At 52.6% G+C, this 115,846-nt stretch overlaps 1 protein-coding gene and 1 long non-coding RNA gene across 3 annotated transcripts; one reads left to right on the top strand and one right to left on the bottom strand.

Annotated features, from left to right (window-relative positions):
- Positions 1–9,083: 9,083 nt before the first annotated feature.
- On the top strand, positions 9,084–113,525 carry PITPNM3 (PITPNM family member 3). 2 transcript variants are annotated; one of them, XM_015118392.3, is made up of 20 exons: positions 9,084–9,198; positions 28,263–28,358; positions 41,055–41,162; positions 62,303–62,350; positions 82,384–82,460; positions 83,237–83,472; positions 88,399–88,588; positions 89,034–89,156; positions 89,919–90,103; positions 93,003–93,178; positions 94,798–94,968; positions 96,259–96,453; positions 97,204–97,352; positions 99,278–99,394; positions 102,841–102,957; positions 103,295–103,443; positions 104,022–104,171; positions 106,334–106,517; positions 110,174–110,302; positions 112,405–113,525. In XM_015118392.3, exons 1-20 carry the CDS (start codon positions 9,177–9,179, stop codon positions 112,708–112,710), a joined length of 2,928 nt encoding a protein of 975 aa, XP_014973878.1. In that variant the 5' UTR covers positions 9,084–9,176; the 3' UTR covers positions 112,711–113,525. The 2 variants fall into 2 exon arrangements, with proteins under 2 accessions (XP_014973878.1, XP_077826229.1); XM_077970103.1 differs by having other exon boundaries at positions 104,007–104,171; positions 112,405–113,495.
- Positions 70,013–73,041, bottom strand: LOC144335301 (uncharacterized). The gene is made up of 2 exons (XR_013406052.1): positions 70,345–73,041; positions 70,013–70,106 (listed from the first exon to the last, which is right to left on the bottom strand). It is a non-coding gene; the product is annotated as an uncharacterized LOC144335301 (long non-coding RNA).
- Positions 113,526–115,846: the final 2,321 nt, after the last annotated feature.

Raw genomic sequence — 115,846 nt, 5'->3', positions numbered from 1 at the left:
GTTTCTTTAGAACCCATTCATTCAGGGGCTGGTGTCTACAGTGAAGAGAATGGCCATCAGACTAAAGTCCTTCTGCTAAAAGGTGACTGCTGTGCTTTCTAGAAAATTCTTGGCCTTCTCCAGCAGCCTCAGTTCCCATCTGCTTTTCTTTTTTGTTGTTGTTGTTTTTGAGACAGAGTCTTGCTCTGTTGTCCAGGCTGGAGTGCAGTGGCGTGATCTCTGCCCACTGCAACCTCTGCCGCCCACGTTCAAGCGATTCTCTGGCCTCAGCCTCCCGGGTAGCTGGGGCTATAGGCATGCACCACCACACCCAGCTAATCTTTGGTTTTTTTGTTTTGTAAAGATGGGGTTTCACCATGTTGGCCAGGCTGGTCTCGAACTCCTGACCTTAAGTGATCCGCTCACCTCGGGCTCACAAAGTTCTGGGATTATAGGCCTGAGCCACCGCACCCGGCCCCACCTGCTTTTCTAGCCTATCCCTGCAGGCTCCTCTGATTCTCTGAGACCCTGATAGCCTGCCAATAAACTCCCTTTCTGTTTCGGAGAGACTGAGTCTGTGTCTGTTACTTACAAAGGGAAGCAACCGGTGTTGTATACACATTGCCCGGACCTTCTATGACATCTGCAAGCAACTGCGGTCTGTGTACCCGCTACATGCTGTTCCTTCTCTTGACAGTGATGGCTTTAAGGAAGGGAATGATTCTCAGGGGGACAGAGAGAGAGAGAAAAGACTTACCGACACAAGCCAGGGACAGCTGCCTACCTCTCCATGGGAGGGTGGGAGGAGGGAGCCTTGCGTTAAGAGCTTGAACCCTCTTTCAGTCCCAGTTGTACCACCAAATGCCCGGTTTTTGACCTCCCCACCCCCATTACCCAGCACTGAGCTTCCCCGTCAGTACAGTGAGGTGCTGGGGTTGGATCCCGTGAGCAGGTTCGGGAGGGCCTTCCTCCGTGCCAGGTTCCAAGTCCAGGAAATCCTTCCAGCTATTCTGCTTCCTCGTCTGCGCAAAGGAAGCCCCCACCCATTTGAGACTCCCTCCCCAGGTGCTCTAAACCTGAAAACAGAGAGCAGTTGTGTGTCCCTCCCGGTCCATCACTGTCTCTACCCCTCACACCTCTCTCCCTCTCTTGCATGACTGAAGGTCAGGGCTTCCCAGGAATACTTTCCTTTCCGCCTTTGCCTTCCTGCCTTTAGAAATCGATTTACATAAAACAACCGGAGTGGATTTCTGGAACTGCCTCTTCATTCACCAGCGGCCCTTCTGGGCCAAGACGTTTCCTTGATGGACTGTGTCCTTCAGCCGGTAATTTAATCGGCACCTGCTTGGTGCAACGTCTCCCACTGTGGTTTACCAGGAGCAGCCCAGAAAGGGAGGTTTCCATCTTCATGAAAGGCTGCGATGCCTGGAGTCCCCAGAGTGTCCTTTCACTCAGCGTGTAATCTAGTATATCTTTAATAAGTGGAGTCAATTCAGTTTCAAAACCCTTGTAAAATTCAGCCTTTTAGTCATTCTGACCAGAAGCATTCAAATTGCAATATGAATAGATAGCCCCCGCAGCCCTGAGAGATCTGCCCGGGATACTAAGTTGGCAGCCACAGAGGAGGGAAGCATTGATAGCCTCAGGAGGCCCTGCCCAGGCCAAGGCAGCTGCCTCTGGGCCCTGGAGAATCCTGCCAACTCAGCTCCTCCCTTGCCTCCTCTACTTGCCAGGGCACCTCGTACAGGGAGTAGGAAAACCATAGGATCGTAGCCAAGCCGCAAAGGCTCTGGGAGACCGGTGAGTCTAGCAGGTTCGCCGTATAGACAAGGAGGGGCTTGCTTTGGTGAATTGCCTGAGGTTGCACCAGCTCTTAGTGGCAGAGCCTCAGCCTCTTGGTTTTCTGTGTCTGGTTTTTGTCTTATTTTTTCCTGTTGTCTTCTTCTCTCGTGGCTAAGGCAGGAGTGTGGACATTAGAGGGACTGGGTTTGAATACCTGCTGTACCATTTATTAGCTGTGTGACCTAAATACTTGCTCTTCCACTTATTAGCTGTGAGGCCTCCCTAAGCCTGTTTCCTTATCTGTAAAATGGGAATGGTTCTAAGAATCCCCCGCTCCTAATGTTGCTATAAGGATTCAAAAAGGAAACACATGAAAAGCACTTAAAACACTTCCAGGCACATAATAGTCACTCAGCGAATAGATATTCCTGTTATTCTTCTGGTTGGCATTTTTCTTAGCATGCTGTTATACAGCAGGAGAGAAATAGAGCCAGCAGGAAGAGCTTCCCAGCTGGTAGAGTTAAAGAACTGGAATGGCCTAATAAGTGAAGGGGTTTCTCCCCTACAAGCTTTAAGCCAGCAGAGGTCTGAAGGTTTTCACAAAGTCCGGAATCGGGGAGAAGGAGGGAAGGACAGAAGGACCCTTTTTTGTTGTTGTTTTGTTTTTGTTTTTTGAGACAGAGTCTTGCTCTGTCACCCAGGCTGGAGTGCAGTACTGTGATCTCGGCTCACTGCAACCTCCGCCTCCCAGGTTCAAGCGATTCTCCTGCCTCAGCCTCCCAAGTAGCTGGGATTACAGGTGTCCGCCACCATGCCCAGATAATTTTTGTATTTTTAGTAGAGATGGGGTTTCACCATATTGGCCAGGCTGGTCTCAAACTCCTGACCTCGTGATCCACCCGCCTCCACCTCCCAAAGTTCTGGGATTATGGGCGTGAGCCACAGTGCCCAGCCACCATCTATTATATCATTGTTTTACATGATCCGATTGTGATTTTCTGCCCTTGTCCAACACTGTTGTGTTAGTAATCGGGCAGCTTTCCCCCCTTGATCTGTCTGCCTTATCATCTACCACTGTATTTGATTTTCTGAGTTTTGGAATCTGTCAGAAACAAACAATATTGTGTGTGAGGCTGGGGCAGGGGAGGGGCACGGCTGAGGTCAGCGCCTCTGGATTTGCTTGTTCCTGGGCCCCTGGCGCTGATGGGAATTTGCAGGAATGCAGACGCAAAGAGCCCATCCTGCAGAGAGGTTTAGATTTTCACCCAGTTTCTAATTTTAATTTGGTCTAAGTGTAACTTGAAGACAACTGGGCTTGCTTGGGGCCAATCTCAAGTCTTGACAGCAAACAAGCGCAAAACGCAGATCCAACTGCAAAAGCTTCATGAGCGAGATAAATGGTTGCTGACATTTTTGGAGGCAGATAGGAGGGTCCACAGCAGAACCTATTGGGCAGCCTGGTTAAGCTCTTTCTCCATAATTCCTCTCCTTACAGCAGCTGGTAGATCTCTCCCTGCCTCTACCCTACCACCCCTCAGCCTCTCTAGATCCCTCTCCAGAATCCCATCCACCAGCCCACCCCATTCAATAAGGCAGAAGAAAGCTACACAGCAACTGAGAAAACGAAATCTAGGCTTGGGCCTCAACTTGTTTCAGCATCTCATATAAAAATCTGGGCCGGACGCGGTGGCTCACGCCTGCAATCCCAGCACTTTGGGAGGCCGAGGCGGGCGGGTCACCTGAGGTCAGGAGTTCGAGACCAGCCTGGACAACACGGTGAAACCCCATCTCTACTAAAAATACAAAAATTAGCTGGGTGTGGTGGCGGGCGCCTGTAATCTCAGCTATTTGGGAGGCTGAGGCAGGAGAATTGCTTGAACCTGAGAGACGGAGGTTGCAGTGAGCTGAGATAGGGCCATTGTACTCCAGCCTGGGTGACAGTGCAAGACTCCATCTCAAAAAAAAAAGATGGTGACTTTCTCTGGGTGACAGAGCAAGACTCTGTCTCAAATTAAAAATTAAATAAATAAATAAATAAATAATCTGATGAAGTCCAATTCAACAGGTTCTGCGGATGTCTCCAGACATGTTTTGAAAACACAGCAGACACATACATGCCAAGGGCAGCTCGGTTGGGGAGACCCTAACCCAGCAGTGCTAGAGGAATTAAAGGCACATACACAGAAATATAGAGTGTGGAGTGGGAAATCAGGGGTCTCACAGCCTTCAGAGCTGAGAGCCTCAAACAGAGATTTACCCACTTATTTACTGACAGCAAGCCAGAGATAAGCATTGTTTCTATAGATTATAGATTATAGATTACCTAGAGGTATTCCTTACAGGAAACAAAGGGATGGGCCAAAATAAAGGGATGGGTTGGGCTAGTTATCTGCAGCAGCAGCATGTCCTTAAGGTACAGATTGCTCATGCTGTTGTTTGTGGCTTAAGAATGCCTTTAAGCGGTTTTCCGCCCTGGGCCAGGTGTTCCTTGAGGTGGGCAGATCACTTGAGGTCAGGAGTTCAAGACCAACCTGCCTCAACATGGTGAAACCCTGTCTCTACTAAAAATACAAATATTAGCTGGGCATGTATTCCCAGCCACCCGAGAGGCTGGGGCAGGAGAATCGCTTGAACCCCAGAGGCGGAGGTTGTAGTGAGCCACCACTGTGCCCCTGCACTTCAGCCTGGGTGACAGAGTGGGACTCCATCTCAAAGAAAAGTAAAAAAAAAAAAAAAAAAAAAAAAGAAGCACACACTAGATAAGCCACAGCCACCATCAGGGAGAAGGAAAAGGAGGAGGAGGAAGAGGAACAGGAGGGGAGGAGGTGGAAGAGGAGGGGAGGAGGAGGAGGGGGAGAAAGAGGAGGAGGAAGAGGAGAGGAGGAAGAGGAAGAGGAGGGGCAAGGAGGAGTACGAAGAGGAAGAGGAGGGGAGGAGGAGGAAGAGGAAGGGGGGAGGAGGAGGAAGAGGAAGGGGGGAGGAGGAGGAAGAGGAAGGGGGGAGGAGGAGGAAGGGAGGGGGGAGGGGAAGAGGAAGAGGAGGAAGAGGGGAGGAGGAGGAGGAGAAGGAGGAAGAGGAGGGGAGGAGGTAGAGCAAAGAGGAGAAGGAAGAGGAGGGGATGAGGAGGAGGAGGAGAAGGAAGAGGAGAGGAAAAGGAGGGGAGGAGGAAGAGGGGAGGAGGAGGAGGAAAAGGAGGAGGGGAGGCGGAAGAAGAGGATGAGGGGGAGGAAGAGGACGAGGAGGAAGAAGAGGAGGAGAAGGAGGAGAATGAGAAGGAGAAGAAAGAGGAAGAGGAGGAGGAGGAAGAGGAGGAAGAGGAGGAGGAAGAGGAAGAGGAGGAGGAGAGGGGGAGGATGAGAAGGAGGAGAAGAGTAGTAGTTCTGGATGGAAGGGCATGTTCCACTCAGTGTTCTGGGTGCTGGGTGGAACTGGGGGCATCCTGGGGCAAGAAAGAGTTGGTGAGAAGAAACCAGCTACTCTCAGAGCGATTCTGGAAGGCTCCAAGGAAGAGCAACTGTGTCTGGGACTACTTTTGTGATTAGAGGTGGTTCCTGTGGCAGCGGACAGCAACCATGAGACTTTACAAAGCATAGGAACCAGAAAGGAGGGGGTGAAGAAGGGTGCAGAGTCAGGCTGGGAGCACCTCAGGAAGAGGTGCTTCCAGTGGTCCAGGTGAGACATAGTGATGTGATATTGACCGGGGAGTGGGACTCAAGGATAGAAGGGGCTGTGGAAATTCTGAAGTGGGAGTGAACACTCCTAGCTGGGTGCTTGTGTTTGGCCTGGGAGGATGGCCTCTCTTACTTGTCCATGTTTATCTCATCCTCTTGGCTTTGGCCCGTGGTCCCAGCTCGTCAAGGCCATGGTGAATGGCCGTGCTTCTGTCCAGTCTACATGAGCAGCATCCTTCTTATGCAGCTTATTCTCTGTTGTGAGCACTTTTGCTGAGATGCTGGACATAGCTCAAGTCCTGGAGGGAGGTGGAGGCCCCGTCCACTGGGGTCCATCAGGGAGTGGACCGGGGTAAGCCGCTGGACCAGGCTATCATCTTGCTCCTGACTCCCTTTGTTGTTTACAAAGTTACCATCAGAGAGCTGGGCAGCAGCTGTGCCCCAACCCAGACCCAGAAGGCACGGCAATGCCCAACTCCACTAGTCATTATAACTGTTGTCCAAATAGGAAACGAGCTTTGCCTGGCATGACTAGCTTTCGGGGGGCCACGCTGACTCCCAAGAACTGTCACTTAGCTTTCCAAGTGCTGACACCAGCTGTCCAGGCTGGATAGCCAGGCCTGGGGTCTGTCATGTCGAGGAGTTGTCTTGCAGCCAGCTCCCACTTCCTACCTGCCTGGAGCTTTCCAACCTGTCACATCTCTGCACATGTCCTCCACGGCCATTGACAGGATGGGCCCCCGCTCACTTTTACCGGTTCTCTGGGTTAGAATGCTTGCCTGGGCCCGGGAGCAGCTGGCCACTGTGAAGGCAGGAGCAGAACAAGCTGTGGTCAGAGGAAAGGGCCTGGGTGCCAGGTCTCAGAGAAGGGATTCCGTCTGAACTCCTGGCACAGTAACTGGTCACTGGGAGCTGGGAGGCCCTGGAGGCCCTGGCTGGCTCCTGCCTCTTTCTTCCGGGCTGCAGAGGTCAGCGTGGCTAAATTGCTAGTTATCCCTTTCTTCAATTAAGGACAATTCTTCTGACGCAGGAAGTTAACTCCCACCAGTTAATCTAATGGCCTCATTGAGTCCTGATGTGTTTGCTCTGTCAGAAGGCTGGGCTGGAACTTCCTTGGCAGCTGGTAACAGTCAGTGCCTTCAGGAGCTGCCTTGGGGGCAGACAGAGGCTGGGGTGAAGGTTTAAAGAGGGGAACCATGGATCTGGGCCTCTGAGTCGTGGTTTTCGGGGCACAGATCTGGCTCACTGTCTTCCCATCTGAGAAGTGGGGTGTGGAGTGGTCTGGAGAGATGATTTCTGAAACTCCCATCAACTTGGCACCTCCCCTTAACCGCTCCACCCAGGCCCTCCTGGGTGACTAGTTTAGGGTTTGTGAGGACTAAGTGGTGGGAGGGGAAGGGGTCTGGGTGCCCACCCAGGAAGCATCTGTCAGCAGGTGTTTGCCCATGTCTGTGTGTACGAGTGTGCCTACACACACCCATGCATGCTTCCCTGAGCACACACAAGCACACACGCATACATCCCATGCACACATACCCAGGCACACACACAAACACGACGTGAAGCTGTGCGCAGAAGCAGGAGGGCCCCTGATGCCCTCTGGTCACTGCTGCTGCTGTGAGCCAGGGCTAGGGAGGAGCCCAGGCCCGGGCGTGTCCCCTCTGTGGCAGGCACATTGCTTCTTCTGCAGCCAGTGTTCTGTCTCCTGCGTGACCACTCACGCCTCCAGACCAGGTGGCCAAGCCTGGACATTGTCCAGGCCATCAGGCCTCTGAAGTGCCTCCTGCTTCAGGGAAGGGCGAGGCTAGTGAGGCCCATCAGACAAAGCACAGGGGCCTGAAATTGAATCCCCCATGACCGCAAGCACTGAACTTTCTCAGCCCCCACCTCCTTATGTGTACACTGAGCATAATGCAGTGTAGCTGAGAGAGTACATGAGGGTAAATACCACCTGTCCAATCAATAGTCCTTGCTATTCTCATCCCCACTCCCATCCCCGTAGTGGGGAAAGGCTGCAGAGTCCATTCCTGCTCTCCCAGCTGGTGACCAATGGCAGGTGCCGGTGAACAGCGTTGGATCCAGGAGCCCAGAGCTTCGGAAATTCCACATCTATTGGAGTTGGTGCTGTCATCTGGCTCTAGGATCCAGAGCTCTTGGAACTCCTGGGTTTCCTGGGAGATGAACCCTGGCAAACCTGGATGGTGGTTCTCCCTGGGTGAAGCCGTACTAGGGAGTTTGGGTAGAGGGCCCTGGGAAGCCCTGGTTTTGCCGGGTGAGGTGTCAGAAGGCAGAGCAGAACTCATGGATGGGACATGTGGGATACAGATTTCAGCTCAAGCGAGTAAGAACATTCTCAATGCCAGCACTGGCCCAAAAAAAAAAAAAATTAAAAATTAAAAAAGGAAGAACTCTCACTTAAGATACTGAGCTTCCTGTCCTTGGAGGTAACAAACCAGGAGCTGAAGGACTGCTTAGCAGGAATCCTGTGAATGGAGTCAAAACCCCAGAGGAGGAGAGGAGGCTCTGGACTGAGAGCCCCCATCTAACCCCATGTGTGCCCTGTTTCCATAGAGGAGTTTGCGCGACCCTGGAGCCTGGACCATGGATGAAATTCTCCAGTTGACCTTTTCCCTGTTAAGTGGAGTGGGACAGGGTGGGTTGGGTGCCTGGCTATATAGACGGTAACTGGGCTTCAGCCTTACCAGTTTCCGGGGGGAGGCAGGGCACCGTCTCAGTGGAAGGTTGCTACCTCTCAGGCACCGCCAAATACGATTGGCCATCTCCTGCCCTCTGTTGGGGCTGGACTGTGGATCCCTGCTGCCCCTAAGCAGAGCTCATAACCCAAATCTTCGTGGCCCACGAGGCCTGTCCACTAGCATCCCTGCATCCCGGTTTGGGAAGTGGAAGGCGGGTACTGCTCACCACCAGGCCACTGGGGTCCACAAAGCCTGCCCCAGCCTGGAACCCAGGTGGATGTGCAAGTGTTTTACTTACCCCTTGAGGGTTAAAATCACGGGAATCCCTTCTCTTTTGAGGTTAGGTCAGACGCTATAAATGATTCAGAGCCCCTGGAGTGGGGGCTGATGGAGGGGGTCCCTCTCTTGTCTCTGATCCCACAGCGACTTTCCTCTTGGCTTCGTGGGAGCCTCCCTGGGTCCCTGTCCTCCTTCCTCTCCCCGTTCCCTCTGTCCCTCTCTCCCGGAGCCGGGCTCTGGGTCTCTGGTCTCCTCTGAATTTCTCTCTCTCTCCCTCTCCCTCGGCGTTCCGGCCCTAGGAGCGTCTCTCTCCAGCGCTGTCTCACAGTCTCTGCGCCCCTCTCCCAGTCCAGGGCCCCGTCTCTGTCCGGCCCGCAGTGTCTCGGGCTGTCTCCGCGTCTCTGCGCCCCTGGGCTGCCGCCCCTCGCGCGCTGCGGTTGCCTCGCGGGCCGGAGCGGAGCGGGCTGGAGCGCGGCGGCCGCGGCCCGGGGCGGGGGTGCGGGCCCGCGGGGGCGGCGTTGGGCGCCTTCCTTCGTCAGTCCCTCCCCGGCGGCGCGGGGGGTTGGGGGGGCGCGGCCGCCGCTCGGCGCCTTTAAGGGAGCGGGAGGGAGCGGCGAGGCGGCGGCGGCTGCGGTGGCGGCAGCCGAGGCGAGCGGGGCGGGGGCGCGGGCGCGGCGCTCGGAGTCCGTTCGGGGCCGGAGGCGGCCGGGGCCGGGCCCGGGAGGCGCGAGGAGCGCGGGTAGCGCCGCCGGAGCCCGCCGCCCGGGACATGGCTAAGGCGGGCCGTGCAGGTGAGGGCGGGCGCGGGGAGGGCAGGGCCGGGGCCCGGGGGAGGGACTCGCGCGTCTCGAGGAGGGGCCGCCGGCCCAGGTGAGCCCCTCACGCAGGTGGGCGGAGGTCCTGGGAGGGCGGAGGGGGCGGTGGCGGGGCTGGACCTCCTGCGCGTGGAGAGGGGGCTGTGCGCGCCCCCAGTCCTTCCTGCGCCCCCGGTCACCTCGCGGGACACTGCGTCCCCCTCTCCAGGGCCCCGCCGGAAAGGGCCAGGTCTGCGGCGCCCCGGGCCAGTCCCGCCGTTGGGAGCCCTCTGCACCCTCCGGAGGCCCCGGGCAGACCCGGGCTCCCCCACCGAAGGGGATGTCCCGTGGCCGCCGCTTCGTCCCACACCCCCAACGCAAACCGGGACGCGCCCCCTGGTCCTGCAGCTCTCTCCATCCAGGACGCCACAACCCCCCGCCCCAGCCCCCGTCACCAGCTCAGTCCAGAGACCCAGATTCCTTCTCGGGAAGAAGGGGAGCCCCGCGCCGCCCCGGCAGCTGGCCGCCCCGCCCCCTCCCCCATCGACCCTGGGACCCAAAGCCTCGGCTGTGGAGGCCTCTTCTGGGGTCCCGTGGGCTCTGCCCTCCCCCAGGCTCAGAAGGTGTAGCCCGTGGTTTGAGGGAGCTGGCATTAGTCATTCGTTCATTCATCCAGCCCGACGTTCATTCACTAGCATCTGCTCTGTGCCAGACCCTGAACTGGGCACCGGGGCTCAGGCGGACTCAGCCCCCCTGCTGCGCCCATGCTGGGGAGACCCAGGCCCGTGACTCATCGGGCACACTCTGGGCCCGATGGTGCCTTGGGAGGCGGGTGGAGGATAGCTGTGCCCACAGGGCCGGCCATACAGTAGGCGGCAGCCTGCCTGGTCTCGGCAGTGCCTCTTGTGAGGCTGGTGTGTGAGAATCTACCGTGAACTCACAACCAACCCGTGACGTTGGCAGGTGCCATGCTGCCCCCCAGGACCGGGTTCGACGGTGAAGGAATGGGTGTGAATTCACCCGTATGCACACTGGGTGTGAATACCACCAGGCTGTGTGTCAATCCACCCCCACGCACGAAAGCTGCCTGGGACCCTGGGCTGGGGACCCGTCTCTCTGTGCAGGCACTGAGTCTGTAAGATTTAGGTGCCTGAGAATGCACTCCCATTCTGTCCCCAGGGAGTCACCCCTGTCGGGGTGGGGCCGGTTGTGTGAGACACAGCCAGTATGGAACACAGCTAAACAGCCTTCTCACTCCCCTCCCTTTTCCCCTCCTGAGGGAGGCACTGTGAGATGACGCCAGGGAGGCTGAAAAAGGCTTCTTGCCTCCCTCTTCCCTCCACCATGCCTGGGTCCTCACCCACCCCGACTCCTTAAAATGGCCCGTAGCAGGGCGTGTGTTCCGTCCGCTGCCCTACTCTGCGTGTGCGTGTGTGTGTGTGTGTGTGCGTGCATGCATGCACCTGGACGCCGTGAGCACAGGTCACCTGCCAGGACACTGTCTTCACAACAGCAGTGAACAGTTCTATGTACTGCTTGTTCTATGTACTAGGCAGGATGCTAAGCTCGTCACTGCACTGTGATCCTGGGAGCAAGGAATTGCGACTCTCCCCCTTTTAAAACATCTAGAAACAGATACTCAGAGAAATAGCAGTCTCAAGGTGGCTCAGAGGGTCTGAGCAGAGCCTGGACTCACAGCCAGGTCTATTGGACTTGAAGGACTCTCTCTGTCACTGCCCTGATAGGTGACCCCCTTACCAAATGGGGGTACGAGTCTCAGTCCCTCTGCCTGAGCCTATGGGTCCTTTGGTCCCTGGGCTGACAGTCTGTGGGAATTTGTTCCAGTGACAGGTGGAAAAACGGCCCTGCTCTGAGCATCGATGCCTCGTGCTGTTCTAACATTTTTTTTTTTGCTGCTGCAATTTCACGCTTGGCCCTTTCCCTCGAGGCAACACAGATTCACCACGTCTGTGGATCCAGTGCCTGGGCTCCTGCCCCCCACACTCAGCAGTCACCCCAAGGAGTCTGGTTACCTCTCCCTTCTCAGCTGTCCCAGGCTCCTCTGCATTTTGTAAATGCCCCTTCTCTTTTTCTTTCTTCTTCTTTTTTTTTTTTTTTTTTTTTTGAGACAGTGTCTCGGTCTGTCTCCCAGGCTGGAGGGCAGTGGCTTGATCTCGGCTCACTGCAACCTCCGCCTCCCAGGCTGAAGCGATTCTCCTGCCTCAGCCTCCCGAGTAACTGGTATTACAGATACCTACCACCACGCCTGGCTAATTTTTGTGTTTTTAGTAGAGATGGGGTTTCACCATGTTGGCCAGGCTGATTTTGATCTCCTGACCTCAAATGATCTGCCCACCTTAGCCTCCCAAAGTGATGGGATTACAAGTGTGAGCCACTGTGCCCGGCCTCCCTTCTCTTCTTGAGGCTCCTAAGCCTATCGAATCGAAAACAACACATAGTAATGTGGGCATGAGAATCACATATTCCCCATTGGCAATTGGCAACATCTGTGAAGAATAGATTGGTGAGCTTCAGAACAGAGGGATCCCTTGGAGGTCAGGAACCCATCTCTTTCTTCACAGCTGGGGAAACTGAGGCCCAAGGAGACCATGTAACAGAGAGAGGGGTGGCTGTTCAGTACCACCTGCCTCGGATGGGCAGACTGATGGGCAGGAATGATCAGGCCTTCACTCTGGGGGATGACATGGGAACAAAGGGCAGCTAAAGGCCAGGAGTGGAGGCTGTGGCACCTGACCTGTGAGTGAGGGGTCTGCACCATGACCTTCGAGGTGTTCCCTCTAGAATCTGGCCAGTAGATCACCCACAGAGAGAAAAGACAGAGCTTTGGGCCCCAGGGCTGCCATGGTACCTGACTTTAGGTCATCACATGTGGTCTAGTGAATAATACCCCTGGAGTTGTGCAGTGCACAGCCTGAGCAGCAGGTCATGGCTGTGCCAGATTTGTGACACGGCTTGTGTCAGACAAGAGCTAAAGGGAGGCAGTGAAAGGACTTTCACACTGCCAGGAAAATCCAGGTACAAGAGAAATTGTTATCAGGGCCCAGAGAGGATGAGATAAATCTTGAGAAGATGAATCCAGATGGGTTCCAGTTCTCAATCTCTAGGGGAGGTTTCAGTTACACAGACAGGTATCATTTATGGTGGCCCCAGTCTAGCCAGCGACAGGGAGGTGGGGGCAGGGGTGGGGAGGATTCAGAAGCTCTGTGTAGGAAGGGATAATTTACAGTACACAGCTCCCCATGGAGCAGAGAGGCCAGTGGGTGGCTTGAGACAATGAAGGCTGGGTTTCTCTGGGAGATGGGCCCTAAAGGCTAGCAGAGTTTGGATAGAAAGGTGGCCAGGGGGCTGGGCGCGGTGGCTCACGCCTGTAATCCCAGAACTTTGGGAGGTCGAGGCGGGGGGATCACGAGGTCAAGAGATTGAGACCATCCTGGCTAACACGGTGAAACCCCGTGTCTACTAAAAACACAAAAACAAAATTAGCCGGGCATGGTGGTGGGCGCCTCTAGTCCCAGCCACTCGAGAGGCTGAGGTGAGAGAATGGTGTGAACCCAGGAGTCAGAGCTTGCAGTGAGCCGAGATTGTGCCACTGCACTCCAGCCTGGGCGACAGAGCGAGACTCCGTCTCAAAAAGAAAAGAAAAGGAAGGTGGCCAGGGGCCAGCGTGCAGGTGGGGGTAATGGCTTGAACAAAGGCTAGGAGGATGGAAGGGAGGAGGCGCATGTGTAAATGTGGAAGGACTGCTATGGGTAGGCGTGGAGGGTGGGCAGGAAGGGCCCAAGAGTAAAGAAATCTGTCTGGCTGGAGTGGAAGAGTGCAGAAGGTCAAAAGGAACTCCAAAAAGCATGAAGACAGGAGTGCCGGGGTATGACTTGGGTGTTTCGACAGATCCCTCCGGCTGGGACGTGAGGGCTCCTGGGAAGCTGGAGAGAGGCCAGCCGGGTGGAGCAGCCTTTGTTGGGAAGGGTTGGTTCTGATGCCTGCCAGCCACGCTGCCCCTCCCTTCCTGTCTACCTCCTTGTGTCCCTCCCTCTGCACCCCAACAGGCTGCCCCTCTCTCCCACTGGGAGAATGCGAGTTTTGGGGTGGGGGCAGGTCCTCAGGCTAGGCAGGAGCAGAGTGAGCAGCCTAGAGGGTCTTGGCACCTCTCAGGCTGGGGCAGGAATGTCTGCAGAGACAAAGCCGAGGCCACGGGGCTGGGCCTCCCGGGCCGGAGGAACCAGTTTATTCTCCTCTCAGGTGTTAGCCTCTGCTCTGAGGGGTATTGCTGGCAGGCTTCCATGTGGCAAACCTAGTAATTTGAGTCAGTAAAGTAATGATCCTATAGTGTTCGGATGGGAGCGAACATTTCCATACTCATGTTCCAAGTCCTCCTTAACAATGGGTCGCTGAGGGCCCGTGAGGGGTAGGTATTTAGCCAACGTCACAGAAGAAGGTGATGGCAGAGCCTGGGTTTCCAGAGTGTGGACTTTGCTCTGCTGAGTCAGCCTCCTTTGGGGTCCTCCTGGAGTGGGGTGTGTGCTGTCACATCCTCCCAAAGCCAGACCGACCTTCTCCTGGGCCCCTTACTCTGTGGCTCCCAGGGGCAGGGACTAGTGGCTGGGAGGAAACATCAGGAAGCTTGGTTTCCACTCAGGGGAGGAAACATCTGGAAGCTTGGAAAAGGGACTAGTGCAGATTTTTTTTTTAAACATTTTTTAATCCTTTTTTTTTTTTCGTAGAAACGGGGGTCTCATCATGTTGCCCAGGCTGGTCTCAAACTCTGGGCCTCAAGTAATCCTTCCTGCTTTGACTTCCCAAAATGCTGGGATTACAGGCATGAGCCATCACAACTGGACAACGCTGGAATTCTTAAATCTTTGGGGAGGTGCCAGGGGATTTGAGGCATGACTGAGAAACTCCCAGGCCTAGGGCACTGATTGCTTTACTGTGTATCTTGGGACGGGCATTGCATTCTGCAAGGAGATGGTAAACTCACTTTCTCTGGTCCCCAGTGGGAAGGCTATGGTCAAACCATACGCCAGTGTCCAGACTCCAGGCTTTTCAAAAGCTTTCTTTTGCAGTCTGGTGTGTACTAGAGCTTCGATGTGCCTCATGTTCCTGAGCAAATATGCCGGCCTCTGTGAAGTCACCTGTCACACCAGCAGACCCGGCAGGTCCTACCCTGAGATGTTTGTTGCCTCTCAGTTCTGGCTGTGGTGTCCTTGTTTGAGCCAAAGATGGTGCAGCTCAAACAGAGAGGTTCCACCTCAAGCCTGTGACCCTGGGCCTGGAACCCCTTATCTCCCATATGAGGCCTCTATGACTTGACCTGTGTTTGGAAGTCCAGTGTGGCAGGACACAGAATACGAGGACATGGCTGGACAGTGTCCCTGCCCCAGCCACTTGCCTGGACCATGTCTGGGTCAGACTGGCCAGAAGCTGTGATGTTTTTCTCACGTACATCTTCATATGAGGCTTCACGGCTGGAGGTGGCCTGGTGATCTCTCAGTTCTACCTGTTAAGCAGGTTGGGAGACAGAGACCAGACCCTTTCGTTCAAGGGTCCTTCTCTGAGGTCTGACATCCTTTCCCCTTCAAGGACAGAGAGAGTGAACTGTCAGAGACCACGGAGGCTTTAGGGATTGGGGACTTCCTGGTAGGACCCAGCTGCCTTCCAGGAATTCTGAGATCCTAGGATCGGGAGTTTGCATGCTGGGACCGATGTGGCTCAGATCTTACAGCAGCTCTCAGCATGCTTTTCTGTCCAATGGCTCAACAGCATCTCTGAGGTAGAGCCAATGTTTTTTTTTTTTTTTTCTTTTGAGACGGAGTCTCGCTGTGTCTCCCAGGCTGGAGTGCAGTGGCGTGATCTCGGCTCACTGCAAGCTTCGCCTCCCAGGTTCACGCCATTCTCCCGCCTCAGCCTCCCAAGTAGCTGAGACTACAGGCGCCCGCCACCATGCCCGGCTAGTTTTTTGTATTTTTAGTAGAGACGGGGTTTCACCATGTTAGCCAGGATAGTCTCGATCTCCTGACCTCGTGATCCACCCGCCTCGGCCTCCCAAAGTGCTGGGATTACAGGCTTGAGCCACCGCGCCCGGCCGGTAGAGCCAATGTTATTCTCATTTTATGAATGAGAAACTGAGGCCCAGAAGGGTTAACTGTCTAGTTCTGGAATCACACATAAAGTTAGAGGCAAAGCTGGAATTAGAGCTTGTGTCTCTTCTACTGCTGGAGTCAGTATTCGTGGGAGCTAACTTGTCTAACAAAGCAGAGCCCTGGCTCTGGCACTGGTTGACCTTGAACTGCCCTCTTTGGGCCTCAGTTTCCTTATCTGTAAAAGTGAAAGGGAAGAGTTTGGGGGTCAGGATGAGCTTCAGGCTCTTTCCAGCTCCATCCCTGCTCTCTCCTTTTTGGTGGCCTCCCTGGCTGTGGGTTTTACTGTGTCCTGAAGAGGCCTTGCCCCTTCTCAACTCTGACCTTGCATTGATCCTCCCAGACTTGAGGGTCAGTGAATCAATGGGGAGCTGAGGACGTGGACGTGGAGAGCACGTGCCTCCTGGCAGGCCATCACCAGGTCTGCAGCCAGGAGCCTGGAAGGGGGTGGCCAGGGTCCCCAGGGGAAGGACTTGGTGTGGGAGGGGGGAGGAGAGAATGCATAACAAATGAGTTTGGAAATCAAATGAGATCTGAGCTCCCCGCCCACTCCCTCAAATCTCTCTCTACTCTCTCTCTTTTAAAATTCCTGTTTTCTAAAGAGAAAGAAAATGCTAAATTGCACCCCCTTTTGCAAACGGAATAGAGGCTTAGTGAGTCACTCCGGAGGTAAATGCCACCTCCAGGGTCCCACGTGTGCCTGTGGAGGCCTGCACAGCTGTGTGGCCACCAGCCCCCACCGGGTACGTGTGTGGCGAGGGTAGACAGGGGCCAGGAGCCTCTTGTGTGTCCACGACTCTGGAGTGGGAGCTGGGTCCCAGCACTGGGGCCCCACCCAGCCAACCTGCTTCCTCCAGGCTCTCCCAGGGCTGGATTTGTGAGGCTCACACATTCATGGGGCCACAGCTCAGACTGGGCCAGGCTGGAAGCCTCTGTGGTCACTGTCAGGGCTCGATTTGAGGCTAGAGATGGGGTGCAGGGTGTGGCATGTTGGGGTTCAGTCTGTGGCTGGAGTTGGCACAGTGTGAGTGAATTTGGGGCTCCATGGGGTGTAGTCTGTGTGGCCAGGGCTGCGGGGGTTTGCATCTGCCTCTGGAAAGCAGGCGTCTCAGGTTTTGTGAAGCTGCTCTCTCTAGGTGTCTTGGTGAAACTCTTCTCCAGGGCTGGTGAGCAAGACAGCTTGGAGTGAACCACCTACCAGGGGAAGGTTCCTGGGGGCGTTGGGAGCCTCGTCTCTCTCTGGGAGGGTCAGCCTGTTTGTTAGAAGACCTGGGACATGGGAGGCGAGCGAGCAGGTGTTCCTCTTCCCAGATGACCCATTCTTCTGGAAGGAGGGGAAGTAGCCGTCTGTTAGCTGGTAGCAGGGATGCCAAACAAGGGTTGAAAGCAAAAATAGAAACGCGCTGGGCTCTGTCTGGGAGGGGCGTTGAGTTCTGGTGGATCCCAGAGGCCTCTTCTGAGCTGTCTGCTGCTGACACCGTGTTTGCTTGGCTCTGGGTGTTTGCAGAGCACGTCACGTCCTGCACTCCTGCCCTCCTCGGGGAGAGACCTAGGTGTGCAGGATGTGGGACTGTGAGCTCTCGGGGCTGGCAACTGGAAGGCTTTTACTTGTTCTAGAGTCTGTGTTTCAGAGATTCTGAGTGTCTGTGGCCGCACCTCACTCATGCACCACTGACCTTTTCTGATTGTTCTGGGTCGGTCCAGATGACCACCCTCCACAGAACTCCTTTTGGCCCCGATGTCACCCCTGTGGGTTCCTTCTCTTCCCCTTGCTCCTACTTCCTGCCCCCCATGAGGCTAGTCCCAGCCGAGCAACTCTGGAATCATCCCTTGTGGTAAAAAGAGCTATTTTCAGCTTTCCCATTACTGCCCAGTTCGAGTGTGTGTGTGTGTGTTTATCCCTCGCAGCCTCTGTGTTTCCTTCTTGCATAGTATAATCTGGAGCAGCGATGAGAGCTCCGCCTCTGGGGCTCTGGCTGGCAATTCCTGGCACTGTGCTTTGGCACCAAATGGAGGGGCCTGGGGGCAGAGGCAACCTTGGGCTCCATCTTTGCTCAGTTGCAGTTCAGGAGTGGCAGGTGGTATGAGTCGAATCACCTGCAGGGGGTCACGTTGGCTCTTGCTGGCATGGGTGGGGAGCTGCTACATTCCTACTGTTTGCTCCAGGCTAATGGCAACCTCTGATGTGCTTCTCAAAAAGCTGGCCGTTTCATTGAGGTGGTGGTCTTTGAAAGAGACCCCAGACGGGCGCGGTGGCTCACGCCTGTAATCCCAGCACTTTGGGAGGCCGAGGCGGGCACATCTCCTGAGGTCGGGAGTTTGAGACCAATCTGACCAACATGGAGAAACCCTGTCTCTACTAAAAATACAAAATTAGCCTAGCGTGGTGGCGGGCACCTGTAATCCCAGCTACTCAGGAGGCTGAGGCAGGAGAATCGCTTGAACCCGGGAGGCGGAGGTTGCGGTGAGCCAAGATCACACCATTGCACTCCTGGGCAACAGGAGTGAAACTCAGTTAAAAAGAAAAAAAAAAAAACAAAGAGACCCCAGCATCCTTTGAGGAGTCTGATTCCAACCTGGCCTCCCGTTGCCTGGGTAGGTGCCTGGACCTTGAGTCCCTGTTCTCAGCTCTCTGCAAGGGGGTCCTGGGTTGAGCAGAAGGAATGCCTCCCGCTGTCCTGTCTTTCGGGCTGCCTTCCTGGGGAGCCTGCAGGTGGCAGAGCCTGTCGTGGCACAGTGGCAGGTGCTATGGGGAACTCGTTTTAGAGGGAGGAGAGAGCCTCTTCCTTATGGAACAAGAGTCTGGCGGGACATAGGGGGGACAGCTGGGCCTTGGGAGAATTGTTCCAAATAATTCAGAACTGTTGGGAGCCTAATTGGCAGAGCAAATGAAAGTACAATAGATAGCCAAAGCTATTAATCACTAATTATCTCCTAAATAAGGTAATTAATGGGTATTTAAGTGGCATATTTATGACATACCAGCAGGTCTTCAAAAAGCACATTTTCCCCAGAGCAACTGGTTTGGCCAACTGTGCCCTGCTTGGAGACCCCCCTTACCCCTAGAAACAGGCGGCGTGACAGGAGGCACATCAGTTTTCTTCTCTGAGCTTCAGTTTTCTCATCTGTCCACAAGAATCCTGAGTCCTTTCTTACTGACCTCCCTGGGCTATCATGATGACAACAGGCAGCGGAGGCTGTGGAAATCCCAGGCAACCGTTTGCAATGCCGTACAGAATTATTCTTTTTTTTTTTTTTTTTTTTTTGAGACGGAGTCTTGCTCTGTCACCCAGGCTGGAGTGCAATGGCGCGATCTCAGCTCACTGCAACCTCCACCTCCCTGGTTCAAGCAATTCTCCCTGACTCAGCCTCCCGAGTAGCTAGGATCACAGGCATGCGCCACCATGCCTGGCTAATTTTGGTATTTTTTAGTAGAGACGGGGTTTCGCCCTGTTGGCCAGGTTGGTCTCCAACTCCTGACTTCAGGTGATCTACCTGCCTCTGCCTCCCAAAGTGCTGGGATTACAGGCGTGAGCCGCCGTGGCCGCCCTGTACGGACTTTAGAGTGAACATATCTTTCACGTTATTTGATACAAGTCCGTGATTGTGCTGGGGGCCGTTCTGTGGCCAGGGTCAGGGCTTGGTCTGTGGCTAGTAGTGTTGTTGGTCTGTGACTGAGTCAAGCTGGGTCTGTGGTCAGGTTCGTGGTGTGGTTTGAGACAGGAGTCGTGGCACGGCCTGTGGCCATGGTCATAACTCAGTCTATGGCCGAACCGAAAGTCGAGGCTGTGGTTGAGGTTGAGGTTTGGGCCACGGCTAGTCTCAGACCTGAGCTGCCCTCAGGACAATTCTACAACCTGAAGTCAGCCTCAGTCTTTAAGCGCGTTCCTGGTGGATGGCTGGACCCGCCAGGTTGCCCTGGAAGCTGGATTTCTTCCTGGCTCCTCCAGGATGTTGGCTCCAGATGCTGCGTACTCGGGCGGATAGGCCCTTCCAGGGCTCCTGGCGTGTCCCCTGAAACAGACGAGCACATGAGCTCATCAGTGGCACATATAGCAGTTTGGGAGATAGTTAGGACATGTTTCTATAGCAACCAACCCCCAACCAGCACTGGTTTCCTTCAATAATGCCTTTTTCTGGAAGCAGCTTCTCCTGGCCTCTCATCTCTCCCTGGACAGCCCTACTTCAAGGCTGAGGATGGGCTGGCTGGCCCTGGACTGGTCTGGTCTCCAAATTCACCCTGATCCAGAGAGGAAGCCTGAGGACATTCCCTCAGGGATGCTCCCCTGAGAGGGGGCCTTGCTAAGATCTCCCCTGTGCCGGGCCACACTGAGCTTGACCAGAGCCTTCCCCGTGCCCAGCCCTGACCTGGCGGAGGATAGGAGCCTAGAGAGGATTCCTACCAGGTGTCTGCCCAGGGGAAACCCACAGCCCAGTGGAGCAGGCAGGCCTGGACCCAGTCTGTAAATAGGGACTCTGAGGGACACAGATGCTGGACATGAAGGACACACAAGGAGACAGGCGCCCGGGCTGGCCTCAGGAGCCAAGAAGGACTTCCAGCTGATGCTTCAAGCATCAATAGGAATTGGGGGTGGGATGGGGAGATAGAAGACATTTCAGGCTTCAGGACCTGCAGGAGGAAAGGCCTGAGGACGAAGAGGAGCATGGCGTGAAGGCCCTCCTGGTGGCAATGTGCTGCTGAAGCCCAGGATGCTGGAAGGAGAGGCTGGGAGGGAGAGCAAGTCCTGGCCAGCAGTAGTTCAAGTTTAGGGGTCAGACAAGGCAAGCCCCAGGGAGCTGCGATGGGAGGGAGGAGAGAGGGACTGGCCCCATGAGTGTGGGCAGTGGCAAGCATTTCCAGCCTTTGGGGAGTGGAGAGGCTCCCATTCCAGGGGCCTGAGAAGAAGGAGAGGGGCCTGTCCTTGAAAGCTACCGCGGATGAAAGAACCAAAGAAAAGCTCTTGGAGAATCACGATTTATTATTTTATTTAACACACCCTTTTCTAGCACTGATGGAGTCTCAGGCACTCTGCTGAACCTTTTAAAGTGTTTGTTCATGTAATCCTCACTGCGACACTATGTAAGCATGATTATCCTCCCCATTTTACAGAGCAGGAGACTGAGGCACAGAAGGTTTCCTGTCATTTAGTAAGATCACTAATCGGTAAGTGGCAGAACTGGGGCGGGAAGCAGTCAGGTGGCAGCGGGACGGTGGTTCCCTCGAGGGAGGAGGAGGTAGACGGGAGGTGGGGCTTGACAGTCACCTGCCTGTCCGAGGGAGCCTCGGCCAGGCTGTAGGAAGCACTGCACTCCACGTTCTGTGTTTGGACCTCAGGGACCCCAGGGCAGAGCTGAGAGCACTGAAGTATGATTCTAAGTGCGTGTGTGTCTGTGTGTGTGTGTCTCTGTGTGTGTGTGTGCGTGTGTCTGTGTGTCTGTGTGTGTCTGTGTGTGTGCCTGTGTGCGTGTGTGTATGTGCCTGTGTGCGTGTGTGTCTGTGTGTGTATCTGTGTGTGTGTGTCCGTGTGTGTGTCTGTGTGTCTGTGTGTGTGTCTGTGTGTGTGCGCGCGTGTGTGTGTCTGTGTGCATGTGTGTATGTGTCTGTGTGCGTGTGTGTCTGTGTGTGTATCTGTGTGTGTGTGTGTGTCCGTGTGTGTGTGTGTCTGTGTGTGTGTGTGTGTGAGAGAGAGAGACCATTCAAATGAGCCTCAGCCCTGCCATCAGGCACTGCTCTCACTCTTGGCTCCTCTCCTTTTCTGTTTTTTATTTTATTTTTATTTTTTTGAAACAGAGGCTCACTCTGCACCCCAGGCTGGAGGGCAGTGGCATAATGATGGCTCAATGCAGCCTCCACCTCCTGGGCTCAAGTGATCCTCCCACGTCAGCCTCCTGAGTACCTGGGACTATAGGCACATGCCACCCTGCCAGGCTTATTTTTTTATTTTGATTTTTTTGTACAAATGGGGTCTCACTTTGTTGACCTGACTGGTCTCAAACTCCTGGGCTCAAGCAATCCTCTCTTGCCTTGGCCTCCCAAAGTGCTGGGATTACAAGTGTGTGGCACCATGCCTGGCCTCTCTCTCCTCTTCTGAGGCACAGATTGCTTAAGTCCATCCAGCATTGGCAGGCTGCAGCTTCTGATATAGCCATAGGCAGGGCTGGGCCTGGAAGCTGTGGCCACAGGCCAATAGGTACAGGTGCCGGCCCAGTGCTGTGCACCCACCAGGGCCTCGCTCAGGGGCACCTGTTCCTCCCTGGAGGTCTGGAAATTGCACATGTTATCTGAATGTCCCTGGAGTCACAACTGCCAGCAGACACCCATGTGCCCTCCTTTTCCCTGATGCTCCTTACCCTTGAGGAGAAAGTTCTAGATCCAGCTTTACCTGGAAAGGGCTCAGTTGTTTTGGCCTATGTCTCTCCCTTCCTCCCACCTGCCCCAGCCTGGCCAACCCTGCCAACCCCTTCCCTGGAGGCTCGTCTTGTCTTCCCCTCCCCCAGAAACCCTCTGGGCACCCTAGCCGGTCCCTGCTTCTGGGAGGTGCAGTTCCCACTTGCCACGGGACAGACACTGCGGGTGTGGAATTTCGCACGGGCCAGGCCGCCTGCTCCTCTGTTCCTCCCGTGCTCTGTGCAGGGAGCAGTATAGGTCTGTGCCCCCAGGGCTGGCACTTCTGAGGGCAGGGACTGTTCCAGTTCAGCTCTGTCCCCTACTCCTTCCTCCTGGGCACCATCTGGCCCAAGGTCTGGCCCAGGAAGCATCGGCCAATACCTTTGTTCTGCATCTTACGGTCAGGGCGTTCCTCACTGTGAACCGTCTTCCCCTCAGACAGAGTTCCCGAGTACGGGGGTGGCATCTTCTTTCACCTGAGGACTCTGCCCCTGGGCTGGGGCTGCCTTGGGGTCCCTGATATAGAGGAGATGCCTGTCCATGTGTCTGCCTGTATGTCTCTCTGTCTGCCTATTCCTACGTCCCTGTGTGGGAAAGATGGTCAGGAGGAGCTGTCGACCTGAGCGGGGCCTTTGGCTGCACCCATGCTAGGGAGATCCAGACCCATGACAAGCTCCCAGAGACCACTCTGGACCTGAGTTGGGGGGTATCGGGGCCAGGAGAGGGAGTGGGGATGGCTTCCGGCAGCCCCTCCCACTGAGCGGCCCAGCTGGGAGCTGTGCTGGCATTGCTGGGGTGAAGGGTCATTTGTTTCTCTCTAAATTGCTAGAGGAAGAGTTGGGATATTCCCCTTCTCTTTAATCCTGACTTCACATTTTAAATAAATGTGGGGCTGGGTTCAGTGGCTCACACCTGTAACCCCAGCACTTTGGGAGACCGAGGTGAGCAGATCGCTTGAGCTCGGGAGTCCAAGACCAGCCTGGGCAACGTGGCAAGACCCTGTCTCAATTAAAAAACAAAAAGTGGCCGGGCGCGGTGGCTCAAGCCTGTAATCCCAGCACTTTGGGAGGCCGAGACGGGCGGATCATGAGGTCAGGAGATCGAGACCATCCTGGCTAACACGGTGAAACCCCGTCTCTACTAAAAAATACAAAAAATTAGCTGGGCGAGGTGGCGGGCGCCTGTAGTCCCAGCTACTCCGGAGGCTGAGGCAGGAGAATGGCGTGAACCTGGGAGGCGGAGCTTGCAGTGAGCTGAGATCGCGCCCCTGCACTCCAGCCTGGGCGACAGAGCGAGACTCCCTCTCAAAAAAAAAAAAAAAAAGTAAAAATAAATCAATGTGGTCGTGAAGGTGGATGGAAGGAGGGTCTTCAGGAGGAGGTGGGCTGGGCCTTGGAGGACACAGATAGAGCTCTGAGGCCTTGGGGAGGGCCCCTGGCGGCTGCCTGGAAGCCCCTCAGGTGGGTTTACCTTGCCTCAATCGTTGGTCCCGTAGCTGATAAGGCCACCATTTCCAAGTGCCAGGCAGTGGACTGGACGCTGTAGGGGCTGATGTCATTTAAATCTCCTAACAGTGGGGTGAGGATTATGATGCTCGTTTTCCAGATGAGAAAAGCGAGGCTCAGTGAAGTTAACTTGCTTCAGGTCCTAGATTAGCAAGTGGTAACACTGCACCAGATTTGTGTCGTTCCAAAGCCCGTGTTCTAACCTCTACTAAATTTTCACCCGTGGCTGGAGCTGATGTACTTTGTGTGTGAAGGAGAGAGAGAGAGAATTCTGGGAGTGGGCATGCATGCATGATTCTTAGGAACAGTATTAGGAAGCGGGGTGGCAGGTAGGTAGGCTCACACTGTCCAAGGAATGCAGGCAGACACACACACAACAGCCACGCAGACACAGGGACAGATGCTCGTGTAACACTAGACACCTCTACGTAGGAATGTCGACATCCATTTAGATTTTCCCACAGACACAAGGATACCCAGATATTGATTTGTAGAGCTGATGTGCAGATGGTTCTAGAACTGGGACAGCTGAGCCCCCCAGGACTGGGGCCCCCGTGAGGAGCCAGGGGCAGGCCTCTGGCCTCTTGCCCAGCTGGCCAGCAGCAGGTAGAAGGGTTGCTATTTCCAAGAGAGCAGGCAATGGAGAGAGGAGGAGCCTGAGGTCCCCCACCCTGAGCTTTACTGCAGAGGAAATGCCTTCCTGAAACATCCCTGAGGCTCCGTTTCCTTAGCCGTAAGGTGGGGATTCATTATATCTACTTTGCTAGGCTTGGTTAGGATGACTTTAGCTAATGTCTGAAAAGCAGCTAGCAGACTGCCTGGCACGCTGTACTCACCAAGCAAATCATTTTTATTCATTTACTTGTTTGTCAAACACTTCCTGGCCCTCTTCTGTGTGGGAGCTTTGTGCTGGACCCAGAAAATGCAGAGAAGCGTAGGGCAAGGACCCGCCTCAAGGACACTGCTTCTGAGCCTTTCCCTGTTCCGGGGTCATCATGCCCATCTGCTCTGACTCTCAGGAACCTACGTGGCCTCTAGCACATCTGACTTGTGGTGCTCTCCCCCAGGAGGCTTTGTGACAGTCTTTGGCATCTGTATTCCCTTCCTCTTGAAGTTTGCAGGTGATAGAGATTGGGCAGTGGGAGGAGCCTTAAAATTCACCAGTTCCAAGCTTCCGTCCATGACAGGTCCTACCCTACCTGGTCAGGCTCCATTTCCCCTATTCCCATCCCCCTTTAATCACTGGCCCCAGCCACATGGGTTTCTTTCTGCCCCTTGGACACACTAAGCTCATGTAGGAATTTCTTTACCCTTGCACTTCTTTCATCCAAGAAGGCTCTTATCCATGGATTCTGCACGGTCCATCCCACACTTGTGTGTGCATGAGCAGATATGCATACACACAGACACACACACACACACACACACACACACACATGCTTAGCATGTCTGGGTTTTCTCATTATTCAGGCCTCTGCTCGCCTGACACCTTTCCACAAAGGTCTTTCCCTCTAACCCCTCCTGAGACACTGCCCATTGCTCTTCTTGTTGGAAATATGACCTTTGTTGTTTTCAAAAAAATCTGCATGCTGGAGGAAGAGCTGCAGCGAACAGTTCCCATGTTCCATCTTAACATATCTGTTTTTACAGGTTCTTTTTATACAAGTGTGTATAACTGAGGTTCCCCGCACCCTAGCACCTTTCCAGAAGTTTGTTGGGCAGCCCCTGCTGGTGGGGGGAAGACCTTGTATACAGTATACATTTAAAAACCAAGGTGGGGCCAGGCACAGTGGCTCATACCTGTAATCCCAGCACTTTGGGAAGCCGAGGCGGGTGGATCACCTGAGGTCAGGAGTTCAAGACCAGCCTGGCCAACATGGTAAACCCTGTCTCTACTAAAAATGCAAAAATTAGCCGGGCATGGTGGCAGGCACCTGTAATCCCAGCTACTCGGGAGGCTGAGGCAGGAGAATCTCTTGAACCCGGGAGGTGGAGGGTGCAGTGAGCCGAGATCGCACCATTGCATTCTAGCCTGGCCGACAATCGCAAAACTCTGTTTCAAAAACAAAATAAAACAAAACACCAAGGCGGGTATGCATTTTGAAAGCAAGTAGAATAATAGTAAACAAGATAAAATATGCATTTGAAAAGAAATCTAAATGTATATTTTAACCACAAAAGAGAGTCACAATAATAAATGGGAGACATTGCGTTAGTTCAGCATTTATAACTACAATAGGTGACAAAGTTCTTTTGATGTCCGAGGCTGAGTTTCCCCACCATTTTCTCTGCGTGGATGTAGAGATCCACACGCTCAAGCCTGTCTATTCTTTTTTTTTTTTTTTTTTTTTTTTTTTTTTTTTTTTTTTTTTTTTTTTTTGAGACGGAGTCTCACGCTGTTGCCCAGGCTGGAGTGCAGTGGCGCGATCTCGGCTCACTGCAAGCTCCGCCTCCTGGGTTCACGCCATTCTCCTGCCTCAGCCTCCTGAGTAGCTAGGACTACAGGCGCCCGCCACCGCGCCCGGCTAATTTTTTGTATTTTTAGTAGAGACGGGGTTTCACTGTGGTCTCGATCTCCTGACCTTGTGATCCGCCCGCCTCGGCCTCCCAAAGTGCTGGGATTACAGGCTTGAGCCACCGCGCCCGGCCGCCTGTCTATTCTTTAGGCTGTAATTACCACATAAGAGACACTTGAGGAAGGAGGACATAGTGTAGGAAGGGAGAGGTTTTAGGTTGAAATTATCTGGGTTGTTTATTTGACCCAGGCTGGCTTTTCCTTCCCCGCCTGCAGAATGTAAACTTTGTGAGCGTCCAATCCTGTCCTTTCATTCCCCACAGTGTTCCCGTACCCAACACAGTGTCTGTGGAATGAGAGGCCCCCTTTGATGCCCACCAGCCCCTTCCTTTTCTGCTCACCTGTAGCTGGGAGAACTTGCTCCCTCAAATGGAGCTAACTGGTCTCCCTGTAGCTTTTCCCTCGGCCCCAGACCTCCCCCTGGACCCCTGCACATGTCATCAGAGAGAATGCCTCTGTCTGTTCTCAGATGGATCCAAATCGTGCATGTTTAAGGCCACGGCATAGAGGAGCCTCTCACTGGGCTCTTGCTGTTCAAACTCAGGAACGAAATGGATCCAGATAAATCCTCAATTGACTCCGTTGCTACTTAAACTCTTGCTTCTTACTATCTAAAACTCAGGAGCTGAACAGATGAGGATAATAGGACTTTCCTGACTATCCAAATTCTTTCTTCTTAGGAACGGAAAAGATTTGGATAGCAAGGGAGGTTTGTATATTAATATAGCATGTTCACATAGTATGCAAATATAGTAGATATGATAGATTTTATACCTTTAGTATCTGTTGATTGAGAAAATATACTGTTAATATAATTCAGGAATAATTTTAAGTGATTGTAGTTTTTGAATCACGGAAATTTTTACATACATTTGCTTTATACCTAAGTATTTTGTGTGTGCTATTTTAAATGGCATTATCATTTTCAAATTTCAGTTCATTTCTTGTATCTAGGAATGCAATTGACTTTTGCATGTTGATCTTGTATCCTACAATCCTGCTATACTCAGTTGTTGGTTCTCATGGTTTTTATTAACATAGATTTTGTAGGCTTTTTGTTTTCTGCATAGACAACAATTATGTCATCTGCAAATAAAGACAATTTTATTTCTTCCTTTCCAATCTATATCCCTTTCATATCTTTTTTCTTGTCTTATTGCAATAGCTAGAATGTCCTCCACATGCATTTGGAAAATAGTCCCGTATCCATGTTAGGAACACACAGTTGTGGTACATCTGGACTCTCAGACCCTCTTGCAGTAAATCCAGGGCCCGAGGGTGGGACATCGGCTCACACTGGTGGAGGCAGAGGATCAGAAGCTTAGGGAATCAGCCTTGTACCTAGAGGTGACCACTGAGTTGGTGCTCACTATAACCTGTGTCCTTTTGATGTCTCAGAATGTGCTTCTCACTGGGCTCCAAGCCATGAAGCACAAACTGGGTGTGTGTTTGGAAGTTTGTGGTGGGCCAGGCAGGAATGACAGGCAGGAGGGCTGTGTCCCTGGACGGCCTGGGCTGGCCCTCTCCCTTCAGGAACAGTTTATGCTCTGGAGTCTGGACTCAGGGCAAGGAGCAGTGCCAGCATCCTGCAGGGTAGGGGGTGTGGTGAACTGGGACTGTAGCAGGTATCTCTAAGGACTGCACCATCAGGCTCACCTGGCAGTGGCTGGGGAGGATGTCTACCCCCTGCTTGTTTATTGACAGCTACTGCTGGCTCGGTGGACTCCTCCAATATCAGTCAGAGTAGAAGAGTTTCAAAGGACAGTCTCTGCCAGGATTTTCATTGTACAGATGGAAAAACTGAGGCAGGTGCATTGCTGATACAAGAACGCAGGTCTCTGAGGGACAGGATGTGTGTGCCTGGTAGCCAGGGCCAGTGAAATGTGAGCAGAAGTGTGTGATTTCTGGGCAGAAGCATTTAAGACTGGTGAGATTTTCTGAGCCCTTCTCCCCTGCTTGGATAGAACCTGATGTCTCCTTTTGGGCTGGTGACATTACAAAGTGGTGGCACTTTTGAGTGACCATGATGAGCAGAGCTCCCTTCCAGCCTGTGTGTGAGTGAGAAATGAACCACTGCTGTTTAAACGTCTGAGCTCATTTGTTAATAGAGCAGAGCTTCCCCTGTGCTGACTGAGACACTGCTTGGCAAAGTCACCTTGGCAAAGGCTCTTAACTACCACCAGCCTCGGTGTTAGGACTTGCAAAATGGGCACACTCATTCCTGCTCTGCTGTGCTTACTCAGAGAAGCTTTTGAGCTTCAATGACAGCAAGGAGAGGGAGGTCTCTATGAGGTCTGAGGCCTCGGAGGGAGAGGGCACAGATGTGCAGGATGCTAACTGGCCTTTAGTCCGGTTGGGGTGGGGGGTCCTGGGTCACCTCCCTCGTACTGGGGCACCATCTCAGGCTTGGTTAACAGATGTGTTTCCTTTAACAGGTGGCCCTCCCCCGGGCGGCGGTGCCCCCTGGCACCTTCGAAATGTCCTCAGCGACTCCGTGGAGAGCTCAGATGATGAATTCTTTGATGCCAGAGGTGAGTGAACCCCAATCTCACATCACTGGCTGGGTGACCTTCCTAGAAGCCTCAAGAAGAGGATCCCGTTTGGGGGTTCGCATCCCTCCCCACTCAGACGTGGTATCTGCAGCTCCACACTCCATACTTACCCATCCTGTGCGTGTGCCGAGAGCAGGGGCTCAGCCTTCGCCTGTTCGCTGTTTGAAATATTTGCTGAACCTCTACCATGTGCCGGGAACTCTGCTAGGTGCCAGGGATCCTGTGGCAATCAGTTGCCATGTTGCTGCTCTCATCAAACTTATAGCCTCGCAGGAGAGGCAGACATCCAAGAACAGGACAGGAAAATACAATGACGAACGGGGAGCATCGCCACTAAGTAAAAGTGCCACCGCTAAGTAGAAGTGCCAGCTGTTGTAAGAGAGAACAGTCAGGCCAGGCGTGGTGGCTCACGCCTGTAATCACAGTGCTTTGGGAGGCCAAGGCAGGTGGATCACCTGAGGTCAGGAGTTCAAGACCAGCCTGGCCAACATGTGTGTTCCCTTAACAGGTGGCCCTGTGAAACCCCAACTCTACTAAACATATTTTAAAAATTAGCTGGGTGTAGTGGTGGGCACCTGTAGTCCCAGCTACTTGGGAGACTGAGGCAGGACAATTGCTTGAACCCAGGAGACGGAGGTTGCAGTGAGCCGACACCGTGCTACTGAACTCCAGCCTGGGTGACAGAGTGAGACTCTGTTTCAAAAAAAAAAAAGAGAAAAGAGACGTCAGAGGGGCACCTAATTTAACATGGTGAGAAGGTTGTTAACACTCTCTCTGCAGAGCTAAGGAGGAAGACATTGACAAGGTGAAGAGAGGAAGAAAGAACCTTCCGGACAAAGGGCACAGCAGGTGTGATGGCCCTGAAGTAGGAGAGACAGGAACATTCCAGGAACTGGAGGAAGGCCGAGTGTCTAGGAGGTGGCAGGCAGTGGGGAGGGGTCTGAGAGGAGATGCTGCATGCACCTGTGAGCCGGTGCAACTTAAGATCAGCCTCGGCTGGGGGGCGGGGGCTCACGCCTGTAATCCTAACACTTTGAGAGGCCGAGGTGGGTGGATCACTTGAAGTCAGGAGTTCAAAACCAGCCTGGCCAACATGGTGAAACCCCATCTGTACTAAAAATACAAAACATTAGCCAGGTGTGGTGGTGGGTGCCTGTAATCCCAGCTACTGGGGAGGCTGAGGCAGGAGAATCGCTTGAACCCAGGAGGCAGGGGTTGCAGTGAGCTGAGATGGTGCCACTGTACTCCAGTCTAGGGGACAGAGCAAGACTCTGTCTCAGACAAAAAAAAAATGAGCCTCATATATGCAGGGAGGGTCAGAGTTTTTGAAAGACTGTTGCCAGTGTTCAGGTGAGAGACAAGGAAGGTGGGGAAATGACCTCTGCATCTCATCATGGCCAATCCACGACATAGCAAGGGGCATTGTTGACACTGGGATTGAAAAAAAGGGGCATCCGATGGGGTGGGCATTTCAGGCAGAGATCAGCCTGAGCGAAGGCTCAGAGGCGTGAGCACCCAGGCAGGTGCACGGGCACGGGAAGGTGGAGTCGGTCTGGAATTGAGCAGAGAAGGCAAACGGGGTCTTGGAAGAGAAACAGACTACATACTGGGAAGACATCTATACCCAGAGCAGGCACTTGGGATGTGGTCTTAGCCGTGCTGTCAACTAGTTCTGTGACCTTGGCAGGTCTTTCATCTTCTCTGGGCCTCAGTTTCCCTATCAGCTCTGTGCCTCCAACAATGGAGAAGACTCAGTTTGGGTGATTTTTAGGAAGCGTGACTGGGAGGTGGGGAGCTGTTCTGACTTGAGCCCCCCCGATTCTTGGCTCTGGGCGGGGAACCCCTTCCCTGATGCCAGCCCTAAACCAGCCCATTTGGGGCCTGTCTCCCATGGGCGTCTGATTAGAGTGGCTGCCAGGGCTGAATTTCTCCATAGCAACTAACCCACAGTGAGACAACAACGGCTTCAATATTTTGATGCTTGGAAGACTTTCATTTAAAACATTTCTGCAGTTCATCAGGGCTCTGCGTTCCCAGCTGACGACAGAGGCATCTGTGGGTGGCGCAAGGGTCAGCTCCATCCCTTCGGGCCCTGCTCACCTGCCGTCCGTCCGTGAGAGCAGCTGCAGTGCTTCTCACGCTGACGGCTGTCTCCCTGACCCCTCAGTTGTCTCCGTCCTCTCCCTCCCATCTCACGGCTCATTCTGCTGTGACATTGGCCCCACTTCTCACTCCTCCCGTGTTGGTGGCCCTGTGTTTTCTTTCTCATCATCCCCCTTTTTTTTTTTTTTGAGATGGAGTCTTTCTTTGTAGCCCAGGCGGGAGTGCAATGGAGCGATCTTGGCTCACTACAACCTCCGCCTCCCGGGTTCCAGCCTGCCTCAGCCTCCCAAGTAGCTGGATTACAGGCATGTGCCACCACGTCCAGCTAATTTTTTTTTTTTTTTTGTATTTTCAGTAGAGACGGGGTTTCACTATGTTGGCCAGGCTGGTCTCAAACTCCTGACCTCAAGTGATCTGCCCGCCTCAGCCTCCCAAAGTGCTGGGATTACAGGTGTGAGCCACTGCGCCCGGCCACTTCCTTCTTTTCTTCTCCCTTTCTTTCAGGATATTAGACTCTCCCCTGTCTTTCCCATCTTCTGCCTCTCCACACACCCTACAGGACCTCATGTATCTCTGCAGCCTCCCTCCCATCTGCCCTCTTCCAGAGTATCTGCATTCCTAAGCCACAGGATCCGCCCCACAGGCTGCTGGGATCCTCTTTAGTTCTGATTTGCCGACTCCTGACCTCCTTTCCATTCTTCCCTGGACCAACGCCTTTGTGTGTTTCCTTGGCACAAGGCAGTGAGAGGTGAAGCCATCCTTTCTCTCTCTCCCAGGGGTCTGGTCCAGCACAGCCCAGCTCAGCCAGTGCTCTGTGTCTGGGGCCAGGTCATGGGCTTCTGAGCATCCCTTGAGGGGCTGCTTCCCTGCCCTCTGCTCTCCAGCCCAGGCTGCACCCTGACCCTGACCCTGACCCTGGGTGTGGTCTCTGTCTTCCACATGAGCAGGGCCTGGCACCCTGTGGCCTCAACATTTCCAACTCTCTAGTTGTGGTGAGGCCAACACCATTAAACCCAGCCCGACTCAGTCATCCTGCACCAAAGCCTTCCAAGCTCGCTGGGTTCCCTCCATGAGTCCCTCAGATGACTCCTTGGCTGCCATGGATGTCTAGTCCAGTGGTTCCTGCATGCGTGGAGGTCTTCACAGGTGACCTTCTCCGTGTCTCCCTGCAGAGACCAGCCGGGCAGTGGGTGTCAGAGTCTCATTGCTGCCTGGGCAGCCTTCTGTCCCTGAGAGCTCCTGCATTTGTACTCCCTCCTCTGCCCGTAACCCCCGTCATGATCCCCCACCCCAGCCCACCTCACCTGATACAAAAATGACCAGCGGAATGAGAAACCCAATGGCATCTACACTGGAAGAAACTGCATTGCCAGGTACTAGCACTGACCGGGCCTGGGAACATTGTATCTCCCTCCTCAGTGCACTAATGGGGAAACTGAGGCCACAGCACAGAAGGGACCCCCCCCTCAGATCACACATCAAGGTGGGAGTGCAGGGGCTGGAACCAGGGGTTTAGTGTCCAGGTCAGCCCTTTCCCTTTGACGTGTTACGGATATTGGGACCATCCTACTTCCCTTGTGGCCATCAGCCCAACCCATTGGCCCAGCACTGGGGTTCACTGGGAGAGGTCCTTGGAGCTCATGGTCCGGGAGCAGAGGGGAGTTCTGGGTTCTGGGGGTCTCTGGTTGTGTATGGAAGGCGTGGGAGGGATTAGGGAACAGTCAGGCAGGAGTATTGCGCTCTCTGGGTCCATAACAACTCCTCGGCAGGGTGCCAGCTCCTCTGGCTAAGGTGGCAGGTCTGGGGCTCAGGAGTAATTAGGTGCTGCAGGGTGGGCTATGGCGTCCAGGCTCCCAGATTCAAAAGAAGTGTCACTCCCTCTGCTGCCAAGACAGGATATCTGGGGGACCATGGCCCAGCGGTGCCGAGGTTGGAAGATGTAGAGTAAGGGAAAACCCAGAGCGGCCCGACCCATTACAAGCCAGAGCTGGGAGGCTCCTCAAGGTTTCTGAATCCAACACCTCTGACTCACTTTACAAGCTGGGAAATGGAGACTGGGGAACCTTGTTCAGGGCCACACAAGGAGGCAGAGCGGGAGCTAGAATTCAGCCTCATTCATTCACTCTTTCAACAGTATTCATGGCGCGTCTGTCCATCAAGTGCCAGGTGCTCTTTTGGGTGTGGGGGATACAGGAGCGACCTAGTCCTGCCCCAGCCAGTGGAGCTTATAGCCCAGTGGCGGTGGTAGGTGACAAATAGAAAGACAATACACAAGCAAATACATTCTATTAAGAATTACCATAGGCTGGGCACAATGGCTCACGCCTGTAATCCCAGCACTTTGGGAGGCCAAGGCAGGTGGATCACGAGTTCAGGAGTTCGAGACCAGCCTGGCCAACATGGTGAAAGACCCCCTCTACTAAAGATACAAAAAAGGAGCTGGGCGTGGTGGCACACACCTATAATCCCAGTTACTCGGGAGACTGAGGCAGGAGAATCGCTTGAACCCAGGAGGCAGAGGTTGCAGTGAGCCGAGATCATGACATTGCACTCCAGCCTGGGTGACAGGGCAAGACTCCATCTGGAAAAAAAAAAAGAATTACCATAAATAAAATAACACAAAGGAATAAATGCTGCACCATATCACATATATACATGGCAAGTAAGCACGTGAAAAGATGCTCCATGTCATTCATCATTAGGGAATTATGTCATTATTGTAAATCAAAATCAAAACTGCAATGAGATACCACTACCTACTTATTAGAATGACTGATTAAAATAACTTACAAGGGGCCGGCTCATGCCTGTAATCCCAGAACTTTGGGAGGCTGAGGCGGGAGGATCACCTGAGGTCAGGAGTTCGAGACCAGCCCGATCAACATGGAGAAACCCTGTCTCTACTGAAAATACAAAATGAACTGGGCATGGTGGAGCATGCCTGTAATCCCAGCTACTCGGGAGGCTGAGGCAGGAGAATCACTTGAACCTGGGAGGCAGAGGTTGTGATGAGCCGAGATCGTGCCATTGTACTCCAGCCTGGGCAACAAGAGCGAAACTCCATCTCAAAATAATAATAATAATAACTTACCAAGATGCGGAGGCACTGGGACTTTCAAACCTGGCTGGCGGGAATGTACGATGATACAATCATTTGGGAAAATCTATTGCAGCTGCTTAAGAAGCGAATCATACTTCACTACCATGTGACCCAACCCTTCTGCTCCTTGGCATTTCCCCAAGAAAAAGAAAGCATTTTTCCACCTGAGGACTTGCTCATGAATGTTCCCAGCAGCTTGATGGATTATAGCCCCACACTGAAAATGCCCAAATGGGCATCAGTGAGCGAACAAACTGTGGTACAGTTGAGAAGGAATGGACCATGGATATATGCAACAATATGGATAAATCTCAGAATAATCATGCCAAGTGAAAGAAGTCAGACTGAAGCAGAGTACATCCTGTATGGTTCCATTTATACACCAGTCTAGGACATGAAAACCAATCTGTGGTGCCAGGAGCAGATCAGTGGTCGCCTGGGGATGGGGAGTTGGGGGAGGGATAAACAGGGGCAGGAGAGAACTTCTAGAGGGGATGGGTCCTTGTTCACTAGCTTGGTTGGGGTGACGGTTTGACAGGTATGTACATAGGTCAAAACTTACCCAGCCTTGTGCTTTAAAGGTGTGTAGTTGATGGAATGTCAATTATGCCTCAGTAATGCTGTTTAAAAAAATGGAGACTGTCCCCACCATATAACATAAAAGGACGTGATAGAGTGGGTGGCTGCTGGAGGCTCCCTGGGGTGTGGCCCTGAGATGAGAGCTGAATAATGAGAAATGCACCACCTGTGAGTCTCGGGGGAGGAGTATTCTGGACAGTGGGAACAGCCAGTGCAAAGTGATGGGAGGAATGAGCATGGCATCTTTTTTTTTGAGACGGAGTTTCATTCTTGTCGCCCAGGTTGGACTGCAGTGGCTCAGTCTCGGCTCACTGCAATCTCCACCTCTCAGGTTCAATCAATTCTCCCGCCTCAGCCTCCCAAGTAGCTGGGATTACAGGCATGTACCACCAGGCTCGGCTAATTTTTTTTTTTTTTAATATTTTTAGTAGAGATGGGGTTTCACCGTGCTGGCCAGGCTGGTCTTGAACTCCTGACCTCAGGTGATCTGCCTGCCTCAGCCTCCCAGCTTGCTGGGATGACAGGCATGAGCCACTGCGCTCAAGCTTGGTGTCTTTGAGCAACAGCAGGAAGGCTGGTGTGGCCGGAGTGAGCCAGGGCGGCACTGGCTCAGTGTTCACTGTGGGTTCACAGCCCCAGCAAGGAGAGAGAGGGCGGACTAGACCCAGTAACCCGTAGTGTGGAAGGCAGTGGGTGTCCTGTGGACATGCTTTCCTGGCCAGGCTCAGGGTTGGCCCTGGGTACCTCTGTCCCATTCCCAGAGAAAGCCAGAGATGCAGAACTCAAAATCTGTAGTGCAGGATGGATCCTCAAAATGGAACCATGCCTGGACTTTGACTGAGCTCCTTATTGTGAGGGATGAAGATTGCTGGGTGACAGGTAGTCCGGCCAGAAGCCGTGGGTAAGAAAAGCTTCGTGGACCAAGGAGGATGGGTTGACCTGTTAGAGCAGCTCAGGTTTCCCAGGGTTCCTGGCTATGAAACGCTAAGTTCTAGAGAGAAAATGAAACTGTCTTTTGAGGTCTCCATCCCTGAAGGGACGCAAGGTTGGGGCTAGAGCAGTCACTGTGGCATTGGGTGAGTTTATTTGGGGTTTGGCTAGATATACCAAGCCCAGCTCACTTTATGTTCTGTTTTTATAGCAAAATGTATGTCTTCATTTAGAAAACATCAGCTGCATCCTTCTGCTTAGATGGAAAGAACGCTCCAATTAGAGCCAGCAAACATCTAGGTACAAACGGAGGTGTCTTCATGAAATTAACTGCCAGGAGATAGTGTTACTGGAAGTCCCTTTAATTGGCAGGATGTGGATTCTTAGCCCAGCCCTTCCTCTGAGGTTCTGCATGGCCGTGGGCCAGTGGCACAGCTCTGCACCTGTGAAATGAGGATGCTGGGCTTCACCTCGAAGGATCTGTCAGTGAGGCTCCCCATGGCCTTGCAAGGCTCTGTTGGCTATGGTGTCCAGGTCCGTTCCCTCACTTGAATGGGAAATACTTCTTTTCTTTTGGTTTCCCCACCCCCGCCAGCATCTAAATAGCCCTCCCTCCATGACTATGCATAAGCAGGCCAGGCCCTGACAGTTGCAGAGACAAAAGTGCCATCAGGGCCAGGAATGGGGTGGGTATGGTGGTGGTGGTGGTGGTGGTGGTGGTGGTGGAGCTAGGGTTTACTGTCAGGGCACATCTGGCACTGGGTAGCTGGATCAAGAGCAAAGTGCAAGACTGCCTCCCTCGGCAGGGCTAAGGGAACTCTCTGAGCTAGAAGCTGGAGGAGTCCTCCTTTCTGCATTTACCCCCCTGTCCGTTGTGTCCTTGGTTTCTTGCTGGGCACTGAGGTGCCCAGCCTGGCTGGTCCTCCCCTCCCCAACTCCCCAAAGTGGGAGGCTGGGGCCTGAGAAGCTGGGCTCTGTGTTGCGGAATCTGCTTGTGCCTCCAACTCCTGGTTTCCCATAGCAACTGGCAGAGGAAGGTAGTGCAGGGCTAAATCATCCCATTTTACAGACAAAGTCTCCAAGTCAGGGTCAGGTCTCACAGAGAATGGGGAGCACATGCCAAGCCTTTGATCTGAACTTTCCCTGTGATCACTTAGCCTCCTGGGGGTTTCCAACCCCAAGGGTGAGAGAGGGGGGAGTGGAAGAAAATGCTATGTGTCCTCTGGGCGTAGAGGACTAGACTTCCGTGATGCTTGTGTCACTGACTGGCTGCCGTCTGATCTCAGGCAAGTCTTGGGTCTCTGAGCCTCAGGTTCCTCATCTATAGAATGGCAGGGGTAGAAGTGTTGTCTCCTGGAGGGAGTGGAAGGATGTCACTGTGGGAAGCTGCATGATTATTCCTGGGCCAAGGAGCCATCACAGAAGCAAACCACAGGTGTGCCGTGGGCCCCCACTCTCCCCCTACCTTTCCCCCCATTGGGGGAGGGGAAGTGGAAAACAAAACGCCATGGAACCAGGCCCAACGCATCTGGGGATGAGCTGTGCAGGGACTGCCCCTCACAAGGAAGAGGGAGTTATGGTATTGGCTATGGGGGGCTATGGCGGCACGTGATGGGCAGTGCAAGGTGAATGTGAGCAATCTTGTGGCCCAGAGCTCCAAGCAATGCATGTCTAGGTCCTTGGAAAAGTCCATGTTGTGGGTCTGATGATGGGCGGTACTGGATGGGCCATCTGCAGAATGTGACCAAGCCCTCGGCTCCATGAGCTGGAGGTGAAGCCTTCCTGGCATGAGAAAAGGAGATTTTTTTTTTTTTTTTTTGAGATAGAGTCTCACTCTGTCACCAGGCTGGAATGCAGCGGCGCGATCTCAGCTCACGGCAACCTCTGCCACCCGGGTTCAAGTGATTCTTCCACCTCAGCTTCCCGAGTTGCTGGGATTATAGGCGCCCACCACTATGCCCAGCTAATTTTTTGTATTTTTAGTAGAGATGGGGTTTTACCATGTTGGTCAGGCTGGTCTCGAACTCCTGACCTCGTGATTCGCCTGCCTCGGCCTCACAAGTCCTGGGATTACAGGTGTGAGTCACTGCACCTGGCGAAGACAAGGAGATTTTTTACTCTGGAGTCCTGTCAACAGTAGAAACAGAAGCTCCGGGGTAAGAAGAAAGGCTTTCCTTATAGCATTGGAGGTTGTGCTTACAGGAGTATAACCAGGTTTTGGCCAGGGTGGGAGTCAATCTGTGGTCAAGGCCAGGGCTATGGTAACAGTGGATGAGGCTCAGCCTGGAGCTTAGTCAGAGCTGGGTCAGGTCTCAGCAGGGTGAAGTACATGTTAAAACCATGTCTGCAGCAGAGATCACCAGGACAAGGATTAGCATGCAAGAGACAGTCACCAGAAGGTGAAAAGCAAAATCAACCAGGGCGTTTATACAAATGAGCACGGTGTGGCTCCACAGGTCCTGTTGGAGGCTTGTCCTACAATGTGGGAAGCAGAGCAAAGACTTCAAGCTGAGCCCTGCAGCTCCCCTCTTTGCCTGAATGGCTCCAAAAGGAGATATTGCTGCTGCTGCTTCCGTGTGTGTGTGTGTGTGCGTGTGTGTTCTTATTGCTTCTCAGGAGACAAGCCCATTGTTGCCGGAGTGAAGACGTAAAGGTTGAGTGTGGGAGAGAAAGCATGTTGGGGAGTTGGGAGGGTACACAGAGCAGCAGAGAGACAGGGATGGGCGGAGGGGCAGGGAGTGTGAGAATGCCAGAGAAGGTACGAGAAAGCAGAGTGAGAGGGAGCAGGAGGGAGAGAGGGCCACACACACATGCACACACATGCATATATGCACACATTCACACATGCATGTACACAGTCACACATGCATGTACACACATGCACACAGTGTACATATGCACTCACACATGTACACACATGCACACATGCACACGCTCACACATGCATGTACACACATGCACACACATGCACATATGCACACACTCACACATACACATGCACATGTGCACACACACATAGCAAGAGAGAACAGGGAGGGGAGGGAGAATACCCTTAGGGAGCAAGGGGCTGGAGAGATCCTGAGGACAGGGACCAAGGGAGACAAAAGAGAAATCCATAGAGAATGAGAGAGATCAAGAAAGAAACATACCCAGTCCAGTAAAGTGAGACCCAGAGAAAGGAAAGAGAGAAAGGTGCTGGGGTGAGAAGAGAGCAAGGCTATGCATTCGCGTTCCACCCAGAGAGAGATACAGATGTGGCAGGCAGCACGGGAGAGCTTGGGAGAGGCCAAGAGAACTACAAGGACCAAGAGAGACACAGACCCATAGAAAGGGGTCCAGAGAGCTCAGATCTCAGTGAGTCAGGGCCAGATGTAAAGCGTGAGAGAAGCATGCTGAGACTGTGGGAGAGAAAGACATATTTGATCGGAAACAGACAAAAGCCCAAGAGCCAAAGATGGAGCAGGGTTATACTGGTGATTAGGAAAAAAGGGGAAAGAGGCCCAGGCCATGCAGGAGTAGGCATGCTCAGACCTCCAGAGCCCTGGGAGACCCCACAGGGTTCCACTAGCCTTGCATGCACCACTGGGACAGGACTTATGGCACCGTAGAAGAAATGGGAGCTAGGATATGCTGAGCGCCTGCTGCATACCTGCCGCTCCCAGCTCATGTCAGAGATATTTCTATCATGTTTTTCACAAAACTGGATTCCAGCAGGGGGGAGGTCATGTCTCACCCTGCACACAGTAGGTGCTCAGAAATCTATTCACCATAGATTGAATGCTAGAATGAACAAACGGATAGCTCCATGCATGAGTAACTGAACCAGGAGACAAAGAACTCAAGGTGGTCATCAGGCTGATCCTGATTACCTGACTCTGGAGCTGGGCTAGCATGTCACAGGGGCTGACAACAGCAGGAGTGGAACCAAGAGTGAGCGTAGGGGCATGACACCCACGCTCCCGCTGCTGCTGGTGGTGATGGTGGTGATGACACCATCGTGCAATAGCATCTCAGCCTGTGCTTTTACGGTGGGGGGAGCACTCTTATAAACACCTTACCTGCATCATCTCACTTAATCCTCACCACAATCCGATGACACAGGGACTACGATGATGTCATTTTTTAGATGAGGAAACTGTAGTTGTATTGCTAGCAGATGGTAGGCCCAGGATTGACAGCAATCTTTCTAACGCCAGAATTGAGCTCTTAACCTCTTCATAATTCTGCTTCCCGAAGAATAATATGACCTTATATTTGTTTACAGCACCTCAAATTGTGTTGTATCTTCAAATTTGTTGTAGTATTTGTCCTCACAGCAGCTTGCTAGACAGAGCTATAGAGCCAGAGTCGTTATTGCTGTTTAAAAGATAGGAAAACAGACACAGTGGTGGAGGGTGTGGAAAAGCACAAAGCTCACATGCAGCAGGATCTGCACTGGAACCTGGTCAGGGCTCTGCCCAGTACGGAATAAACCAGTTCCCAGATGGAACACGCCAGGCTCAGGAAATTGTCCGAATGTGTGTGGTGCCTGGCTGGAGTGTGGGCAGCCAATACAGGATGTCCAGGGCAGGCTATCAGGATGGCAGGATTTCAGGACTCTTGAAACCGTATACCTGGTTTTGAATCCTGACTCTAGCCAGTGACCTTGGGCAAGAATTCCTCAGCTACTGTGTTCCTCAGTTTCCTTGTCTATAAAATGGGGATAACAATAATTGTACCTTTTTTGTATTGTTATGAGAATTGAGTTAATATTTGTAAAGCACTTATACTAATCTCAGTGTGTGGTAACGGTTAGATAATTGTTGTTAAGTCAATCAAATAGATACATAAAATAAGACAGGAGGAGATGTCCTAACAAGAACTGGGGGTCTGGTCAACTGAGCTCTAGAGTGAATCAGAACTCTGGACAGCTCCCAAAGCTTCAGATCCACCATATTGATTCCTTCTGTTGGTAAAGTTCTTTGGCAGTGAAATGGATCTCAACCCTTTGTTCTTAATTATCATAAGGTTGGAGATTGTCCTCAACACCCTTTGATGTCTGTTCTGTGAGGGAGGGCACAAAGCTCTTCACCAGAAAGGCACATCTGTTTTTGGGCAAAGTGTGGGGAGGACAGCACACGTGCCTAAGGGATTGTCTTTGAAGAAATGTCCCTTTGTAGGACGAGGGATGGTACTAGATGTGTGTATGCAATGTGTGGGACCCCGGGCCTTCTTTTCAGTGTGGTTATGGAATCTTGCCCCACTGGTTTCTCCCAGAGGAATCACTATGCTCAGACAAGGAAAGAACAAGGATAGAGACAGGGTTGAGGGGAGGAGTGCGAGAGAACGGAGGCTTTAAGAGGGTCATAAAGTTCAGATGGGGGCTAAAGGTTCCATACAGCTCAAAGCTTCCTTAGAACCAGAAGGTTTCTTCTCCTCCAGTTACTCATCCACTCAACTCCTGGTGGTGAGTTACTTCTCATGTGATGACATCACCATCATGGCTGTCATCTGTGAGCACCTGCTCTGCACCAAGACCTTTACATCCATTATCTCATTTAATCCTCACAACACCTCTGTGGCCAGATCCATTTTACTGACGGGAAAATCGAGGGTCAGAGAAGTCAGTAATTTAAGGAAAAACTGCTTGCAAATGACAAGGTTTTGCTCTTTCTTCCCAAACACACTGACTTTCAAGAGATACTGCCCTCAGTGCTAGGAATGGTACTTTTTATGGGGTTTCAGGCTTTTTGTTACTTTCTTTTGCTGTAGCACGTGGAGGTCCAGTAGAGTACAACAGTACCTTCTTGCAATGGCAGATCTCTGAAAGTCTTGTAACTGTCTAGCTACAGTACCTAGTCGAGGTACACCTCAACTCAAGGAAGAAAGAGCATAAGAGAAAATGTCTCTCAGACATAAGCTCCTGATCAGGCTACCTATCCCTAGCTGCACCTGCTCATGCTCACCACTGCTTCTTCCCACAGAGGAGATGGCTGAAGGGAAGAATGCCATCCTCATTGGGATGAGCCAGTGGAACTCCAATGACCTTGTGGAGCAGATCGAGACCATGGGGAAACTGGACGAGCATCAAGGTGAGATTCTGCTTCTCTCATGACCAGGATGTGCACATAGGTGTGTTGCAGGGTGGGCTGTAGGGCTGGCAACTGGGGCTGGGACTTGGGTCTTCTGTGAAGAGTCCATCTGCCTTGGTTCCTCCTTCATAGCATCTCTGAGATTCTGCCACCTACAGGAACTCTCATGGGGACTTCCGTAGGGTTTTCTGTGGCAGAACAGCCCCAGGGTACTTCAAAAGATCTTCCTTTGTCCATAGAATGACCACCCCAGTGGCACGGGTGGTAAATGGCAGGTGCCTGGGTCCAAGCTCCTTGGACTGCCAGGTCTTTGGTATTGGAATCTGCTGAATAAGGAGGGTGACAGTTGGAGAAGCCTTTGAGCAGGACAGGAACTGAGGTCTAAGGGGAAAGAGAAGGACAGCAGTGAGAATCAGGATTTCCTTTGGCTGAGCTGTTGAAGAAGGAGTATATGGCTGGGGATTAATCCAGGAGGCTTTCTTTGGAGAAGAGTTTTGACCAGGAGTTTGATCAGCCTACAAAGCAGGCTGATTCTTTTTGGCATCCATCTATCCATCTGCTTGGCTATTGTTCATCACTCACAGGCTCGTTGAGCACCTACTGTGTGTAAGTGCTTGGCAGGAGCAACCAAAAGTGATTCATCTGAGACCTCTGTCTTGTGATGTGTGACACTGTATAAATCAAGATATATGCATCAGGCTTAAGCTGAGCGCTGTTAGCTCAGAAGGGAGAGGCATGACTTTCAGGAGGCAGGAGAGGGGATCCAGGAAGGGCTCCTGACAGTGAAGCAATGGGGCAAGACTTTAAAATGCAAATGGACAGCGTGGCTGAAGAAGTCATAAAATCTGAGCTAATATATGGAAAACTGAACCTCAGAGATCTTCAGCTGAGGGCTGTATTTGATTAATGTTACAATGGAGTGAGAAGCAGAGCCAGGGCTAGAACCACATCTGGGATGCAGGGTGCTAACCTCTGTACCTGTTACCCTCAGGTTGGTTTCTTCCATCCCTCATTCCCCACCCCACATACCACTCCTCCTACTTTATTTCTTCCTCATCGTCTCTTCTCCTTCCTCTCTTGCTCCTGTCATTCGCAGTTGTGCTCTGGCCCAGAGTTGCCAAGTGGGCAAGGCCATGCTCTTAGGAGGTGTTCAGTGAGATGGTCCTGGCCCAGCTCACAAGAACGGCTGCCTAGGTGGCAGCTGTCTTGGTGGTGACCATCTTGTCCTGTCCCTGTTCCTTTTCTCATCCCCATCCCTGCCCCCTTGGTTCAGAGCTCTCCTCATGCCAAAGCACCCATCCTGAGAAATGGGCAGGCTTGGTGTGGTCATCCCATCTAACCAACAAAGAACCCAGGCTCAGAGGAGCCACGTCTTGTCCGAGGTCCCCCAAACTGGTGGCAACATTAGGCACAGATTCCTGGCCTTCTGATTCCCAGTCCAGGGCTTCACCTCCCTGACTGGACTAAGGCTTGGCACAGTTCTGGGCCCTAACAAAGTCAGGCTCAAGGAACCATGAGTCTGAAAGGAAAGGCGCCCTGTACCACTGTCCCATCCATGAGAAGGGGTGGGGGGCTCTGAGTCTGGCCCCCAAGGGCAATCCAGAGACAACGTACCAGTCTTCATAGCCATGTATCTGCCAGTGGGTCCTTTGCTGCTCTTTCCTTCATCCTGAGAACCCAGAGGGGGCCTAGAAGGGGTCATGGATTCTAGGTCCTGCCCCACAACAGTGCTTGTAGCCTTGAAAAGACAAATCTGGATTGGTACCACGCATTTGGCCATCCCCTTCCCATCCCCCACCCCCACTTGTCTGCTAAACAGTATATGACTCAGACCCAGTGTGAACTAAGGGCTTTCGGGTGAGCAAGAGGCAGAGTGAGTTGGGAGCGCATGGGAGGGCAGGGGATGAGGAGGCATAGCGGGAAGTCCAGGAGAGAGGCAGAAGCTGCAGTGCTGGAGTTAGAGAAGCCTGGGTTTGAACTTCAGCCATGCCACTCCATGACTTTGTGGTCAGGAAAAGTCACATCACCTCTCTGGGCTTCTGTTTCTTCATCTGCAGAGTGGAGGACTAGTAAAAAAGCTGCGATGATTAAATGAGATGATATTTGCAAAGTGCTTTCGATAGCAGGTCATTCTTATAATGATGGAAGGGGGAGAAGCATGGCCAGTCTTGCACAAGTGGCAGCCCTCACAAATGCTTCCTGGTGCTCAGGCACGATTGAATGAAGGGCAGTGCTTGCCTGAGTCCGAGGGTTGGTGGTGTTTCTTCCCAGTACAGAATGGGGAGCGGGAAGAAGAGAGGAAAGACGGTAAGCGGAAGAGGAAGCCAGCTGGATTTCCAGCTCCTTCCGAGTCCCGTTCTCATGTGGATTCATAACGTGAATTCCCACAACATGACAGAACACACACATTCATTTCAATAGTCATTTATGGAGCCATCACAGGGGCTCGACCCTGTGCCCAGTGTAGGAGGAACAGAGACAAGCAGGATGGCCTTGTCACTCCTTAGAAGCTTACAGCAGAGTGGAAGCGACAGATCAGAGCCAGGGGTTACTATACAGTAAGACAGGCTGGGTCCAGGCTCTGAGAGGCTCTGGGAAGTGTCTTGGGGAAAGGAAGATCCGTGAACGCTTCCTGGAAAGGAATGCAATCGAAATTGGTGGCATAGACAGAGCGGATCCTCCTGTCTTCTTCAAGTTTCCTGCCCTTAGACACAGGGCTCATTCCAGGCATCCCCCGCCCTCATGCTGGACACTCTGGTCAGTCACACTGCCTCCATGGTGCTCCAGCCACCTCCATGGCAACTCCCTGCTGTATCTCTAGCCAGGACCTTTCTTCTGGGCCCCACCCTCACATTTTCGGTAACCTCCTGCTAACCTCTACCCGGATGTCCTAAAGACTCCTTATGCTCCACACATTCCAAAGGGAGCCGACCTTCTTCCTTTTAAGCCTGAATTCTGTTTTGTATTTCACCTTTTCTCTCCCTCACCATTTAAGTCATATATTTCATCAGCACTTTCAGACTGCTCTCATCCCTCCAGTTCTCAAGGGTGCTAATTCTGCTCTGTGTGTGTGTGTGTGCGCGCGCGCGTGCGTGTACACTAATGTACCTCATGGGTTTTGTTTCTCGTTTGTGATTGTGAACTCATCTTGGTCACACGTACCTCTCTCTTCTTTTTAGGGGGAGTCTTGTGTGCCCTAGGTTGGGAAAATGTCCTCATAAAGACCGGCCTTATTTTCTTTCCTGCTGGGCCTGAGTGTTTCACTAATCTTGAATATTTTATAGGCTAAATTTATAGTTTAGAGTTTCCATTCTACATGGGTGGTGTAAATTTAGACCCTACACCCAGAAGTGGCACAGGCTTAGGGTTTTAATTACTCATGTGTGAATTTTCTCTCTCACTGTCTGTGAATGGTTTCTTTGCCGCTTCCGCTAGGAAGGTTCTTTTTTTAAGTTCCTGTAAGGATGGAATGGCCCTTCAAGGGTCCCTGCTGTAAAGTGGGTGCCACATCAGCTCCTTGCCATCCACAGGCTGAGGTCGGGTTGGTGGAGTTCACAGTGCGGTTTTTAGGCTCTGATCCCGGAGCCTCTTTCTTTATTCGTCTGACTCATGGGATTCACGGATCTCCTCTATCTCAGCTTCTGCTTTCGTCTCTGGATTCCTTTTTTTGTTTCTGGCACTGTGTATCATACATTTTTTATTTTAAGCTTGGTTCTATATTTATCTTTTTGGCAATATATGGCCCAGTATATATGTATATACGTATATGTGTATATGTGTGTGTGTATATATATATATTTTTTTTTTATGGAAAGGGATCCTTTAGCATGAGCTGAACACCCAGAAGCATGTTGTTATTACTATTATTTTACAATTGTTCAAATATTATTATTATTATACTGTTATTATTTTTGCAATTGTTTGTCTTATTTTTGTGTAACATTTCTTATTGTAGTAAAATATGCATAACATAAAATTTACCATTTTAACAATTTTTTTTTTTTTGAGATGGAGTCTTGCTTTGTTGCCCAGGCTAGAGTGCAATGGCACAATCTCGACTCACTGCAACCTCCGCCTCCCGAGTTCAAGTGATTCTCCTGCCTCAGCCTCCTGAGTAGCTGGGATTACAGGCATGCACCACCACGCCCAGCTACTTTTTGTATTTTTAGTAGAGACAGGGTTTTGCCATGTTGGCCAGGCTGGTCTTGAACTCCTGACCTCAAGTGATCCACCTGCCTCGGCCTCCCAAAGTGCTGGGATTACAGGCGTGAGTCACCACGCCCGGCCCATTTTAGCAATTCTTAAGTGTACAGGTCAGTGGCATTAAGTCCATTCACATTGCCCTGCAACCATCACCACCAACCATCGCCAGAACTTGGTCATCCTCCACAACTGAAACTCTGTGCGGGTCAAAGACCAACTCCCCATTCTCCTTTCCCCAGCCCTTGGTAAACACCATTCTACTTTCCGTCTCCATGAATTTGACTTCTCTAGGTACCCTACATATGTGGGATCATTCAGTATTTGTCCTTTTGTGTCTGGCCTATTTCACTTAGCATAATGCTGTCAAGGTTCATTCATGTTGCAACAGGAATCAGTACTTTATTCCATTTTGGGGCTGAGTAACTTTCCCTTGTATGGATATACCACCTTTTGTTTATCCATTCTTCTGATGATGGACGTTTAGGTTGCTTCCACGTTTTGGCTACCATGAATAATGCTTCTACAAACATAATAAATATCCATCTGATTTCTTAAATGTATCCTTACTGGAAAAAATCAAACGCAACAAATAAAACCAAAGTCTCTCCTTTAGTTATTCCTTCAATTACAGACCTCCTTGCAGAGTTGAACAATGTGGAGGATATCTCTCTAGAGGTCGATGGTATTAGACATTAGTGCTGCAACTTACCTCTTCCCTCACATTTAACAGAAGATCTTGGAGAGCTTTTCATATGAGTAAATATAGATTCACTTCATTATCTTTACCTATACTATAGTATTCTCTACCATAGTTGTACCATAATTTATTTAACCATTCTGCAGTGATAGACATTGGAGTCTTTCATTATTGTAAGAATGCTTTATGGGTTTAAAGTATAAGCATTCAAAATTGCAATAGGTACTGTCAAACGGTTTTCCAAAAAAGGGTGCAAATGTATATTTGCACACCAACCATGGATTAAGTTAGCCATTTCCCCACAATGTGTTACCAGATTTGATATTATCAAACTTCCACATTTTATCTAACGGCTGAGTGAAAATGTTTTCTTGTCTTGCTTTGTCTTTACCCGGTTTCCAGTGAGATTGAACATCTTTTCATAAATGTGTTGACCGATCCTATTTTCTTTTCTCTGAATTTCTTAAACACCATTTTTGCCCATATGCTATTGGATTGTTTATCCTTTTTACTGGATTTTAGGAGATCTTCATATATATTCTGGATGTAAATTACTAGTCTGCTATGTCTTTGAAATATTGCTACTTCGCTGACATTTCTTGTTGGTTTTAATAGTTTGTCAGTTGATTCTCTTGGGTTTTTCCTAGTTAGAGCATCACATCATTTAGAAATCTTTTCTTTCTTTGTTTCTTTTTTTTGGAGACAGAGTCTTGCTCTGTCACCCAGGTTGGAGTGCAGTGGTGTGATCTTGGCTCACTGCAACCTCTGTCTCCTGGGTTCAAGTGATTCTCCTACCTCAGCCTCCCGAATAGCTGGGATTACAGGCGTCCGCCACCATGCCCGGCTACTTTTTGTGTTTTTGGTAGAGATGGGGTTTCACCATGTTGGCCAGGCTGGTCTCGAACTCCTGACCTCAAGTGATCTGCCCGCCTCGGCCTCCCAAAATGCTAGGACGACAGGTGTGAGCCACTGCACCCAGCCTTGTTTACAAATCTTAACAGTTATATTTTTGCCAGTATTTACTCTCCCTTCTTATTTTTCCTTTTAAACTGCATTGCATGGGATCTCCAGGTCAACGTAGAGTGACAGAAGTGGTCGCAGGCTTTCTGATTGGACTCAGTACTTCCTGACTGAAGTGCTGTGATGGAAACATCCCAGTGTTTCACCAGTAAGCATGACCCTCGCCCGAGGATTCCAGAAATACCCCTCATCAAGTTGAAAGCAATTAACTTCTGAAAGTTATGACTTCTTTCTCATTCCCCTCATTGTTCCTTTGTACTTTGTATTTTTCCCCTTCCCTCCATCCTTCTCTCTCTCTCTCTGTCTCTCTCTCCCTCTATTCTTAGTAAGTTTTGCCAAAGGCTTACCTATTTCAAAGGTCTTTTCAAAGAAATAGCTCTTACTTTTATTAATCAGTTCTATTGTCTACCGTTTTCTCTAGTTTTGTAAATTAACATTGCTTTTATTTCATTAATTTTTTCCTCCAGATTTATGTGATTTGTGCTTTTCTAATTCTAGAGATAGGAGCGTTTTAATCCTGTTTTTAAAATGACACACGCACAGTTGCCTTCCAAGAGAGGGTCCTAGCAAGGTTACTTTTTTTTTTTTTTTTTTTTTTTTTTTGCTTTTTTACCCATTACCTTTTTTTTGGTAAAATTTACAAAAGTAAGCTTTTGGGGGGGGATAATCTTTTCCTTAAAAGGACCCCAAAATTGTATAACCTTCAGTCCCCAGAAAAGCTGCATCCAGCCATATTGGCCACATTCCACAGGGTTAGGATAAGTTGCCCTCTCACTGTCCGTCATGTCTACAGAGTTCAAAACCTCCATGTTTCTCCTCTTTACACAAAGAACTGTTGAGAGCCGTGTACAAGAATCCTGACAAATAGATTTTTTTTCTTGTTAATTAGCCATTTTATTCCACTATGATCAGACCATGTGACCCCAAAGTGATATCTTTTTGAAATTCTTTCTTGTCTAAACCATGGTCTTGCGTGTGTGTGTGAACGTTCCTTATGAGTTAAAAAATAGATACATTATCTACACCGTATATGTTGGGTTACAAATTCTCTGTAAAATTTAAGCTATTATCAATACAGTTTTCTCCTTCCCTTTTTCCTGTTTTTTATTGACACAATCAAATTTCTTATATATCTCCTTTTTCTGCAGTTCTAGAAACGTACAGTTTTAACACACATTTGAAAACTGGTATTTTTGGCCAGGCGCAGTGGCTCATGCCGGTAATCCCAATACTTTGGGAGGCCAAGGTGGGAGGATCGCTTGAGCCCAGGAGTTTGGGACCAGCCTGGGTAAGAAAGTGACCCCCGCCTCTGCAAAAAATTAAGCAATTAGCTGGGGGTGGTGGCATGTGCCTGTGTTCCCAGCTCTTCTGGAGGCTGAGGTGAGAGGGTCGTTTGAACCCAGAAGGTTGAGGCTGCAGTGAGCCATGCTTGCTCTACTGCAACACAGCCTGGGTGATAGAATGAGCCCCTGTCTCAAAAAAAAAAAAAAATTAAAAATTAAAACTGGCATTTTCTACCAGAGTTTGGATTAAGTCAGTAGCTCTATCTATCCTATCCCTGAACAGGGAAGGACGTTGGTACCTTTCTTCTTCCTTCTCTTCCTAACCCCCCAGCTCCCATGGCCCCTGTCCGTTTGGTTTCATGTTGTCAATTCTTATTTCAACTTAATGATAAGTTTTGCTGTTTTACTTTTGGGGAGGGTTTTGTTTTCTCATCATGGCGGCTTTGGCAGTGACAACTCCTCCCCCACCACCTCCTCCTTCTCCTTCTTTTTGGGTTAAGTATTTTGAGCTATGATTTATATTCAGTAAAATTCGCCCTTTATAGCATATAGCTCTCACTGCTACTTCCTCAATTCCCTGACTTCCTCTTGGATTTACTTTCTTTTTTCACCAGCATGTCTCTGCTAGTAATTCTTTCAGGTAGGAACTGTGGATAGCAGTTTTCTAGGTCCTTGCATTGCTAAACGTGTCTTTATTTTGCTTGCTCATTTGAATGCAAGCTTATCTGCCTCCATAATCACGTTCCCAACTATCTCTGCAGCTATTCCTCCATGGCCTTCTTGAATTTAGTGATGTTGCTGAGAAGTCTGAGATAAATTTGATTCTCATTCCTTTGTGAGTAATACGGTTTTTACTCTTCCTGAAGATTTAAGTTTTTTAAATTTTTTTTCTTGCTTGCTTTTTTAATAGAGACAGGGTTTCACCATGTTGCCCAGGCTGGTCTCGAACTCCTGGCCTCAAGTGATCAGCCCACCTCAGTCTCCCAAAGTGCTGGGATTACCGGTATTCGCCACCATGCCCAGCCTTTAGGTTTTTAAGTCTTTCTTCCTTGTATTCTGAAATTTCAAGCCATGTTTCTGAGTAGGTGTTTGTTGTGGGGGTGTTTGTTGGTCATGTCGCACCTGGTTGTACCCTTTCCCTGCTGTGAAGCCTTCTTTTCATTGTTTCTTTAAGTATTTCTCTGTTTTATCCTTCCAGAGACTTTTCTAACCACATGTCACCTTGTTCTTCTTATTCATATTTCTTGGTCCTTGGTGCATTCTGAGAATAGGCCTTGGCTCTAACCAACAACTCACCCATTTTCTCTTCATCAGTCTCCATTCTGCAGGTCAGCTCTTCTGTATTGCGTTTCGTTTTTAGAGATTGGGTCTCATTCTCCTGCCTCAGCCTTCCGAGTAGTTGGGACCACAGGCTTGCACTACCACACCTGCCTAATTTTTTGTAGAGATAGGCTCTCGCTGTGTTGTCCTGGTTGGTCTTGCTCAAGCGATCCTCCCGCCTCAGCCTCTCAAAGTTCTAGGATTACAGGCGTATGTCACTGTGCCAGGCCTGGGGTTTGTTTGTTTATTTTTAAAAATCATCTTTTCATTTTCATGTGCTCTGATTGATTCTTTTGATTAGCAATCTGATCTTAAGTCATGGAAGCATGGGCTGATGCTACATTTTTAAAAGTCTCCATCTGCATGTTTTAGAACATTTCGGAGTTTTCTGGTAGGTTAGAGATGGGTGGGAATAACTGCACACTTAAGACTGGATTAGTCAGCCAAAGATCATAGGTGAGATTATAACACAGAGCAGGAGATATCTTGATTCGAATGATCTAAGGAGGCACACAGCTGCCATTAACACTATTCAAGTGAAGCAGGTCTTGCCAAAATCTTTTTTAAAAATTGAGATATAAATCCCATACCATAAAACCCACCTTTTTGTAAAATGTACAATTCAGTGGTTTTAGTATATTCATGAAGGGATGCAACCATCACCATTATCTAGCTCAATAATATTTTTTCTTTTCTTTTCTTTCTTTTTGTTTTTATGAGATGGAGTCTCGCTCTGTTGCTCAGGCTGGAGTGCAGTGGCACGACCTCGGCTCACTGTAACCTCTGCCAGCCGGATTCAAGCGATTCTCCGTCCTCAGCCTCCCAAGTAGCTGGGATTACAGGTGCCCGCCATCAGGTCTGGCTAATTTTTGTATTTTTTTAGTAGAGACGGGGTTTCATTATGTTGGCCAGGCTGGTCTTGAATTCCTGACCTCAAGTGATCTGCCCACCTTGGTCTCACAAAGTGCTGGGATTACAGGCATGAGACACCGTGCCTGGCCCAAGAACATTTTCATTTCTGAAAAAAGAAGCCCCATACCCATTAGTGGTCACTCACCATTCCCCTTCCCCCAGCCCTTGGTATTTCATATAAATGGAATCAAACAATATGTAGCGTTTTGTGTGTGACTACTTTCCCTTAGCGTAATGTTTTTGAGATTCATCCATGTTGTAGCATCATGAGTCAGTGCTTCATTTCATTTTATGGCTGAGTATTACTCCATTGTATGGATATGCCATGTCTTATTTATCCCAGTTGATGGACATGTGAGTTGTTTCTACTTTTTGGCTATTACGAATAATGCTGCTATAAGTATTCATATGCAAGTTTTTGTGTGGATATGTTTTCGATTATCTTGCTGATATACATAGGAGTGGAATTGCCATATCATATGGTAATTCTGTTTAAGTTTTTGAAGAACTGCCAAATTCGTTTCCAAAGTAGCTGCCCCACTTTACATTTCCACCAGTAATGTAAAAAGGTTCCAATTTCTCTGCATCCTTGCCAACCCTTGATACTGGCTGCCTTTTTGGATATGGCCATCCTAGTAGGTGTGAAGTGATGTCTCATTGTGGTTTTGATCTTCATTTCTCTAATGACTAATGATGTTGAGTATCTTTTCATGTGCTTATTCATCGTTTGTTTATCTCCTTTGGGGAAATGTCTACTGAAATCTTTTGCCAATTTAAAATTTGGGTTATTTGTCTTTTTATTGTTGAGTTGTAAGGGTTCTTTAATGAATTCTGGACACCAGACCCTTTTCAGATATGCTTTCTCCCATTTTGTGGGTTATCTTTATACTTTTTTTTTTATAATGTCTTTTGGAGTATAAAATCTTAAAATTTTGATGAAGTTCAGTTTATCTATTTTTTCTTTTATTGTCTGTGCTTTTGGTGCCATATCTAAGAAACCATTGCCCAATCCAAGGTCATGAAGATTTACCCCCATGTTTTCTTTGTAAAGTTTTATAGTTTTAACTCTTATATTTAGGTCTTTGATCCACTTTGGATTAATTTTTGTGTATGGTGTGAGGTAGGAGTTCTTTTGAGCATGATTAACTAGTTTTCCCAGCACCATTTATTGAAAAGACTATCTCTCATCCATTGAATTGTTTAGGCAGATTTGTCAAAAGTTAATTGATCATAGACATATGGGTTTATTTCTGGACTCCGAGTGCTATTCCACTCATGTGTATATGTTAGTATGCCACACAGTCTTGATTACTGTACACCTGCAGTAAGTTTGAAATCAGGAAGTGGGGGTCCACTAGCTTTGTTCTTCTTTTGCAAGATTATTTAGCTATTCTGTGTTTCTTGCACTTCCATATGAATTTTAGGTCAATTTCTGCAAAAATGCCAGTGGGGATTTTGATAGGGATTGTGTTGACTCTGTAGATCAATTTGAGGAGTATTGTCATCTTAACAATATCAGTTCCAATCCATGAACGTGGGAAGTCTTTACATTTATGTAAGTCTTCTTTAATTTCTTTCAATGATGTTTTAAAGTTTTCAGTGTACAAGTCTTGCACTTGTTTTGTTAAATTTATTCCTAAGTATTTTAGTCTTTTTGATGCTAATGTAACTGGAATTGTTTTCTTAATTTCATTTTCAGACCGTTTATTGCAAGTGTATGGAAATATAATTGAGTTTTGTATATTGATCCTCTATCTTGCAACCTTGCTGAACTCATTTATTAGTTTTATTTTGGAGGGGATTCTTTAGTATTTTCTATGCATAGGATTACATCATCTTTGAATAGGTAGTTGAACTTTTCCCTTTCCAATCTGGATAGCTTTTATTTCCTTTTCTTATCTAATTCCCCTAACTAGAGTCTCCAACTTAATATTGAACAGAAGTAATGACAGCAGACATCTTGTTTTATTCCTGATCTTAGGGGGAAGGTTTTCAGTCTTTTACCGTTAAATATGATGTTAACTATGAATCTTTTGTTGTTGTCCTTCATCTAGTTGATGAAGTTCCCTCCTATTTCTAGTTTGTTGAATGTATTTTTTACCATAAAAAGGTGTTGGATTTTGCTGGATTTTTTTTTTTTTTTGCAGACATGTATTGAGATGCTTATATGGTTTTTGTCTTTTAGTCTGTCAACATGGTATGTTACATTGACTGATTTTCACACCCTGAATAACTTTGCATTCCTGTGATAAATTCCGCTCAGTCCTTGAGAAATCTTGTTATCTCACTATTCTTTTACGCTTGGGGTTTATATATCTCTTCCAGGATAACGTATACTAACAATCTATGAGCTGTTATTTAAGGAATGATTTACAATCTAGGTTATTCTTGTTCTTAAGACAAACTTAGTGTCAGCAAGGCCACGTTCTTGTTGACAGGAAGGAAGCAGTCACTGCCTGGGTATCCCTGATCAATTTCTCTGCCTCTAGCTTTCCAGAGAGCTATTTTTTCCTACCATTCACCCCCTGACTCTGGTTTATGACCTTGTATCTAGATACATGCTTCTCAAAGAGTGGCCCCTGGACCAACAGCATTAACATCTCTTGGCAACTGGTTGGAAATGTGACTTTGGGGGTCACATTTCTAGACCCCTAGACCTACTGAATCAGTCAAATTCTAGGAGCAGGGCTCAGAATCCACATTTTAACTAGTCCTGTGATTTTGATGCATACTAAAATTTGAGAGCCAATAATGACTGTGACACTAAGTGGGTTTAAGGACTCCACAGGTCCAATTCCCTCTTCCCTTCAGTCACTGAGTTGGATATCTTCCTTCCACGTTGTTGGTTTTTATCTAATATTTAGTAATATTTGTGCATAAGCCAGTTTGTGTTTGCAGTTCCCTGTCAGCCCATCTCTGAGTGATAGGAATATATGTGTTTAATGAAACCTGCTGTCGTCGAATTATTGGGGAAGGTAGAAAATGTCGCTGGTGTGAGTTGAACCAGTTGCTTCTGCTTTATTCCTCTTGGGTATTTTCAGCTTTCCATGGTGTCCTGTCCTTCAAACAGTCATCCTTTCTCACACTTGGGGACAGATGCTTTGCTTGGCATAAGCAGGGGTTGGGGGAGGACCAAGACACCTGGCTCCTCTACTATGGAAGCCCAGATGATCGATCACAAGAGGTTTCTTTGCTTCTGTATATTTCACCCATGAGCCTGCTGTTCCTTCTGTGCTGCCTCCATCACTGGCCACAGATCTTTCTTTTTTGAGATGGAGTCTTGCTCTGTTGCCCAGGCTGGAGTGCAGTGGTGTGATAATTCCTTGCAACCTCCGCCTCCTGGGTTCAAGTAATTCTCCTGCCTCCCACGGCTAATTTTTTAAATATTTTTATTAGAGACAGTGTTTCACTATGTTGGCCAGGCTGTTCTCAAACTCCTGACCTCATGATCCACCCACCTCGGCCTAAGTGCTGGGATTACAGGTGTGAGCCACCGCACCCCGCCAAGCCACAGCCCTTTCTTTGCAGGCTTGAGCTTATGGGTTTTCTTTCTCCTGGGCTAGCGTTATGGGCATTTGTCCTTTGCAGTCACACAGGGCTCCACACACTTGATTTACTTTTTTTTTTTTTTTTTTTTTTGAGACGGAGTCTTGCTCTGTTGCCCAGGCTGGACTGCAGTGGCCGGATCTCAGCTCACTGCAAGCTCTGCCTCCCGGGTTTACGCCGTTCTCCTGCCTCAGCCTCCCGAGCAGCTGGGACTACAGGCGCCCGCCACCTCGCCCGGCTAGATTTTTGTATTTTTTAGTAGGGACGGGGTTTCACGGTGTTATCCAGGATGGTCTCGATCTCCTGACCTCGTGATCCACCCGTCTCGGCCTCCCAAAGTGCTGGGATTACAGGCTTGAGCCACCGCGCCCGGCCCACACTTGATTTTCTACTCTACTGTTGCCATCTTGAAATTTTTAATTAGGTTGAACAAAGGGACCCATATTTTCATTTTATACTGGACCCTGAAAATTATGTAACCAGTCCTGCCTCCTTCCTTAGATCTCTCTGCCTTTTAACTTTTGCGGATGCCACACAGTTTCTGGTCTGCTAAGGACACTTCTTATTTTACAGTGCTACTAAAGATTAATTCACATAAAAATGCTTGATGTCATTTTCTAGGGATCTGGAGGAGGAGAAAAAGACTAGATCATGTAGTCAGTTTACCATCTTTATCCAATCCTACCACGATGCTTCTAAAATAGAAATCCAGTCCTATCATTCTGCCACGAAATTGGCAAGTAGGTCTTTGTTGCCTGCAGTATGAAGTATAGATCCCCCAGCCTGGCACAGAAGGCCATCCACAATGTGGTTCCAGCCTTCCTTCTAACAATCATAAATTTCCAGAGTTAGTGAGTTTCCTATCACTACAGGAATCTAACAGCCCTGGAAGAGCTACCATGAGAGACATAAAGGGGCTGTCAAATTGTTGCTGAACCCAATAATTCCAAGGTTATCTCTGATTCTGATATTCATGGCTTCCTGGCCATCCCTCCCTTCCTCTTCTATCCCCTACTGTATCCTAGTCAAATGGCCAGGGGGCTGCTTGCAGAGAGATCCCTGAACTCACGTGGAGCTCGTCAGCTTCCTGCCTTTGCCCCAGCTCTTCCCCTGACTTCATCTCTAGCTCCCACAATCCCAGGCACTGCCTCTGGGAAGCCTCCTTGATACTCCAGCCTCTCCCAGACCACTGTCCTCATGCCTAGCACAGCTGAGTTGATCTCTTATCTGTAGCACGGACCGTTCTGCTGACAGCTGTGCGTTTCTGATAGTGTCCCTTTCCTCCCTGTCTGAGCCCCAAGCGGTGAGGGGCTCATTGTGCGCTCATACATTCCTTCCCTCACCGATGCATGCAGTGCACAGGAATGGACACTTACTCTGTGTCAGACCCTGTGCTGGTCACCGCAGGGGACACACAGATGACTCAGAAGTAGACTCAGAATTGACTGGCTCCCAGACGGGGGTGGGTCAGTGACAGTCCAGTGAGCTAATTGCTCTAACAAGATGGGGAACAAGGCACAGAGGGCTCAAAGAGGAGGTAGCGCTAGAGCTGCTGCATGAGGAACTAAGGAGGCTTTGCTGGGGTTGGGACAGACCAATGAGGGCAGGGGGAGCTGCAGGGACAAAGGTACAGAGGGAGGTGAGGGAAGCAGGGAGAGTTGGAGAATTTGTCCTGACTGAGGTTGGACAAGCTATGAGGTTGTCATTCCTTAAATGACAGCTCATAGATTGTTAGTATAAATTGTCCTGGAAGAGATATAAAAACCCCAAGCATAAAAGAACAGTGAAATACAAGATCTGTCAAGGACTAAGTGGAATTTAGCCCAGGTATGCAAAGTTATTATGTGAAAATCAATCGATGCAACATAATATATTGATGAAATAAAAGACATGGAAAAGACGTAGAATAAAAGGTATGGAAAGCAGGGAGATTTAGGGGAGTTTGTCCTGACTGAGGTTGGGGTGTGAAGCATTGGGCTGGGGGTGAGGTGTGGAGCTAGGGGATGGTAAAAAGGGGTGGGAGGTCTTGGAGAAGAGGCAGGGGTGGAAAAGCTGGAGATGAAGACCTTGAATGCCAGGCTGAGGAGTTGGGGGCCTTCTTGGGAGTGTCCCTGTGGATCGACTGAATGGTTTAAGCAGGGGGAGCGAAGAGCCACTTTTTAGAAAGATTATTCCAGAAGCCAATGTGGAGGAGAACAGGAGGGGCCAGGGAATGAGTGTAAGGGCTTATGCTGGGCCAGGTGAGGGGTAATGAGCGTTGAGTCTCAACCTGCAGCTCACGGGAGGCTCCATGCTGGGAGTGGTCTGAGCAGGGAGGAGCGTGCAGGTCTTCCCTCCTCAGCCAGCCTTCATGAGCAAAGTCGCCAGTCTGGCCCGGAGCCTGGCCAGGGCTCCCAGTGCTGAGTAAGGGGAGAGCCCAGGGCAAATTGCGGCTTTAGCGGCTCCTGTCCCTGCTCCACAGGGGCTGTCCCTGACACTTTCTGGTTTATCAGGAGGAGAATTCCCAGTTCTTTATTCTCCAAGGCCCCATCTGTCTGAACCACTCCCCCCGCAGCCACCAACTCTCCAGTTTGATGCAGGAAGGCTCTCCTGTTTCAGAAGTTTGCCGAAAGGGCTTCTGTTCTTGGCCACACATTTTGCTTCTCTTGCTCTCGGGGAACTCACGATTTGTTGGAAGGGGATTGGAAGAAGAGATATAAAATTACTCAGGAAACCATTCGCGGGACTTGGGAGTCTCTTCTCAGAAGAGATGATGTGGCTCAGCCTTCTAGGGCTGTGTGAGTTCAGGACAGGCAAGATTCCTGGGGCCCCGAGCTTGGGGTGCGCGACAAAACCCCGGCCTTCCCGGCCCGTAGCCCTCTCCACGTAGCCCATCCTGTCTGCGGGAGTTTCTGGCAGCTCCTCCGCTGGAAACAAGCTCCAGCAGAGGCAAAGCTGTCGGGCCCATGAGCCCTGCAAAGCTCCAGGCTAAGTGGGGTCTCATTTAGGCGGCAGCTGAGCCAGCTGCACAGTTGGTTAATCACCCTCGTCCTGGGAGCCTGCTAAATCAGGAAGCCAGGTTCAAGCCGGCTCCTCCCTCGCTGGCGGTTTCCAGGGAAGATGGAGCCGGCTTGGACTGGGTAGGCAAGGCCGGCTTCCTGCTGTCCGGGCCCCACACTTACCTCGTCAAACAGCAGGGCTTGTTCCGGACCCCGTCGGTGTCTTCACCAGCCCTGGGATCCCCGAGATGCCTGGCTCAGGCTGCGCTGCCGGAAAGATGAAGCCCAAAGCAAACACCAGCCAGTCCCCACGCCTCTGGACGCATCCTCTCTGCGCCCCTTGTAAATGTCCCCTTCTCTGCTCCCCACCTCCCCACCCCTCAGCCCCTGACTGTGGCAGCCTTCCCCTGTCCCATGCCTTCCTCCTCTAGGAAGCACTACCCAGGCTGCCTGAGCCGCCCTGGGAAGCCCCTGCTCTAGGAAGCCCCCCACCAATAGAGGGCACGGTGAAATTGTGGGAATAGCCCTTGCCAGTATTGGGGTGTCCGAGGGACCAGATCCCAACGTTCGGGAAGTGATTTTATCTTGCTGAGGCTCAGCAGCCTTACTGCACAGGCGTGGAATCCAACGATTTTGTGTGCGGGAAAGTACTAGGCAAGCCAGAAAGCACCTGCGTGTCCAGGCACAGCCTTCACGGCCGGCTTTGAGGAGACCCAGAGCTTGGCCCCGACCTCCTTTCTGACATTTTCCCTCTTCTTACCCACGTGCAGCCTGTGCACTGGCGTTTCGAGGACACTCACCTGATGGCCTCTTCTCACCTGGGTCCTTGAGCTTCTTCCGGCCTCTGAACTCTGCATTCCCAGCAACCCCAGCTGCATCCTCAGTATCCCCAGCAACCCCAACTCTCATCCTTGCCCACCTCCCCAGCTTGCCCACCTCCCCACCTCTGGACATCGTGCCCAGGCTAAAGTCATAGTTCCACCCTGGTAATGAAAGTATTGGATGGTCTGGAGAACTCGTAAATTGTTTCTGTGAGTACCAGCTCCGGGCCTGGCGTGAGAATGTGGAGGTAATGACTCAGGCCTGGCCCCTCCCTGCGCTGGAGTCCTCCCCTCCTCCAGGGCCTGACACATAGTAGATGCCCGAGAAATGCCAGAAGCGTCTGTGTTACAGTCAGGGCTCAGGGCCGGCGCTCCAGAGGGTTGCACGTATTGGATTTGCTGTTCTGAAGTCTGAATAGTGTTATCTTCAAGTTTGTTTGTTTGTTTGTTTGAAACGGAGTCTTGCTCTGTTGCCCAGGCTGGAGTGCAGTCGCACTATCTCGGCTCACTGCTACCTCTGCCTCCTGGGTTCAAGTGATTCTCCTGCCTCAGCCTCCCGAGTAGCTGAGATTACAGGCGTGCGCCACCACACTCAGCTAATTTTTGTATTTTTAGTAGAGACAGGGTTTCACCATGTTGGCCAGGCTGGTATCGAACTCCTGACCTCAGGTGATCCGCCCACCTTGGCCTCCCAAAGTGCTAGGATTACAGTCGTGAACCACCGTGCCCGGCCAAGTTTGTGTTTTGTAAGTGAAGTCTAATGGGACAGTGCATACGTGCGGGGGTACTTGGTGGGCAATTCTCACATGGTTCTGCCTCCTGCTGCCTTGAAGCCTCCTGGGATCTTGGCCTCCGACTCTTCTGACCTCTGGCTTCTCAGCCCCAGCCCCACCCAGCTTTCTTTTCCCTACCCCTGCCCATAAACAGCCGCTGGCCTCCCTGCATGCCAGAGCCTGGGTGTAGGCAGGGCTGAGGTTAGGTGCTCATACTTCACCATGTCTTGGGGCGAGGCAGCTATCCCCACCCTGGGCTGGCAGTGCCATAGAGCATTCCAAGGGTGATTCAGAGGGGAATAAACCTCTCACTCACCTAGTGCATTTCAGCGTGGAGGTTGCAAGACTCTTGTCTACCCTGGGTGGGGCCAGCAGGCCTGTGGGAGGGGCACATACTTGGCTCAACTTTCCAACTGTCACTCACAGCATGGTTTGTTGGCCCAGTGGCTGGCAGGAGGGGGATCCTGGGTGCTGGTGGGGCCTGTGTGTGTATGCCAAGCTAAGGAGCAAGGGCCCTGGGGCCTGGGAGGGCCTGCACTCATCCCTCGAGTATCCCTGGGCATGAGAAAATAATAGTAGCAAATAGAAAACACTGACTGGGCACGGTGGCTCACGCCTGTAATCCCAGCCCTTTGGGAGGCTGGAGTGGGCGGATCACCAGGTCAAGAGACTGAGACCATCTTGGCCAACGTGGTGAAACCCCATCTCTACTAAAAATACAAAAATTAGCTGGGCGTGGTGGTGAGTGCCTGTTGTCCCAGCTACTCAGGAGGCTGAGGCAGGAGAATCGCTTGAACCAGGAGGCGGAGGTTGCAGTGAGCCGAGATGGCGCCACTGCACTCCAGCCTGGTGACAGAGCGAGACTGCGTTAAAAAAAAAAAAAAAAAGAGAGAGAGAGAGAAAGAAAGAGAGAAAGAAAGAAAACACCATAATAGGTTTTAGAGCATCCTCAGGGAAAAGGAAAAATGTTATATTTTAGTACCTTTAGCAACATTTTTTTTTTCTGTTTGAAAAAGGGACCTCACATTTCCTTTTTGCATGGGGCCTTCCTCATTCTGCAGCTGCTTTTAGGTGGAGTGTGATAGAAAAAGCAGGAGGTTTGGATTTGGAAGAGTCTGCAAGCCCCTTCACCTCTTCAGGCCTTGGTTTTCTTATCTGTGAATGGTCTTCCTTCCCAGGGCTGTGCTCTCTCACACCCCCGCTTTGCCTTGAACTTGGCATTCCATAAACGTGATCTTGCTGGCTGGTTTGGAACGCCAAGCCCTTTCCTCTACTGTCAAAACTGAAATCTCTGCTCTGGCACGGGCTTCCTTGGGGTCCTCAGTCAGAATGAATCTTTCCCTGTCCCCCTGTCTCTGCCGGTCTTGCCTGTCACTGCAGTCGGCGATGCGCTGCCCTGCACGGTGGTGTTCTTGCTCCTTCCTCACCCTGACTTCCTCATCTCTGCATCCCCCACGGCCCTTAGTATGGGGCTCGGCCCATAGAAGGTGCTTTTTCGAATGCATGTCTCCATTTCTCTGCTAGGCCCCAGTTCTGCTGGGTGCTCAAAGCTGACTTTCTTTAGGGGCAGCAAAGTGTGATGGGCCTTAACTGGCGCTCAGACATGGTGCGGGCCTTCGCTCCCTGACCTGTGTATCGGCCACTGGGTCATTCCTTGTTCCCGTCCACATCTGTGCTGCTCTTGCACCTGGGAAACAGTCTGTGCCCATCCTGTTGTGCTGTGTGGGGACTGCTCTATGATGGCATCCAGGTCTCTGTTCTCTATCTGGGCCCTTCTTGGGCCTAGGTTTCGTCACGGCCCCTGGGTCTGGGGAGTGCTGTGAGCTGGCATCTAGCATTAACCATTGATTCTCTCTGTCTGGCTCCACCTGGGATCATGATGAAGACAAAAGGGACAAGGTCTTGAATCAATTGTTAGAGGTAAACAAGTAAAAAACCAAGAATGAGAATCATCCTCACTTACTGAACACCTGTTATATGCCTGACTGTGTTCTGAAGGCTTTACACATATATATATATATATTTTTATTTGTCTTCTTTTTTGGAAACAGAGTCTCATTCTGTCACCCAGGCTGGAGTGCAGGGGTGTGATTTCGGCTCACTGCAACCTCCACCTCCTGAGTTCAAGCGATTCTCCTGCCTCAGCCTCCCGAGTAGCTTCGGGATTATAGACATGCGCCACCACGCCCGGCTAATTTTTGTATTTTAGTAGAGACAGGGTTCCACCATGTTGCCGGGCTGGTCTCAAACCCCTGACCTCTAGGTGATCTGCCCACCTCCGTCTCCCAAAGTGCTGGGATTACAGGCATGAACCATCGTGCCCAGCAGGCTTTACGTATATTAATCATTTAATATCCACAGTAACCCTCCGAGGCAAGTACCAGTACTATCCCCATTTTATAGATTGGAAGACTGAGGCATATACAGGTTGCGTAACTTGCCCAAGGGTGCATGGTTCGTAAGTGAAGAAGCTGGCGTTTGAATCCAGGTATCCAGTCATAATTCAGTGTCACTCAAGGGCATTCAGGACTTGGAGATTCTTAGCGAGTACTGGATCCCTGCTATCTTGTAGGAATGAACCCAGAGAGGGAGAGTGCTGGACCCTATGAGACACAGTGGGCCAGAGGGAGCCTAAAACGGAGTCAGCCTCCAGATTCCAGCTGGACGCTCTTCCCACTGTTTACCGCTGCCTGCTTTGAAGAGGGCCCGGGGGCCACGGTCCCAGGATTCAGGGGACATGGGCCATGAAGGCGGCCCTGGCAGGCAGAGGGCTGCAGAAACAGGGTGATGGATTCCGATGGACACACCTGGAGAAGTTTCATGTGAGAGGCAGGCACAGGGTCAGGAGAGGAGTCACCCACCAGGCCCTGGAGTGTGGGCTGTGGAGATGGAGTAGGTTCTTAGACTGGAGTTGCCCTTCAGTTCTGCAGGGGAGGAAATGAGGTAGCTTTGCATGGGGAAGGGTTCTCGAGTCCCTTGGGGAGACCAGGAGGTGACTTCACTTTGTGCCTTGGAACCCTTCCTCAGAGAACTGGGGCCCTAGAGGAAGCCGCAGACACATTTTGGGAGGGGCCGCAGGCTTCTAGGGAAGCTTTGGTCATGGGCAGTGTGCAGTGTTTGGGAGTGGCCACAGAAGACATCTGGGGGGCAGTGGGATACGCAGATCTAGAGCTAAGGAGAGAGGCCTGGGCCAGAGGCAGAGCCCTGGCAGTGGTTTGTGGGCTTGGAGTTCAGTGTGGACCCTCGGAGGAGAGAGTGAGTATAGAGAGGCAGGCGGCTCCTGGGAAGCCGCTGCTTTGTAGAGGAGGGAGGAGAGGAGGGGCTGGAGGACAAGACAGAGGTGGAAAGGCCTGAGGAGGCAGAGGAGCCAGGCTGTGCTCTCCCCAGAAATGGCATCAGGTGTGGCATGAAGGGCCAAGGGCTAGGTCAGGGCATGGCAGAGCAGGGCATAAAGTGGTGGGAGGTAACTCTGCCCATCCCAAGCTCTCAAGTGAGGGCCAGAGGCAGCTCCAAGCAGCCTCCCTGGGAACCACAGTGCCTGGCAACAGTGACAAGGATCTGCTCACGTTTCTTTTCTTTTTCTGCAGGAGAAGGGACCGCGCCGTGCACATCCAGCATCCTCCAGGAGAAGCAGCGTGAGTCAAACCTGACCCCGTGGGGTCATTACTTCCCCTTGGATGGGTCCAAGCTCGTTGAGCCTGGGTCCCCTCTCATCCATTCAGAGCCGGGTAGGGTGGCAAGATCCCTGCCATCTTGCCTGCAGGCAGGACTGGAGGGCCTGAGGTCACTCAGCCTGAGTTTGGGCCACTCTCTAACCCATGAACTGAGCCCCTCGGGTTCCTGAGTTCCTGTCGCTGGGCAGCTCAGGCCAGCTCACGTCTCCCTCTCTGGGGAATCCACAGGGCCAGAGGGAGGGGTGGGAGGCTGGTGGGTTGGGAGCATGAGCTCAGCAGAGCAGATGAGATCATGGCATGAGGACAGAGAGGAGGATAGGAATGGGGAACATGGCCCCTGTGTCCATCACCTTTGGGTGACACAACTTCCAGGAACCACAGACGGTGTCATGGTGACTGACATGACTGAGTGAGGTTCAGAGACACCTCATTCCTGTATGTGCCCGGGGTGATGATCCTCAAAGCCCGTGGCCCTGTGGCTGAGTCCCTGTCCTCTGTGTTATACAGGCGTCTCCAGGTTTCCTTCCCCCTGTGCTTTCCCAGAGAGACGAGCGCAGCATTGGACCCAGGAAAGACTTGGTCGAGACGTGGCCATTTGCTGACATAGTGACCTCAGGACGTCTTCCTTGGACATTCTGGGAGGACTCAGTGGCCAATGTCTGGGCCAAATGTCTTTGCTGTTGGCATTATTGACTTCCACATGCGGCTGGGTCAGGAGAGGAGTTCATGTGTGTTTGGGGTGGCGTTGTACTCAGAACTTTCCTGACTTCTCTCTCCTGCTCCTTTGATCTATAGTTGCAGTTTTGGGGGGGCTCAGTCCACTCTGCCCACCACTTCCTCGGGCTCAGGCCTGCGGCCGCTCTGCAAACTCTTCCATCCTTCATTTGCTGTCCTGAGGTGGAGGCGCCTATGACACCAGCCTTCCTATGGCCTGGAACCCAGCCTTGAGTGGGTACACAGACATCCCCTGCCAGAGAAACTTTCTCTTATTGTTTTTGAGACAGAGTCTTGCTCTGTTGCCTAGGCTGGAGTGCAGTGGCATGATCTCGGCTCACCACAACCACTGCCTCCCAGGTTCAAGCGATTGTCCCGCCTCAGCCTCTTGAGTAGCTGGGATTATAGGCGCCCTCCACCATGGCTAGCTAATTTTTGTATTTTTAGTAGAGACGGGGTTTCGCCATGTTGGCCAGGCTGGTCTTGAACTCCTGACCTCAGGTGATCTGCCTCCCTCAGCCTCCCAAACTGCTGGGATTACAGACATGAGCCATTGTACCTTACCTGGAGAATATTTTTCTGCTTCGAATAATCAATGGCAATTTCATAGACAAAGCCCTTCAGGGGCTGGTAGGTGTGAATATCTTTGTCAGGGGCACCCCAAAGCCCAGGCCATAAGGGCATCAGGCCATGGGAAGGACAGGGCAGAGACGACGGCAGTTCTCTTTCCCTAGCCCTTGTAGGGGTGTAAGGAACTGAGCTCAGCACAAGGGAACTGTGTTAAAATATATCTGCGGGTCTTTAATGTATAGAGGTGAAAAAGATGTTCAGCACAGGTTTTGAGAGATGGGGCCATGCCACGCCGCGCTAAGCCATGGGGGAAGCACTGGGTTTGGTTAGGAGACAGAAGGGCCAGGAAGCCCACTCAAGGCTGGGTTCCAGGCCATAGAAAGGCTGATGTCATAGGCGCCTCCACCTCAGAACAGCAGCTGAGGTATGGAAGAGCTTGCAGAGTGGCTGCAGGCCTGAGCCCGGGGAGGTGGTGGGCAGAGTGGACTGGGCCTCCCAAAGTTGCAAGGCCCAGAGCCCTTGTTGGGTTTTCTGCTGGAAAGACAGGGCAGAGCAGGAGAACTACCTAGGGCTGGCTGATTTGCATGTCGAGGGCTCTGGGCTCTGGGCTGTAGGGCTGGTGTCCCATTGTCTGGTAGCTGGCCTTGGGTTGATTTAGGGCCAGGGAAGTATTGGTTTGGCGGGTGAGAGTTAGACAGAGAAGGTGGTTGGGGATATGGGTTTGGGACTGGTCCGTTTGCCTATGAAAGGCGCCCTCAAAGGGAGTGGTTATTACCTCTAGGAATTAGCCAGCCCTGGGAGGGGCAGTCTCTTCCTGGCCAGCAAGGCCCCTGAGATGCCAAAACATTGTAAAATAACAAGCATGCTGAGCACAGGGGTGTCACCACATTCCCCAGGAATGCAGGAGAGGAAAGGAACCCATCATCTCGCCTTCTGAGCACCTGGCCAGAGGAGACAGCGGCAGCCCCGAAGCACAAGCAGCCGCCCGACGCGGGGCTTGTCTCCGGGATGCCAAACCACGGCTCTGTTTTCCATAGACATAATTGAATTGACGAGATGTTTAGTGACCTCTGGACCTGACTGAAGAAAAATGTATGTTTAAATAGTTAGAATTCTATTGCTGAAGGCTGTCATCAAATTCTGCTCCTTCAGAATGTTCTTCTCGGGCCGGGCGCGGTGGCTCACACCTGTAATCCCAGCACTTTGGGAGGCTGAGGTGTGTGGATCACCTGAGGTCGGGAGATCGAGACCTGCCTGGCCAATATAGCGAAACCCCGTCTCTACTAAAAATACAAAAGTTAGCCAGGTGTGATGGTGCATGCCTGAAATCCCAGCTACTGGGGAGGCTGAGGCGGGAGAATCGCTTGAACCCGGGAGGCGGAGGTTGCAGTGAGCCAAGATCGTGCCATTGAATTCCAGCCTGGGTGACAGAGCAACACTCCATCTCAAAAAAAAAAAAAGTGTTCTTATTTAGCAAAGAATGACAGCATATGTGCAGATGCATTCAGGAGCTCAAATGATACCTTGGAGGTCGTCTAGGTTGGGGATGCCCAAATGAGCCTAAGGTTTTCAGCCGTGAGGAAAACAATAATACTGTACTGTGTTTTTCCATCGCGTTGAGCATATTCCATTGAGAGGACTCCTTTTCACAGAATTCTACAATTACATCCTGCCTAGTTTTGGCATTAAAATGCTTTTTCTTTTATGAAATGATGGTGATGATCAATGGTAATGTGTTTGTTTATTTTTAAGGCAAAATTGGCAGAAGAAAAATCTGTGACCTGAATTAAAAAAAGAAGAATCGCAATGGCTTGCATTTATAATGGTGCTTTTCCACATAAAACGTACTTGCATGCAAATTATCTTCTTTAATAGTTCCACTGGGTTTTTGAAAACTCACTAAACACAAGTTGCGAGGTGGTGAAAGTTGCCCTGGCACCAGGAGTCAGAACATCCTGGGACTGGTGTGATGGTGTCTGGGGTTGCAGGGTGGTAAGGCCTGGGTTTGACACTCAGCTTCTCTCGTTTAGTAGCTGTGACATTTTGGACAAGTTACTTGATGTCTCTGAGCCTCAGCTTACTCAGTTGTGGAGAGATGAACATACTGTCATGCTGGGCGCAGTGGCTCATGCCTGTAATCCCAACACTTTGGGAGACCAAGGCAGGAGGATTGCCTGAGCTCAGGAGTTCGAGACCAGCCTGGGCAACATGGTGAAGCCCCATCTCTACTAAAATACAAAAAATTAGCCGCGCATGGTGGCGTGTGCCTATAATCCCAGCTACTTGGGAGGCTGAGGCAGGAGAATCGCTTGAACCCAGGAGGTGGAAGTTGCAGTGAGCCGAGATTGTGCCACTGCACTCCAGCCTGGCAACAGAGTGAGACTGCGTCTCAAAAATAAAATAAAATAAAATAAAAATAAATAAAGAAAAGAAAAGATGGCCATACCGTCTACTTCTTAGAGTTGCTGAGGGCACCAGAGATGGTATCTGTGAGATACTAGGATCCACGCACGGTGGATAGAAAGTACTGATGGTTCTCACTTGTTACTGGACGGATGTGCCTTGGAAGCTGGCACACCTGGTGCCTATGTGATGATGAATCTTATCAAGTGGGGCTCAGTCTTGCTGGCGCTCTGCTGGCCCTGCGGCTGCCTCAGTTGCCATTGTCACAGCAGTGTTTCCCCAAGCGTTGGAGTCCCCAGAGAGGAGGACATGAGCCGGCCAGAGAGCATGGGGCCTCTTGGGTTGGGAGTGTGGGGAGGGAGGCCACCATGGGCCTCTCAGGACAGGCACAGGTATAAGGTTGCAAGGGCTTGTCTGCAGTGGCTGTGCAGGGAGGGGTGTCCTGGACACTTTCTCCTTTGCGGCTGCCAGGCAGCCCCAGCCTTCACTGTGCAGTTGGCCAGGCGGCCTGGCAGCCTGCTGTCACTGGCGCGAGCCTGCTATTTGAAACCAAACTAGAGGAAGCCAAGGGAGCCATTGTGTGTGGGGGCTCGGTGGGGGCCAGAGAAGAGAGAGGGCCTTGGACTTGGGGGAGGAGACCTGAGCGACCTCCTGCTGAGCTGCTGTGCAGTCTCAGCTCCTGCCTGGGGCCTGTCTGTCTGTACGTGGAGTCCCTCCTGGGTCTGACGTTCTCAGCGTCTTCTGTTGCCGCTTCTCTGTCCCCTGGCTTCCTCTGTCTGTGCCTGTTTGTGTTTCTGCATTGTTCGTGCTGCTCCATTAGTTAGCACAGTGACCATTTCCAGAGTGCTTCCACCACACCTGCCATGGTGCAGGCTGTAGGGACTCAGAGATCTTACGTGTTTCCATCGAACCTCACTCCTTCTGTGCTTCCATCCAGTGTGCGTGGCACCATCCTCCAGGAGTCCAAGCCAGAAGCCTTCTAGACTTCTCTCTCTCTGTCACCATCCACTGTCAAATCAGCCGCTCCTAGTGTCACTCAACCTCCAGCAGTGCTATGAGACCCACCCACTCCGCTCTGTCCCCGTCCCTTCTCTAGTTGAGGCCCTGTCTTCTCTCTCCTGGACCATTGCATCCTCCGGTGCACTGGCCTCCCTGCCTCCTTACCTCCCTGCCTCCCTGCCTCTCTGCTTCCCATCTCACCCACTCTGGTCCTCCCTTCAGAGTGTCAGAGAGACTTTGGAGGAGGAAAGCCTGGTCCTCACAGCCCCTGCTTCCCCTCCTATGGCTCCGCTCCTATGAAGCGTGAATCTTGCCCCCATACGACCTTACCTGCCCATTTTCTCCTCTTCCTGTCAGCTGTCCCCCTTCCCTTCCACCCCGACTCTGGGAGGGGCACGGACTCTCTAAGCACAGTTTTCTTGTGGGCTAATTGGGAAGCCTGAGCAGCCCATCCATCTCTGTAGAGGAGACAGAGGCAGTTCCTCTGCAGCAAATGGTGGGAAGGATCAGGGTCCCTCTGTACCCCTCACTGTTGGCCTCTGCCCTTGTGGCCCCATTCATGGCAGCCGGGGTCGCTCATGCTGAATCCAGCAAGCCCAGCCCACCCCTCCTGCTGCCATATGCCACCACCATAGAAGAGGCAGAGGGCAGGGCTGTTGTCTCAAAGGGGCAGTAACTCCCCTTCCTCTGTCCGCACCCCCATCCAGGAACGTCTGGTGGGAGGAGGCATGACATTCTCCCAGGAGACCGGCCGCTGCCTCACCCTCTCCATGCCTCTCCCTTCCAGTCTCAGCAGCTCCACGAGGTGCAGGGCTCTGCAGTGCACAGGGCAGGAAAAGTGCGAGTGGAGAGGAGGCTCCCTCTGTCCCACCCCCACGCAGGATGGGTTGAGGGGCAGATTCTACAGCAAGAAGACCTGTCCATTGTGGCCCTCGAAGTTGGACCCGGCCTGTGTGGATGACAACAGCCACCCGACACATGGGACCCAAAGCCATGATGTCGCCTCATGGCTTTTCCAGGGCCAGTGCCTGGCGTTAGCTGCAGGGGTGGGGACAGCAGGCAGCTGTCCCACGTGCAGGGAGGGTCTTCCCACAGCCACGTCCACACATTAGAGCAGATGCTCTGTGGGGCTGTGAACTTCCTCTCGTCACCAGAAAAAGACCTGACAATGGTCACCGAGTCCCAGCTTTCCTCTCATCTGCAGAAAAAGACCTGGCAATGGTCACCGAGTCCCAACCTTTCTCTCATCCCCAGAAAAGGACCTGGCAATGGTCACCGAGTCCCAACCTTCCTCTCGTCCCCAGAAAAGGACCTGGCAATGGTTACTGAGTCCCAACCTTCCTCTCGTCCCCAGAAAAGGACGTGGTAATGGTCACCGAGTCCCAATCTTCTTCTCGTCCCCAGAAAAGGACCTGGCAATGGTCACCGAGTCCCAACCCTAGCCCCAGTCTGACCCTTTATCTTCATCCTCTGCTGAGCCTCTCTCCTGGCCACCACCTGAGTCCCAGTGTATCCCCAGCTGGGTCCTAACTCCAGCCCCTGGTCCTGGACTGAGCTTGGGTCCTCAGCTCAGACACAGAGAGATGTAGATGGCTCAGCTCACCTCTCCCCATCGTGGGCATGTGGTTTGACGTCACACCCCGCTGCCTAGGGTCAGTGACCAGAGGAACAGCTCTGAATGCCCTGACCAGCCACCAAAGGGCTTCCCTTCCCAGATACCCTCTGCCCCTGGCCTCCCCAGGAAGACCCCGCACCACAGACAAGGATGCGTGAAGCCCCTTGCCCACGACTGGCCTCTCCACTCCTCTGCCTGGTAACTGGTGTCTTTTCCTGGCCTGTGTGGGCAGCTTGCTGAGCACAGCTGCAGACAGGCTATATTTAGCCAGCTTTAATGAGCTCAGGGTGGCAGACGTCCGCCTTGGGAGCACTTTTCGTGCATGTGTGTGTATGTCTCTGCTTGGCATGGTTCCTTCTCATTGTGTGTGTGTGTGTGTGTGCCCTTGCACTTGTATGTGTGCATTAGCCTCTGCCAATGCATTGGTGTATTCACTTTCATGAGGATGTGCATTAGCCTCTATGCCAATGCATTGGTGCGTTCACTTTCATGAGGATGTGCATTAGCCTCTATGCCAGGGCATTGGTGCATTCACTTTCATGAGGATGTGCATTAGCCTCTATGCCAATGCATTGGTGTATTCACTTTCATGAGGATGTGCATTAGCCTCTATGCCAGTGCGTTGGTGCATTCACTTTCATGAGGATGAGTGTGCATCTCTGTGCCTATATGCAAGTCTATCTACGTAGCATCTGGGTTTTGCTGGGGCACGTGCAGCTTCCGACACTTATAGGGGTGCAAAATGGGAACAAATGATTAGTTCATTCACCCATTTGTTTAAAAAATATTTAATGAGCACTTTTGTATGCCAGCATCGTGATAGTCTTTGGGGATAAAATAGAGCAAAATCAAACCCAGTCCCAGCCCTTAAGGATCTCATCATCTGGGAGATGGAAGAGGGGAAGATAATAATCAAATAGTCATAAAATGAAAAGCATGAGGATTAACCCCAGGAAAGAGAGGACCGCGGTGCTTTTGCGGAGAGGACAGGAAGAGTGGAAGTCCTCCGGAAGGAAGGAACACTAAATTTCCTGTGGGAAGTATCTGGGCACGGGGCAGTGTAGAGAAGAGCCCAGGCCTGGGGAACATTTGCAGGGACCTGCGGTGAGAGGGAAAGGGGATGTGCGAAAACTGGCTGAGTTCAGAGAGGGAGGGGTGAGTGTGGGAGAGCGGAGCAGAAGGCAGGGGCTTGGTCCAGCTATGGGAAGCCTGGAGAGGGGTGGTGTGGGAGGAGGTGATGGGATTTGCACAGAGCACTTAGGATCCAGCCCGTGATGCAGTCAGGGTTCTAGCAGGAAACAGAAGGCTCACAAACCACAGGTGGAGGAGGGCTTAGCAGAGAGACTTTATTCACAGGTGAGTGAGGCTTCAAGGAAACCAAGAAGGCGTCAGCAGTACCCTGGGCTGTTCCCACCCCTGAAAGAGAAGAGCCCAGAGAGGCTGCTGCTCGTGCAGGAGCAGCGGAGATCACCTTACGATGACCCGAAGACCCGGCATGGAGGGGGCTCCCTTGTCCCAGTTCTCCTACTGGTGCTTTCCATCGGCTACACCCAACCAGTAGCAAGAGGGCCTTGGCCTCAGGCTGAGTCAGGCAGAGATGGGGCACTGTGGCTCCAGAGGGGCAAAGGGAGACCACACTGCACAGTCTACTTACTTCCACGTGGAAGAATCTCCCTTTCTTTTGTTTTTCTGTAAGCCACCTTGATTTTGACTGTGCATTCCCACGCAGCTGTGCCGGTGAAGGACTCCTCCTCCTCTGTGTGTCCAGGGGCTTCTCTTTCTTCCTTCTCCTGCCATTGCCCCAAAACTCCAGGGGTCTTCCCAGCACTCTGGTTGGGGAAGGGTGCCTGCAGCATGCACACATGTGCAAGGAGTCCTCCATCCACAACAGTGAGGACGAGGACCCCGGAACCCAGCCTAGTGATCCCTTTTGTCCTGGGCTTGCAGCTCCTAGCCTAGGGTTCAGGCTCCCTAGAGCATGGGATGGCCAGGTCTTCTTATGTTGATCTCCTTCTTCCTGGAGTTGCCAAGGGACCGGTAAAGAGGACTCTCTCCTCCACTCAGGGCCAGGGCGTGAGGATCTCTTTTCACCCTGAAGCATTCTCTGTCTCCTCAAATCCTTTCCTCTTGGGAACAAAAGAGCTTTTGGAAACAAAAGCCAGGAAGCTCTGCCACAAACCTTCCCGGAGGCAAAGGAGCCAGAGCTGGGAGAAAATATAAATTGGTATCTAAAAAAAACCCACCCTGCTACATGCACTTTAAACAAATTCTTATTTTTAATCTATCTTTTGAGTAGGTAGCACATGTACATGGTATAAAATGCCTCCCTCTCCGGTCTTCCAGCGCACACAATTCTCCCTAGAAGAAAAGATGATAACCAATTTCTTAGATTCCATTTCAGAGATAATCTCTGCATACGTGAGTCTATCCATAAATATGCATTTATATATATTTTTGTATCTGTATCCTCACGCAGAAGGGAGCACACAGTTCCTTTCATCATGCACCTTGCTTTTCTCAGATGTTGGTACTAGATCAAGATTGTCTCCTTAGCTCGGTACACTTAGAGCTGAGTTGTTTTTTGCAATGGGCGTGTGTGATTTCACTGTGGTACAATGTATTCAATCTGTCCCCTGCTGGTGGACGTATAGGTGCTTCCTGTCTTTTGCTATTGTGAAAGCACTGTGGCAATGGTGAGCATTGTGCATATGTCCTTTTGCACGTGGGCTTGGAATTGCTGGGTCAAAGGCATTTTGCATTTTGAATGACGTTGCCAGAGGGCCCTTCACAGAGGCTGTTTTACTCTCACCAGCAATGAATGCACAGGGTGTCACAACTGCCAATCCGACAGGTGAGGGGGAAAAAAAAAGTTGTTTCAGGGTAATTTCAATGAGCCTTCCTCTAGTTTAGGGTTCTGAGGTTGGGCACCTTTTTCCTATGTGTAAGAGCGATTCCCAGGCCCTGTGCTGGACGCCGCACACACTCGGCAGGTACTGCAGGTGCGCGTGGGCTGGAGCGTGCCACTGCATTCCTTTGTGTTTGTGCTGTTCCTGGCAAGGCCAGGGTGGACTTGACAGGGGATCATTAGGGCCTCAGGCCTAACAACCTAAGAAGTCCCTGCTCCCCATGGTAACCTCTCCCCACTCTTTCTTCCCTGCCAAGAGTCTCCCTGAGGAGGCAGGGCTGTGGCGTGAAGGCATTAGTAAGAGCAAAGAGACCATCCCTTTCTTACTCCCCTCCTTCAGGATGATGAAGAGCCCTGACCTGGTGACCTGGGTTCTAGTCCCCAGCCCTCCACTTATATCCTGAGAGAAATCACTTCACCTTTCCAATCCTTGGTTGTCTCATCTTTAAGATGGGGAGAGTACTCCTGGCCTCACAGGATGAATGTGAAGATTGCCTGAGATACCGGGTGAGGACTAGAAACTCAGGACCAATCTTAGGAGGGCTGTGTTTGTTGCAGAGGAGTCTGCAGGGGAATACCAGGGTTTAGGATGTCATGTCCCTCTAGCATCCCTGTGTCATGGTAGCAGAGTTTTCTCATGGTTGTATACCTGGAAATTTCACTGGGCCCGATTCAAGATGGCACCTCTGATCTGAACTGGGATTCCCCATGAGAACTGATCCTCTGAACTAACCCCGTGTTCACGTGGGGTATCTAACAACATGTTCTCAAGGGGCAGGGTTTGGGGCATAGGCCCTCGCAAGGGCCAGGCCCTGGACTGGGGTATGTCTCTGTGAAAGGCTCACTGGGCCATTGAAGGTTTGAACACATCACCTTAGCCTGGTTAGTCAGATGAATCCAGGCGGACGTGATTAGCTTCTGACTCTGAAAGGGTTAAGGAGTCACGGAGGGACCTCAGCCGCCAGCTCCCCACCACACTGGATGAAACTTCCCTCCCCAGCACCCTGCTACGTGGCCACTTATATAACTTGCTTGTCTAACCTCAGTGAAGGAGAACAGCCTGTCTGCAGGTCAGCACAGGTCACTCTTGAACTGTTGTAAACATTTCCTAGGTTGTGCTAAAACTTGGAATGACTCTCCAGAAACCACCCCAACCCTTATTCATCCTGGCTCTGCCCTCTGCTCCCTTGACCCACACATGCTCAGCATAGATTTGCAGGCAGCCGCTGTATCCCTCTGAGCCTGCTCTTCTCCAGGCTGGGTCTCTCAACCTCCTGAGCCCCTTTCTATAGCTTTCCTGCCCTGTTATTGGGCATCAGACATACCCTCGGCAGGGCCTGAGCTGCAGGGGCAGGGCAGGGATGTCCCCCTCTCATTTTGAACTGAGATCTCTGGTTTGTGCAGCCTTAGAGGTTGAGAAGTAACAGTGGCAGCCCCATGACCCTGACTCAGGCTGTTTGTAGCCTTTGGTCATGTGACTGATCTGAAGCACATGACCTAGGTCTTTGTCATATGACCTGACCTTGGTCACATGACCTATTCTTGGTCATGTGATCCCAGGGGCTTGAGAGCTATTTGAAGGCAGGTGCTGTGTCTGATTGGTCTTGGTGTTTTCAACCCTGACACAAGTTTGGGCAATAACCAATAGGGTAGGAATAGGCAAGTGGTATCGAGGTCTTTTTTTTTAAGTCCTTGGAAGGCTTTATTTTTATTTCATTTTATTATTTTATTTTTTCAAGATGAAGTTTTGCTCTTGTTGCCCAGGCTGGAGTGCAATAGTGGGATCTCTGCTTACTGCAACCTCCACCTGCTGGGTTCAAGTGATCCTCCTGCCTCAGCTTCCCAAGTAGCTGAGATTACAGGCACCTGCCACCATGCCTAATTTTTGTATTTTTAGTAGAGACGGGGTTTCACCATGTTGGCCAGGCTGGTCTCGAACTCCTGACCTCAACTGATCCACCCACCTTGGCCTCCAAAGTGCTGTGATTACAGGTGTGAGCCACCATGCCTAGCCTCAAGTTCGTTTTTAACCCAAACACACGATCTTAATTCACTCATCATGTTCCACATTTATTCTTTCCTTCCACAAGTATTTCTTGTCCTTTTATACTCCCTCATTAGCCTTTCAGCTCTCAGAGGGGAGAACATGTCACACCTTTTTCTTTGTAGTGTTTATATTGACTAAAATAGGAGGTTGTGGCTGGTTTTAAAATGTTCCTCGCATAGGCCGGGCACAGTGGCTCATGTCTGTAATCCCAGCACTTTGGGAGGCCAAGGCGGGCAGATCATGAGGTCAAGAGCTCGAGACCATCCTGGCCAACACTGTGAAACCCCGTCTTTACTAAAAATACAAAAATTAGCTGGACGTGGTGGCACATGCCTGTAGTCCCAGCTACTCAGGAGGCTGAGGCAGGAGAATTGCTGGAACCCGGGAGGCAGAGGTTGCAGTGAGCTGAGACTGCACCACTGCATTCCAGCCTGGCGACAGAGTGAGACTCCGTCTCAAAAAAAAAAAAAAAAAAAAAAAAAAAAAAAAAAAAAAAAAAAATTCCACGCATAAACATGACCATACTTGTATTATCTATCCAATAAACATTCGCAAATAGTTTTAAACTAAAAGAAATATGGACTCCTTAGAGAAAAATTGGAAAATAAATGAAAGTAGAAAGTAAAAAAAATATATATATATATAAAATCCATTGTCCCAGCATCTAGAGAAAACCACTGTAAACATTTTGGTGTGTTTTCTTCTAATACGAGGCCCCAAGCTCCTTCCCGCACCTCCCCCACCATTATTTAGATTGTCGTTTTTCCCTTTCTGCAAAGCTAGGGGCTGGGAAGCTGCAGAGGAGGGTGGCCTGCAGTCTGGCTGCTGAACAAACTCAGTGGCTTTTAAGTTTCACTCTCTTGGAGCCCTCAGGAACTGCCTAGGGACAGGGATGTGCTGGAGTGAGGAAGGTGGGCTCTGGGTCCCCCAACCTGCTTCAGCCAGAGCCAATCCACTTTTATCTTTGCAAATTGGGCTCCTAAGGAAACTTTCATTGGCTAAAATTTTCCCCTGTTTTTAAAAAAGTTTAAAAACCTTCAGAAGAGGGCCCATCATTTCCTCAGCTTCGTGCTGCTCCATCCACACAGTTACTGGCTGTTGGTCCCCACACCTTCTGTGTGGCCGCAGGTTCCCATTCATGAGCACACATTCCTTGAGCTCCTGTGGTGAGAGCTATGGGTTCCTTAGACAGTTTGTTATTCTGCCAGTGTGTTCCCCTCCCCAGATGCCCCTAAGCCTTTGGCATTCCCTTGAGCTGCTGGTCCAGTGACCCTATCTACGCCACATGCTACGATGCAGGGTCAGCGAGCTGGTTCCAGGCGAACTTATTAGAGCTGTGGGAGCCACTGCTCCCCTCCCCTCCCCACACTTCCCCTCCCTTCCCCGCCCCCCGCCTTTTTGTTTTTTGTTTTTTTTTTTTTGAGACAGAGTCTCACTCTGTCTCCCAGGCTGGAGTGCACGATCTGGGCTCACTGCAACCCCCGCCTCCCAGGTTTAAGCGATTCTCCTGCCTCAACCTCCCAGATAGCTAGGATTACAGGTGCCCACCACCACGCCTGGCTACTTTTTGTATTTTTAGTAGAGACAGGGTTTCACCATGTTGGCCAGGCTGGTCTGGAACTCCTGACCTCAAGTGATCCGCCCACCTCAGCCTCCCTCGGTGCTGGGATTACAGGGGTTAGCCACCACGCCCGGCCCCACTGCTCCCTTTTCGAAGGGTCCTCAAAGCATTTGTTTATTAATTTGCCCCAGGACTTGCCTAGGAATGAACACCGAGCTCCCTAGTTGGAATCAACCACTTTGAAAAGCAAAGCGAAATGTGCTGCCTGCAGCTTTTTGGTTATTCTTCCTTTCTCCATAGCCTCTCAAAGCGGCTCCATCCTTGTGACTGTGGGTCCCCTTCAAGGTCCTAGTGCCGAATTCTGCCGCATCTGGAGGCTTGGACTCATAGAATCTCAGACTGCCTGACTCTTACCAGGGAATGTAGGCAAACCCCTCGTTTTGCGGTGGTTTGCAGAGCGTGTCTGAGGTCACCCTCTGAGTAGGGGGTTAGTTTCCCATCCAAGGACTCTATCTGTGTCCTATCTTCCCTGTAAGTCTGTGTGTGTCCTTCTCTCTGCCTGTGTGTGTCACGTGGGCTCACCTGGGGAGTTGGGGCTGTGGGCTGAGCCCCCGAGATGCTACTGAATGAGGCTATAGTTCTTCCCAGATGTCACCTAGCTATATGGATGAATCCCACATGGCAGCAAAATAGCAAAGCCTTTGACTTCCAAGCAGGGCCAGGGTAGACTTGACAGGGGATCCTCAGAGCGTAACATGTCTTTATTTATTTATTTATTTATTTTGAGATGGAGTCTTGCTCTGTCGCCAGGCTGGAGTGCAGTGGCGTGATCTCGGCTCACTGCAACCTCCACCTCCCAGGTTCAAGCGATTCTCCTGCCTCAGCCTCCTGAGTAGCTGGGATTACAGGTGTGCACTACCACGCCCAGCTAATTTTTGTGGTTTTAGTGGAGATGGGGTTTCACCATGTTGGCCAGGCTGGTCTCGAACTCCTGACCTTGTGATCTGCCCACCTTGGTCCCCCAAAAAGTACTGGGACTACAGATGTGAGCCACAGTGCCCGGCGAGTAATGTGTCTTTTTATTTATTATTTATTATTATTATTTTTTTTTCTTGAGACAGAGTCTTGCTCTGTCGCCCAGGCTGGAGTGCAGTGGCACGATCGCGGCTCACCCCAACCTTCGCCTCCCAGGTTCATGCCATTCTCCTGCCTCAGTCTCCCGAATAGCTGGGACAATAGGCACCCGCCACCATGTCTGGCTAACTTTTTGTATTTTTACCAGTGACGGGGTTTTACTGTGTTAGCCAGGTTAGTCTCGATCTCCTGACCTCGTGATCCACGCACCTCGGCACCTCGGCCTCCCAAAGTGTTGGGATTACAGGCGTGAGCCACTGCGCCCGGCTAACGTGTCCTTTTAAATGGGGGAGGAGCTCGACTGAAAGGGCCTAACAGTCTGAGCAGTTCCTGCCCCTCATAGTAGCCTCTCCTCACTTTTTTCCTCCCTGCCAAGAGTGCCCCTGAGGAGGCAGGGCTGAGGCGTGAAGGCATTAGTAAGAACAAAGAGACCATCCCTCTTTTACTCCCCTCCTTCAGGACGGTGAAGAGCCCTGGCCTGGTGACCTGGGCTGGTTTATGCAAAAAAAAAAAAAAAAAAAATTGTGTTTCTACCCATGCATGAGCTTCCACTAGCTCATAGAAGATTAGATACCTTTGTAGCTACTTCTCAGCATGTGCCACGTGATCTCAAGGTGGGCCCAGCTCTGCTCGGTTGACTCCAGGGGTGGCTAACGGAGGGGTAGGAGTGACTGCCGAGGATGGAGGAGGAGACTGTTTGGCTTTAGCCAGGGGACCCCTCAGCGTCCACCCCTGTGGACCCCAGAGGCTGGTAGCAAGAGAGAGGGAGACAGCCACGCTCTCCAGCCGAGCTGAGGTGATGCTTTGCTTGGGGTGCTGAGTGTGTGGGTGATGACCTTGGCTTTCGTCTCAAGAGCAGTGTGGCTCATTGGCAATTAGAGGGGATGATCACAATTGGTACCTCACCAAGGCTGTGATTAAGCAAAAATAGGCTCCATTCTTCAGGCATCAAGAGCAGCCATGGTGAGCTGGGTGGACCACCTCTCCTGATGTGGTGCTAGCAGGGTACTAGGAGCTGGCACTGTGGTAGCTGGCCTGTCTCAAAGCCTGTCAAAAAACACTGTCACAAAAACAGCTGTGGGCTCACCCACCCCAAACCTGGGCCCTGCAGGGACCCAGCCTGAATAGGGACGTGCAAACAGAAATTAACAGGAAGTGGGAAGAAACAGGCAGCCCAATGATGAGGTCCTGGGGTCCCCTGTATGTGGCTCTCCACCCCTGAGGACCCCCTGCCAGCTGCTTTTATCACCAGAGTCCCTGAGGAAGCCTCTAGGGGTAGAATTATAGAGCCCAGACCAGACTCTTCTAGAATCCCTAGAGGTTCCTACATACCAGTTCCCATGAGTACTTTCACGAAATGTGCTTCTCAGTGGATGATGCTTCCCTGAACCTGATTTCTCCTGAGGGTTTAATGGCGCACAGATGTCTCACAGGCTGTGTGCATCCTGGGATCTTCCAAAAGGTTTTCATAAAAATGCCATCCTAGGCCCTGAAAGCTGATGAACTCTATTCTCAAGGGGCCTACAGTCTGATGGGGAAATAGACAAGTGAGCCAGCACCAGCGCCACCTACTGTGGGATAACCATCTTTGCCTAGATAGATCAAAGATGGCTTTCTGGAGGTGACAGCAATTGAGCAGGGTTTTGCAGGATGAGTAGACGTTTGCCAGTCTGCAAAGGCAGGAAGGGCTTACAGGCAGGCAGAGGGCTCACATGAGCAAAGGCAAGGACGAGTGAAAGGGTTATGTCTTAGGGGTGAGTCAGAGCCAATGGCCTCAATCATCATGGTAGGAATATCCGGCTTTTAGAAGAGCAGAGACCTGTGGGGAAGGTACAGGGAAGGTGGCCTACGGCTGCCCCTGCTTGTCTACAGGGGCCTCTGCTAAGACGAAGATGGGGGATGTGCCTTTCTGTGGGGAAGCTCTGGTCCTGTTAGTCACCTCTCAAGGGGCCAGAATCTAAATCTGGCAGGCTAGATCTCCCTTCCTCCATCTCCCAGAGCAAAGCATTCCTGGCTTTTGTGCATGGAAAGGAAGCAAGGCTCTGTCCCCAAACAGCGTAGGAGGCGAGACTCTTCCCTCCTGCTAGGGAGGAGTGAGGGATACTGAGGATAATCCTGCCCAGTCTCTGGCCTGTGGCTCCCATCCCCACGGAACCAGGCATGGCCTCAACATCGTTGGTGGCCAGGATGCAGCAGTCATCCATCGATTTGATGCCCAGAGCATCACATGGGTCCCGAGGGGGCTGGCTCCGGACAGATCAAAGATGTAGGCGCTCCTTGGCTTTTGTAATGGGTGAGGGTGCAGGGTCCAGCCCCCACCTAACAGAGGGCATCGTGCCCAGGAGACAGCAGGACCCTCATGTCTTCCCTGCAATGTATTTATAGCCTTGCCATAGTAATTTGTGGCAATCACAGCATTTAATCCTGTAATCACACTGCAAACAGGCACCCAGCCCAGCAAGGCCGAGGAGCCTGCCAGGGCTCAGGGAGGGACTTGGCACAAGGGAAGGCAAGTGTGGAGGCGGCAATGTCCCCAGCAGCCCATCTTGTCAGCTGTGGCCCTGGCTCTGTGCCCTGGATGTCCCCTGGATAGTGATAATAATAACAATAGCAGCTAACCCATGTGACACTTCCTGTGTTCCGCACCGTGCTCTAAGCCCTTTATGCATACGAACTCATCTATCCTCACCACCACCCCATGGGGTAGCTGCTTTTATTATCCCCATATTCCAGATGAAGAAACTGAGGCACAGGTCACACAGCTGATAAAAGTCAAGATGTGAACTCAGGTGAACTCAGATGTGATCCAGGGTCCCTGGCTTTAACCACGCTCCTCCCAGCCCTAGAGCCAACCTCAGCCCTGCCGTCACTCCTTGTTCTTCTTGACTCACAGCCTGCCCCAGAGTCGCACACACAGCTGCACACACCATGAAGCATGAGCGCTTTGTCTCAGGGAAGCCACACTCAGACCATCTCCCTCCTGGTGCTAGTTCATGGGGTGGAAACGGGCCTGGCAGCGGCAGACCTGGGCTTGAACCTTTAAGGTACTTGGGTAGGTTGAGTCTCGGTTTGCTCATCTGTAAAATGGGGCTAATTACAAGACCATTCAGACTCAGAGAGAAATTGCGGGGACCAGACAGGATGAATCATGTAAAGCACATAGCGCCCAGGACATAATAAGTGCTTAATAAAGCTGAGCCATTACTGTTGTCTTGTGTTATCATCCTGTCCTGAGGGGAGAGCCTGGGTCTCCTCTAGCCAAGCCCAGGGCAACGTCTTTAGTAAGTTAGAAATTAGGCAGGAGAGCTGAGCCAGTGGGAAGAACTAGGAAGTGCTGGGCACAGCCGGGCCCCAGGATGGGTTTTCCCTCCTCCTGCATTTAGGAAGCAATTTCCTGTCTGTGTGGGCAGCTCGGAGCTCATAAAGCAGTTACCCTTTGACTGGGATTGTGTCTGGGAGGACTGGATATTTCAGAAATGCTCTTCCCTGCTGAGAAAAGCTTCTCATGTGCAGTTCCTTGTAGAGGTGCCCTCCCCTGGGGCTGGTCGTGGTGAGGGGATGTTGACAGGGTGCCTAGCGTTGCCCACAAAGCCCCCGGAAGTACCCTCCCCAGACGTGACTCCTAGAGGGGAGCAGCAGGCTGTGGTGGGGGTGCGGGGGGTGTGAAGAAGGCAAGGACCATCTTTATCTAGAACCTGCGACTTTAAGAGAGAGATGAGCCAGTTCCTCCTCCCTGAAGACAAACAGGTGGTTCAGCTTGGCTGTAGGTTTTAGCCACACACGGGAGGTAGCATCCATCTCACGGGAGAGGAAGGAGAGGAGCTGAAGGCAGCCTGGAGGCAGGAAGGAGTCCTCAGAGCGGCAGGTATCATTTGGGTGGGGGCTCGGGGGTGGCTGTTGGATGCTTTGAAGTGTCTCCACCCAGGAGTCCAATGTCATGACATTCAGGGGCGTAGGTGTTAGATCAGGGGTTGACAAGCGTTTCTGGAAAGGGCCAGATAATAAATATTTCCAGCTTTGTAAGCTGTAAGGTGTCTGCTGTGACTGCTCCGCTCCTATGGCACAAAAGCCGCCTGCCATAGACAATCTGTAAATGAAGGAGCCTGAGTGTGTTCCAATAAAACTTTATTTACAGAAAACAGGCAGTGGGGCAGATTTGGTCCATGGCTGTGGTTTACCGAATTCTGTGTGAGGGAAATGAGAGCTCAGGGAGGGCTGGGAGCGAAGAAGGACTTCTTGAAGGAGGAGGTGTTGAGCCCAGGCTGCTGAGAGGAGCAAGGAGAGATCTCTGGCAAAGGCCAGCTTCACCCTAAAGCTCATGGGGGATACCAAGAGGGTTTCAAATGCTGACCTTACCTCTCTGGGAGTCTGCCTTCCCTAGAAAGTGGTCCCGTAATTCAAGGCTCTATTATCTCTCTGATAACTTCAAATATATATATATATATACACACACACACACACACACACACACACACACACACACATTTTGAAAGTTTTTTTTTTTTTTTGAGACGGAGTCTCGCTCTGTCGCCCAGGCTGGAGTGCTGTGGCCGGATCTCAGCTCACTGCAAGCTCCGCCTCCCGGGTTCCCGCCATTCTCCTGCCTCAGCCTCCCGAGTAGCCGGGACTACAGGCGCCCGCCACCTCACCCGGCTAGTTTTTTTTTTTGTATTTTTTAGTAGAGACGGGGTTTCACCGTGTTAGCCATGATGGTCTCGATCTCCTGACCTCGTGATCCGCCCGTCTCGGCCTCCCAAAGTGCTGGGATTACAGGCTTGAGCCACCGCGCCCGGCGAAAGTATTTATCCAGCTGTATTAGGGTTCTCTAGAGAAACCGACTGAAAGGATATATACACAGATGTATAAAAAGAGACTTATTGGCCAGGCACGGTGGCTCGTGCCTGTAATCCCAGCCTTTTGGGAGGCCGAGGCGGGCAGATCACTTGAGGTCAGGAGTTTGAGACCAGCCTGACCAACATGGAGAAACCCCGTCTCTTCTAAAAATACAAAATTAGCCAGGTGTGGTGGCGCATACCTGTAATCCCAGCTACTCGGGAGGCTGAGGCAGGAGAATCGCTTGAACCTGGGAGGCGGAGGTTGCGGTGACCTGAGATTGCACCATTGCACTCCAGCCTGGGCAACAAGAGTGAACCTCCGTCAAAAAAAAAAAAAAAAAAAAAAAAAAGAAAGAAAGAAAGAAAGAAAAAGAAAAAAGAGACTTATTATGAGGGACTGTCTCTTGTGATGATGGAGGCTGAGAGGTTCCCTGATCTGCTGTCTGGAAGTTGGGAGGCTCAGGAAAGCCTGTGGTGTAGTTCCAGCCTAAGCCCAAAGGCCGGAGAACCAGGCGAGACAATGGCATGAATCCCAGTTCAAGTCCCAAGGCCAGAGAAGCGGATGTGCTGATGTGTGAGGCAGGAGATGGAAATCTGGAGCTTGAGAAGAGTGAATCCTCCCTCCCTGCACCTCTTTGTTCTACTCAGACCCTCACGGACTGCACGGTGCCCACCCGCCTTGGCAGGGCAGATCACCTTCGTTCACTGCTTCAAATGCCAACCTCTTCCCCAAACACCTCACAGATAGACCCAGAGAGTGTGTTTTACCAGCTCTCTGGGCACCTCTCAGCCCCGTCAAGAGAGGGTGCATACAATTTGCCATCACACCAGCAATTCGAGTTGTTCTCAGCGGGAGGCTTGGCTCAAATCGCCGTCAGTAACTGGCAGTGGAAGTCGCCGGGCGGCACTCAGCCTTGCTGCTGTCTGTGGTGGAGAAACGCAGGCTGGCTCCTTTCGAGGAAGCCCCTCCTTTCAGGAGCACCATCGGCGACGGCCTCACTCTGCCACCCTCCCTTTCCTTGTGAGGAGAAAGGGCTTCATGTTGTGTGGGTCTCAGAGGCAGGGCCTGGATGGGGTGACTCTTCCTAGCTCCAGACTCTAACTAACTTGAGCTCACCTATGATGTAAGCCAAGGCCTCACCTTTAGAGCCAGCTGGGCCCAGGGAGTGTCTGATCACCTGAGGATGCTGAGCTCTCCTTTCCCTCTGCAGGAGAACTGTACCGGGTTTCCTTGAGAAGACAGAGGTTCCCGGCCCAGGGAAGCATCGAGATCCACGAAGACAGCGAGGTGGGCTGGGTTTCGGAGGGCGTCTGGGCCCGCCTCGGAGGCCGGGATTTTAGGAACGGCCCTTGGATAATAAGCGGCCTCATTTTCTTCCAGCTCTTCATCTGACTTGCTGTGTGACCCTGGGTGGGTCCGTGTCCTTCCCTGGGCTTTGGGTTCCCGTATGAACAGGAAGCATCTCTTGGGACTCTTCCTGCCCTGCCTTCCCTCCTGGCAGCCCGTGTCCTTCCCTCACTCTGAGTGCCCCCGAGGTTCTGTCACACAGCGGGGGGTATTCGAGCTGAGACTACTCCTCAGATTGCAGTTAAGACAGGCTGGACGGCCGGGCGTGGTGGCTCACGCCTGTAATCCCAGCACTTTGGGAGGCTGAGGTGGGCGGATCACAAGGTCAGGAGATCGAGACCATGGTGAAACCCCGTCTCTACTAAAAATAGAAAAAATTAGCCGGGCGCAGGGGCGGACGCCTGTAGTCCCAGCTACTCGGGAGGCTGAGGCAGGAGAATGGCGTGAACCCGGGAGGCGGAGCTTGCAGTGAGCCGAGATTGCGCCACTGCGCTCCAGCCTGGGCGACAGAGCGAGACTCCGTCTCAAAAAAAAAAAAAAAAAAAAAAAAGACAGGCTGGACATAGTGCCTGCTTCTCTGGCCTCAGTCTCCCCGTGTGTGTGAGCATGTGCATGTGTGTCCCTGTGTGTGTCCCTGTGTATGTGTGTGTCCCTGTGTGCCTCCCCCTACCCCAGCCGCCTTTCTCTTTCTGTATCCCAACCGCCTTGGCTCTCAGGAAGGCTGCCCGCAGCGCTCCTGCAAGACGCATGTCCTCCTGCTGGTCCTGCACGGGGGAAACATCCTGGACACGGGTGCCGGGGACCCGTCCTGCAAGGCAGCCGACATCCACACCTTCAGCTCCGTGCTGGAGAAGGTCACACGAGCCCACTTCCCTGCTGCCCTGGGCCACATCCTCATCAAGTTCGTCCCCTGTCCTGCCATCTGCTCTGAGGCTTTCTCGCTCGTCTCTCAGTGAGTCCATTTCTGCTTGTTTGGACTGGTTGGGGTTAGTGGGGGGACTACGTGGAGGGGCTTCCCCCACAACATGGACCCCATGGGCCGGTGGGTACCTGCAGGGACTCTCCAGGATGTCAGATCCTGATGAAACACAAGCATCCCTGGTGGAAGGTGTTGGGAAGAGTCCTCCGCCTGGGCCTGGGTGTGCCGGGGTCCTGTGAAATCTTGAGCCACTTCCTGTGTTCAACAAGCCTGCTCTGTTTGGCCCAGATAAAGACACTGAGTGTCGAGAGGTTGAGCAGTTTCCCCCAGGGTTGCCCAGCCCATGGAGACAGGAGTCAAACTCAGCCACACAGTCGCAGCCAAGTAGGAATCTGAAAAACACGAATGGTGTTTCTCCTTTGCTCTCACACCGTAACAGTCCACACAGGAGACTTCCGGGGCCACATGTGAGGGGCTGTTTCCGTGTATACCAAGCAGTCAGTTCTGCTGTGGGCACCAGCTGGGTGCCCTCCAATTCAATTCCGCCACTGTCTACCTGCAGATAGCATCAGATCCACGGGGTGAGAGCTTGGTCCCACAAGACTGCCCCAAACTTCCGACACCGATACCGTGCCCCAGTTTGTTTTACCTGCACTGCTGACAGCACAGCTTCCAGCTGGGGTTCTCGCAACCCTGTCACCGGGTTCAATTAATTGCTAGATGGGCTCACAGAACTCAGGAAAATGCTGAATCACATTTACTGGTTTATTATAAAGGATACAGATGAAGAGAGGCATAAGGTGAGGTATGGGAGAAGGGACGTGGAGCTTCCCTAGGTGTGCCGGCCTCTAGAAACCTCCACACGTTCAGCTCTCTGGAAGCTCTCCTGTCCTTTTGTCTCTTGAATGGAGGTGTCACTGGCCAGGCATGACTGACAACGTAGATATGTGGTTGGACAAAAAGGGTCTGACATTCAGACCGAGTGGGGAAACCCCGCAGGGCCTGTCTGCTCAGATGCTTCTTGGCCTCTCCACAGCATTCCTTCCTCCTCGGTATGGGGCAGGACCCTCCTGAAACGAGGGTCTCCTGACCTCAATCCAACAAGGGAGGTCAGAGAATTTCTTCACAGCCAGCTCCAAGACAGAAAGGTGGGGGAAAGTTCCTGCCTGGGGAGAGAATTAAAGGAGGGCAGGAGAATGTCAGAGAGAGAGACAGAGAGAGATTGATTCTGTTTTCCAAGGCCTAAATGCCCCAACATTATAACAACGGCTACGGGAGCCAGGAACTTTGGACAAACCTATCTATCTATTCTCTCTCTCTCTCTCTCTCTCTCTCTCTCTCTTTCTATTTATCTAGGTATTCATCCATCCATCCATCCATCCGTCCATCTATCCATCCATCCTCATCACTCTATCCATCCATCTATCCATCCATCCATTATCTCTGTCTGTCTGTCTATCTATCTATCTATCTATCTATCTATCTATCTATCTATCTATCTATCTATCTGTCTGATCTATCTGTCTACCTCATGATATCACAGTGCTGTGATGGAGGAGGAACAGGGCACTGTGGGCTCTCCGAGAAAGGCCAGAGAGGACTTCCTGGAGCAGTGACTTTTGGGTTTGCATACCATGGCTAAGTGTGTGGGCTCTCAGGCCGCATGGATCTGAATCCTGGCTGTGTGATCAGGGGAACGTGTTGAACCTCTCCTTATCTCAGTTTCCTAATCTATACAATGAAGGTAGCCTTAGTAAATAACCTCTCAGGGTGGCTGTGAAGAGTCTGTGTGCTAATGTGTGTGAAGCACTCAACACAGTGTCCAAAACGTAGAAAGTGCATAGGGATGCCAGTCTTGGGGATGCCAGCCTTGGGGATGCCAACCTTAGGGATGCCAGCTGTGGGGATCCAGCCATGGGGATACTAGCCTCGGGGATACTAGCCTTGAGGATGCCAGCCTTGGGGATGCTAGCCTTGGGGATGCCAGCCTCAGGGATGCCAGCTGTGGGGATCCAGCCATGGGGATACTAGCCTCGGGGATACTAGCTATGGGGATACCAAGCTTGGGGATACTAGCCATAGGGATGCCAGCCTTAGAGATCCAGCCATGGGGATGCCAGCCTTGGGGATACTAGTCTTGGGAATACTAGCCATGGGGATGCCAGCCTTAGGGATGCCTGCTGTGGGGATCCAGCCATGGGGATACTAGCCTTGGGGATACTAGCTATGGGGATGCCAGCCTTGGGGATGCTAACCTTGGGGATGCCAGCCTTGGGGATGCTAACCTTGGGGATGCCAGCCTTGGTGATGCCAGCTGTGGGGATCTAGCCATAGGGATACTAGCCTCGGGGATACTAGCTATGGGGATGCCAAGCTTGGGGATACTAGCCATAGGGATGCCAGCCTTAGAGATCCAGCGATGGGGATGCCAGCCTTGGAGATACTAGCTGTGGGGATCTAGCCATGGGGATGCCAGCCTTGGAGATGCGATGCTAGCCTCAGGGATACTAGCCATGCAGATACCAGCCTCGGAGATGCTAACCATGGGGATGCCAGCCTCGGGGATGCTAGCTGTCACTCACATCATCTTCCTCCTGGCTGGAAGAGGGGCTCTCTCTGCAGGTGGAGAGTGGGCTGGGGAGGGAGACTTCCAGCTCACAGTAGGGAACCCAGCTGGTGGGGAGAAAGGAGGGACGGATGTGTGCACAGAAGGGCTGGCTGAGCGCCGGGTAGCTTGCTCACTGCTGACGCTAGCATATCCTTGCCCACTGTGGGCCCTGGTACCTGTGGGGGACAAACTGAGGGGACCTCCAGGGTGTGGGGCCTCTGGGAGCTCCACCCACTGCTCTAGGCCCTGAGGACTGCAGTGCTCCCCGCCTACCTGTCCTGTTGAACTAGCTAAAAGTAAGTGCCTGGGCCGAGTGGATACCTAGATTCTCAGCAGTCATATGTGTAAAAAATGACCCAAATGCCTGCAGGGCCCAAATCCTGTAGGTATTTGGCAGATCGCTGGGGCTGGCAGCTGGGAACTTTCAGTCGGGGGCAGGAGGGAGGCCTCTGCACCTCCATTCTGCCTCTCCCCCTCACAGGACCCTGCCAGAGACTTGGGGCCGCTGCAGAGCCCAGCCCTCAGGCAGGGCCCTCATACCCTGGGGCTCCGGAGCTGGGGAAGGTGGGAAGAGGCCCCTAGCAGGGTGCCAGGTGTGTGGGGCACACCGCACCCCCGATTCCCCAGGAGAATGGGAGCCACTGTTCTCAGTCAGATGTGGCTCTGAGGAGGGCTCCGTGCGGGGAGGGCCAGAGTCCCCTGCCCTGGAGCTTCCAGCTGGTTGGGAGAGAGCATGGGCAAGCCCCTTCCCTTCCCTGGGCCTTCCTTTTCCCCCTCTGGATAGGGGGAAAGTCAGAGACTCTGATTTATCTGCATTCCTTGGACACCACCAGGAATTGCGGGCAGATCTCCATCAGAGTTGGAAGGAAGGAAGGAGATTAGGTCCGTAATTCCGCAACCTGGCTAATTGCCCAAATCCCTGGTGTGATTCTTGTTAAACTGCGAGATGTCCAGGCCTCCCCCGGGCGGTGGCTGATTCAGGAGGGAGGTGCCCCGGAATCTGCATCTCTGACACCTGCTCACTGCCTAGCTGGTGGCATAGCATGTTCCCTTGTCACTCTGCCAGTCCAGGACTTCACTGTGCAAGTTCATCATCCATCTCAGGAACCCCTCTACCTGTCCCCAGGACATCTGACCTCCAGAGCTGGGTCACCTCTATCTCCAGGAAGACGGATGGCCCAGCCATTCGCGGGCCGGCAGGAGGGAGCTTAGTTCTCCCCCAGGCAGCTCCTTGCCAGGGCCATTCATCACCCCGTAATCACGGCTGGGAGGGAGCTCTTTCTCAGCTAATTAAAATCTCTCCGCTGCAATCGAGGCCTGTTTCCTCTAATTTGTGTTCTTTGGAGATGAGGAATGGCTGACAGGGCCAACCTTGTACACCACGAGGACTCTGCCACCTGCTGAGAGTGCTCGAGCCCTGTCACCTGCCCCAGATTCTGTCGAGTGCCAGTGGGATCTGCATTGGGCTCCATCAGCCTGAGCTTGGGCTAAGGGGGAAGGGCAGGCTCTGGACAGGGGTGGAGAGTTCCCAGCCTCCCGCTATGGTCCTTCCTAACCAGCCAGGTCCGACAATGCACCTGGGTCGGAAGCCCCAGGGAACAGAAGCAGAGGCTGGGGCAGAGGCAGGGGCAGGTGACTCGGAGGCACTGGTCTCAAGTGAGTCTGAGCTGCCCAGAGAGGGAGGCATTTCCTAGTGGGAAGGTAGGGAGTTGAGGGCACCAATGCAAAGTCTGGACAATCTGCTGACTGGACACTGTTGGGCAGGCTCTCAGCCCCCTCTGGGGTCACAGAACTTTCTGCAAAGCTAATGAAAGCTCTGATCTTCTCCCAGTGACACAGTGAACACATCATGTCTGTAGCCGTGTGCCCAGCTCCAAGCTGTGGCCAACATGTGAACCCCAAGCCTGGCATGCCCTGTCTCCTCCTTTCCCAGCTTCTTCAAAGCCTTCCATGAGGCCTAGTTCAAGCCCCACCTCCTCCAGGAAGTCTGCCATGATGATATGTTCCACACTAGCTGACTCCTCAGCTGACTTCTTCCTCTATGATTGGGGTATCCTTTGGGGCCATGCAGAAGAGGGCAATAGAGACCACAGTCACAGGGACCCCAGGACCCACACCCATGGCCAACACAGGAAGGACACACAGGGAGTCAGCGTAGGCTTGAATCCTCTTCCCCTCTCCTCCCCACACTGCCTGTGTTCTGTGTCACCAGGCTCCCGCCTGGGTCTTCCTGAAGGGTCCCAGGAGCCCAATTCCGGGCCAGTATGCGCTCTCTTCTGCCTGATTCTCAGCCCCAAACCTGCCAACCTGCCCGATCCTGGCTGGGCTCACCTTGGGCCCCCTATCTGCAGCCTGAACCCCTACAGCCACGATGAGGGCTGCCTCAGCAGCAGCCAGGACCACGTCCCTCTGGCCGCCCTTCCCCTGTTGGCCATCTCCTCCCCGCAGTACCAGGACGCTGTCGCCACCGTCATCGAGCGAGCCAACCAGGTCTACAGAGAGTTCCTGAAGTCCTCCGATGGGATCGGCTTCAGTGGGCAGGTAGGACAGCCCGCCCTCCCCTCCTCTCCCCTCCCCCGTTCCGGCCCCTGCCTGGGAGAGAGGCTGGGATCTACTGAAAAGAACAAGGCCAGGCTGTTCTCGAATCAGCCTCTGAGCTCAAAGTCGGCTTTTGAGATCTCTGAGTTTGCCCTCATTTTACAGATGGAAAAACGGAGGCCAACAGTCTGAGTTCTGATTCTGAGCCCATGCTGCTCTCCAGCCCAAGTCTGACCCCTGAGAATAGCCTTCTCCCCGTCCTTGGGCTGACCTGGGCCGACGTCAACCCTGACCCCCCAGTTTGCACACTGTTTCCCAATTGGGCTCTCTCAATGCCTCCCAAGAACGAGTTCTCATTCTCCTGTGAGGAGGCAGCACTGCTCTGGCCGGGTGTGGGGTGAGGGGTCAGCAATGGGCAGGCCTGCAGTCCCAGCTGCATCTCTTCTAGGTATGTCTCATCGGGGACTGTGTAGGGGGCCTCCTGGCCTTCGATGCCATCTGCTACAGTGCAGGGCCCTCAGGGGACAGCCCTGCCAGCAGCAGCCGGAAGGGGAGCATCAGCAGCACCCAGGTACGGCTGGGGGGCAAGACTGCGGGAGGGCTGTGCCCACAGAGGTAGGGCCCGCCCCTCAGGGAGACAGTGCTGGTTCTTCACGTTGGCATCATGACATCCAGGTTACAAAGAAGTGTATCATAATCCGGCTGGGCGCAGTGGCTCATGCCTGTAATCCCAGCACTTTGGGAGGCCGAGTTGGGCAGATCACTTGAGGTCAGGAGTTTGAGACTAGCCTGGCCAACATGGTGAAATCCCGTCTCTACTAAATACAAAAATTAGCCGGGCATGGTGGTGCGCACCTGTAATCCCAGCTACTCGGGAGGCTGAGGCATGAGAATCACTTAAACCCAGGAGGCGGAGTTTGCAGTGAGCCAAGATCGTACCACTGTACTCCAGCCTGGGTGACAGAGGGAGACTCTGTTTCAAAAAAGAAAAAAAAAAAAAAAAAGAAAAAGAAGAAGTGTATTCCTAATCCCATAAGAGTAGCAGAGGATTATTATGACAGGTGTGGAAACTGAGGCCCGGAGAGCTGGATTTGGCTCCTTCGACAGCCGTCCAGCGTCCCAGCGGGAATGTCAATCCTGTGGATGCGGGAGAGAGCCTATGCCTAAAATCCTACCATGATTATGACGTGGCTTCCTGTGTCTTTTGGAAGAAGGGTAGCACCTCACATCTTAGGATGAAGGGGTTGGTTTGTGCTTGAGGGGAGGAGACAGGGCCCCAGAGTCTCCCGTGACAACAGTCCTTTTTTCTCCTGTCCCCTGTTCGGTCCCAAAGGACACCCCAGTTGCGGTGGAGGAAGATTGCAGCCTGGCCAGCAGCAAGCGTCTCAGCAAAAGCAACATTGACATCTCCAGTGGGTTGGAGGATGAGGAGCCCAAGAGGCCGTTGCCACGGAAACAGAGCGACTCCTCCACCTATGACTGCCAGGCCATCACCCAGCATCATGCCTTCCTCTCAAGGTAGCCCCTCCCTGTCCCCTGCTTGCATTCTGTCAAAGCACCCAGAAGCAAGAAGACCTTGGCTCAGAGTCAACTGGGAGGGCTGTGACCAGTCATATGTCCCAGGCCCTTCCGTGGGGGCCCATAGATAAGCATTGAAATGCTGGGACCGAGGCCACTGGCCATCCGCCCTGCACTGAGGGACCGAGGCCACTGGCCATCCGCCCTGCACTGAGGGACCAAGGCCACTCGCCGTCGGCCCTGCACTGAGGGACCGAGGCCACTGGCCATCTGCCCTGCACTGAGGGACCGAGGCCACTCGTCGTTGGCCCTGCACTGAGGGACCGAGGCTACTTGCCATCAGCCCTGTACTGAGACTCTGGAACCTGGTCCCTGTCCCTGCCTTACTCGGACTTGCAGAGAGACTGGGAACAGTCGTCTTTTTCTGAGCCTCGGCTTTTCTTCTGCAAAAAGATAAATGCTGCCCAGCCTGCTTCACTGCATGGTTTTAAGAACCTGGTGGAATAACGGCTGTGACTATTTTTTGTGAGTCACCCTAGGTGTGCGTTGTTATTTCTCACAGGGAAAGAGAGGGCCAAGTAGGGGTCACGCGGCTAGTAAGGGAAGAGCTGGGATCGTCATTCTGGTCTCCCTATCCCACGTTCAGTGCTTTCTAATCCAACACACTTTTGTTTGTGGGCCAGGCAGTTTCCTCTACAGAACTGCCTACCCTTTACCTTTCTAGAAGAGACATGCTCATCAATATGGGCTAAACACATTATCTGCACATTAATTCAGCTTACAAATTAATTGAACTTGGACCCCAATTGGAAGGAAAGCCTCTTTCTGTTTCCTTTGCGCCTCGGCGCTCTTCTTCCTTTCTTCCTCCTTCCTCCTTACCCAAGTGGTACCTTGAGGTCATTACAACATTTGGAAAATATATCATCTCACCACCCAGAGGAAGCCAATCGTCTCACTGTTAACATTGAGACTATTTCCTTCTACATGCTTTTAAGATCGTTTTACTTAAAAAAAAAACACAAAAAACCCTTTACATTGTGATCTTTTCCTGATATAATTAAAAATACTTGATAAATATTCTTTTTTTTTTTTTTTTTTTTTTGAGACGGAGTCTCGCTCTGTCGCCCAGGCTGGAGTGCAGTGGCCGGATCTCAGCTCACTGCAAGCTCCGCCGCCCGAGTTCACGCCATTCTCCGGCCTCAGCCTCCCAATTAGCTGGGACTACAGGCGCCTGCCACCTCGCCCGGCTAGTTTTTTGTATTTCTTAGTAGAGACGGGGTTTCACCGTGTTAGCCAGGATGGTCTCCATCTCCTGACCTCGTGATCCGCCCGTCTCGGCCTCCCAAAGTGCTGGGATTACAGGCTTGAGCCACCGCGCCCGGCCTTTGATAAATATTCTTAATGGCAATATAATATCGAGTGAATGGAGATCAGTTTACTTAATCCCTATAATTAGGCATTTTGGCTATTTCCAATTCCTTAGCAGTATAAATAGCCCTACAGTGAACATTTTTGTGCATAAACATTAGCGTGTATATTAGGGTGATTATATTTGGATGGACTCCTGGAGGAAGAGTTACTAGGTCAAAGGCTCTGCCCATTGAAATCTCTGAATGTTTAAAGCCTTGCTGACAGATGATCCTTCAGAAAAGCAGCTACCTTCTAGTGAGGCTTGCAAGGTGAAAACAAATCTCAACATTCCTGGTTCATCCTTGAAAAATCCTTTAGGAGAGCCCCAAATTGGGAGAGTGACGAGAAGTTGGAGGCTTCCAGGAGCTGGTCTGACACAGCCAGCTTTCCCCTCTGGTGCAGGGACAGATAGTGGTTTCTCTGGCAATTAAGTAGTTGGCGTGTGTTTAGGGACCACGCTGTACATGAAATATGTATTGTTAAACATCAGAGTCATCGTCTCACTGTGAGATGCTCACACTGCGAGAGGCAGGAGGGAGTGTGGGGACTGAGGATTCAACTTTGCCGACTCGCTCACTCCCAAGGGTAGGGCCCTTGTCCCCACGATTTCAATGGCTCTTTCTAAAGTTTGTTCTCCTCTAACTCAAGTAGTTTAGTTGCTTTGCATTCAGTTAATCGATTCACTTCAAGCTGTAGCTAATGCTGGCTGGAAGGTAAGGAAGGTGCCCAGGTTTCCTTCTGATTCTCAGCGCCCTACTCTGGGTCTGTGGCTGAACGTAACTCGGATTCTTCCCGCGGCAGTGGGCACCTGGGTTGGAAATGGTTGGAATTCTGTGTGTCTCACATTTTTCTCCTTAAGCTCTACTTCATCTGTGGGCTGGGGCTGGGGGTGGGGAGACCAAGCTGTTTGCATCTGTGTCTGCGGGTTGCCTGGAACGGGAGTTAGGATGAAAGCCCTGATGCCAGCAGAACAGAACTGACGTTAGCCAGCTGGGTGCTGGGCAGGCTGGGCTTGTCTGATACACAGTGCAGGAATCCTCAGCGTGGCCATCACAAAGCCAGCGTGATGAGGCAGGCCTGCCGGTGTGTAGGATGCTCGGGCGCCCCAGGTGCTCATCCTGTTTCTGTAAGTAACATTTTATTGGATCCAAGCCATGCATATTTAATCACTGTCCATGGGCGCGTTCGTGCTGCAACGGCAGAGTTAACTAGATGCAATGGAGACCACACAGTTCACGAAGTCTGAAATACTGACTCTGGCCCTTTGCAGAAAAAGTTTGTTGATTCCTTTTCTAGTCAAATATCAGCCAGGCCTTGGTGGCCAGTGCTGACTGTAGGTGGTGTGCAGTAGGTGGACTCTCAGCCCCGTCCCAGAGATGGAGGGTTGGGCACTCTGTGCTCAGAATTCAGGCTGTGCTGCTGAGTGAACACTCCCGCATTCTCGGTCCTTCCCTGACCTGCCCTGCCCTGCATCCTCCTCCCTCCACAGCATCCACTCCAGCGTGCTAAAGGATGAGTCTGAGACCCCGGCGGCGGCGGCAGGGCCACAGCTCCCCGAGGTCAGCCTGGGCCGCTTTGACTTCGATGTGTCCGACTTCTTCCTCTTTGGCTCGCCACTGGGCCTGGTCCTGGCCATGCGGAGGACGGTGCTGCCTGGGCTGGACGGTAGGGATGGTGTGGGTGGGGGCCTGAGGTGCCCGTGTGTCACTAGGGCCACCGTGTCAGGGCCTCGGAATGAGGGGAGTGGAGTCGGGGATGGGGACAGGAGGGTCACAGAGTTGGGATAGGTGGAAAGAGAGGAGAGAGGGTGGAGGGAGAGAGGAGCCGATTCCCTCCCGCCACAGGACCACAGGACGAAGGTGAGGCAGCTTCAGATGGATTTCACTCTCCATATCAAGTGCCCCTGGCTCTTTGTGACCCCATTGTCCGGTGGTCATACCCTATGGGGAAGAGAAGACAGAATATTCACCCTCTTGCCTCCCACCCTCTCCTTCTCCTGTACTGAGACAGACACGACTGCCAGGCTGGTCTCACCACCCACCCCCGCATAGCCCCAGGACCACCGCAAGTGCCTTTGCTCTACACAATACCTGCAACCTTTTTTTTTTTTTTTTTTTTTTGAGATGGAGTCTCACTCTATCGCCCAGGCTGGAGTGCAGTGGCGCGATCTCAGCTCACTGCAACCTCTGCCTCCTGGGTTAAAGCAATTTTCCTGCCTCAGCCTCTTTAGTAGCTGGGATTACAGGCGCCCACCATGACGCCTGGCTAATTTTTGTATTTTTGGTAGAGATGGAGTTTCACCATGTTGGCCAGGCTGGTCTCGAACTCCTGACCTCAAGAGATCCGCCCGCCTCGGCCTCCCAAATTGCTGGGATTACAGGCGTGAGCCACCGCGCCCGGCTAAGCTAATACCTGTAACCTTGAATGCCTTTTCCTGCTCCTCTAAAAATGTACACACCAGGTGATTGGCACCAGCGGGCATGGGGGTGGGGAGGGTAGCCGTGACTCTTAAGGACTGAAGCACAGACCGTCTGAGGCTGCAGGGCACCTTGGGTATCCACAGATCCATGCTTTTGGCCAGAGTTTACTGCTGAACTACGATATGGAACAGATAAAGTGGGAAGGGTTCTGGTAGAAATGGAGGCGCGGAGGCAGAACTCCATGGTTGCCCTCAATGTCACTAGTGAACCCTAGGGCTTCCGGGATGCTAAAGGGTCCAGTCCCTGTTCTAGAAGGACAGGGAGGCCCGCCGATGAGGTGGAGGCCTCAGTGGAGACACCTGCTGGTCAGCGAGAGACGTGTTCCACCAACTCTGGCAAACCTGGAACTCCGCAGCAGCAGGCCTGGGAATGGAGTGTTTACAGCTGTGAGGCCTGCGGAAGGGGCAGCTGACCTGCCTGAAGGAACCTGGGTTGGCTTCCTAGGTCAGGTGGTAACTGAGTGAAAACCGGAAGAATCTAAAGGAGTTGCCCCATGGAAATGGTGGAGGGAAGGCCCGCAAGGAGAAGGGATGGTTTGAGCAAAGGCACAGAGAAAGGAAAGCTGCAAGCCTGATTGAGGAAGGGCAGCTGTGCACCACGGCTGCAGTGCTGAGTGCCTATCACTGCACTCCTGGGTGGGGAGACAAACTGAACGTAACGGCTTTGTTCCCGTGGGGAGCAGGGAGCCCGGGGAGGCTCTTGAGAGGGGAGGAGGCTACTCCAGGCTACACTCCAGTGAGCCTCCTAGGGCCCAGGGAGCAGGTATTAGAAAGGGGCTTCCTTCTGTCTTCCCACTCACCCCAGGCTTCCAGGTGCGTCCTGCCTGCAGCCAGGTCTACAGCTTCTTCCATTGCGCAGACCCCTCTGCCTCACGGCTTGAGCCACTGCTGGAGCCTAAGTTCCACCTGGTGCCGCCTGTCAGCGTGCCTCGCTACCAGAGGTTCCCACTGGGCGATGGGCAGTCCCTCCTCCTCGGTAGGTTCTTGGGGGTGGGAGAGAGTGTGCTGAGCTGGAGGTGGGGCCCCAGCCCCTTCAGCCCCTCCAAGCTCTCAGCGAGCTCACCTGAGCAGGGGCTGTGAGAACAGAAGGTTAGCTGACTCCCCTGTCTTCAGAGTCGCCCACCTGTGCTAAGCACCTGCTCCATCTGAGGCATATTGGGGCTCAGAGACCCAGGCTCTGTCCCCCAACAGGCTCCCGGATGCACTCCTGTGGCCAGGGCTGGTGTAACACTTGAGCTTTCAGACCCGATGGCAGGTCCAGGGATCCGTGCTCCAAGCTATTTGTGAGTGCCCAGCCTGGACTCTGGAGGGGTAGGGCAGAAAGTGTGCCGTCCTGGTGGGCTTGATGGAAGAGGTGGCCTTTGATTAGGGTCCAGACAGGGGAGGTGCATTTGGACAGGTGGGGAAGAGCTAGAGGATGAGGGCTGAGATCTTCTAGGTGGGGAGAACAGAAGGAGTGAGGGCAGGTGGTTTGGCGAAGAGCCAGTGGCCTCCAGGGTCAAGTGGGGTGACCCGGGCATGGATCGAGTGTGTCATCGATGGGAGGCCTGTAATGGACAGTCAGCAGCTTAGAAATCAGAGCCTTGGCTCCACGCCCTACTTGAGGACGTTTAGCCTAAGCCTGCTCAGAGGTTTATGTCAGGGATGGGGGAGCTGTGCTTGGGGCTGATTCAGGATTAAAAACCATGCCTTCCTCACCCCTAATTCAATGGAGCCTTTGTTTCCAAATCCCTGCCTTCCTGGAGCTTCACTAGGTCGGCTAGGCTGGAAACCCCCTCCCCCACGGGTCCCTCTTTGGTCAGGGGGCTCCCCTCCCTCCCCTGAGGCTATCCTAGCTCTCTGGCAGGAGTCCCCATTCCCTTCCAGAGGCAGCCTCCATCCGTTGTGGCGCAGGGGAGGAGTTGGGTAAGAGAGGACATGGCTGTGAGTCACTTCTGGGACCTCAGCTGGTGCTTTTGGGGCAATGTCCCAGACGCTCCCTCTGCAGCTTTATTGGGGGCAGAGGTGATGGCTGGGACTCTGCGTAACTCACAGCTGCAGGGAGGTAAATGCGGCGATGTGCTGTGGCAACGGGGTCCCTTCAGGCTCAGGGGGCTGGTGGGGTGGGCACAGTGAGAAGGGCAGGTGCCTGCTGGGCTGGCAAGTGAGCAGGGCCAGGGCTGGCTCTTCCAAGTGCCCAGCCTCCCACCTAGCACAGGGCTGGCGCTGAGTGGGCAGCTCTGCTGGAGACACGTGACTCAGCCTGACCTTGAAACTCCCCCTCCAGCTGATGCCCTACACACGCACAGCCCCCTCTTCCTGGAGGGCGGCTCCCGGGACAGCCCGCCGCTTCCGGATGCCCCTGCCTCGCCCCGCCAGGCCTTGAGGTTCCGGCGCCCAGGACGGAGGATGAGCGAGGGAAGTTCCCACAGCGAAAGCTCGGAGTCCTCGGACAGCATGGCGCCCATGGGGGCCTCCCGCAGTGAGTGAGGTCCTTTTGGGGCCCTGCCTGGACTCGGGGGAGGGGAGCCTTCCTCTAGGTGGTTGCTGGGTCACTGCTAGAGCTGCTGAGGGTAGGTCCTTGGGTGGGGAGAGGGTGAAGGAAGTCCTGGGGGCAGCTTCTGCCTTTAGAGAGCCGGGCGTCTGCTGGTGGAGATCCAGCATCGGTCCACATCCTCACTCTGGCCCCAGACTGAGCTCTGACCTTGGAGGAACCTTGACCTCTGACCCTGGACAGAGCCCTGAACGCTGACCCTGCCTCAAATCAGAGCTCTGACCTTGAAGAGAGCAGTGACCCCTGATTCCTGACGGGGTCTGAGCTTTGACCTCAAACAGAGCCCTGACCTCTGAACCTGGGCAGGGCTCTGACCTCTGACCATTAAGGAAGTCCTGAACCTCCAGACATAGTCTCCACCCCGACTTCAGGCAGAGCCCACTGGCAACTGCCACTGAGCGGCAGCCCTGGGTGAGACTGTGGACGTCTCTGTGGGTCTGGCCCTCCTTCCTGGGCACAGGCTTGGTGGGTACATCTTAGCGGAGGGCGGGTGGGTTTTGAGAAGGAAAGAGGAAGAGCAGCGCATTCCCCAGGCCTCCTTCAGGCCAGGGTGCGCCAGCCCAAACCTGTGCCCCACGCGACACATCCACCACTGGTCTGGGCAATGGGAGACCCCACTGCCCCTCGAGGGAGGCCCTGGGCTGGCCACACACCCTCACCTTCCTCTCCGACCCACAGTCACAGCCAAGTGGTGGGGAAGCAAGAGGATCGACTACGCCCTGTACTGCCCTGATGTCCTCACGGCCTTCCCCACCGTGGCCCTGCCCCACCTCTTCCACGCCAGCTACTGGGAGTCCACGGACGTGGTGGCCTTCATCCTGAGACAGGTACCACTGCGCAGTCGTGGGCCTGCCCACAGCCACCGCGAGGGGGTACCGCCCTTCTCCAGCTGGAGAGGAAGCTATTCCTGCAGACCCTGTTCAGCTTTTGGCCTTGATCCTAAGAGCATGGGGAAGGCATTGGAGCACCTACGTGAGTGGGGAGTGACATGACCAGAGAATGGGCTTCATAAAGACATTGGCTCCTGGGTGACTGATGGTATGGTACATTCTCGAAAATTAAATATAAACTACATAGGAGAATGTCCCAGTGTTTCAACTTGGAGACTGGAGTAGTCAGTTCCCACTCCCCACTGGGTCTCAGTGGTCTCATCTGCAGAACAGAAGGTATAGCAGAAAGGCCGGTGCCCAGAGGACAGCCTGGTCGGGAGGGAGTCTGGGGAGCTGGTAGGGGTCATGACGTTCATGAACAGCTGCGATGGCCAAGGTTGGGGGTATGGTTTTATATTGAGTTCAATGGGAAGCCGTTACAGGGCTGTGAGCAAGGGAAAAGTAGCAACAGGCTTGTGTTTTTTGAAGGAAACCCTGAGGCTGAGGTTGCTGTTTTCAGGGCAGGAGAGGAACCATGAGGCCTGTTGTGAGGCCAGTGCGGGGGTCCAGCTTAGACAGGAGGCTTGGACTAGGACAGGGAGTGAAGGCAAGATTTCCACAGAGTGGCAAGATTTGCGTTACGGTGCGAGCACTTGCAGATGACCGCATTGTAGGAGAAAGAGGGGACCCAGAACGTCCTGTTTCTCACTTGAATGACTAAGGTGGTGCCATTTCCTGTACTTGGGGAAGAGCAGGGCTGGGCAGGGGGCGGAGGAAAGTGAGTTTTGTTTGTAGGTTCTTGGGGGTGGGAGAGAGTGTGCTAGGCTGGAAGTGGGTTCCCCGCCGGTGGCACCCAGGCCAGGGTGCTCCAGCGCAAACCTGTGCCCCCACGTGGCACATCCACCACTGGTCTGCATATGTGAAGTGTGAGATGCCTCTGAGGTGCTGGGATGGAAGGGAGTAGAGGAGTCTGGAACTTAGAGAAGACATCAGGATTCCAGAGAAAAATGTGGGTGTCATCAGAGCTTGGATGGCATTTAAAACTGGTGATGGGTGCCAGACCAAGGGAGCTCCTACAGAGAGGGCAGTTCAGAGATGAGTCCTGGAGCTCCCCCGGGAAGAGGAGGAGAAGCCACTGAAGGAGAGAAGAGGACATCCGTGAGGTTGGAGCACCCAGAGAGTGCAGGGAGAGGACCCCGGAGATAGGTGGGGTGGGAGTCACTGGGGCCTTGGCAAGAATGGCTTCCGTATAATGATTGAGAAGAAGCCTGACTGGAGTGGGTGCAGGAGGGATCAGGTGAGGAAGGAGCTGACAGTGTATGGGCTAAGTCCTCTGTGAGTGCTGCTGTGAAGGACAGCAGGGACATGGCGGTCACTGGAGAGGCATGAGGAGTCCAAGAGAGCATTTTTTTAAGATGGGCAATATTGTGCGTATTTGAATGCTAAGGAGAGTGATCTAGCAGAGGGAGTCTAATCAGCGCTGCGGGATTGACAGGGGAGCATGGCTGGAGCAATGTCCTCAAGAAGGGAGGAGGGGCTGGGATCAGGACTCAAGCCGGCCTTAAGGAAGGGCCACCTGTTATAACAGAGGGAGGGCAGAGAGCGGGGACAGATAGAGGTGGCTGCCAGGTTTGGGCACAGCGGGGCAGAGATTTCTCTCAGGAAGAGAGCCAACTGGGAGACTGCCCTGGCCCCAGCTGTCAGGACACGAATGCAGAGACACAGGTGCTGGGGTCTGCAGCCTCCTGATGGTTCCAGGCTGTGAGGTTGGGGGGTGGCAGGGGCAGGGCTCAGCTGGCCACAAGGTGGTGGGCGCTGACACCCTGGGAGGGAAGCAGAGGAGCCAGAAGACCTGACCGGGGCCTTGCTCGGCTCTTGGCCAGGTGATGCGCTACGAGAGCGTGAACATCAAGGAGAGCGCCCGCCTGGACCCCGCAGCGCTGAGCCCCGCCAACCCTCGGGAGAAGTGGCTTCGTAAGCGGACTCAGGTCAAGCTGAGGGTGCGTGCGTGCTCAGTTTGCATGCGGCTGGGACTGCGTCCTCTGGGAGGTGGGGCTGGCCTGGGGGTTGGGGCGTCTGCATGGCAGGTAAGCACTTCGGCTTGGGAGCTCAGCACCCAGACAGGCCAGGGCTCACACTCAGATGAGGCCCAGGCGCTGCAGCTGCAAGGGGCATGAGTTGCTTCCCCAAGGCCTGGTTCCACAGGAGCCCTGAGGGCAGGGGTCCAAGATACTAGGGTTGGTGAGGAGATACCAGTTATGGGGCAATTGCTATATGCCAGGCTACAGTAGATGTGGACTTGAATCAGAAAGAGTCCTGGATCTCAGTCTCAGTTACCATTGAGTATGGCCTGGTGTGATATTTGATAGAGGAAGGCACAGATTAAGACAATTATGGAAAGAAGGATTGTCAGGGCAAATCATTCAGGGATTCTCTGAAGAGGCTCCTCTGTGGGGTACTGAAGGATGAATAGGAGTTTGAGGTATATACGTTTATTTATTCACTCAGCAAACGATCATCAGTGCCTACTCTGTCTCAGTCATTCTGGTAGAGAGTGGAGCATAGAGTTGTACAGACACAACCATTGCTATGGTAGGTACCTCCAGTCTGGCGAAAAGGCCAGACATGGACCCCAAGAACAGTCCTAAAAGGTAGAAGGAGATCAATCCTTCATGAACCAACTCTTTTTCGGTAAACATATTTATTGAGATAAAATCCACATATCCTATAATTTACCCATTTAGATACTACAATTCAGTGGATTTTAGTATAGTCACAGATGTGTGCAACAATTACCATGGTCAGTTTTAGAGCTTTTTCATAACCTCCAAAAAGCAGCTCTGTACCCTTTAGCTGACACTCCCTCACTTGCCCCAGGCACTCAGTAACTGACTTTCTGTGCCTGCAGAGTTGCCTATTCTGGACATTTCATTTCAACGAAATGATGTCATATGTGACCATTTGTGTCTGACTGTTTCACGTAGCACACTGTCTTCGAGGTTCATCCACGCGGTCGCTGTGTCAGAAATTCCTTTCTGAGGCTGAATAATATCCCGTTGTATGGAGATGCTGTGTTTTGCTTATCCATTCACTGCCTGATGGACATTTGGGTTGTTTTCACCTGTTTGTTTTTTGTTTGTTTGTTTGTTTGCTTTTGTTTTTGTTTTTTTTTTTGAGACGGAGTCTTGCTCTGTTGCCCAGGCTGGAGTGCAATGGTGCAATCTCAACTTACTGTAACCTCCCCTCCCGGGTTCAAGTGATTCTTCTGCCTCAGCCTCCTGAGTAGCTGGGATTACAGGTGTTCACCACCATGTCCGGCTAATTTTTATTTGTTATGTTTTGTATTTTTAGTATAGATGGGGTTTCGCCATGTTGGCCACGCTGGTGTTTTCACCTTTTGGCTGCTATGAATAATGCTGCTAGGAACGTCCGTGTATAAGTTTTTGTGTCTTTCATTTCTCCTGTTTTCATTTCTCTCGCGTATATGCCTAGAAGTGCAATTTCTGGATCAAATGGTAACTATGTTTAATCGTATAGGGAACTGCCAGACTGTTTTCCACAGTCACTGTACCATTTCACATTCCCACTGGCAATATATGAGGATTCTGATTTCTCTGCATCTTCAGCAACCCCTGTTATTATCTGCCTGTTTGATTCTAGTCATTCTGGTGGGTGTGACGGGGTATTTCATTGTGGTTTTGATTACATTTCCCTAATGACTAGTGATGCTGGATCTTTTCAGGTGCTTATATTCATGAACCAGCTGCTCCCTCTCCCCTGATAGTGCACCCGTAAGGGGGCCTGCGTCCCCTACCTGGCTGAGTGTCTCCAGTTTATCTCAGGGACCCTGTGCAGATGAGGTGTCTGCAGATATTTGTTGGATTGAATTAAAATGCGTGGGAATCGAAAGGAGGTTGAGAACATGTCTTTGAGGAGTCCGAGGAGTGTTTCTTGGCGATGATGACGCTGAGTCTTGTCATAGCGAATGGGCTGGAATGTGGGGAAGAGGGCCAGGGATGGCACCTAGAGCCAGTGTGGGGGGCGGGGCGGCGGTGTGAGCAAAGGTCTGGAGGCTGCTGCAGAGCCTGGCAGAAAGGACCAGAAGGTGTGGATGGGGAGCAGCAGGAGACAGACTGAAGAGGTCATTCAGGCAAGGCTTGGAAAGCTAAGCTCAGGATCTGGACTCTACCCAGAGGGCACCGGGGAGCCTGGGAGGGTGTTAATGGATCTGTGCTTTATAAAGACAGAGGATCTGTTGCAGGGACTGCCTTTGAGTAAGGAGCTCCATTAGGAAGCTGTTAGCAGCATCCAGGCGATGTCGTTGTGGGAGAGACGACAATGTGGCCAACACAGTAAAGGAATGGTCACTAGATTGAGAGACTAGGGTCTTGGAGGCCAGGCTGGGAGTGGGGGCTGGTCGGGGCCAACACAGGCTGCAGAATGAACTGAAACCAGAAGTGAAGAAGATTAGGGAGGTTGAGACAGTCACAGTTAAAATGATGTAGCATCCAGGATTGCTCCAGGATAATCCCGGCGAGGCTGGGGCCAAGGCTGGGGAATTGGGCAAGGGAAGAATGAAACCAGGATGGCCATGAGTTCATTGCTAAGTGGTGGAGCAGGTGCCGGGAATACGAGGCTTTGTTACACTCTTTTCTCTCTCTCTACGCTTGTGCATTTGAAATTTTATCTTAAAAAAGAAAAAAACAAAAGACAGAGAGTAAATATCCGTTGGATGTGCGCCGTGATGTAGAAGAAAGAACCAAAGAAAGGCAGTTTCCAGCTCAGGGATCTAGAAGAGAAGGACAGGCTGTGAGGCCAGTTGTCCCCTCAGGGCCAAGCAGAGTCAAAAGCAGAGAACAGGCCGGGCGCGGTGGCTCACACCTATAGTCTCAGCACTGTGGGAGGCCGAGGCAGGCAGATCACCTGAGGTCAGGAGTTCGAGACCAGCCTGATCAACATGGAGAAACCCTGTCTCTATTAAAAATATGAAATTAGTCAGGCGTGGAGGCACACGCCTGTAATCTCAGCTACTCGGGAGGCTGAGGCAGGAGAATTGCTTGAATCCGGGAGGCGGAGGTTGCGGTGAGCCGAGATCGCGCCATGGCACTCCAGCCTGGGCAACAAGAGCAAAACTCCATCTCAAAAACACAAAACACACAAAACAAAACAAAACAAACAAACAAAAAAACAAAAGCAGAGAACGTACAATGGCAGGAAGCCCTGGGCGCCTTTAGAGGACTCATGTCAGACAGCGTTTGGGGGACTCACGGTCTGTTTTTCTCCCACGTTCCCTGGGAACACATCTCTGAAACTCTAGCAGAAGTTAGTAGGGAGACGTGATTCAGCAGGCTGATATGCCTGCAGCCAGTCTGAGGCACACTGTAATGATAAAGCAAGGTTGAGCCTCCCTTGCAAGGACTGAGCCAGCTTCTTTCTGTCCTTCCAGAATGTCACGGCTAATCACCGGGCCAACGATGTGATTGCTGCTGAAGATGGCCCCCAGGTCCTGGTGGGGCGGTTCATGTACGGTCCCCTCGACATGGTGGCTCTGACTGGAGAGAAGGTACCCAGGGCTGGGCCTCCCCTCCTCAGCCAGTCCACCTGTACCAGGTGCCTCGTGGAGCCACATGGCATGTGGGGTGAGGGTATCAGGAGGGCCGAGCTACCTGGGGTGGAAGCACAGGGCCAGGAGTCACTCACCTGCTTGGGCGGGCCGGGAAGGGCGAGCAAGGAGGAAAGGATGGGCTCAGAGTATCCAAGGATGAATGAGGAGCCAGGGTGGCAGGAGCCAGGGAATGTCAGGCAGGGACCTCAGCCCAGATTTCCCCTGCCCAGCCCCTCTGCCAAGCCTGTAGCCCCTCAGCCTTCAGGGAATCCCCTGACCCCCTTCACTGCCACAGGTGGACATCCTGGTAATGGCAGAGCCGTCCTCAGGCCGCTGGGTACACCTGGACACAGAGATCACCAACAGTAGCGGTCGAATCACATACAACGTGCCACGGCCCCGGCGCCTGGGGGTCGGCGTCTATCCTGTGAAGATGGTCGTCAGGTAAGACCCAGGGGCCATTCTCAGGGGGGTTTCTCTCATTTCCATGGCCCTTCCAGCCAGGCCTGTCTAGAATTTAGGGTCCTTGGGGTTCTTTTTTTTTTTGAGACGGAGTCTAGCTCTGTCACCCGGGCTGGAGTGCAGTGGCACGATCTCAGCTCACTGCAAGCTCCGCCTCCCGGGTTCCCGCATTCTCCTGCCTCAGCCTCCTGAGTAGCTGGGACTACAAGCGCCGGCCACCGCGCCCGGCTAATTTTTTGTATTTTTAGTAGAGACGGGGTTTCACCGTAGTCTCGATCTCCTGACCTTGTGATCCGCCCGCCTCGGCCTCCCAAAGTGCTGGGATTACCGGCGTGAGCCACCGCGCCCGGCCCCTTGGGGTTCTTTTTGGGCCCCCATCTCTGTCTGCATGGACAGAAGTGGATGGGAGAGGTCACCAGCTGTGGCATCAGGAGATGCCACCCAGGTGCTCTCTGACCTTGACCCAGACTGAGCTCTGACTGCAGCTACAGGCTGACCTCTGGCTTCCGGCTAACGTCTGACCCTGACCTCACGGCTGACCACAGGCAGGCTTCTTTCAGGGGCGACCAGACCTGTGCCATGAGCTACCTCACGGTGTTGCCCCGGGGCATGGAGTGTGTCGTGTTCAGCATTGACGGGTCCTTTGCGGCCAGCGTGTCTATCATGGGAAGCGACCCCAAGGTCCGGCCAGGTGCAGTGGACGTTGTCCGGTGAGTGCCACCTTCCACGAGGGATATGTCTCCCTAGGGGGCAGGAGCCAGCAGCCCTGGGGAAATATGTTGTTTTTCTGATTTGCTCCAGGAATTCTACTGGTCTCTGGGGCTGCGAGCTGGGAAGCCCTGGCTTTACCTCCAATAGTAATTTATTGAGTGTCCTTGGGAAAATTTCTCCTGCTTTCTAGACCTCAGCTTGTCTGTTTCTTCCTCTCTCCCTCCCTCACTTCCTTCTTCCCCCTCCCAATTCCTTCCTTTTTTCCTTCTTCCCTCCCTCCCTCTCTCTCTCCCTCCTTCCTTCTCTCCCTGCCTCCCTCCCTCCACTCATGCACGCATCCGTCCCTTTCTGAGGCCCACTGTGGCCAGGCTGTGTGCTGGGCACTGATGCAGAGTGAGCTCTTAAGTTGGAGGAAACTCAGAGTCTGGTGGGGAAAATAAGTCACAGCCATGAGAAAGTGTAACCCAGGACTCCAAGTGATCAGAACCTCAAGAGTAGGACAGATGCCAGGCACTGGAAGTTCTTGGGGGCTGGAGACTGCCCTGCCTCACCCCAGTAACAGTGATGGCTTTGGGGAGAGAAGATGGGCCTGGCTCCTGGGCTCCCGGGAGACTGCTGCCCTCGAGATGCCCAGCAGCTCCGTAGGAACAGGCCTAGTCAGACTCAAGCCTGTTTCAGGGGGCCAACCTTCCCCTTGTAGGGCTAGGTCGTTTGTTGCCCTTACAACAAATCCCTCCAGCATCACGGTCCCCCTCCCACTGCAGGAAAGGGGAGGCTGTGGTCCTTCCTCTCTGGGGGTCCATGGTCCTCCCACTGCCTTCCACGGGCTCCAGGGGCCACATGGTGCTGACCAAACCTCGACAGTCGTCAGGAACTCCCCTTTTCGTAAACATATCACTGGGCCCCACGTCAGAACTAACCAGAATCCCTGAGGTGACCCCTGTACCCCTGCATTAGCGTAAAGCATCCCCAGATCCCTCAGACCATCACCCAGGTTTAGAACTCCCCATCTCTGTTAGCCTGTTCTGGTGGCAGGTGCCATATAGGTGCCCAACCAGGTCTGGGCTTATCTGACATCTTGCAGCCAGGATTCTGCGTGAAGTCAGCCAAGAGAGTTATCTCACAGTGCTGTGAGAGCACAGAGGAAAGAGGCTGATCTGCCTGGGAAGCAGGGAAGGCTTCCTGGAGGAAGGGGGGGTCTTGAAAGATGGAAGATTTGAATATCAGGAGATGGAGCCCTGAGGGCTGTCTAGGGGAGAGCTGTGTAGCAGAAAAGCCCAGGGCTTGTCCGGCGGCCGCAAAGCAGCTCTGGGTGGGCGGGGGGGATCCCATATGCAAGGGCAGAGCAGGGGCATGGCCACAGAGGCAGAGAGAGGCCTTGAGGCTCTACCTCAGGGTGCTGGGGAGCTGGAGATGCTGTTCGGCAAAGGAGTGCTGGGGTTCGATTTGTGATGTACAGAAATCACCATGGAAACACTGTGGAGGATAATAATAAAGCCAGCCACACCAAGCACACCACCTTGCTACGCATGTTTGGGATTAATTCCTTTCATCTTTAGGACAACCTTATGGGGTAGTTCATATTATTATGCCCGTTTTACAGAGGGGGCAACTGAAACCCTGGGAGGTTGGGCAGGGTTGAGTAATCTGCCCAGGGTTACAGGGCTCAGGTTAGATATGGGCAGGAGCGGGGGTGCAGGGAAAGAGGCCAACCAGGAGGCTTTTGTAATGGCCCAGGAGAGAGATGGGGCCCAGGCTAAGGATGAGAAGCAGGGCTTAAGTGAGAGGGCTGGGGGATGGGGGTGTAAAGAGTCTGGCCTGGTGAAACGGAAAGGCTTTCTTCCTGGAGGAGGAGGGAGGGAGGCACAGGGAACAGGGGGGAATGAAAGGCGCCTGTCTCTGGCTCTGAAGCGGCTGTGAGCAGAGGGGTCAGGGGTGAGGAGATGAGTTTGGATGTGGGCCTGCAGCACCTGGAGGCCATCTGGGGAGATGTCCAGGGCTCAACCGGGAGAGGGGATTCGGGATCCCCCTTGTTCTCCCTAGCACGCCTCAGATTCGTCCCTCTGACGTCTCAGGAGGGCAGCTATGGTCAGGGCAGGCTTCTGGGCATTGGGTGGCCTGCACTGGGCAGGGCTGGACCCTTCTAATGCCGTCTCGCCAGGCACTGGCAGGACCTGGGCTACATGATCCTTTACATCACGGGGCGGCCGGACATGCAGAAGCAGCGGGTGGTGTCGTGGCTGTCCCAGCACAACTTCCCACAGGGCATGATCTTCTTCTCGGACGGGCTGGTGCACGACCCGCTGCGGCAGAAGGCCATCTTCCTGCGCAACCTCATGCAGGAGGTGAGTGGCCAGCTCGGGGCAGGGGCGGGGCCTCCACAACTTGAGAGCCCAACCCTCCTCTTCACCACTCTCTGCCTCCCTCCCCCGGGGTGGGGCCTCATGATGTGCAGTCTACAAATCCCATTCCCGTGGATCTGGTGGGTCCTCTAGCAGCCCTGTGAGGTAGGTTATTAGTCTCGTCATTGACAGAGGAGAAAGGTGAGGCTGCAGCGACTTGCCCTAGATCTGAGTCAGACTTTCGTCCTTTATCTCCTGACTCTTGTCTCTACATCTGGCCATTCATCCAGTAGACATTTAAATGGCGATTGTGTTCCTTACTCTGTGCTTGTTGGGGCTGCACAGAGACAAACAGAACCAGGGGGGCAGAGGATGTGCTTTCCGTGACCCAGATATGCTTTCCATGACCCGGATGTGCTTTCTGTGACCCAGATGTGCTTTCCGTGACCAAAGCTGTGGTTCCCACTAGCAGCACCAGGGAACTCAAGAGAAGTGCAAATTCTCTGCCCCGCCTCGCCCCCTACCCTCTTAGACCTACTCAATCAGAAACTCTGGGGAGGGGCTCAGGAACCTTTTCACAAGTCCTCCAGGGGATTCTGATGCACAGAAAAATAAATCAAGAATCCCTGACCTAGAGCAGAGCAGGCGTTGATATATAATGACCAAATCCAGCCCACAGCCTGTTTTGTTGTGACTGGTCAGCTAAGGATGGTTTTTATACTTTCAAATGGATGGAGAGAATAATCAAAGGAATGATATTTCATGACATGAAAATTACATGAATTTCAATGTCTCTAAATAAAAAACGTTTGATTGGAACACAGCCAAGCTCATCTGTGTACGTATTGTCTATGACTGCTTTTGCAGTACCACAGCAGAATTGAGTAGTGGTGACACAGTGCGAAGCCTGAGATCGTTACTATCTGGTCTTTCAAAGAAAAAGTCTGCAAATCCCTGATCTAGAGGAGGAAGGACATGTCAATTGATAACTACTGGTGTGTGGTTGAAAAAGGCCCTTTTAGCAAACAGAGGAGAAAGGACTTCAGTTTGTCCAGGGAGGGCAGGGAAGGCTGCTAGGAGGGTGGTAACTTTTGAGCTGAGTCTTGAAGCATGAGTTTATCAGGTAGACAGCGAAATGGCATGTGCAAAGGCATGGAGGCAGGAGAGAGCTTGGGACGTTCTCAGAGCTGCGGGCATCCAGGCTTGGGGTAAGTGCAGGCAGGGTTAGACCCAGGGCAAGTGGGAGCTGAGCCCTCAGAGGTCATCAGGGGCCCAAACTTGGCAGATCTTGAAAACGCTGGAAACCAGGCCAAGATCACAAATTCTCTGCTGAGGGTCATGGAGAGCCACGGAACAGTTTAAAGCAGGGAAGTGGTCCTGTCTAACTTGGCGTGTACAAAGATCCCATTGGTGGCTGTGTGGAGAACAGACTGGCAGGAGAAACCAGAGGCAGGGAGGCCAGTTAGGGGGCTGTTGCCCAAGCAAAACACAGGAAGACCATAATCCAGGCGATGATGAGCACGGGATGGAGAGAAAAGCATGGACAGGATTAGGAGGTGGAATAGTCAGGACTCAGGGATGGCTGGACGCAGAGAGCGAGGAGTCCTAAGATGTCCGTGCTGGGTGACCAGGAGGGATCCAGGTGCTACACACCTGACCAAGGTCTCCATGGAGGCAGAGCCTATCTGTTCTGCTCACCAATATAGCTTCTGGATTGGGGGTGATGATGCTGCGTGGTAGGGACTCAATAAATGTTGGTAGAATTAATCAATGAATGAGTGAGTGAATGAGAGGGGACACGAGAGGAGGACCAGGCTGGAGGGAGATGAGCTCAGCTGTGGACATGTCAAGGCTGATACGGCCATGGGACCTGATATGGCTTAGGGTAGGTCTGGGCTGCAGGTGGAGACTGGGAAGCAGACGCACAGGACGGATCAGCGGAGCCACGAGAAGGGAGGCGAGGCGTGAGAAGAGGCTGTGCTGGGCCCCTGAGAGCAGCACAAGGAGCGGCTGAGGAACCAGAAGGAAAGTGAGGGGGAGGAGGGCCAGGAGACAGAGGCTACAGTTATCGGTAGGAGAGGGGTTCAAGGAGCTAGTGCCCCTCTTGCCAAGGGTGTGGGATGCTGAGAACTGTCCACTAGACAAAGGTTGGCCACCAGATGACCTTGTGAGGAAAAGACAATTCGGAAGGATAAGGGGGCAAAAGTAGTAGGGAGAGGAGCAGAGAAGGTGGGTGTCAGCTGGGAGGGTCATGAGGCAGCCAGCCAGGGTCCCCAGAGCTAGAGGATCCCAGTTATAGGAGTGATCTCAGGTGAATGAGAAGGTGGAAGGGCCAGACGAAGAGGCACTGCTCCACCCTCTGAGTCAGCTGGGAATACACCAACCACTGAGGGGAGGGGCAGCGGACTGAGGAAGCCCTCTCCTTGGTCCAGCATCGAAGGCAGCCACCTGCAGGACGGAGTAGGGCTCAGGGAAGGACAGGAAGAAGATGGAGGGTGAGAGCTGTGTGGCTCTGTGTTTCTTTAGCAGCTCTCAGTGAGCAGCGTATACAAATACACAAGGTGGATAGTGGAAAATTTCCAGGGCTGAGATTTGGGGCTGGGCGGGTGTGGGAGGAGGATGAAGAGGTGAGAAAATCTGGGGTGGAGGCAGAGGACACAGGGATGCTGCGGGTCACTCAGGCAGGATGAGGAAGGGGTGAGGCAGCAGGGCTGGTGCAGAAAGCACAAGTGTCGGTGAGGCTGAGAGCAGCCAGGTGGCGGCTGGCGGAGACGTGGCAGGGAGGGGGCAGAAACCCTGGGCGCAGCGGACTTGTGGAAGTTCACAGTTAGAGGGGCAGGTTCTGAGTTCGGTTCCGGAAGTGACGGCCACTGACGTGAAAGAAGGTGCAAAGCTGCGAGGCGGGGTGGGAGGTGGTAGATCCCTCACGTCACTCTGACTGTGGCTCATTCCAGCGATGGTGGGGATTGGGAGGAAGGAAAGCTGTGACCCAGGACCAAAGTCTCCAGTGGCTTCAGAGGAGCGTGAGTGGGAGAAAAAGAGGATGACAGGGACAGGAAGCAGCTGGGTGGCCAGCACCTCACAGGAGGAGGCAGTTTGATCCGGTGTATCCCAGGGAGAGGAGGGAACGGTGATGGTCTGGAAGTGCCCTGGAGCAAGGCAGACCTTGTGCAGTTCTCTGAATTGAATTGGGGATTCTGGGGGGCGGGGGGTGGGACAGTCATTACACCAGCCAGCGGGAGGCAGTAGGCGCACGGCGAGCTGCAGCGTGGAGCGGTGTGGATGATACAGGATCAGAAGCCAGGCAGAACTGGCCTCCAGTCTTGGCCCTGTGAGCCAGAAACCTGGAACTCAATTTCCTTATCCACAAAGGAACATTTGGCTTCATCATTACTTAACCTGAGCGTACTGCTGCAGGCGGGACCGGTAAATGGTGTGGTCACGACTGTTTACCGGGCAGAGTCCTGGGATGGGCCTGGGGTGCAGGAGGGGCAGCCACTCTGGGGGTTCATTCCTGACACAGGGTGGCCCCATGGCTTGGAGTCTACCAGACTGCCCATAGAGGGTCCCCAAGCGGGGGCTCCCTGGGGTTGGCCTGGGAAGGCTTTCCAGGAGGTAGGCTGGCCTCACTCTCCCTCCGTGCCTGCCCTGTGTTTCAGTGCTTCATCAAAATCAGTGCGGCCTACGGCTCCACAAAGGACATCTCTGTCTACAGCGTGCTGGGCCTGCCCGCCTCCCAGATCTTCATCGTGGGCAGGTCCACCAAGAAGTACCAAACCCAGTGCCAGGTGGGTGGAGGCGGGGCTGGAGGCGGGGAGTTGTGAGGGAGGTCAGGGAAAGGGATGGAGGGAGTGGGCACTTCATTCATTTATTTCTTCATTCCCACATTGGCTCATTCATTTATTCAGCAAACACTTCGGGGTGCCTGCCTCGGGCCAGGGCCTGTGTTGGGTGCGGGGAGAGAATCCCAAGTGGAGTCGGATGCAATGAACTTCAGTGTAGTGGGGAGATGGCACACGTGCAGTTGGTGACAGTAGAGTGTAGCAAGTGCCATGATGTATGATGGGGGGCTCAGGGAATTGCGGGGCCCTGGAGAGGGACCCAGACTCCAGGGCAAGGTTGGGTTTCTGGAATTTGAAGGAATGGTCCAGGAAGGGCCTGAGACTGAGAAGAGCATTTGTGGCAGAGGCAGCAGCAAAAGCCAAGGTCAGGAGGTGACAAAGAACATGTATATTCTGGGACTGCCAGTGACTCAGCTTGGCTGCGTGGGACATGAGCTGGGAGGGGAGAGAGGGGGCTGGAACGGTCAGTGCAGCCACGATGGCCTGTGTGGGGACTCTGTGAGAGTGGATGAGCAGGTGTGTGATTCAGGAAGCTCCCTCAGGCTGTCGGTGGAAGGTGGTTCAGAGGAAGGAAAGAAAAGCCGAGAGGGAGCTGAAGAGAAAGTGGAGGGTCTGAGAGGCATTTTTTGGTAGGAGATGGATTGGGTTTGGTAATGCCCAGATGGATGTGCAGGATGAGAGAAAGGGAAGGCAGAGGACAGTGCCTTGGTTTGTGGCTTGGGTGACCACGTAGGAGGTGCCACTACTGGAATCGCACAGCAGGCGGAAGGGAAGGAGGTGACCTCCCTCTGGGGCATGTCAAGTACGCAGTGCCTAAGAGTGACCCCCGGGTAGAGGGTCCGGGGATGGTGGTGTTTCCAAGTTGGGAACTCAGGACCCGCTTCTCAAACTCTAAAGTGCCCAGGCATCACCTGGAGATCTTGTTGCCATGCATATTCTGATTCCATAGGCCTGGGGCGGGGGGAGGGCCCAAGGCTCTGCCTAACAAGGGGCCAGGTGGTGGTGATGCTGCCAGAGTTCATGGACCACATATCGAGTAGCAAGGTTCTGGGCACAGCTGAAAGGACCGGCAAGGAGGGCAGCCGCGGGGCTCAGAAAAGTGACAAGAGGCATGGAGAGGCAGGTGGCATGATGGGAGGGACTTTGCAGAATTCTAGTGAGCCAAGTGACAAGGATGGGTGCTTCCCCACCCTCAAGAACCCATAGGCCAAGTGCCCTGGCTCATGCCTGTAATCCCGGTGCTTTGATACGCAGGATTGCTTGAGCCCAGGGTTCAAGGCCAGCCCTGGCAACATGGCAAGATGCTGTTTCTACAAAAAATTTTAAAAATGAGCTGGGTGTGGTGGCATGTACCCGTGGTCCCAGTCACTTGGGAGGCTGAGGCTGGAGGATTGCTTGAGCTGGCGAGGTTGAGACTGCAGTGAGCTGAGACTGGGCTACTGCAACTCCAGCCTGGGCGACACAGTAAGACCCTGTCTCAAATAAATAAACTAACAAATTAATTAAAATAAAATAGGAATAAAAATCCAGAGAACTCTGGTGTGACCCACGGGTACAGGTAGAGATGCATGGTTGTTCAAAGCGGGATGGGGACTCTGGAACACTAAAGAGCTCCCGGCTTCCCTGGGCTTCCTCAGAGAAGCTGGAGGTGTCTCCATAGAGTGTTCCTGGGAAATGATGGGGACAGGATCAGCATCGGGGTCCCCTCCACCTGACGCCTGTCCCCTCCCCTCCCCTCCCTTCTTCCCCCTCCCTTCTTCTCCCTCCCCTCCTTCTCCTTCCCTCCTTTCACCTCCCCTCCCCTCCCCTCTTTCCCCTCCCCTCTTCCCCCTCCCCTCCCCTCTTCCCCCTCCCCTTCCCCTCCCCTCTTCCCCCTCTCCTCCCCTTTCCCCCTCCTTTCCCTTCCCCTCTTCCCCCTTCCCCTCTTCCCCCTCCCCTTCCCTCTTCCGCCTCCCCTCCTCTCTTCCCCCTCCCTTCTTCTCTTCCCCCTCCCCTCCCCTCTTCCCCCTCCCCTCCCCTCTTCCCCTGCCCTGCCCTGCCCTCCGCAGTTCCTGAGCGAGGGCTACGCTGCACACCTGGCCGCGCTGGAGGCCAGCCACCGCTCACGCCCAAAGAAGAACAACTCGCGCATGATCCTGCGCAAGGGCAGCTTCGGGCTGCACGCACAGCCGGAGTTCCTGCGGAAGCGCAACCACCTGCGCAGAACCATGTCGGTGCAGCAGCCCGACCCGCCCGCCGTCAACCCCAAGCCCGAGCGGGCCCAGAGCCAGCCCGAGTCCGACAAGGACCACGAGCGGCCGCTGCCCGCGCTCAGCTGGGCACGTGGGCCCCCCAAGTTCGAGTCGGTGCCCTGAGGGGTGGGCTGTGCTCAGAGCCGGGGTGGGGGGCCCAATCAGGCTGCCTGCAGGGACGGGAGGGGGCTGCCCTCTCCCCGACACAGGCGTTTTCCTGCTTTTCCCCTCCCGTGTCTGTCCAGCAGTGTCCGACCAGAGCGGGGAGGGATCCTGCCCGACCCCGGGGGGGCTCCCTGAGCTGCCACAAGGTGAGATCCGGGGGTCTCGGTGCAGCCGCTGCTGCCTCCCACGTGCCTGCGACTGCAAGCCCAAGTCAGGGTTCATGTTTGTGTCATCCTGGGGGCAGGCTTGCCCGGAGCTGGAGCCTTTGGGCAAACTCGACCACCCTCCTGCGTCCCCAGGCTTCACAGCGAGCTAGGCAGGCCCTCAAGGGGGCAGCCCCAGCCTCGGGACCAAACGCCGCTGGCAGGCACAGCCTCTCGACTGTCTTGTGGAGGCGTGAGTGGCATTTGTGCCCGCCCTCCCTGTGGTCCTGGATCACCATTTTGGGGTTGGCGCTCTTACAGCAAGATGGCCACTTTCTGGGAGTGAGAGCACATCCCCGGTCCCTGTCCACAGCCCTCGGGGGGTGGGGTCTGGTGCTGACGGTCTGTCCTGCAGCTGTCCATTGTCCCCAACCCCCCCTTGTCCTCAGTGTCCTCACCATTTCCCTGTGGCCCTGGAGGCCAGGGGTTCCTCTTCCCGGAGCCCTGCCTCATGCCCTCCCTTGGGAGGCTGCAGCCTTGGGCTCTGGCTCAGCTGGGCTGGCTGGGAGCCCCTGAGCTGGTTGCTTGCCCTCTCTGGGCCCCGTCTTCCTTCTGTTATTGGAGAAGTCCCCCTAGCTGAGATTGGTGTGAGTCTTTGACTCGCAAGATGTCCTGCAGTTTGGCCCATTGAGGCTTTTCAGGCCTAGGTCCCTCTGCGTGTCCTGTGACCCATACCTTTCACACAGCCTGCGAGAGGGCGTCTGGGTGGGCTGGAAAGGAGGGACTCTTAAAGGAGCCTCTCTGGGTGGGCTGGGAAGGGACCCCTACTCCACAGAGAGGCGCAGCTGGTTTGCCTTGCACTGATGCTCAAACCGGGTGTCCCAGGGACAACCCACCTCCATCTCCTGCCAAAAGGTTAGTGATCTGGCTCCCCATAACCCCAGCTCTGCCAGGACCCTTCTACCTTTTTTGGCTCCTGGAGGCATAGAGCTGAGATTCCAGGGTTCTAGGGGTTCCTGGAAATTTGGCTCCAACTGTTGTATTCTCTTCCCTGTCCCCTGCTGCTCAGTTTGTGCCCATAACCTCCTCCTGGGTAGTCCCCTGAGGTTGGCAGGACTTGGCCCTTCTGGGGCCCCTAAAGCCTGCTCAGGCCCTCCTGCTGCTGAACCTTGGCCTGGGCACTGGTTTCCTGCATCCTGGAAAACCCCGACTCCCTGGCCCAGGCCCACACCTGCTGTGTGGGGCTGCCCAGGTGGCTGCTGAGCCCCCATGGGCTGCCACTGAGGCCGGTCCCAGCAATTTCAGCCAGGCTGCCCCAGGGCCCAGACGTGTGTATACACAGCAGGCACCTGTGTCAGCTCAGTGTCGCTTCTGCTCAATGTCTACCTCTCGCGGCTCCCATGCAGCCTATGATGCTGCTGATGGGGGCGGCTGGCACCACCATTGTGAATTGCCTGGCAAATTGGGTGCCCTCCTGGGGCTGGAGGGGTCTGGGCTCCTAGCGTCCATCCCTGCTCTCTCCCCTAGAAATGTGTCTTCAGTCTGCCAGCTCTTCTGCTCTACTTCCAGTGCCGCATCCTGCACTCAAGCCCAGGGCTGCTGGCGAGTCTGTGGGGAGGAGTGCGGATCAGGCTCTGCCTCAGCCTCAGCCTCAGCCTCCTCTATGATCCTGTCTCCTGGCGGTTCACAGGTGCCCATCCCCCCGTTAACATTTCACAGTTCCTGGCTTTCCAAAGGCACCAGCTCATATGGCATAACCACCTCAACCCTAATCCTTCCCAAAAATATCCTGATTTAAACTTGGGCAGATTTAGTCTGATTCTTGAAAACTCTACCATTTCCTTTTTGCAGAAGGCACCGATTAAACTGAAATGATAAAATAATTAGTATGAGGTACTTTGCTCCCAGTTAGATTCCCTCTTCCCTGAGAACTCCAGGCTAGGCGAGAGAGGGAGAAAGAGTGAGAGAGAGAAAGAGAGAAAGGAAGGCAGAGAGAGAGAGGAAGACAGAGAGAAAGAGAAAGGAAGACAGAGGAAGACAGAGAAAGAGAAAGGAAGACAGAGAGAGAGGAAGACAGAGAGAGAGAGTACATGAGCCAGGATCCCTGGGGAATTTGAAGTCAGTGTGACCAGGATTCTGTGGCTCTGGGGTCAGAGCTGGGACACAGGACCCAGCAGGATGGCCACCTGTTTTGGCCCTTTGTTTTGGAAGCAGCTCTGGGTCCAGGCAGCAAGCAGGTAGGAAGATCGGGGCTTTGGCTGACGATGCACACATGAGATGCCGATGGTGTACAGTGAGAGGTTGTGAACACAACAACTGGAGCTGTCGTTGGTGTGTGTGAATGTGTGTAGATGCGGTTCTGTTTAGTGGCGAGACAACGTATGTTTCAGTACTGCTTTCACAGCAACTGTGTGATGCATATGCACTTTCTATACTAGTGGTTTCTTCAGTTTTGTCCGTCCAGTTAAGTTGGAGAAAGAACCAAGTTGTGTTGTTCTCGGGAGCGGGTGCCGCTGCCTCTCCTTGAGTAGTTCTGTGACCCCCCCAGTCCAGCTGTTTTCTAGAGAGTTCTTCTAGCTTCTGGTATGCCTGCCCTCCAGCAGCTGGAGACAGATCTTCCCGCCTGACCAAAGCTCCCTGTTTCTTGCGTGGCATGTTTGTTCTTCCCGATCCGGCGGCTGTCGTGACCGAGGGCCTGCCTGCCACCCTCCTGTATCATTTGCCCTGTTAGGGTTCAGGGTGTGTCCTTAGCCCAGGACCTGCTCTTCCAGCGTCGTGGGTTTTTTCCAAAAGAGTTCAACGGCTCCCTTGAGCTCCGTAAACTATTTCTTTTTTAAAAAAACAGACTCCTTTCACACACTGGGATGAATGGTCCTCTTGTCTGGGTGCTGGGTTACAGCAAACAAATGTGTTTGAATCCCGGTATTCCAGAGTTTTCCGGCGGTGGGCTC

This window comes from Macaca mulatta, chromosome 16 (genome assembly GCF_049350105.2).
Source record: "Macaca mulatta isolate MMU2019108-1 chromosome 16, T2T-MMU8v2.0, whole genome shotgun sequence".
Lineage (NCBI taxonomy): Eukaryota > Metazoa > Chordata > Mammalia > Primates > Cercopithecidae > Macaca > Macaca mulatta.
The sequence above is the reverse complement of the archived record's forward strand: the minus strand, read 5'-3'. Positions and strand labels throughout refer to the sequence as shown.

Bases quoted from the DNA above. Each gene is read 5' to 3' on its own strand.
- PITPNM3 (XM_077970103.1), top strand. From the start codon at position 9,177: ATGGCTAAGGCGGGCCGTGCAG. The intron at 90,104-93,002 runs GTAGCCCCTCCC...CTCCCTCCACAG, and splicing joins CATCATGCCTTCCTCTCAAG to CATCCACTCCAGCGTGCTAA. The intron at 110,303-112,404 runs GTGGGTGGAGGC...TGCCCTCCGCAG, and splicing joins AGTACCAAACCCAGTGCCAG to TTCCTGAGCGAGGGCTACGC.